At 47.0% G+C, this 143083-nt stretch overlaps 2 protein-coding genes across 4 annotated transcripts in view; both read left to right on the top strand.

Annotated features, from left to right (window-relative positions):
- Window positions 1-539, top strand: part of LAYN (layilin) — a 21001-nt gene extending 20462 nt beyond the window's left edge. The window contains exon 7 of the mRNA XM_060251671.1: window positions 151-539. Within this exon, the coding sequence (XP_060107654.1) occupies window positions 151-511 (361 nt within the window). The 3' untranslated portion in view covers window positions 512-539. The remainder of the gene's footprint in view (window positions 1-150) is intronic.
- Window positions 540-29800: 29261 nt separating this feature from the next.
- SIK2 (salt inducible kinase 2) lies at window positions 29801-133638 on the top strand. 3 transcript variants are annotated; one of them, XM_060250455.1, is made up of 15 exons: window positions 29801-30016; window positions 50238-50354; window positions 58200-58263; window positions 85967-86128; window positions 99595-99719; window positions 105165-105288; window positions 108614-108834; window positions 110560-110712; window positions 113941-114105; window positions 120196-120424; window positions 123916-124200; window positions 125896-126056; window positions 126666-126776; window positions 127524-127615; window positions 129266-133638. In XM_060250455.1, the coding sequence occupies exons 1-15, from the start codon at window positions 29843-29845 to the stop codon at window positions 129843-129845; spliced, it is 2763 nt and encodes a 920-aa protein (XP_060106438.1). In that variant the 5' UTR covers window positions 29801-29842; the 3' UTR covers window positions 129846-133638. The 3 variants fall into 3 exon arrangements, with proteins under 3 accessions (XP_060106438.1, XP_060106439.1, XP_060106437.1); XM_060250456.1 differs by having other exon boundaries at window positions 126663-126776; window positions 127527-127615; XM_060250454.1 differs by having other exon boundaries at window positions 126663-126776.
- The last annotated feature ends 9445 nt before the right edge of the window (window positions 133639-143083 follow it).

Here is a 143083-nt window from a genome sequence, read left to right as displayed (position 1 = left end):
CTTGAAGTTGCACGTTCATTGCCTTTGTTTTATATATGGAAGAACTCCTTAATTGTGTTTGTCTGTGTCATGAGCCTTAGGGCCGGCACTAACTGTGATCCCAACTCTTGGGCGAGGAAGTTAATATGTTTTCTTTCTTTCCGCACGAAGGAGACGAGAGCGAATGGAAGCCGACATGAAGGGGCAGGACACCTGGCTCTCTCCCAACAGGCAGATCAGCCCCAGTCTGGAGATCTACAACGTCATTAGGAAACAATCGGAAGCCGATCTGGGCGGGACCAGACCAGACATTAAGAACTCTTCGTTTCGGGGCCGCTTAGGGGACGACGCTCCCGACGACCTCTCTGGAGACTATGACAATATGGCTGTCAATACCTCAGAAAGCGGCTTTGTGACATTGGCCAGCACGGAAAGTGGTTTCGTCACCAATGATATCTACGAACTCTGCAATGACAGAGTAGGGCGAAGCAAAGAGTCCGCTTGGGTCGAAAACGAAATCTACGGCTACTGAAGATCAAATTTGGGGACGCTGACCAAAGCAGGAGGAGATCTATTCAGCACCCATTTTGGCACACAAAGACAAGGCTTGTGTATGCAAAGGAATGCGGTTCTGCGTCTGTCGATCATTTTATCACAAGGGAAGGTGTTTTTTTTTATTCAAGAGGAACAGAAGGGAATGCGTGTTTCTATATGTATGTATGCCGTGCTCTTATTCGGACTAGGAAATGACCTTGTGCGATCTGAATGAATTCCATTTCTTGTTGAACGTGAACCATCTCCTGACTTTGCTTTTTTTAAGCTAATTGCCAGATGGATCTCATGGAATGTTTACCAGTTTTGTTTCCTTAGCTCCATAGCTAAAAATACAACAGGTATAGCATGACCACCTGCCTGGCACTGGCTGCCAAGTCCACCTTCATCCGTTTTGTCATCTCGAGAGCCAACAATTTTCCGGCATGGAAGAGGTTGCCATTCTAAAGGGGTTTCCCCCCCCCCTCTCATATGAACATATGAAGCTGCCTTATACTGAATCAGATCCTCGGTCCATCAGAGTCAGTATTCTCTACTCAGACTGGCAGTGGCTCTCCAGGGTCTCCGGCAGAGGTTTTTCACGCCTACTTGCCTGGACCCTTTTGAGTTGGAGATGCCGGGGATTGCACCTGGGACCTTCTGCTTACCAAGCCGATGCTCTACCACTGAGCCACAGCCCCAATTCATGGCTCTCCAGGTCTCAAGCTGAGGTTCTTCATGCCTACTTGCCTAGACCCTTTTTAGTTGGAGATGCCGGGGATCGAACCTGGGACCTTCTGGTTACCAAGCAGATGCTCTACCCACTGAGCCACCATCCCTTCTCTAATACGAACATATGAAGCTGCCTTCTACTGAATCAGATCCTGGCTCCATCAAAGTCAGTCTTGTCTACTCAGACTGGCAGCTGCTCTCCAGGGTCTCAAGCTGAGGTTCTACAAGCCTACTTGCCTAGACCCTTTTTACTTGGAGATGCCGGGGATTGAACCTGGGACCTTCTGCTTACCAAGCAGATGCTGTACCACTGAGCCACCATCCGTCATTCATTCAGTCTATTTTACAGGATGTAAATAGCTTTCTCAGGTCCGTGTCCTAAATGCATTATGTGGAGAAACATTCCAACCGAACCAGCTGAAGCACTATGTTGATGAGGAGGGTGTTGGAATCAATGCATGAAGCAAAAAGGACTGTCAGAAGATGCCATGCAGGTGTGTGTGTTTTTTTATCATCGGAATGGCTGCCTTAGCTAACCCATTCTCCCAGAAAAGTACTGCTAAATGAAACAGCTGTTGTCTACAGCTGGAAGGGGAATGGTTGCCAAAAAAAAGCCTTGCAGTGGCCTTTGATGCAGCTGTCTAAGAAGTGTCTGCGCTGCGCTTGTTAGTACGCCTTGAGGGAAAGGGCAGGTCACTTAAATGTGGAGGAAACAGGGGACCACCTGCTACTTTCTCTGCCTCTTTAACCAGGCTGCTGGCAGGCTGTCCTGAACGTATTGGAGACCAGCCCAGCTGTGTTCCTGGCAGTCGTGATGCAGCTGGGATTACCAGAAAAGGTTTGTGAATGTTATGTGGATTGTAAACACGCTGCGCTGCAAAATGGACCTGGACCTCCCTAGAAGAATCCGTTAAGGTTAAAACCGGCACTGAGGTGCCATCTTTAAAATCTGGGAAGTCAATGCAGCGACACCAATAGGCAGATCTTTCTACGTTTGTATTTTGTATGCGGGTTACATCGCAGTGATGTTCTGGTAGGACAAGCAGCTCCAGTATTCTACAGCGCATTGCAAATATGTCCACAAAAGTTATTCACCTGCAAAATGGTTGACTAGACCAGCTGCTTGCAGACAGGGCACAATCCAGTCAGGGACTTTTAAATCCTATTAATCCTAGAATCCTAGAGTTGGAAGGGACCTCCAGGGTCAACTAGTCCAACCCCCTGCACAATGCAGGAAACTCACAAAGTCCTCCCCCTAAATTCACCGGATCTTCATTGCTGTCAGATGGCCATTTAGCCTCTGTTTAAAAACCTCCAAGGAAGGAAAGCCCCCCACCTCCTGAGGAAGCCTGTTCCACTGAGGAACTGCTCTAAACTCACAGATACCTCCCCCTAAATTCACAGGATTCGCATCGCTGTAAGATGGCCATCTAGCCTCTGTTTTAAAAACTCCAAGGAAGGAGAGCCCACCGCCTCCCGAGGAAGCCTGTTCCACTGAGGAACCGCTCTAACAGTCAGGAAGTTCTTCCGAATGTTGAGCCGGGAACTCAATAGGGGAATATTAATTGCAATAGGGGAAGCATTTCAGCCTCTAGTCAACTTTCATAGAATCACAGAGTTGGAGAAAATTCACATTGCAGGACATTCACAACTACCTCCGCCCTGCACACCCCCAGTGACCTCTGCTCCAAGCTTAAAAGATAGGGCCCCCCCCCAAAAAAAAAACCTCTCCAGGATCACTGACAAAGCTGACCGGGAGAAAAATTGCTACCTGACCCCAAAGTGGTGAACTTCATAAGAACCTAAGAGAAGCCATGTTAGATCAGGCCAATAGCCCATCCAGTCCAATGCTCTGTGTCACACAGTGGCCAAAAAAAAAGGAAGTTCACAAGTGGGGCTAGAAGCTCTTCCACTTCCCCCCCCCTCCAAGCACCAAGAATACAGAGCATCACTGCCCCAGACATAAGAACACAAGAGAAGCCATGTTGGATCAGGCCAGTGGCCCCTCCAGTCCTACACTCTGTGTCACATAAGGACATAAGAGAAGCCATGTTGGATCAGGCCAGTGGCCCCTCCAGTCCAACACCATGTGTCACATAAGAACATAAGAGAAGCCATGTTGGATCAGGCCAGTGGCCCCTCCAGTCCAACACTCTGTGTCACACAGTGGCCAAAAAAATTTTTATATATATATATATACACACGCACACACACACTGGCTAATAGCCACTGATGGACCTCTGCTCCATATTTTTATCTAAACCCCTCTTGAAGGCGGCTATGCTTGTGGCCGCCACCACCTCCTGTGGCAGTGAATTCCACATGTTAATCACCCTTTGGGTGAAGAAGTACTTCCTTTTATCCGTTTTAACCTGTCTGCTCAGCAATTTCGTCGAATGCCCACGAGTTCTTGTATTGTGAGAAAGGAAGAAAAGTACTTCTTTCTCTACTTTCTCCATCCCATGCATTATCTTGTAAACCTCTATCATGTCAAACTTCTATCATGCCCACCCTTCTCTCAGAGACTCAGAACGGCTTGCAATTTCCTATATCTTCTCCCCCCACAACAGACACCTTGTGGGGTGGATGGGGCTGAGAGGGCTCTCACAGCAGCTGCCCTTTCAAGGACAACCTCTGCCAGAACTATGGCTGACCCAAGGCCATTCCAGCAGGTGCAAGTGGAGGAGTGGGGAATCAAACCCAGTTCTCCCAGATAAGAGTCCGGATACTTAAGAAGAAGAAGACTGCAGTTTTATACCCTGCCCTTCTCTCTGAATCAGAGACTCAGAGTGGCTTACAATCTCCTTTATCTTCTCCCCCCCACACACAACAGATACCCTGAGAGGTGGGTGGGGCTGAGAGAGCTTTGACAGAAGCCAACTCCTGCGAGAACTATGGCTGACCCAAGGCCATTCCAGCAGCTATAAGCAGAGGAATGGGGAATTAAGCCCGGTTCTCCCAGTTAAGAGTCCACACACTTACCCACCACACCAAACTGGCTCTTATAGTGGGTGTTTGTGGCGTACAAGAAAAAAAAGCTAGATTCAAGTCCATTAACACCACAGAACCTTACAAGATTTTAGAAGTATAAGCTTTCAAACATCAAAACTGCCTTCATTCGCTATCTGACAAAGGGAACTTTGACTCTTAAAGTTTATACTATCTTTCATAAAACTTACTAGGTTATTTATATAGAAAAGAAACAGTATGGGGGCTAAAAGGCAGCCCTGCCTGACTCCTCTTATTCTCTACAGATGGCCTGGGAAATGTTCGATACAAACCTGATTTAAAAAAAAAAAAAAAAAAAAGATTATTTATGTAACTTTGAATTAAATTCACTTTTACCACATATGCAGAAAGCTTCCAAAAGTATACATGAGTATGCGCAAGAACTTCCAGAACTCTTATCTTTCAGTGGGGAGCAGTGTTCCCTCAAAGGTGAGTTAGCATGAGCTAGCTCACAGATTTTTAGCCTCCAGCTGACACATTTTTGTCATAGGAAGGATGACACCAGAACACACTAATTGATGCAGTCACTCCCAACTTTAATGCCAGTAGCTCACAAAGTAGAACTTTTGCTCACAAGGCTCTGCAACATTGGTGGGGAGTATTCTTATGCTTGAGCATGGGGGACAGCAGGGGGGGATAGCTGCCTGCATTTATTGACTGACTTAACTTTTTTGTTGCTTTAATGTTTCACAGGATTGCTTTTAAAAAATGATCAGCATCTCAGAAGAGCCTGGCAACAGCACATACACAAGTGATGGAAGCGGTAAAAAAAAACCTTCACAGAGCAAAATTCTGCCAGCCCAGTGTTTAGTATACAGACCTTGGATATTTACTGAGGCTGTTATGGCAATCATGATTCTAAAGTGGAAGATTTCACCTTTGGGCTTGTAAATCACCCGTAATTGTCAGGACCTCATTGAGTGTCAAGAACAAATCCAGTTTCTGTTCCTTGGAAGCACAATACTGGAAGGAGGGGAACAAAACAGATGGAAGTCTGGGAAAATGTAAGCAGCCCCCCACCCCCACCCCATGGTCCTGTCTGTGACATTTCAGGAAATTTTTACTCTGCCTTGGATACTGTATTCCCAGCTCCTGCAGGGAAAGAATTGAACTATTGTGGGTGTATGCAGTGTATAATTCCTGACTGCTGAGAGGTATCCAAAATTGTCTTTTGCTGTTCACAAGCAGTATGAATTCTGTGCTGCCGTTCTAGGGGAAAGACCAAGCCAGCTCAACCAATGTGTAATTTCTTGGCATGTTCAAGATTGGCAAGTTCTTTGATCCCACCGTGTCTGCCATTTTTCAGGTGTGTCCACCCATCCCCTGGAAGAAGCTTTAAGTCAAAATATAGGACAGAGATACACGTGTTTGCTTTTGTTTTGTTATTGCCCATGTGAGAGATGAAAGACAGAAAGGGCTTGCTTAATCTGTAATAGGACTGAGAGCCAGTTTGGTGTAGTGGTTGTGCGGACTCTTATCTGGGAGAACCGGGTTTGATTCCCCACTCCTCCACTTGCACCTGCTGGAATGGCCTTGGGTCAGCCAGAGCTCTGGCAGAGGTTGTCCTTGAAAGGGCAGCTGCTGTGAGAGCCCTCTCAGCCCCATCCACCCCACAAGGTGTCTGTTGTGGGGGAAGAAGATATAGGAAATTGCAAGCCGTTCTGAGTCTCTGATTCAGAGAGAAGGGTGGGCTATAAATCTGCAGTCTTCTCCTTTCTTGTTTGGGGGCACAAACGATTTGTGGATAACCAGTGAGATGTGTTTTATGGGAAAATCTGTACTGTACTGTGTTAAAGGGATTTTTAGGTACTGCAGGGTATGTTTGTGTGGATGTGCATACATAAAGGACACTTTCATACCTGCTAAATAATCCAGTTGCAATCCATTTCAGCAACTGTTTGCAAATGGATTTTGCCATTTCACACAGTAAAATCCAGTTGCAAAGTACATTGAGGGTGGATTGAAAGTGCATTATTTAGTGTGTGTGAGAGCACCCAAAGTCTCTGGCCATGATCAGATGGGGTGCTGCTGTGATATCATGGAGTGTGCATGCCCATTCTAATTGCTGAAGGAACGAAACTGCTACCTGGAGAATCTGCACAAATAAGCCAACTTCCAAGAGTAAAGTGAAAGGTCAGCTTGGTTTGGAAAATGCCTCAGAGAAGCCGAAGGGATTCTGAACAAGGAGGGAAAAAACCCAGGAAGCAGGGAAGCTTGTAAGACAGGAAGCCTGAGGAAAGGCTAGATAGAGGAAACAGAAGTGTGAGGGGAAAGGGGATAGTGAAGAGGAGCTGTGGAAAAATATGGGCCCAAAGCACAGAAGAGTGTATGTGCTCTTGGAGAAGAGGCTAAAAATCAGGTGACTAAAGAAATTGGAACGGAGAAGGGAGCAGGTTGAAAGTAGCAGGGATTTTTTTACATGTTAGGCCAGAAATCCCCGATGTAGCCAATCCTCCTGGATCTTACAGTAGGCCCTGGACTAAGAGCTCTGTAAGCTCCAGGAGGATTGGCTACATCAGGGGGGCATGGCCTAATATGCAAAAGGCCATGCCCCCCTACAAAAAAGCCCTGATAACAACAGCTAGCAAAGAAATCAAGCTAAAGAAAGGATGGGATGAGAAGGAAGGATCTGAGGCAGAATCTCACATAGGTTGGAAGGAATCAGAGAAGTAAACCAGCTTTGGACGCATATCTGCTGGAGGCCAGGGGAGGTTCGTGGAAAGCGCTGGCTCCTATGGAACCCTTCCCAGACTGTCTCCTCTTAGGTGATGTGTGGTGTGCTTGGGAATGCTCACATTGTATGTTGTGTCATTGTTTTCAGGGAATTTGACCATCGCTGCCAGAGCTGGCTCACTTTTGCATTATTTCTAGTTGTGTCATTTCCAGCAGATCTTTGGTGTGGCTGGCTCGTTCGTGAGTGCTTTCCTGTACCTCATGAAGAGGCAGGGCGTCGCCTGTTCGTTCACACCTATACGCAATCGTGGAAATTGCCCGTGGGAAGAGTTAGGTGTCCAAATGAATTGGGGGTGGGGCAGAGATAAGCTTGCGGGTGACTGACGTGGTGAAGATCCTGAGACGTGCTAAACACCTTTCGGTTTCACGACGGAATAAATCCTGCTGCCAAAAAATGTAGTGATGAAACAACCACGCGCTAGGCCTGGGGTTTCAGCTACTCTCATGTTATCTCCGAGATGAGTGTTACACTCTTGTCATGTTTCTCAAGTGCATGTCTGAATGCAGTCCAGTGTGTCATATATGAAGAAGATATTGGATTTATATCCTGCCCTCCACTCCGAAGAGCGGCTCACAATCTCCTTTCCCTTCCTCCCCCACAACAGAGACACCCTGTGAGGTGGGCGGGGTTGGAGAGGGCTCTCACAGCAGCTGCCCTTTCAAGGACAACCTCTGCCAGAGCTCTGGCTGACCCATGGCCATTCCAGCAGGTGCAATTGGAGGAGTGGGGTATCAAATCCAGTTCTCCCAGATAAGAGAGCTATGGCTGACCCAAGGCCATGCTAGCAGGTGCGAGTGGAGGAGTGGGGAATCAAACTCGGTTCTCCCAGATAAGAGTCCGCACACTTAACTACGACATCAAACTGGCTCTCTTACAATTAACGTCCCTTCCTCCCCCACAACAGACACCCTGTGAGGTGGGTGAGGCTGAGAGGGCTCTCACAGCGGCTGCCCTTTCAAGGACAACCTCTGCCAGAGCTATGGCTGACCCAAGGCCATGCTAGCAGGTGCAAGTGGAGGAGTGGGGAATCAAACCTGTGCACTTAACCACTACACCAAACTGGCTGTTCAAGAAAGAAAGAATGGATCTATTTTGCTAGATGGCAACTTTCTGAAAAATAACCACATGACAGCAACAGAGCAGCCCTTCTTAACATTTGTGGACTGCAACAAATGGGCCACCTTCTCCTAGCAGAAAACGCTTGGAAGCCAGCTGCTTTGGGGGCTGATTCACATTGCAGTTCTTTTCCCGGGTGGTGAAGCTGGGAACGTGGTACACGTGAAGCTGCCGAAGAGTGAATCAGCCCATCCAGGTCAGTGTTGTCCACTCAGACTGGCAGCGGCTCTCCAGGGTCTCAGGCAGAGAGGTCTTGCCCATCATCCACTGCCTGGTCCTTTTTAGGTGGAGATGCCGGGGACTGAACCTGGGACCTTCTGTATGCCAAGCAGAGGCTTTTCCCCTGAGCCACAGCCCATCCCCAGAACTTGCAAAGCTGCCTTATTCTGAATCAGTCATCAAGGTCAGTCTTGTCTACTCAGACTAGAAGCTGCTCTCCTGGGTCTCAGGCTGAGGTTTTTCACACCACCCACCGTCTGGTCCTTTGAACTGGAGATGCCAGGGATTGAATTTGGGACTTTCTGCATGCAACTGAGCCGCAGCCCCTCATAAGAACATAAGAGAAGCCATGTTGGATCAGGCCAGTGGCCCATCCAGTCCAACACCTTGTGTCACATAAGAGAAGCCCTGTTGGATCAGGCCAGTGGCCCATCCAGTCCAACACTCTGTGTCACATAAGAACATAAGAGAAGCCATGTTGGATCAGGCCAGTGGCCCATCCAGTCCAACACTCTGTGTCACATAAGAACATCAGAGAAGCCATGTTGGATCAGGCCAATGGCCCATCCAGTCCAACACTCTGTGTCACATAAGAACATAAGAGAAGCCATGTTGGATCAGGCCAATGGCCCATCCAGTCCAACACCTTGTGTCACATAAGAACATAAGAGAAGCCATGTTGGATCAGGCCAGTGGCCCATCCAGTCCAACACTCTGTGTCACATAAGAACATAAGAGAAGCCATGTTGGATCAGGCCAGTGGCCCATCCAGTCCAACACTCTGTGTCACATAAGAACATCAGAGAAGCCATGTTGGATCAGGCCAATGGCCCATCCAGTCCAACACTCTGTGTCACATAAGAACATAAGAGAAGCCATGTTGGATCAGGCCAATGGCCCATCCAGTCCAACACTCTGTGTCACATAAGAACATAAGAGAAGCCATGTTGGATCAGGCCAATGGCCCATCCAGTCCAACACTCTGTGTCACACAGTGACCAAAAAACCCAGGTACCACCAGGAGGTCCACCAGTGAGGCCAGGACACTAGAAGCCCTCCCACTGTGCCCCCCAAGCACCAAGACAGAGAGTTCCAACAATACGCTGTAACTCATAGCCATTGATGGACCTCTGTTCCATATGTTGATCCAGTCCCCTCTTGAAGCTGGCTATGCTTGCAGCCACCACCACCTCCTGTGGCAGTGAATTCCATGTGTTAATCACCCTTTCGGTGAAGAAGTATTTCCTTTTATCCCTCCCAAAGGTAAAGGTGAGAAAACTGTCTCAGATGATAGAACAAATATCGTCCAGACGTTTTCAATGGGGACTGAGATCCAGTCTGACCTAGTGGTGTGGGGAGAAGGCTTGAGTCTTGCTATTCCCAGCTTTGAGCAGTGGGATACTGATAAACAGGCTAAAGCCCTACATAGAGAAGAAGAAGAGACTGGATTTATACCCCACCTTTCACTCAGAGTCTCAGAGCAGCTTACAATCTCCTTCCCTTCTTCTCCCCACAACAGATACCCTGTGAGGTCAGTGGGGGCCGAGAGAGCTCTCAGAGAACTGCTCTTGAGAGAACCATGACTGACCCAAGGTCACCCAGCAGCTGCATGTGGAGGAGTGGGGAATCAAACACAGTTCTCCAGACGAGTCCACCTGCTAACTGCTACACCAAATTGGCTCTTTGCCCTACACCAAACACAGCAGCCTTTCCAGTCTCCAGTTCAAGGTATGTTGTAGGCTGAGTTGCTAATGACCTGTTAATTAATCAGGGACAACTGACTCCCGAATACACCTAGAGGGATAGGTGGAAAGAAAGGAACTTTAAATGCATTCCCCAAGCCAGCCCATGGAACGGTGAGGGCTTTGAGAGCCACACAATATGTGTGAAAGAGCGGCATAAGAACGTAAGAGAAGCCATGTTAGATCAGGCCAATGGCCCATCCAGATCCAGTCCAACACTCTGTGTCACACAGTGGCAAAAAATTTATACACACACACACACACACACACACTGTGGCTAATAGCCACTGATGGACCTCTGCTCCATATTTTTATCTAAACCCCTCTTGAAGGTGGCATGTTGCTCCCGAGCTGCGTTTTGGCCACCCCTCCCCTAGGAATGCTAAGAACATAAGAGAAGCCATGTTGGATCAGGCCAATGGCCCCTCCAGTCCAACACTCTGTGTCACACAGTGGCCAAAATTTTTTTATATATATATATATACACGCACACACACACTGTGGCTAATAGCCACTGATGGACCTCTGCTCCATATTTTTATCTAAACCCCTCTTGAAAGTGGCCATGCTTGTGGCCGCCACCACCTCCTGTGGCAGTGAATTCCACATGTTAATCACCCTTTGGGTGAAGAAGTACTTCCTTTTATCCGTTTTAACCTGTCTGCTCAGCAATTTCATCGAATGCCCACGAGTTCTTGTATTGTGAGAAAGGGAGAAAAGTACCTCTTTCTCTACTTTCTCCATCCCGTGCATTATCTTGTAAACCTCTATCATGTCACCCCGCAGTCGACGTTTCTCCAAGCTAAAGAGTCCCAAGTGTTTCAACCTTTCTTCATAGGGAAAGTGTTCCAGCCCTTTAATCATTCTAGTTGCCTTTTCTGGACTTTCTCCAATGCTATAATATCCTTTTTGAGGTGCGGCGACCAGAACTGCACACAGTATTCCAAATGAGACTGCACCATCGATTTATACAGGGGCATTATGATACTGGCTGATTTGTTTTCAATTCCCTTCCTAATAATTCCCAGCGTGGCATTGGCCTTTTTTATTGCAAACGCACACTGTCTTGACATTTTCAGTGAGTTATCTACCACGACCCCAAGATCTCTCTCTTGGTCAGTCTCTGCCAGTTCACACCCCATCAACTTGTATTTGTAGCTGGGATTCTTGGCCCCAATGTGTATTACTTTCACTTGGCGACATTGAACCGCATCTGCCACGTTGACGCCCACTCACCCAGCCTCAACAGATCCCTTTGGAGTTCCTCACAATCCTCTCTGGTTCCTCACAATACTCAATCCTCACAATACTCATCTGCTTCTCAAAGGGAGAGCATGACTGTTATGTATGTGGACTGAAGTGAAGACTTCGGGTGTTCCTGCCTGGCTCATTGGAGCCATACAGACTGAGCTTGGGGACTTGGGAACAATGGGCTGCGGGAGCCAAATCTCTGCTGCCCTGGACAAATCACAAGCCCCGCCGATTTGAACGACCCAATAACGTACTTGCGCGGGAACCCAGGGATATATATACGTTTGGCCCCGTTGGCCTAGTTCCCAGTCTTGTAGTGCAGCCACCCACTATGCTGTACCTAATAAAGAGCTTGTTATCTCTCATCCGTCGACTCATCAATTCATAGAACCCACTATACAATAATGACAATAGAGAGTCAACAGGAAGGAGCTTCGTGTATGCCTGCCTGTCCTGCCTACTCTATGGTCACTTGGAGGTCTGAGATAGGGGCATAGCCCCAGGTACTCCCAGCACAAGGCTTTGATTCAGTCTAAGGCAGCATCACGAGGAAACTGTCATTTAGGAATGAAACTACCACCAAAGTGAATGTGCAGCATTGCTGCTAGCTCGCTTTGCCAGGAGAAATACTTGGGGCTGCCAGCTTCCTGGAAGGAAGCCCTGTCGCTTTAAAACCAGGGCAGTCTTTTCCTTGGCCTTTGCTTTCTGCTGCTTAGCACCGTCCTGTGATTCCTTCGCTAGCTGTCCCTCTGCTCCTTAAGGGGAAAAAAAGCCTGTGGAGAAGGGCCTTTTGGGAGCAAGTCTCTAGAGAAAGCAGCAGCGGCCACCTGCAGAGAGGGGCTGGAAACCAGACAGATTATTACAAGCATTCTGAAGGATGCTAAGCGGCCGCCGCCAAGTGGCACTGGGGAAGTGGTAGGCAGCTAAATGATGGCCGTGGGCTGCATTCCCAATCTTTAATATGCTAACCGTACACTTAGCGAGCACTGACAAGATGCGTTCACTTTTGGTTGCTCTTTTAGTGTTTTGCTTTAAAAAAACAAGAAAACCTCCCCTCTTCACAAGTCCAAGATGTTCCGTTGCTGATTTAGGAAAACTGGAAACTAGCTGTGCTGAACAAAATCAGGGTTCCCCCCACCCCCCAAAAAACCCCTATTCTTTCCAGGTAGGATGGCAGCATTTTAGACCAAAGTAGAAGTCCGGTAGCACATTTTAAGACGGACAAAGTTTTATTCAGAATGTAAGCTTTCGTATGCATGCAGACTTCATCAGACAATGGAATGGGGCACAGTGAGCGGGGCTACATATAGCTGGTGGGCAGTGGTTAAGAATGCAAAGTGGTACAACGCTAGTGACATCTCCCTGAGTGTAATATAGCTTCTGCAATCTTTAACTCTTTGGAGGTTTCTTCTAGCAGGGATATGAAGGGTGAAGAAGAGCCGGTGGAACATGGCTTGCTGTGTTCTTTTCGTGTTCTCCTCCTTGAAGAACGAGAAGTTTTGATCAGTAGCCTTAAAAGTCTTCCATCTTCCTTGGAAAATGGCACATGAAGCTGTCATACACTGAATCAGACCCTTGGTCCCTCAGAGTTAATATTCTCTACTCAGACTGCCGGCTGCTCTCCAGCATTTCTGGCTGAGGTCTTTCACATTGCCTACTCCCTGGGCCTTTCAACTGGAGAGGATGCCAGGGATTGAACCTAGGACCTTCTGCATGCCAGACAAATGATCTGGCCTTGAGCCACAGCCCTTCCAATCTACAAGGGTTCCACAGTTACTGTGAAGTTTCAGTCATGTGGCACACTTTACTGTAGTGTAAATGAGAAGGTTTCCCCTACCTTTGAAAATGTTCTGTTGGAACTCAAATTTTATTCCTCCAGAAGCCATTTAAGAGCCAGTTTGGTGTAATGGTTAAGAGCAGAGGACTCTAATCTGGAGATTCCCCACTCTTCCTCCATATGAAGCCAGCTGAGTGACCTTGAGCCACAGTTCTCTCAGAGCTCTCTCAGCCCCACTTGCTTTACAAGGTGCCTGTTATGGGACAAGAAAGGGAAGGCAGTTGTAAGCCACCTTGATTCTCCTTCAGGTAGAAAAAAGCATGGCATAAAAAACAACTCTTCTTAAACCTCTGCTTTCTCTCCCTGCCACTTTTTGTGAGGAGCAGAAAGCAGGGGCTTAAACAGCTCACCCCCAACTTTCTGCTGGCTGCAGCTTTTGGCAGGGGGTGAAATGGCTGGGAGGCATTTCATCCCTTGCTTTCTGCTGGCCATGCCTTTCATGGTGAGCAGATAGCAGGGATTGAAATCTCCCAGCCTTTTCACGCTCTGCACTCTGCTTGCCACAAAAAGCCATGGCCAGCAGAAAGCTGGAGGATGAGATGGCTTGGAACCATATAAACCCCTGCTTTCTGCTCCCTGCAAGTCGGAGCCATTTAAACCAAACCATTTCCCCTTCCTTCCTTTTTATAGCCTCTACTGCACACCTGGCCCTTAAGCTCCACACTCTACTCCTCTGTTCCCTCCCTTGCCTCACAACACCTGGGTCCAGAGGCTGCCCCATTGCTGAGGCTACTGCACCTTTCTGTCCTTGGTCCTGCCCAGTTCCACCCCGGTGTATCTTGCACCTGGGCTCAAAGGCCTATCCTGCCAGGCAGTCTGTTTCTGGATAGCTTGCCACACAACGTTTGCTATGCTAGGGTTGCCAATCCCCAGGTGGGGGCAGGGGATCCCCTGGTTTGGAGGCCCTCCCCCTGCTTCAAGGTCATCAGAAAGCGGGGAAATGTCTGCTGGGAACTCTGTTTTTCCCCATAGAGATTTATTCCAATAGAAAATCATGGAGAATTGATCCGCGGGTATCTGGGGCTCTGGGGGGGCTGTTTTTCAGGGTAGAGGTGCCAAATTTTCAGTATAGCATCTAGTGCCTCTCCCCCAGATACCCTCCCAAGTTTCAAAAAGATTGGACCAAGGGGTCCAATTCTATGAGCCCCCAAAGAAGGTGCCCTTATCCTTCATTATTTCCTGTGGAAGGAAGGCATTGAAAAGGTGTGCTGTCCCTTTAAATGTGATGGGCAGAACTCCCTTTGGAGTTCAATGATGCTTGTCATGGCCTTGATCTTGGCTCCACCCCTAATGTCTCCTGGCTCCACCCCCAAAGTCCCCAGATATTTCTTGAATTGGACTTGGCAACCCTATGCTATGCCTATTTATTGCACCCCTTAGATAAGGTCTCATTTATGTTAGATCTGGCCCTCATAACAAATGAGCTCAACACCCCTGCCTTAGAGTTAGCCACTGAAGAAAACTGAAGCAGGCCCTGTTTTCTTTGACACATCCCAGAATCTGTTTCTTGGTCGTGATGGAGAGCGCAGAGAATAAAACCGGCTTTTACGTGCACGACTAGAATTGCAGTGTGTTGGCTGCCGTACAACGTTGTGCCGTTCAGAAGACACCCTCTGCCAGAGAACTTACAATTAATATTGAAAGTACCCACCGTTGAAGCTTGCGTGGCAGGAATACAGAATGCACTTGCCGTACTCAGAGACGCAGAGGGAAAATGTGCATCACTAGAGGGCGCCTACGTTTCATATTTAACATTGCCAAGAGCAATTTGTCTGAGTATTTTCTTGCGTAGTTTTCCGAAGGTTATATACCTGGCTGCTTAAGCATAAACGGACAGGGTACCATAAACGATTTGCATATTATATCTGTAAAGTGGCATTAAAGCCACCTCGCTTCTGAAGGAGGTCCTTATCTGTTATCGTAGAAAACAGCGTTGCAGAATAGCCATTGTTTGATCCAGCTGGCTTCTGTCATATGAACATACGAAGCTGTCTTCTACTGAATCAGACCCTCCTGGGTCCATCAAAGTCAGTATTGCCTACTCAGACTGGCAGCGGCTCTCCAGGGTCTCAAGCTGAGGTTTTTCACACCTACTTGCCTGGACCCTTTTTAGTTGGAGATGCCAGGGGTTGAACCTGGGACCTTCTGCTTACCAAGCAGATGCTCTACCACTGAGCCACCGTCCCTCCCACCCCTTTTAGTTGGAGATGCTGGGGATTGAACCTGGGACCTTCAGCTTACCAAGCAGATGCTCTATCACTGAGCCACAATCCCTCCCTAGAACATATGAAGCTGCCTTCTACTGAATCAGACCCTGGGTCCATCAAAGTCAGTATTGCCTACTCAGACTGGCAGCGGCTCTCCAGGGTCTCAAGCTGAGGTTTTTCACACCTGCTTGCCTGGACCCTTTTGAGTTGGAGATGTCGGGGATTGAACCTGGCACCTTCTGTTTACCAAGCAGATGCTCTACCACTGAGCCACCATCCCTCCCTAGAACATATGAAGCTGCCTTCTACTGAATCAGACCCTGGGTCCATCAAAGTCAGTCTTGTCTACTCAGACTGGCAGCGGCTCTCCAGGGTCTCAAGCTGAGGTTTTTCACGCCTCTTTGCCTGGACCCTTTTGAGTTGGAGATGCCGGGGATTGAACCTGGCACCTTCTGTTTACCAAGCAGATGCTCTACCACTGAGCCACCGTTCCACCCTGTTTGATACATGTTTCATTGGATGGAGTTAGGGCAGGATCATTTCTTTGATAAATGATTTCAGGCACATATGACCACAGGCGATAAAGGACTGTTGGGCTGGATCAGATGGTTCTAAAAACGAATTGTAACTTCAGAACAGGTTGTGCAGGGTGGGGAACTTCGCAAGAACTTTTCAGAGTCATTTCGGTAGCATGAAAGAATAATTACAGACGAGTGCCTTGCGTGAATGAAGCACTACAACGATCCCTGAGAAGGGATAATGAATGGGTTTGGGAACAAAGTAGACGGTCTGGATTGCAACATATTATATATACCCTGATAGCAACTATTCTTGGCTCTCTCCTGCTTACATTAACCGTCTCAGAGGGTGGAAGGGTGACTAATTCCGCTCAGTGACTCCTCAGCCGCTGGGACTTTGTGCAGTGGATAAATCTGAAAGGCAGTAAAGCAACGCTAAGCTAGAACAGAATAAATCACCGGCGACAGAAATGTCGCCAAATTAAAAATAATCCAGCAGTAGCTCTGGAATTGGACAATGAAGAAAGCGGACAGGAGGAAAGTTGACCCATTGGAAATGTGGCGTTGGATGAGAGATTTACGGATCTCGCAGACCTCCAAAAAGACAAATCAGTGGTCAACCCTGAATTCTCCCTAGAAGCTGCAATAACTAAACTGAAGCTATCGTGCTTCGGTCACATTAGGAGAAGACAAGAGTCACTGGAAAAGACAATAACGTTGGGAAAAGAGGAAGACCCAAGATGTTATGTATGAGAATCAAGGTTATGTTGATGTATAGGACTCAAGTGAAGACTTTGGGTGTCCCTGCCTGGCTCATTGGAGCCTTACGGACTGAGCTTAGGGACTTGGGAACAATGGGCAGGAGGATCCAAATCTCTGCTGCCCTGGACCAATCACCAGCCTCTGCCGGTTTGAATGATCCAATAAGGTGCTTGCGCGGGAACCGGAGATGTATATAAGTTTGGCCCCGTTGACCCAGTTCTCAGTCTTGTTCATGCAGCCACCTACATAAGAGAAGCCATGTTGGATCAGGCCAATGGCCCATCCAGTCCAACACTCTGTGTCACACAGTGGCCAATATGTGTGTGTGTGTGTGTGTGTGTGTGTGTATATATATATATATATACACACACACACACACACTGTGGCTAATAGCCACTGATGGACCTCTGCTCCATATTTTTATCCAATCCCCTCTTAAAGCTGGCTATGCTTGTAGCTGCCACCAACCCCTGTGGCCTTCCTTATGGTCCAGCTCTCACAGCCATACATTACTACTAGGAATACCATCGCTTTGACTATACAGACTTTTGTTGGCAGGGTGATGTCTCTGCTTTTTATTATACTGCTCAGGTTGGCCATAGCTGTCCTCCCAAGGAGCAAATGTCATTTAATTTCATGGCCACTCTGCACCACGGTATACCACAAATCTGTACTTTAGCAGGAGTTCTGGATGGCAGAGGTTCTCTCCGACACCAGTTTTTCCAGGCCGGGCTTGACTGGGAGGGCGGAGGTGGTTGTCAACTTGAATCAATCCTTCTGCATGGCAGACAGCCAATGTGTACATTACTGCCTGCCCACCACCAGGTTGCCTCTTGTTCCCAGGACATTTGCAACGCAACATCACCCGCTGGCCAGGATTTAGTCAGCCTCACATCAATTTGAACTATGTGAGAATTATTTAAGGGCGGATGATTACACAGGCCTGCCTTCTGACCTGGCTGGCTTATTTTCCCTGCTTTTCGTCCATGTCTGGGGCTGATAGATGCACATATGTCAATAAATTAGTGCATGTAAATGGACTGTTGCCTCTTCTCCCCATCTTGAGATGTAACAACCAGGATTTTGAGGGCAAGCAGGGGTAAGAGTGGAGCAAAGGAAGTCTGTGATATTTGGAAAGAGCAAAAAATGTCAAAAAGGAGTTTTCTTAGGAGCTGTTAAGATTTTACATCGTGACTTTTCTCCAAAACTGACAACAGGTTACATTTTCTCCTGTCCTTCATCTTCATCATCTTCAATGTTCCCTCTAAGCTGCAGAGTCTTGTGAGCAGACATTCTGCTCTGTGAGCTACTGGCATGAAAGCTGGGAGCTCCTGCATAAATTAGTGTGCTCTGCGGGGTCCTCCTTCCTGAGCTAAGACAAAAATGTGTGAGCTGGAGGCTAAAAATCTACGCGCTAGCTCACGCTAACTCAGCTTACAGGGAACGCTGGTGGCCACCCAAAGACAGACCACTACATTCCCCTTTTATTTTTTTCCCAAATGGGGGAACAGAAAAGTAGCAACCCCTGGATGGATGGGAGGCAAATATAGACCTCTTGGTGCTGTCACTTTGCAGCTGGTTTGACAACCATACAGGGTTGGCAAGGCAAGAGATGTTCAGAGTTGGTTGGCCATTGCCTGCCTCCGTATACTGACCCTGGACTTCCTCGGTGGTCTCCCGTCCAAGTACTAACCAGGGTCAGTCCTGCTTTGCTTCCAACATCGGATGAGATTTGCCTAGCCTGGGCCATTCGTCTCATGGTGTAGATCTCTTGCCGGCCCAGGAATCAAAGGGTTTAACATGTCCGCTCCCCAAGTCATATCCAGCTTATCCACGGGATCATATTGGTTTTCTCCCTGGGAAAAATAGAATGCAGAGAACCAATGTGGTGTGGTGGTTAAGAGTGGTGGATTCTAATCTGGAGGACTGGGTTTGATCCCCCACTTTCCCTCCACATGAAGCCTGCTGGGTGACCTTGGGGCAGTCACTATTCTCTCTTAGTTTCCCCTACCTCACAAGGTGCCTGTTGTGGGGAGAGGAAGGGAAAGGGAATCGTAAATGGAGATGGTTTGCCATTGCCTTCCTCTGAAGGGTCTTCCTTGGTGGTCTCCGATCCAAGTACCAACCCTTCTTAGCTTCTGAGATTTCATGAGATCAGGCTATAGCGTGCTGCCTTCCCTCCCTGCTATCGTCCTTTAGGTACAGACAATTCCCCCAGACCAGTATCTTAATCTGGGATAGAGGAAAGCAGGGTATACACCAGTTTGGTGTAGTGGTTAACTCTTGTCTGGGAGAACTGGGTTTGATTCCCCACTCCTCCACTTGCAGCTGCTGGAATGGCCATGGGTCAGCCATAGCTCTGGCAGGAGTCGTCCTTGAAAGGGAATCTTATTGGAGAGCCCTCTCAGCCCCACCCACCTCGCAGGGTGTCTGTTGTGGGGGAAGAAGATATAGGAGATTGTAAGCCACTCTCTGATTCAGTGAGAAGGGCAGGGTATAAATCTGCAGTCTTCTTCTATATAAACCAACCCTCCTCCTCTTTCTTCTGTATTCCTTTTTTTAAAAGACCCAAGCTTAGAAAGATCTACCAAATCTCCCTCTGGAGCTAGCTACTACTCACCTCAGCTTCTGTGTGGGTAAATTAAGCTTATGAAGGTTCAGTGGTGTGCATTTATTATTAATTCTTTTTAAAAAGGAAACATAAGGTACTTCAATCACACTCTTTTAGTTTTTTTAAAAAGTAGGTTCAAATGGCAGAAGTTTAATGTGCCAAGCTTAAAAAAAAAAGATTTGGCATTATTTTTCTTTAAAATCCTCATTATGCAATATTGGCTCTTGTTCACCCTGCCGAGACTGTCCTAATCCCTTCGAAACCACCCCTGGCTTAGTTTTGCCTGATAATTGGGAACAGTTTTGCAATCATCCAAGTAAATTCTGAGTCCAAAAACGACTGCCAGGAATTAATTGTTTCAGGCGTTGCAAATCAAGAAGGCAGACAAGAGACCTGTGGCATTTTAGAAGCTGGTTTTCTTTGTGAAGCAACCGTCTCCTTTAGCCTATTTCAGCGGCATCCCAAGAGCTATGGATTTCAGCGTCATAGACTAATGACAACTCGACCCCCTCCTCTCGCTTTCTCTTTTGCAGAGCGTCATGACCCCACTGCGCATCGAGTACAGAGCCAGAATGCATTCCCCAAGGTTGCAATTTCACTGCTATTTGTTTTAGATTAAGATACTGGTCTGGGGGAATTGTCTGTACCTAAAGGACGATAGCAGGGAGGGAAGGCAGCACTCTATAGCCTGATCTCGTGAAATCTCAGAAGCTAAGGAGGGTTGGTACTTGGATCGGAGACCACCAAGGAAGACCCCGCAGAGGAAGGCAATGGCAAACCATTTCCATTTCTCATTTGCTTTGGAACCCCTTGCTGGGTAGCCATATGTCAGCTGCGGCTGGAAGGCACTTCACACACACAAGCTACCTTCGGCTTTCTCCCAAACTTCCCTTTCTTGTCTGTCCTATTTAGCTCGGTGACTCACCCAAATCTTGAAATGATGTACTGCAAATATTTACCTGTCCATAATCCCATGTAAAGCCAATATTCCTTCCCTAGTAGATGCTGCTCTGGGAAAGAGACAGGAAGGCCCTTTTGTAGGGAACGCTGGTTTTTTTCCTGTCTGCTGGCTTTGTAGTCATAGATTGTATCACCAAACCTTAAAATCTGGTCTCATGCTGTTGAGAGCCAATTTGATGTAGTGGTTAAGTGCGCGGCCTCTTATCTGGGAGAACCGGGTTTGATTCCCCACTCCTCCACTTGCACCTGCTGGAATGGCCTTGGGTCAGCCATAACTCTGGCAGAGGTTGTCCTTGAAAGGGCAGCTGCTGTAAGAGCTCTCTCAGCCCCACCTGCCTTGCAGGGTGTCTGTTGTGGGAGGAGGGGGTGGTGGTGAAGGAGACTGTGACCGCTCTGAGACTCTGAGATTCAGAGTATAGGGAGGGATATAAATCCAATAAATCCATTGAAAGTCATCACTTTCCCCAGCATTTCACCATTATGGTGTTATGTTATGCAGTTAGCCATCAGCCAAATGCTGATTACCGCCTCTGTTCGTAAGACTGTTTACTGTGCTGCTCCTGCTTCATGATGTCTGCTTTTATGATATTATTTTAACTCTGTTGTTTTATTGTTGTAAGCTGCCCTGAGCCTGCTTGCGTGATAGGGCGGGATATAAATAAAATTAAATAAAATCTAAATTACCGTAAATATCTCCATTTCTCCTTCTTCTCAGCATGTCAAAAACATACCCACCGCCATCCAAAGACAGCTAGCACCTTCTCTCTGTGATTAGAATATGGTTTGATTTCCTTTTGCATGCCATTTTCTTGTTTGATAAGGCCCACCTTGGTCTACCAAGTTGTTTTTAGTTGACTAAGTAGGATTCATTATGGCTTGGCTTTTAAGCAATTCCAAGTATCTATTTGTTTAAGAATATACAAACTGTCTTATTGGATTGTGCCAAGGTCTGCTTCATTTTACAGTTGCCAAGTGGTTTACCAGAAACTGGCCAGTATTCTCTTACCTTCTGCCTCAATTGGCAGCTTTGTTTTCAAACTTTCAACCTTCAGGGAAATTATATTACCTTTGGCATAGTGTGTGGGATCCCCAGGAGATCCTAGGATTGTCTGACAATCTGAATCTCTAGCTTTTCTTTTCTCTTTTTTTTGTAGTGTTATGCAGCGAGCTAGGCTTTTGGGGAGCTGGGAGAGCTGATACTGATCCAAGGCCATGACAGTGTCCTATTCCTTTAAGGAGGCTTGGAACTGTCAAGGATTGAGTTATCCTTGGGCGTTTTCGCACTCACCTTAATCAGCAGCGACCCCCCTCTTCACCGCGCAGGATCTGCGCGGATTTCGCACTAATTGCCGCGGAGCACCCGGAAGAGCCGGAAAGTCCCGCGGCTTTTGCGGCGCAAACGGAAACCGCCAAAAACCAGTTTCCATTTGCGCCGCAAAAGCTGCGGGACTTTACGGCTCTTCCGGGTGCTCCGCGGCAATTAGTGCGAAATCCGCACCGATCCTGCACGGTGAAGAGGGGGGTTGCTGCTGATTAAGGTGAATGAGAAAACGCCCCTTGACTACAGGTGGAACATTGTCATCAGGTGTTGCTTGCTAAGCTTGTATGATGCAACCCTGTGAGCCACTTAACCAGTTTGCATTGTGGTTGGCTAAGACCACTAGAAATACAGTAGCCAGCTACCAGTTCACTGTGGGTTAGGAAAAGAACGATACTGGCGTGACATACTGTTTGGATGATGGCTATTGGATGGATGACTTTGGACCGTGTAATGACTATTCTCTTGGACTCTGTATTTGTACCTCTGCCTGGCTCTACTTGTGTGTAAGTGTATGACCCTTGGACTGCCTACTGACTCTGTTACCTGCCTGAACCCAATACAGTTTGTTTAACCTGCTGTCTGTTTCGAGTGTCTTCCTTGGGACTGCTCCCTGTGACTCGTGAGTCCAGTGGTCACTGCTTCTACATCTCTGACAGGACACCCAGCATAGCTTCAAATGGAGGAGGGTGAACTCAAACCCAGTTCTCCAGATTAGAGTCTGTCGTTTTTAACCACTGCACCACTCTGGCTCCAACCTCCAGGGAAGGGAACGCCTTTGCAGCGTGTCCTCTCTGCTGTGGCAGTACATCTGTCATCCGCTGCAAAGGAGCGTGGGGCACAATCTATTAGGGTTGCCAGTCTCCAGGTGGTTAAAGACAGCACAACCGAAGTTATAGTGACCAAATAACTAAGAATGTCTTGAAACAAAATCATACAAATATGTTCAATAGAAGACTTAAATAGCAACAACAATTCCCCAAAAGTTTCACAATTCCATCAAAGGAGTCCCAGTGAACAGGAGGTCGACTGGATTCTTCCTCTTCTAGCACAGGGGGCTCCAACCACATCTCTCAGCCAAAGGCAAAAGCTCAGAAAAAATATCAAACTCTTTCCGATGCATCGATAAGTTGCAAAACCCACGAGATTCTTTTCAGTGCATCCAAAGGCTGTGCATAGAATTCCCAATGAACAAATGGGACAGAAAGTCTCCAGTAGGATTTCAAAACGGCGCTAAACTCCAAAAGGCTCAAGGCCTCCAGGTGGTGGCTGGAGATCTGGGATTACAACTCATCTCTAGGTGACAGAAATCTGTTCACCTGGAGAAAGCGACCACTTTGGAAGTGGATTCTTATACCCCATCGAAGTCCCTCCTCTCCCCAAAACCCCACCATCCTCAGGTTCTACCCCCCAAAATTTCTGGATATTTCCCATCTGAGGCTGGCAACCTTGCCTACCACCCACTTCTGTGTCTATTTGGGCTGATCAGCTGCCCTGGTGTTTAGCCAAAGGACAGCTGCCATGACCACTGTGTCTCTTGGACAAGGATATTTCTCTTTCACAGGCCTTCCCAGGCTTTCGGGCACCCACCCAACTTCAAACAGCTTCTTGCCCATGACCTCAGATCATCCAACAGAGGCGCAAACCCGAGTACCTCATCTTCTGGGCATGGAGCAGGGGTCACTGGGGATGTGTGTGTGTATTTGTGAAGTTCCTGCATTTGTGCAGGGGGTTGGATAAGAAGACCCTGGAGGTCCCTTCCAGCTCTTATGATTCTACATTGATTCTGCCTCCTTTTTACTTGACCTTTCTCCCCTGCGGTGGCCCAAAGCAGCTTACATCATTCTCCTCACAACCGCCTTGTTGTGGACGTGACTGGCCCCAGGTCACCCACTCAGTTTCCATGGCACCAGTGGGAAGTGGAACCTGCCTTAACCACATCTTAGGCCATGCCCAATACTCCCAAGTTTTGTGAGCAAAAATTCTACTTTGTGAGCTACTGGCGTTAAAGTTTTGAGGTACTGCATGGATTCATTTGCTCTGGGGCCATTTTTCCTGAGCCAAGGCAAAAACGTGTGAGCCGAAGGCTAAAAAGCTGTGAGCCAGCTCACCCCAACTCAGCTTAGGGGGAATGTTGGCCATACCCAGAGCAGAGGGAACCTCTGCCTCCATACCATCTTCTGTGCATGGAGCAGGGGTCACTGGGGATGTGTGTATTTGTGAAGTTCCTGCATTTGTGCACAGGGTTGGATTAGAAGACCCTGGAGGTCCCGTGCAGCTCTTATGATTCTACATTGATTGTGCCTCCTTTATACTTGAACTTTCTCCCCTGCGGTGGCCCAAAGCAGCTTACATCATCCTCCTCTCATTTTCGGCTGAGAGGATGTGACTGGCCCAAGGTCACCCACTCAGTTTCCATGGCACCAGTGGGAAGAGGAACCTGCCTTACCCAGATCTTAGGCCATGCCCAATACTCCCAAGTTTTGTGAGCAAAAATTCTACTTTGTGAGCTACTGGCATTAAAGTTGTGAGGTACTGCATGAATTCATTTGCTCCTGGGGCCATTTTTCCTGAGCCAAGGCAAAAACGTGTGAGCCGAAGGCTAAAAAGCTGTTTGCCAGCTCACGCCAACTCAGCGTAGAGGGAACATTGGCCATACCCAGAGCAGAGGGAACCTCCACCTCCATGCCATCTTCTGGGCATGGAGCAGGGGTCACTGGGGATGTGTGTGTGTATTTGTAAAGTTCCTGCATTTGTGCAGGGGGGCTGGATTAGAAGACCCTGGAGGTCCCTTCTAGCTCTTATGATTCTACATTGATTCTGCCTCCTTTATACTTGACCTTTCTCCCCTGCGGTGGCCCAAAGCAGCTTACATCCTCCTCCTCTCATTTTCCTCACAACCGCCTTGTGAGGTATTTTCAGCTGAGAGGCTGTGACTGGCCCAAGGTCACCCACTCAGTTTCCATGGCACCAGTGGGAAGTGGAACCGGCCTTACCCACATCTTAGGCCATGCCCAATACTCCCAAGTTTTGTGAGCAAAAATTCTACTTTGTGAGCTACTGGCATTAAAGTTGTGAGGTACTGCATGAATTCATGTGCTCCTGGGCCATTTTTCCTGAGCCAAGGCAAAAACGTGTGAGCCGAGGCTAAAAAGCTGTGAGCTAGCAGACCCCAACTCAGCTTAGAGGGAACATTGGCCATACCCAGAGCAGAGGGAACCTCCGCCTCCATGCCATCTTCTGGGCATGGAGCAGGGGTCACTGGGGATGTGTGTATTTGTGAAGTTCCTGCATTTGTGCAGGGGCTTGGATTAGAAGACCCTGGAGGTCCCGTCCAGCTCTTATGATTCTACATTGATTCTACCTCTTTTATACTTGACCTTTCTCCCCTGCGGTGGCCCAAAGCAGCTTACATCATTCTCCTCTCATTTTCCTCACAACCACCTTGTGAGGTATTTTCGGCTGAGAGGATGTGACTGGCCCAAGGTCACCCACTCAGTTTCCATGGCACCAGTGGGAAGTGGAACCTGCCTTACCCAGATCTTAGGCCATGCCCAATACTCCCAAGTTTTGTGAGCAAAAATTCTACTTTGTGAGCCACTGGCATTAAAGTTGTGAGGTAATGCAAGAATTCGTTTGCTCTGGGGCCATTTTTCCTGAGCCAAGGCAAAAATGTGTGAGCCGAAGGCTAAAAAGCTGTGAGCTAGCACACACCAACTCAGCTTAGAGGGAACATTGGCCATACCCAGAGCAGAGGGAACCTCCACCTCCATGCCATCTTCTGGGCATGGAGCAGGGGTCACTGGGGATGTATTTGTGAAGTTCCTGCATTTGTGCAGGGGGTTGGATTAGAAGACCCTGGAGGTCCCGTCCAGCTCTTATGATTCTACATTGATTATACCAACCTTTATACTTGACCTTCTCCCCTGCGGTGGCCCAAAGCAGCTTACATCATTCTCCTCTCATTTTCCTCGCCACTGCCTTGTGACGTATTTTCGGCTGAGAGGATCTGACCGGCCCAAGGTCACCCACTCAGTTTCCATGGCACCAGTGGGAACCTACCTTACCCAGATCTTAGGCCATGCCCAATACTCCCAAGTTTTGTGAGCAAAAATTCTACTTTGTGAGCTACTGGCATTAAAGTTGTGAGGTACTGCATGGATTCATTTGCTATGGGGCCATTTTCTCTGAGCCAAGGCAAAAACGTGTGAGCCGAAGGCTAAAAAGCTGTGAACCAGCTCACCCCAACTCAGCTTAGGGGGAATGTTGGCCATACCCAGAGCAGAGGGAACCTCCACCTCCATGCCATCTTCTGGGCATGGAGCAGGGGTCACTGGGGATGTGTGTGTGTATTTGTGAAGTTCCTGCATTTGTGCAGGGGGTTGGATTAGAAGACCCCGGAGGTCCCTTCCAGCTCTTATGATTCTACAGTGATTCTGCCTCCTTTATACTTGACCTTTCTCCCCTGCGGTGGCCCAAAGCAGCTTATATCCTCCTCCTCTCATTTTCCTCACAACCGCCTTGTGAGGTATTTTCGGCTGAGAGGACGTGACTGGCCCAAGGTCACCCACTCAGTTTCCATGGCACCAGTGGGAAGTGGAACCTGCCTTACCCAGATCTTAGGCCATGCCCAATACTCCCAAGTTTTGTGAGCAAAAATTCTACTTTGTGAGCTACTGGCATTAAAGTTGTGAGGTACTGCATGGATTCATTTGCTCTGGGGCTATTTTCCCTGAGCCAAGGCAAAAACGTGTGAGCCGAAGGCTAGAAAGCTGTGAGCCAGCTCACGCCAACTCAGCTTAGAGGGAACGTTGGCCATACCCAGAGCAGAGGGAACCTCCATCTCCATGCCATCTTCTGGGCATGGAGCAGGGGTCACTGGGGATGTGTGTATTTGTGAAGTTCCTGCATTTGTGCACAGGATTGGATTAGAAGACCCTGGAGGTCCCTTCCAGCTCTTATGATTCTACATTGATTCTGCCTCCTTTTTACTTGACCTTTCTCCCCTGCGGTGGCCCAAAGCAGCTTACATCATTCTCCTCTCATTTTCCTCACAACCACCTTGTGAGGTATTTTCGGCTGAGAGGATGTGACTCGCCCAAGGTCACCCACTCAGTTTCCATGGCACCAGTGGGAACCTGCCTTAACCAGATCTTAGGCCATGCCCAATACTCCCAAGTTTTGTGAGCAAAAATTCTACTCTGTGAGCTACTGGCATTAAAGTTGTGAGGTACTGCAAGAATTCGTTTGCTCCTGGGGCCATTTTCCCTGAGCCAAGGCAAAAACGTGTGAGCCGAAGGCTAAAAAGCTGTGAGCCAGCTCACGCCAACTCAGCTTAAGGGGAACGTTGGCCATACCCAGAGCAGAGGGAACCTCCACCTCCATGCCATCTTCTGGGCATGGAGCAGGGGTCACTGGGGATGTGTGTATTTGTGAAGTTCCTGCATTTGTGCACGGGGTTGGATTAGAAGACCCTGGAGGTCCCGTCCAGCTCTTATGATTCTACATTGATTCTGCCTCCTTTTTACTTGACCTTTCTCCCCTGCGGTGGCCCAAAGCAGCTTACATCATTCTCTTCACAACCACCTTGTGAGGTATTTTCGGCTGAGAGGATGCGACTGGCCCAAGGTCACCCACTCAGTTTCCATGGCACCAGTGGGAAGTGGAACCTGCCTTACCCAGATCTTAGGCCATGCCCAATACGCCCAAGTTTTGTGAGCAAAAATTCTACTTTGTGAGCTACTGGCATTAAAGTTGTGAGGTACTGCAAGAATTCGTTTGCTCTGGGGCCATTTTCCCTGAGCCAAGGCAAAAACGTGTGAGCCGAAGGCTAAAAAGCTGTGAGCCAGCTCACGCCAACTCAGCTTAGGGGGAATGTTGGCCATACCCAGAGCAGAGGGAACCTCCGCCTCCATACCATCTTCTGTGCATGGAGCAGGGGTCACTGGGGATGTGTGTATTTGTGAAGTTCCTGCATTTGTGCACAGGGTTGGATTAGAAGACCCTGGAGGTCCCTTCCAGCTCTTATGATTCTACATTGATTGTGCCTCCTTTATACTTGAACTTTCTCCCCTGCGGTGGCCCAAAGCAGCTTACATCATCCTCCTCTCATTTTCGGCTGAGAGGATGTGACTGGCCCAAGGTCACCCACTCAGTTTCCATGGCACCAGTGGGAAGAGGAACCTGCCTTACCCAGATCTTAGGCCATGCCCAATACTCCCAAGTTTTGTGAGCAAAAATTCTACTTTGTGAGCTACTGGCATTAAAGTTGTGAGGTACTGCATGAATTCATTTGCTCCTGGGGCCATTTTTCCTGAGCCAAGGCAAAAACGTGTGAGCCGAAGGCTAAAAAGCTGTTTGCCAGCTCACGCCAACTCAGCGTAGAGGGAACATTGGCCATACCCAGAGCAGAGGGAACCTCCACCTCCATGCCATCTTCTGGGCATGGAGCAGGGGTCACTGGGGATGTGTGTGTGTATTTGTAAAGTTCCTGCATTTGTGCAGGGGGGCTGGATTAGAAGACCCTGGAGGTCCCTTCTAGCTCTTATGATTCTACATTGATTCTGCCTCCTTTATACTTGACCTTTCTCCCCTGCGGTGGCCCAAAGCAGCTTACATCCTCCTCCTCTCATTTTCCTCACAACCGCCTTGTGAGGTATTTTCAGCTGAGAGGCTGTGACTGGCCCAAGGTCACCCACTCAGTTTCCATGGCACCAGTGGGAAGTGGAACCTACCTTACCCAGATCTTAGGCCATGCCCAATACTCCCAAATTTTGTGAGCAAAAATTCTACTTTATGAGCTACTGGCATTAAAGTTGTGAGGTACTGCATGGATTCATTTGCTCTGGGGCCATTTTTCCTGAGCCAAGGCAAAAATGTGTGAGCCGAAGGCTAAAAAGCTGTGAGCCAGCTCACGCCAACTCAGCTTAGAGGGAACGTTGGCCATACCCAGAGCAGAGGGAACCTCCACCTCCATGCCATCTTCTGGGCATGGAGCAGGGGTCACTGGGGATGTGTGTATTTGTGAAGTTCCTGCATTTGTGCACGGGGTTGGATTAGAAGACCCTGTAGGTCCCTTCCAGCTCTTATGATTCTACATTGATTCTGCCTCCTTTTTACTTGACCTTTCTCCCCTGCGGTGGCCCAAAGCAGCTTACATCATTCTCTTCACAACCACCTTGTGAGGTATTTTCGGCTGAGAGGATGCGACTGGCCCAAGGTCACCCACTCAGTTTCCATGGCACCAGTGGGAAGTGGAACCTGCCTTACTCAGATCTTAGGCCATGCCCAATACGCCCAAGTTTTGTGAGCAAAAATTCTACTTTGTGAGCTACTGGCATTAAAGTTGTGAGGTACTGCAAGAATTCGTTTGCTCTGGGGCCATTTTCCCTGAGCCAAGGCAAAAACGTGTGAGCCGAAGGCTAAAAAGCTGTGAGCCAGCTCACGCCAACTCAGCTTAGAGGGAACGTTGGCCATAGCCAGAGCAGAGGGAACCTCCACCTCCATGCCATCTTCTGGACTTCATAGAGCAGGGGTCACTGGGGATGTGTGTATTTGTGAAGCTGCTGCCTTTGTGCAGGGGGTTGGATTAGAAGCAGAGGGAACCTCCGCCTCCAGAGGCTTTAAATGTCTTGCTGCTCGTTTTACTCAGCAAGCGTGTGGGGCGAGGCTGAGCCGCAACACTGCGGTGGGTGGCGGTTGGCCTTTTGAAATTAGACCTGCGGCCTATCCTCGCCTAGAGAGACCGCCGGCCTAATCCAGTCAGGCACCGTCCCGCGGTGTTCTTATGACGACGAAGGGGACTCTTTCGACCAAAGCAGCCTTTATTTAGAAGCGCGTTTCTTTTTTTTTGTCCTCTCCTGACAGAAAGCGCGAGGCGACACCTCCCGCGAGGGCGGCGAGGAAAGCCCCTCAAGGCAGGCAGGCAGGCGCGGGGGCCGACGGGGAAGTTTCTCCTGGCCTGCCCGGCTTTTGGCGGGAACAGGCCCCCGCGCGCGAGGGAGGGAGGGGAGGAGGGGACTGAAGAGCCGTTGGAGCGGCCGGCCGCGGTTGCCGTGGCGACGCGCGCGCGCTCCCAACCCCCCCTCCCTCCCTCTCCAGGGCTGACGCGCGCGGTGACGCGAGCGGAGGGGGCGTGGCCGAGGGGGGCCGAGCTCGGCGGCGGTTGGGAGGGCTGAGCGGAGCGCTCGCTTCAGTGGCGGCTCTGAGGGGAGGAGGCGAGGCGACGCGAGGCGAGCCCGGGCTGGGTGGTTGGTCGGTCGGTCGGTCGGCGGGGGGCGAGAGAGAGACCGGAGGGGAAGCGCCCGCCCGGGCAGCATGGTGATGGCCGAGCCCCGGCGGCTTCCCCCCGCTGCGCTGCTGCAGCCGCCCTCGGCGTCCCGCGGAGGGCCGGGCCCCGTCCGCGTCGGCTTCTACGAGATCGAGGGCACGCTGGGCAAGGGCAACTTCGCCGTGGTCAAGCTGGGGCGGCACCGCATCACCCGCAGCGAGGTGAGCCGAGCCCGGGCTGCCAAGTCCAGTTCAAGAAATAGCCGAGGGCTTTGGAGGGGTGGAGCCGGGAGGCTTTGGGGGCGGAGCCGGGAGACTTTGGGGGAGGAGCCGGGAGCGAGGCTGCGATGAGCATCCTTGAACTCCAAAGGGAGTCCTGGCCATCCCATTGAAAGGGACCGCGCTCCTTTTCAGTGCCTTCCCTCCGTTGGAAATAATGGAGGATGGGGGCACCTTCTTTGGGGGCTCGTAGAATTGGACCTCCCCTCCGTCCCAATCTTTTTGAAACTTGGGCGTTTTGAGAAGAGCCGCTGGATGCTCTGCTGCAAATGTGATGCCTCGACCTCAAAAAAACAGCCCCTCCAGAGCCCCAGATACCTGCAGATCAATTCTCCATTATACGCTATAGGAATCGGTCTGCATAGGGAATAATGGAGTGCCCAGCAGACATTTCCCTCCCCCCCACCACCACTTTCTAATGACCCTGAAGCGGGGGGGGGGGCTCTAAACCAGGGGATTCCCTGCCCCCACCTGGGGATTGGCAACCCTAGCATTGACTGAGCCTGGCGGCGTCCCTCCCCAGCAGCCCCGGAGTGTGAGTGTGTGGCTGGCGCCCCTCCCCTCCCCCACTCAGGTGAACTGGAGGAGAGGAGAGAAAAGTCAATGCTCCCTGGTGCACGCCCCCTTCCTGGCGGCAGTGGATCCCCCCCCCCCCCCAATTGCAGCTCCTCTCCACGCTGCGGAGATCCTTTCCCCTGAAGAAAAATGGATGCTTTGGAGGGGGGAGGGGGGACGCGGTGGCTTTGCACCCTGCTAAGGTCCCTGTCCTAACCAGGCTCCATCCCCAAATCTCCAGCATCTTCCCAACCTGGAACTGACAGCACAGCCCTACCTCCACCAGGTGGCCAGGGGGGAGCTTACAAGCCTAGCTTGTGGGTCTTTGGTAGAAAGGGGGGGGGTTGTCATGGGGGGAGTGAGGAGAAGAGGGAGTGGCCCCCCCAGTCGAAGGGGGGACTTGAGGAAGGGAGGTGAGGCTCTTCCCCCCCCACCCCAGAAAGCCAAGAACATGCAGGAAGGAGACACTAGTAACCTCTTGTTTCTTCCCATGCACAATCGCACTAGCCAAGATGCAAGGGAGACCTGGGGATCCCTTGGGAATTACAAGTCATCTCCAGACTAGGGAGATCAGTTCCCCTGGAGAAAAAGGATGCTTTGGAGAGTGGACTCTATGGCATTGTATCCCACTGAGGTCCCTGTCCTCCCTGGTTTCTGTTCCCAAATTTCCAGGAGTTTCCCAACCTGGATCTGGCATCCGTAAACACCCCCCCCCCCCCCCCCATCCATCCACCGCCAGTGGACAGGAGCCACCTGGCAACCCTACTACCATGTTGTTGTGGATGTATATGCAACCCATGGACAGTACTGCAGATGATGATTCTTTTGTGCACACGTTCAATAGTCCTTATGTTGTGTTCAGTGTATGTAGGGTTGCAGGCATTGATTTAATCCTGGGCACCAGTGCCTGCTTTTATTTTTAAAGTGGACAGGTGTTGTTGTTACAAATGGATGATGCACACGTGTCCTTGCGGGATGGGCTTGCGATCGCTGTAACATGGGGTGCAGGACCATGATTTTTCTTTGTATGCCTGTTGATTAATTTGTATGGTTCACTCTGTGTGTGTGTGTGGTTGAATATGCAGTTTTAAACCCCACACTTATGCGGGTACTGATCCCTGGTTTTATTTTTCAAATGAGTACACATTGGCTCTGTTTTGCAAACAGATGTACGTGCAGGATGCATGTGTGTTCACGGTGACATGTATAACAGGCTGTATTCCTGCTTTCCCCCTGTTAGAAGAGAGAACAGGAGCTCTTTATGTACATCAGTGACAAATATGCATGTCGTCTTGTAAGAAAAAGCTGACCCATGTTTGCTTTAAGAAATTAAATTGAGGACCTGTGCCAATAAACGTGGGGTATAAATTACATGTTCAGCTGCAAACCTAACATAAGAATGACTGAATGCATGTACAAAGAAAAGGTGTGTGTACAAGACAAAGGTTCTGGGAGAGTGGTGTGCCTCAAGGAAAGGAGATTAATTACTTAAGGCAGGAAGGAAAAGGAGATCTCCACATGCTCCCCTCAAAGTCAAGGGGAGTGGGTGGGGCCTTCTTGTGTGAAGGTCATTCCAGAGGAAAAAAGAGGGGGGGGGCGTTTCCTCCAGGAAGAAAGGTAACTCTTGGAACCTGCATGTGCAGGAAGGCACAGGGGGTTGTTTCTCCCCTATCTGGAAGGAAGAAGAACCTGGGAAGGAGTTTCATAGGGGTGGGTTTCACCTTTGAGAAAGAAGTCCAGTGTGGTGCAGTGGTTACAGTGTTTGGGCTAGGATCTGGGAGGACCAGGTTCAGATCTCCACTCTGCCATGGAAGTTTGCTGGGTGACCTGGAGGCAGTCCTACACAAATCTACTTCACAAGGTTGATGTAAGGATAAAGTGGAGGAGAGTAGAATTGTCTAAGCCATTGTGGCTCTCCTTTGAGGAGAAAGGAGGGGTAGAAACGCAGTGAATGAAATCTTGCTTTCTGGTATGAAGGGTGGAGAAGGACTTCCTTGCAAAGATAGGGGATGGCCTTCATGGGGAAAAGTGAGGTGGGAAAGCTGCTGAGAAGGGACCTTCCCTCATGAACAAAGTGTGGCAGAAGGGGGGATAGTTTGGGAAGGATAACCCCACCATTAAGCTTGGCTTTGTATCAGTCATACCCTGGCTTGGGAGTCACATGTGGCTCTTTGAGTCACCTTTGGCTCTTCTGAACACTGTTTGCCACCAGGAAAGTAAGCAAGGCCATTGCCTGGTAGGGCTTGTGGTTAGCAGGTGGTTCCTGTCTTGTAGCCGCAGCTGCTGGGGAACGACTGAACTCCAAACCTCCCTGCGCTGCAGGCATCATGCCAGGGAGTGGAAGTAAAGAGCCCATTTCTCCTATAACCCCATCTGTCTGCACTTGCATCTCAGCAGCTGCTGGGAGGGGACCAAACTGGCTGCAGAGAAGAAGGAGGGCATCTACCACTGTGGCGGCCACCCACAAAAAGAGTGTGCCCATTTTCCTCAACTAGCTGTCTCTTGCCTAAGCTGTTGTGCCTCATGTTAAGGAGAGGGCAAAGAAGGAGGCCCTCTCACTCCAGATACACGAGGGCTGGATAAGATTCAGCAGTGTTGAGGAGAAGCAATGTTGCATGATCAGAAGTAGTCCGGTCATTAAAATGCTTATAGGTATGTCATAACTGTTAATATTAAATATATATTATTGTGTTCATGTAGTGGGGGGCGGGGTGCACAGGGCATGTAATATTAGCCGTGTGGCTCCTTTCCTTGAGAGCCAGTTTGGTGTAGTGGTTAAGTGTGTGGATTTTTATCTGAGAGAGCCGGGTTCGATTCCCCACTCTTCCACATGCAACTGCTGGAGTGACCTTGGGTCAGTCATAACTGTCTCAGAGCTGTTCTTCTCAAGAATAGTTCTTGGAGAGCTCCCTCAGACCCATCTACCTCACAGGGTGTCTGTTGTGGGGAGGGGAAGGGAAAGGAGATTATTAGTCACTTGGAGACTCCTTTGGGTAGTGAAGGGCAGGATATAAAGCCAATCGCTGCTTCTTTTGGTGATGGTGCTTGCGCATGTGGCTTCAGAGTAAACACCATTGTTTGTTATGGAGGTGTCCACAGTAGTGGCTCTAATTGAATAGCACCCAGCTTGGAAAGCAGAAGACATCTACCTATCCTGTCAGGAAGGGAGGTGATGCTTTCCTAAACAAGCACATGGCCTTGAGAAAGAGGAGCTGTGGTAATAAATATCCTTCAGCTTGGCCCATCTTGGGAAATGGAGGCATATATCTAGGACAGTAAATAGAAGAATGGTGCCCACGGGTCGTTCCCTCCAAAACCATAGGCCCTTATCAGAAGGAGAAGGATTGTAGAGTCAAAATGAGTGACACTTCCCTTCAGGGATCCAGATGCATGCTAATTCTCTATAAATAAATTAAGCAAGGCTGTCCCTTCAAAAGATAAGTGTTTGCTTCTTTAGGAAAAGGTGTTACCAGTAAAGGGGCTGTGACTCAGTGGTAGAAAATTTGCTTTGCACGCATAAAGTCTGAGATTCAATCCCCAGCATCTCCAGTTTGAAGGATAAGGTAGTTGCAGGAGTTCTACTGAGACCCCCAAATCATTGATGGGCCAGGCAGGGGGTCTGAGTTGGTATAATGTGACAGGAACCTTTTTTTAAAAAGTATGGCAGAAGGAAGCATGGCATCCTTCAAAAGGGTTGGGGCTCAAAGATGAATGTTAAGGTAATTGTAGTCATGGAGGAAGCAACCAAGGAAGAGGCTTATGCAAGGAAAAGGCATTTTTCCTGGTTGATAAACTGTCAAAGAGTTGACACATTTAAACAAAATGGGAGGGGTCTAGCTTCTGGACAAGTGAGATCAGGTGCACATTTCTGAGCAACCAGGATGTTGTTGTCGAGGAGAAGGGCATGATCCTTAGCTGGCACTTGGGAAGATGTTCCGTAGCCAGGCGTTTGCCTTATGCGTTGAGTCTCTCCTTGGATATCTTTGGACTCTGGTGATTTGGCCTTCCCTGTCCTTTGCCCTCTAACTTTGACCTTCATCATTTCCTTCCTGCCAGCTGGGATCAAATGGAAATGAGTAGCTTCTTTTGTTCTCTCTTTCACAGCAAAGGCAAATGAGGTTGAGAAGTCAATGCCAGCCTGGCATAATCTTGGCGCTTGTCAGTTACTCTCCAGCCAGCAGTGTTTGCTTATTTGGGTAAGAAAAGGACTAGAGGAGAGGTGATTTCTTTTCTCCTTGGAGCTCCCAAACCAAATCAATCTGGCAGGCTTTGAAAAGCTTCCTTTGCTCCCAGCAAGCAGAAGCAGTGCGGGCAGTCCTGGCAGCAGGCCCCAGGCCTACTCTGTGGGTACATTTCAAAGCGGTGGGGAGATGCCTAGTGCCAGTTCACTTGTCTCAGTTTTCCGGTACTTATTGCATTGGACAAGAATGAGAGTAACTGGCAGGCTGGATGGGCCGATTGACTTGCTACAAATTCCTTTTGTTTGGCCCAAGTTGGGAGTGACCAGAGTCAGACCACAAAGCGTTAAGTTGGTGCCTGTTCATTTTAGATGCATCACATGCCTGACCATTTCCCCTGAACTGGTAAGCTTAAAGGAAGATGGTTCCATTTTACCTTCCAGTCACATGAGTCATTGTTGTCTGCACGAAATTAAGGCCATAGAAGCTTTTGTGAATGCAAGCTGCACATTAAATGCAGTACAAGTCTTGGGGTGAGGGTGGATCAGAAGTACATGTAATTGCTGATTGCTGGATAGATAGATAGGTGAGCTAAGTATTAAATGAAGGATGGGAGCAGTTTTTGTGGGGATTATCTTTCAGATACTTTAATGTGTTTTTTTACTTATGCGACTGAAAACTTTGTTCATTATGGTGGTTACTTCCCTAACTGGTTTTATAGGGTTTAACTTAATTGAATTTTATTCTTAAAATGTCACTGGATGTTTTGTGAACTATATAAAAAGGAGGAACTACTACATTGCTTTAAAAAGCTAGCATCTTAATTGCCATATTGGACTGTGTGAATGGAAAACAGATCTGAGAATTGTAGTATTTTCACTTCTTGATATTGATTGCTTCATTCATCCAATAAAACACTTTAAAACCTAGGCCATGTAAACAGAACAAAATTCCATCAGCTTGTAGTTTCTTAATTATATTTTGGATAATTTACTTAACAATGCCCCGGACTTTGCTACTATTAAAACCTGAACACTCGCATGAAGTGAGTTCTGTTTTCCATTTGACCTGGTAACTAGCCCACTAACCTTTTGGGTTTTGTGCTCAGGTGGGATGTTATTGGAGAGAAGGCTTCAGTTCTTACCTTACTATGGTGCTAAAGGATAGCACTTAGAACTGTTCACAATTTACTAATTGTAAAGCTTGGATAATTTTTTAAAATATCTGTTTAAGTAACTATAATAATTATTGGTGAGCACAATCAGTATGGAAGTACTGTGCAAGACACAGATGTGTAATGATTCTTGCCCAGAGGACTTCTTACAACCTCTAATACACAGATAAAATGGCAGGCCAGAGGCTGATTGATGCAGGAGTAGAAGGAGCAGTAGTTCTTTCTCTGGCTGTGAGAATGTAGCCATATTTAAGGCTATAAAATAAGACTAAAATATTTTAAATGAAATTTTGGTATTGCTTAAGGGGCTCATAAATTCAGTCAGATCATTTTACATTCTTGGCAAGCATTGTACGCCTTGTTCAGATCTGGAATTGAAAGTTCACCTCTGTTGTTGCTGCTGGGATGGAAGGATTCCAGGGTTGTGGAAATATTGGGTCATGCTTACTTCTTGTACTTCGCTTTTCTGATTACTTTTATTGGGTTTCTGTTTTGAGCTGCTGATCAAATAGGTCTTGACCACCTTGCCTCATATGCTTCTAATTAGATCTGACCAAATCAAAGTTGCAAAAATCTTGTTACTCTTCCTTATCCTGTTTTTTATTCGCCCACGCTCTCTCTTTCTTCTGTTGTCTACAGCAAAAAGTCAATCTCCACTGTAATGTTAAATTATCATTTCTGGGATAATTAAATGAGGAAAACTTGAATATGAAGGAGAATTTCTGCCATAATAATTGCTGCTCCTGGTAAGGAGCCATGAAATACTTGATGTATATTTTTGTGATATCCTAACTAGGAATGGGCACGAACCAGGAAAATGGAGGTTCACGGTTTGTGGGGTCTCATTAGCAACAAACCTTCCAGTTTCCAGTTTGTTTTGTGAGGTTTGTGGTGTGGTAGAACGCTCTCCCAGGTGAGAGACACTAAACCTGTAGTGAGTCTCCAGCTGACTCTCCTCTTCTACCAAAGGAAGATCAGCCCCCTTTTCGCTTATGACCCTGTGATCCTTGACTTCTGGGGCTCTTGGGGTCCCCCTTTTTGGCCTGGCTTCATCTGCTGGCTTCTCTCTGATTGCCCCATGGGCTGGCTTCCTAGAACTCCTGCTGCTTCCATTAAAGTGAAATTGCCCTTCCTTTCCGTCTGACCCTATGATCCTCGACTTCTGGACTTCCTGCTAGTGCGCACCTCTATTCTGCCTGTCTCTCATCACCTTCCACCTCCAACCCAGGCTCTTTCTCATTTTCCTCTTCACTCCTTGGTCTCACAAGGGCTACTTTTGTTTGGTGTTTGGAGGGCTACTGTTGATTTTTACAGGACTAGTCCACCCCCCCCCCCCCATTGCTTTGATGATTAATTGATCTGCACCAGTGTTTCTGCCATCCAAGCCGCCAACACAAACCTCTGTAAAAACATGGAGGTTTGTGAGAGGTTCATTTCAGGTGCAATCACATGACCTCGGCTCATGAACCATGAACTGGATGATTTTTGTGAAGAATTTAGGTTCATGACGAGATTTGCGCCCATGCCTTGTCCAAACCTGGATGGCCCAGGCTAGCCCAGTCTAGTCAGATATTGGTCGCTATGCAGGGTCAGCTGGTTAGTATTTGGATGGGAAACGAAGCAAGTTCAGGATTGCTATACAGAGACAGACAATGGCAAACCACCTCTGTTCATTCCTTGCCTTGAAATGGAGTTGTCATAAGTCAGCTGCAACTTGATGGTGGTTTCCACCATCATACCTTTTTGGTATGCTGCCTTGTTTACTGATGGCTTGGCTTGGATCCTGAGCTCAGCATATGTGAATGAAACACTTCCCATGTACAGGAGGGTTACAGATTCCTCATTTCTTGTGCAGTTCCCTGTACCATTTTCTGCACTGCTCCAGAGTGTCCTTTGGCTTTGGAGCAGCTTTTCAAAATGTGAGAAAAGGGGGTGGGGGGGGGAGAAGTGGAGGCAGGGACTTTCAAGTGGATCTTTGGCTCCCACCCTTAGTAAAGAAGAGGTCTTTGTCAGCAGTTGAAATTCTTGATGACTCTTTGAGACCCCCCAAAACATTCACATTGGATTGCTGTGAAATTGCAAGTATAGCTTGCAGGAACTTGAATGTTTTTTTTTCACATTCTTTCACTTATCTACATGTTGGTTCTTTGATAAGTAAAAGAGGCCTTGTGGAATCAAGCCAAAATATTTTCTCATGGTATCATATAAACTTGGTCTCATGCTACTAGGGCTCATTGGAAAGGGAAGGATTTCTTCTTTAATCCAGAATCTCATTTTAGGCAATCCCCTTTACCTGGCTTTCGTAGTAAAGTGCTCTTCAGGCTTGTTGGTTTTCATACACTGTATCCCACATCATAAATATTTTTGCGGTTTAAACCTCTCATTCTCCTTGCTTGCTATCAAATTTTGACACTTGCAAATGTACTTCATTGATATATGCTTTGATGTGTAGTTTTTTTATGTTCCTTTCAGTCTACTGGAAGGGAAAAAAATGAATTTGAGCCAACACTCAGTAGAATTGTCTTGTGTTACTACATGGAAACTGCAGTTGGTAGCCACACTGAAAGTGAGGGGAATCTAAAGAGAGGTCCAAAGATATTATGATAATTGAGTATTAGTGTAGATATGTGATAAAATTAGGGCCTGACCAAGGCTAAGGTGGATAATTTTGAGCTGCTGTTTCCTCAGACAGAATTCTTAGGAGTATCAGGCCTCCATCTTCAAGCAGTGCACCTGATGCCTTTGCAATTTGGAAAGCACCACTTCTGCTAGTGCAGACCGCTTGCGTTCCAGCAAATAGATGAGCTTGTCTCCGCTAACACAATCCACACCGTTATAGAAAATGGACAGCTTTGATTCATTCCCCTTTGTACAATTTTGTGTTTCCCGTTTAGCACTGGATCCTGTACCTATTATTATGCTTGTGCTTTTGAAATCTCAGGCATTGCATTTGCAATTTGCTGGGCATTATTTCATTAGAAATGTAGAAATTGCCTGCCAAATGTGAGATATGGTTAAAACTGCCCAGTACCCCAGTTGAAAATGGCCACTCCAGTGCAGCAGGTAATTTCCCCCCCCTTACAAATGAGCGCATGTTGGGTTACAGCACAGAGGTGTACAGTGATTATCAAAATATCAAAGCAGTATGCTTTGGTTTGTCTTTGCAAGGAAGGAGAATTTGCACTCATAAAAGGGAAAGCGGCGAATAGGTGCAGGCAAAACTGTTGAGGTAATCAAACTGGCAGAATTCTGTGGGAAGAAAGATTAGGAAAACTGAAATGGTGTATTCATCCAAGGTGAATGCAGTGACTTGAAGTGTGGAGTGATAAATGCTGTTTACATTCTTTGGGCTTCACTGTTCTGCTCTCAGTGCCCTGGACTGTATAGTTTAGGTTAGGTAGAAGGTTATGTGAACTACACTTCATAGTTTTTGTTATTTTATTCATGCTGGAAGCTTGCTATCATCTGTTTTGTATGCTGGCTTTCTTTTAGGAAGTCTGAATTACATTAGAACTCGGTATGTGTAAACCGAACATGACATAGATATTTGAAACATGTTATCTGGTAAACAGAGGATAAAAAGTTCAGTGCTACTAGTGTGTGCCACAGAAAGGTTTGATAGAGGTGGGATAGAATAGTCTCTGGAAAGCTTCTCTGTGGAAGACTTAAGTTTTAATTCCAAAGCATTTTGATCTAGAATACAATTCCCCACCCCCACCCCTACCCAGTGTTCCATAAGTTGAGCAAATATTTGAAAGTTCCTGAGCTTACTTTCTTGGATTCTCTCTCTCTTTCTCTGCAACATCTGACTTACTGAGAACTGAATTTCTTGGCACGGCACTGCTTGCAAACCTTCAGATGAAATAGTTTATTCCGTCATTGTTTGGAGAAGGAGCAGATATCTGCAGTGAAGAGAGGGAGAACCAAGTTGTTGTGAGCTGGATTAACACCATGAAATGGGGACCAAGGGTTGCAACCAAACTGCACACGCTGCTTCTCTCTCTGTCTTTAAAACAGTCCTTCTCGTCTGACAGCTCCCTCTGGAATCTTCTAGGCTGTGAGAGGCTGCAAGAGGTGAATCATTGTTGCAAATTGTGATCCATATTCTCCATCATTGAGGGTGTTATGTAAATAATAAAATGACATGTTGTAGATGAAGGGGGAGTAATAGAGTCTGAACAAAAGAAATGCAAAATTAAACATTTGGAGCATAACTGGAATGCATCTGAGGAAATGAGATCCTCAGGTTTATGTGTGTGTTCCGTCCTCCAGGCAGTTTCACCCTTTGCCCAATTGCCAGGCTGCTGTCTAAACCCAAGAATTTGTTAAAAACAGTTTGATCAGTCAGGTTCAACGTGGATGCTGCAACAAAACCAAAGTTCTAGTTTGTGTGCACTTCCCTAGACTGTGGGGAAAACACTTGCAGTAATCTTTTGGCCGCTTGTCCTTTTTTGGGAAGCAGAGACTCCACTGAATTTTGTGGCAGAAAAGCAGAAGCTTTCTGCCTCTGAGAGTGCAAGAAAAAAGGGAAGTGCTGGTAGGTGGATCAGAAAAGGGGAGAGTGCCCCAGATTCTAGCTCAGCATCTCCAACAGAACTGGAAAATACTCTGCTTGAGATCTTGGAGGACTGCTGACAATCGAAATTTGGCATTAAAGGCCATACTGGACTGTTCTTCTGACACCATATAAAGTTCCTCAGCATCTTTAGTTTCATACCTGGACAAGGTTTTCTGCATGCTTTGTGTTTCCTGGTGTTACAAGCGAATGTCATGCAAAGAGTCTGGAGGGGGTAAGAATTCTTTTTTACTCCATCCTGTCTCTAGTAAATTTTGATGCTTTTGTGATTCAAGCTGCCTTTCACACTTCTTAAAAGCAATGCAAATCTTAATGATATCTTGTGACATATTCACAGGTTGATTATACATCGGGTAAACAAACAACAGAAGCTTTTATTCTTCTTCAAAAGTGTATTGACTCTCACTTTCCTTGGATGCTGGGTTGATCTTGTACAAAGAGAATGTAAGCCCCTAAGCAGCTCTTTGCAGATCCAGAGCTTTAAGCTCCAGGCATGCAGTTCATTTGAAGTCATTTGATTTAGCAGCACCTTCCCCAACCCTGGCCACCTAGGAAGGGGATATAGCACTCTATTCTAGCAGGCCTGAGTGATTGTTCACCTTCAATTAATTCTTTCATTTGGTTACAAGACTTGGTTTCTGACTAGTGGTTTAGCTCCTGTGGAAGTTTGAAATAGCCATTGGTGGTTTCTTCCAAAAGGAAAGTGATCTGTTTTGCTACCTAAATCTTGCATAGAGTTCTGAATCAACACTAAGATACAGCAAGAGGACGAACATCAGTGTAGGGATAAATAGAGAGAGAACACTGTATAGAACAGGGGTGTCAAACATGCGGGCTGGGGACCGAATCCAGGCCCTCGAACAATTGGCTGTCATCTGCTTCCTTCTCTCTCTCTCTTGCTTCTGTCTGCATCACAGCTTGCTTTGCCAGGCTTGCTCAATTGCGCAGGAGCTACAGAGCAAAACCTCTATTTTCTCCATTGACGGAGGCTCCTCCCTTGGGGAGGAAGGGGGGGAGGCAGAGTTTGCTTTGCCAGGCTCTCTCAGTCGCACAGCAGAGTTGCTGAGCCAACCCTCTCTTCCTTCTGTTGGCTGAGGCTTCTCCCCCTCCTGATCCCCTGGGGAGGGAAGGAAAGAGCCGGAGCTTCCTTTGTCCAGTTCCCTGGGTGCCATGGGAGAAATACAGAAAAAGCACCTTTAAGACCAATGAGTGCTAATGTTTTAAGCATGTTTTATTTTATTTTTTTAAAAAATATTTAATTGTGTTTGTCTGTGCCCTTTATAAAGTTTGTCTCTGCTACCTAATCTTAGATAGGTAGGTGCACACATGGCCCGGCTCGACAAGGGTCTCATTTTTGACAGATCCAGCCCTCATAAGAAATGAGTTTTATACCCCTGGTATAGAACAGCTAATGAGCTTACAGCAGAATACCAACAACTTACAGTATAATAAAAGAAAACATTCAGTTAGTATGTGTGATTTCTGATAAACCATCAGAGCAATAAATCCATCTCATACTACATTTTATAATTAGCTAGAATATCACATATTCATAAAGAGATACACTGACTATAGAGAACAATTGTGAGAATGTATATTGATTCAAACTCCAGAGTCCAGAACTTGAAGACTTGAATTCCAAATTCAAAAGAATTGAAAAGATCCAACATGCAACAACTTGATGACTTGAATACTAGGTGGCCGGTTACTCTTCCCATTTCAATGAAAACATTCTTCAGATCTTAATACAAATCGGTACGTGGAACTATAACACATAGAAGAGGAACAATGCCGTATAGACAATACTTAGCAAGATACAAAAAGATATAATTACGTAATGTGAAACAATCAAACACAACACTCAAGAGCACCTATATGGTCAATAAATGTACCCAGCGGAACATGTAGAAGAATACCATTAACATTCAAGCTTAAATAGGTCTGCAGAGGAACAAAAATCAAACATCAAGAAAACAGCTCCATGATAGGCATTACCTTGATGAGACCCCAAAATCAATACCTTTACTCACCAAAGCCTGCCTGACTCGCCAATCAAAAATGAACAATAGGCATAGCCTACAGCAAACTCAAAATGTTGGCAAAAATTCTCAATTGGGACGTAGAGAAACTCAGTATAAAAAGAATATGTGCACTATTAATCACACACAGCTGGTTTTCTGAAACTTAACCCTTTAAAGAGACAGCATATTCCCTGAAGCAACTAATGCTCTGAACAAAGATTCTAACTTCTATAAAATTCTGACTCGTTGATAGAAGACAATAATATCTTATGAGCAACCAAAAGTACTATGATGTGTCAGGGCAGAGATGCCCACTGGACAGAGGAACTAGCAGCCTTCTTCCTATCTCTTCAGTGTAGCCCGTTCCAAAAGCTTGAGGGTCAATTATGGGAAATCATAAGCCCAAAACATCTATTAGGCTTGAGGCAAAACATGCCGTCAACAAAACCCCATCCCTTCCTGTCTTGTCTTTGGCTTCATGGAAGCCAACCCAAATATTCTCTCAATGCTTTAGCAAGTCTCTACAGAAGAGGTATTCTCCCTCTGAGGTGTAGGACACCTTGTGGGTGATTCCCAACCCATCAGTGGGGAGGCAGGACTAAATTTTCAGCTTCCTGTTTCCGTTGGGAGTCACCCTCAACTCAGTTCTGCCTCTGTAGGGAGAGCATCGAATATAGGATTGTCTGCTACTATTATTCTCTTCATCGAGATACTTTTACTCAATTTCTTGATCCTTTGCTACCTATGTACTCATCATACTGTTCTACTGTCTAATCCTCCCTCTTATCTTTTCCTCTGACAAACCTTCAATATTTCCTTTCCCTGGCCGGGAGTTGCCTTCGGACGTCCCAACTGCCATTTTGTGCCCAGTACTTCTAACGGGCCTTGAGATCGTCATGGGCTCCTGCGAATGAGGCACTCCGAGGACGCCGGCTTCCTCTTCTGCGGGGAGTGCGAGCCCTTGAGCGAACAGAGGGTTAGTGGAGCTGACAAGACCCTAGAGAGGCTTGTGCGGATCTCCCCGTCGTTGCAGAGATGGTGAGGCATGCAAACCGGGCTGTTTAACGGGCGGTAGAGCACTAATTTTAGGGCCCCGATCCATGGCTGAGTCTAGCGCAGCATTTACACATTACTCTCGAGTGGACCAACTAGAGGCTACTCCAGGTACTGCACAAGAGGATTTGGTTCCTGTGCTGACCTTTTGTAAGCATCGCAGTACAAAGAGACGCAGATCATACTCACATTCATCATCCTCACCCTCTCCTACTAGAAGACCAAAAGGGAAGGGTAAGTGGCCTACCAAGGCAGCACAAAAACAGGTTTCGTCTCCAAATAGTGGAAGAGATTCCTCTCCCTCTAGAGGAGATGACCAATCTGATAGAACCGGTGACAAAGAAGAAGGGGAATTCCTCTCAGATGAGGAAGATTTAAATGTTGAGGTCCCAGAGTCTGGCTAACGATTCTTTAAAATGGAGGACTATCAATATCTACTCATTAGAACTCTCACAGCACTAGATCTTCACGATGATCCTGATGTTGAGGAGGAGGAGGAGGAAGCTGAAAAATTGAAAGTAAAACATAAGGAAGGGGATATGGAATTTTTCCCACAAAGGGCTTCTTATGCCAAGGCTTTTCCATTTCCAAAGTATTTTGAAAGGCAGATCAGAGCAGAATGGAGAAAACCATTTGCTAATAAACAGTACCCAGGATTTCTAAAAAAAGCTCTACCAGTTATATTCCTTTACTAACAGTTTTTTGCAGATTCCTTTAGTTGATGCTCCAATTGCAGCTCTTCAGAGATACGGTCTGGTGTCGGAAGACGGCCAAGGCACACTAAAAGATCATATTGACAAGAAGACAGAGTTTGCCTTAGGAAGGGCACATGAAGCCTCTGCTATGGCGCTTAAGGCATCGGCAATAGGGTCCATGGTGGCAGGAGCTTCAATTGTATGGATGAGGAAAATTATCTCAAGGACCCCAGAGGAAGACCATCGCATGGTGGAAGGGACCAATCAGGCCTTAAAGGCTGTATCCTTCCTGGCAGACTCCTCCCTGGACTCCGTGATCTTCGCTGCCAGAGCTATTGCTTCATCAACGGCAGCCAGACATTCTGTTTGGTTGCGAGTGTGGTCGGCAGACACACATTCTAAAAATATTGTGATGTCTTATCTATTTCATGGAGGGCACCTCTTCGGCCAAGACTTAGATAAAATACTAGTAGATACTAAAGACAAGAAGAAGGCTATGCCCAAGTTTCTCCGTCGTCAAGACAACAGACGGGTTTCAGTCTTCCTTCGTGCGCAACACACTTTACCCCAGTTTAGACAAAATAATAGAAGAGGAGCCTGGAATTCCAATAAAAAGCCTTTTAATCGCAACACCTCGAACAGATTCAACAAGTTTGGAGGCAAACAGACAGAAAGACCGGACAGAGACAACAAACCAAACAAAGTGTGACTACGATAATTCCAGTCGGAGCGCGCCTCTTCCATTTTCAACATCAGTGGCAGAATTCAACATCAGTGGCAGAATTCAACATCAGTGGCAGAATTCAACAATGGACTCTTGGTGCAAAGAAATAGTCTCCGACGGTTACAAAATAGAATTCAGTCAAATACCACGCAACCACTTTGTCTGCTCACCAAGTCATATAAATCCAGTAAAAAGAGATTGCACAATTCAAGCAATTCAACATCTTTTAGAAATAAGGGCAATAAAGCCCGTTCCTCTGGAAGAACAGAAGAAAGAAGTTTATTCGATATTTTTCACAGCGCCAAAAAGATCAGGTGACTGGAGAGCAGCGTTAGATCTAAAATATCTGAATACATTCATCCTGTCAAAGAAGTTTTGAATGGAAACACTGCATTCGGTAACAGAAGTTCTACAACCACGAGAACTATTAACTTCGTACCTATATATACCAATCTTTATGCGTCACAGAAGGTTCCTTCGATTTTGCTATCTCAACCATCATATGCAGTTCAGAGCACTACCATTTGGCCTATCATTGGCTCCGAGGGTGTTCACCAAAGTATTGGTCAACTTAGTCGTCCTGCTGAGAGAACAGGGTATTCACATTCACCCTTACTTAGACGACATCTTATAAGAGCGCCAACATTGGAAAGAGCACAGTTGGATACCAACAAGACCATCCAGATTTTGCAGAGCCATGGATTCAAAATCAACAGTCACAAGAGTTCACTGGAGCCAACGCATCGCCTAGTTCTACCACTTCACAAGGCGCAAAAGATAAGGGAAGCGACTGCAGCAGTGATTCAGAGCAAGAACTCATCTCTAATGTCGTTAGCAGCACTACAAGGCTTAATGATTGCAACAATAGATGTCATCCAATGGGGCAGGTTCTATTCCAGACCACTCCAGAACTTCTTACGATCCTACCAATACCGCATCTCAAAGAAGATGGACTGTTCATTGAGGGTTCCATTGAATCTAAACATGGATCTACGCTGGTGGACAAAGACTTCCAACCTGACTCAGGGAAAACAGTGTTGGATAGGAGAATGGATTCAAATACATACGGATGCCAGTCTATCAGGCTGGGGAGCTACATGCTTCAACGTTCCAGTCCAGGGCACCTGGAACCAGGAGGAGTCCAAACTTCCAGTCAGTGTTTTGGAACTGAGGGCAATCAGACTAGCTTTGATCCATTTTGCTGCAGAGATCGCCAACTGCCACGTATTAGTCAGAACAGACAATGTTTCTGCGAAAGCATACATAAACAGACAAGGAGGATCCAAGTCTACTCTTCTTCTCAAGGAAGCGACTCATCTGTTAAATTGGGCACAATTTCACATAGCTTCGATAAGAGCGGAACATGTGAAGGGCTCTACCAGTATTCAAGCAGATTGGCTCAGTTGTCAGCAAATACATCAGGGGGAATGGGCATTGAAGCACAGCGTATTCCAGATGATAGTGGATCACTTCGGCCAACCAGAAGTGGATCTGTTTGCATCCTCTTACAACAACAGACTGAAGCGCTTCTTCACATGCTTTTTTCATCTGAATGCGGAGGCCACAGACGCATTAACAGCCAAGTGGCCGCAGACCTTACTATTTGCATTTCCACCAGTTCCACTCTTACCAAGGCTGATAAGGAGAATCAGACTACTTCAAGCCGAGATAATAGTGGCAGCTCCATACTGGCCAAGACGTCCCTGGTTTGCGGATCTTCAAGAGTTCTTTTCAGAGACCTTCTATGGTCCGTATACATAATGTGACCTGGAAAGCATTCGTCTGCTGGGGCAGAAGGAAAAAGATCAACCCTTTGAAACCTAGGGTGAAAGAAATTCTACAATTTCTTCAGGACGGCTTGGATTCAGGGCTCAGAGCAGCCACATTTTGTCGTCAAGTGGCAGCACTTGCTTCTGTATTAAATTTAGATGGCAAAAATGCGCTGAATAGACATCCTCATATCACTAGGTTTTTGAGAGATGCCACTCTTTCTCTCTTTCCCCAGTCGCACAGATTTCCTACTTGGAAATTAAACACAGTTCTCACGGCATTAACAAAATCGCCTTTTGAGTCTAAAAAAGAGATTTCCTTGTCATTCCTTAGAATGAAGATTATATTTCTGGTGGCCATAACTTCTGCCAGAAGAGTATCTGAATTGGGAGCGCTTTCAGTCCAGGATTTATATATCTTCCACAACGACAAGGTGGTCCTCAGAACGGATCCCACATTTAGACCAAAGGTGGATTCTAGTTTTCATAAGGCTCAAGAGATCTACTTACCCTCATTTTGTCCACATCCGGTACATCCCAAAGAGAAGTTGTGGCATAAACTGGACATCAGACAGGCTCTAAGATGCTTTATTGAGAGAACCAAGGGCTGCCGCAAAACAGATTCTCTGTTCATAAATATATCTCCACCACACCCAGGCAAAAGAATGTTTAATGCTGCCATTAGCAAATCACTACGTTTATGTATTACTGAGGCCTATAAAGCTCAAAAACTTCTGCCGCCACAAGGCTTGACAGCTCACTCGGTGAGAAGCGCAGCTGCAAATGCAGCCTTATCTAACAGGGCATCTGTAGAGGAAATTTGCAGAGCGGCTACGGTCATCAATCTCAACTTTTATCGAGCATTACAAAATTAATGCATATGATTCTGCTGATGCCGCATTTGGAAGAAAAGTGCTGCAACATATTCTGAGGGACGCCGATGGTGAGATTGCTCCCACTGTCTAGGGACACTGCTTTTAAGATGTCCCGCAAGGTGTCCTACGCCTCAGAGGGAGAACGACCATTGGATACTTACCGTGAGGGGTCCTGCTCCTCTGAGGATAGTAGGACACCTTGGCCCTACCCTTTAATTCTTGCCAACGACGTGCATCAGATATCTAAAAAAAATTATATGAAGCAGAAACAGAGAGAAAAACTCAAGTTATAGGTTCTCAAGAACCTATACTCTGTACCCTATACCCTGTTACCCTGTTTTTTCAATTATGCTATCTATTTCTGTCCTGTTTTCGTTGCCTTATTCTAGTTCTAATGGTTATATCAGTTATATTTTTTGAGTTAGAAGGAAGGATCCTGCTGCTTGCAAGAGTTGCCAAACTGAGTTGAGGGTGACTCCCAACGGAAACAGGAAGTTGAAAATTTAGTCCTGCCTCCCTACTGATGGGTTGGGAATCACCCACAAGGTGTCCTACTATCCTCAGAGGAGAAGGACCCCTCACAGTAAGTACCCAATGGTCACTTCACAGTTGTGTAGCCACTAAGGACGTCTTCTCTTCTGCCTTTACCATTTAAACTTAAGTCATGCATAAGTATAAAGAAAGTGCTCGATCAGTTATAGGGTTAAGAAAGGCAGGATAATTTATTGGTATTATGTGGTAATAAAAAGTAAACCCATTTTTTTTTTGGCATCTAAGCAGTTTCATGATGCGCATAATTTTGTGACTTTCCCCTCTCTGGATAACAGTACAGTGTTTCTGAAAGGCTTATCAATTCTGATACTATGGTTTACATCAACCAATACAGTATTTTCAACTGCATCTTCCTTTTTTCTTATTTGCATTTCAAATGAACCTACAAACCCTTAAGTGCATTTCTTTATGGCTGCCTTTATCCAGCGTTAACAATATGTGGGGTTTTGTGAGCTCCAAATTGGGTTGCAGATGAGCTGAACAGTATTTGTTGTGTTTAACTGCCATGAACTTCCCTAAGGAGAACTTATACTCTCCAAAGTCTCCGTACAGTAATTATAAAGGATTTTATATATGAAACATTAATCATAGTTAAACGAAGCACAGGAGTAATTCAAACTGCATTGATTTTTGTTTTCTGACGGAATATAATCTGCGAGTTTCTGCTTAAATTGTATTTTTACATTCAGTAACTCATCGCATTGTGTTAGCAGGTGGGACATTCTTCGTACTAGTAGAACTGGTACTTGTGGGAATTTTTTTTTAAATACTTCGTTTATAAAGCCACAGTAATTCATATACATTTACATTAATCCTATATTTGTATCATACTATAATTTATGTAACTACTTCCCCCCCCCCCCCATTAAATGAAAGTCTATCACAATAGTATCTCTAGTACAACCCCAAGAATGGACTCTGGTGCACTTATAATACTTCAGCTTTAATCTTAAAAGCATTTAAAGTCGTGCGTTTGAAGAAGAAATAAGCATCTAGTCAGTCTGGCTAGATAATAATAAATTATACAAAAAGCAATTTTAGCAGGACTGTTGTGTTTTCCCTGGTTTTTTTGGAGGGTGGGGGTTTGAGCCACAGCGGCTTTTGGAAACTCCCTCTGTTTCAAAAGCGGTTTTGTCACATTGTCTGGAGGCTGCTGTTCACAAAACACCCTCTGAAAGAAAGCCACTTCAGTTTGTAGAGCTAGTCATATGGTCCTTTGGATCTGGGTCTGTGTGTATATAAGAAAGTCTTCTGACAGGGTTTTGATTTTGCCTCTGCGCTAATTTGCAGTGTTAACTTTTTCTTTTAACAATGCCTTTCTTTATAGTTCCTTTTTTTTAAAAAGTGAAATGTTCCTATGCTGGATTAAACTTAACCATGGTCCCTTTTGCAGCAGTTTGTTTATATACATTTGATTCCCCGCCATGCTGCAGCAATTATAAAGAAGATCTGTTAATTTTTTTTTTTTTTGGAACAACAGCACATGACAAGGGTACTACTACCAGTGTATTACAGCCGTGTAAATAGAATGCAGCAGATACAACTACAAAATCAGAGAGAAAATACTATGGAGGCCGATATTTATGTTGGGAATCCTTCATTCAAAATTACCCCCTCCTCTGCCCCATGATTGGAGTATCCAACTCAACTGTGTTATTTTCATACGCCTTTGCTTTTCTTTGTTTATGGTGATGAATGTAAGTAGACCTTGCTGTATGAAAACCTGTACTACAAAATGTGTTGTAGTGTCCAATGTTATGGCCAAAGTAGCAGATTTGTATGTACATCCTGTGCCAAGCAATGGGTGACTGTAAGCATGTCTAGGATGTCTGAAATATTACCTTTTGAATGCAGTTCTCTTGTGCTAAAAAACATAGCAAATACATGTTCGATGTAGAGATAACTAAGTCACAGCAACTTATTTGCAAGCTTGCTACTTTAGTTTGGGAAAGCTGATCATTTTTTTTTTTAAAGTATTGTCTTTGACTCTAGGTGGCAATAAAAATCATTGACAAATCTCAGCTTGATTCTGTGAATCTGGAGAAAATTTATCGCGAAGTTCAGATAATGAAAATGCTGGATCACCCGCATATTATCAAGCTTTATCAGGTACGTAGCCACCTTTCCTTCCTACCAAGTCTGTGGGCTCAGGGTTGGAGAACCAAGTCCCTTGCCTCAGTTTCACATTGTGCATTTGCCTGGGACGTTGGGTGGGGTGCACTGAATTAGGCCCTCCCCCCTCTGAGTGCCCTAGGCAAGTGCCCGGCTGCCTCCTGCCACCCACTGTCTTCCTCTGTGGCAGTGCTGTGTTGCTCCTCACCACCTGCAGCCTTCTAAGCCCCTCCCCTCGGGGGGGCACATGGGGCAAAGTGGGGCGGGGACGGTGCTTGGGCGGCTCCTGGCTGCTGTTCTGAGCACTCTCTTTAAGCGCTGCAGAGAGCTCGCACAGGTGCACACCAGCCTTCTGGCTTCACTACACCTCCCTTCCAAAACCGGAAGGGCTCGCAGTTTCTCTGCCATGCTAAAAGAAAGCATGGCAGAACAGAGGCCAGGAGCCGCCCAGGTGGCCTCCCTCCCTGTCCTAGTTTGGCACACATGCCCATGGGGAGGCGTAAGGGTGCGGGGGGGGGGGTGCTGCAGAGGTGGGAGGCGGGCTTTGCCTACGGTGCCATGTGCCCTAGGGCTGCCCCTGACATTGCGGGTTTATATTGGTCTGCTGCTGCTGAGTGGCTGTTAATGAATGCAGGTTTTAAACTGTGAATTAGTAACAAAGCTGCATATTAATTTTTTTTAAAAGAAAAGCCTCCCCCTTGCCTCTTTGGGATTGTTGTGATGGCTTTTGAGAATTCTTTAATTCAGAAGGTTGAACTCCCATTGATTTGAGCAACCGTAGGAATGGGGGGCTCGACGTCTGAGAAATTACTCCATTGGTACAAGACCTCTTATGAGAGCCAGTGTCATGTAGTGGTTGAGAGCAGCAGATTCTAATCTGGCTGGATTCCCCGCTTCTCCACATGAAGCTGGCTGGATGACCTTGGGTTGGTCGCAGTTCTCTCAAAGTTCTCTCAGCCCCACCTACCTCACAGGATGTCTGTTGTGGAGAGAGGAAGGTAAAGAGATTGTAAGCCACTCTTGAGACTCCTTTATGTAGTGAAGAGCGGAGTATAAAAACCAACTCTCCTCCTTGATAGGAATAGGTCCTAGGTAGGGGTTTATGTTTGATTCTACAGAACGTGCTCATAGAGTTTCTGTGTTGCCTTGAATATATTGCTGCTCTTTAAGCCATTCACTGGTGTGAGTCCAGGTAGATCAGCGGAACTTCTTGCGTAAATATGGAAAAAAACTGGGAAGATTTCAGAAAACTCTTTTTAGAGAACTGTTTTTTCCTGAAAGAAAAATTGGAAAATTTGCACGAGGGGGAACTCTTATGGAGCAGACCAGGAGTCCTCAAACTTTTTGACTTCTTTGGAATTCTGACACGGGGTGGTAGACACAACCACAAAATGGTTGCAGCAGAAGGTGCAGCCACACACACAGGGAGAAGAAGAAGCAACAGCGGCTGATTATAGGGAGTGTAGGAGAGTACAGGGATTTTTAAAAATACACTGGGAAAGAGGGAGTGAAAGAGAATAAAACCAACACAGAGGGGGCAGCTGCCACTGAAACAAAGCTTTTTTTAATCTGCCCAGCCGTTTGGATCTCCAGTGGCCAGTCAAAAGCCCCACTGGGCAAGAATCCTACCTGGCCCCATCTGCTTTCTAAAAACACTTGGTAGGCAGCAGGAAAGGTGTTGGTAGGCACCATGTTGCCCCTGGGCACCATGTTGGGGACCCCTGCAGTAGACATATCCAACATTTTCAAGTGATTTTTTTAAAAGGAAATATCAGCTAAGGTATAGCATGGAATATACTGTTTCCAGGGTCTAAGCTGGGTTTCCAAAATATAGAGGTTAAGCTCTGAAGCTGGTTCTTCTGGAGATATTTCATGCAAGATGATTTTCTTACAGAGATATTGTTCTATTCAGGAAATTGTCTATACTTAGTCAAATGTCATGTTTTGCTTACTGAGATAACACAAGTTGTTTGCATTCATCACACATGAACTGCATATATTCTTTGCCCTACAAAGCAGAAATATCTGTTCAGGCATATATCACAGAAAAATGGCCTGGTTTTCCCCCTTAGCACACTGCAAGAGGTGCAGTGTGGTACAAGCTGTGAAAACTTCCCTGGTTTCCCACTTATCCCAAGATGTAGGGCTTTTTTGGTAGAAAAAGCCCAGCAGGAATTCGTTTGCATATTCGGCCACACCTCCTGACACCAAGCCAGCCAGAACTGCCAAGACAGATATGGTTCTTTTGCCACTGAGTAAAAAGCACTAGGAATGGGAGGGCAGATAATATTCAACAGCTGTTTCCTCAAAACTGCCTTAACAGTGAGCATTATACCACTTTCAGAGTAATTGAACTGTAGACTTCATCAATGCCTGCATTGTTGTAAGATGAAAGATTTTTTAAAGAAGACTGCTGATACTTAGATACATTTACACCAGTGGTTTGAATTGGCATGGCATTGGCACTGCCTTGCACAAAAAGAAAAGGAAGGGTATAAATATTTAAACAAACAGTTGTTTCTCCAAAATAATTTTGATTTGTAGTTCGAAAGGAATACAGCTTCTTTCCTGTTTCTTCTGTGAGCCCTCGAAAGCTGAACACGCTTTTAAATTAGGTTTAAATGTGGAGCCAAGCTGTTAATCTTTCAAGTGACACCTTCATGTAGTCACCTCGAGGAGAGAGTTTCAGTTTACTAAACAGCCAAGCAGCTTCCATCAGAGTTCTTGAGACACATACCCTCCATTAGAACCCCCATATACCAGATGACAGGGCCTAGTCATGGCAGTCGTGCATGAGTTTGTTTTGAACATCCTCAAGTCCGAGATATTTCTCTTGATGTCTGGGATAAAAGAGCAGTCTTTATACTGCTAGCTTGTAACTTAGGTAGGTGGGAGTTTGCAGTGGAAGCAAATAATTGAACTAAAGCTAAAAGCCCACATTCAGACATCACAGTTTTATTTTACATGTGGTTGCCCCACCATAAAGTAAACCAACATTTCTGGATAAAGGATACAGTAGATGCATATCCCCAGTGCAGTGTTTAAGGAAATTATTCGAAGTTGTTCAGGAGCGCATTTGTATATACAAGATGCTAGTAGACTGAGTCTCATTACAGCTTTTAAATTGGAATTCCAATTTCAAGAGTAGGAGTGTAAAATTTCCAGAAATGAAGCCATGGGGGGGGGGGGGGGATTTCCCCCCATCTTTTAAAAAAAAAAATGGATTTCTTTTGAAAAATTGAAAATAAATGCAATATTAGTACTCTTTAAAAATTGCAAGTCACATGAAATGCAGTGTGCATAAAAGTTTTATGTTTGATATATGAAAAGTACAACTTCTTCAGAAAACAATAACAATTTTACTTTTTTAAATTTTATTTTTTGTTGCAAATGGAACTACAAGGTCCTGAAATGTAAAGAACACACCTGAATATCTTTTGCTAGTTTATGAGAAAAGACGTTTTTTCCCTGAAAAAAATCAAAACACCCCCCCCCCCCCAGATTATGGAGTATTTTATTTAACAACGATAAATAAATGTTTATGACAAGGTGTTCATATTTTTAATCCTCTAGTATTTCTAAAAACTTTCTAACAAGACTTTTATGTAAGACTATGAAAAGTATCAAATCATAGCAATTCCTGTACACTGAAGATTAGCAAATGCTGGAATACAATTCAAATACGGACAAAATACTGAGGATATCAATTAGTTTTTTATTGGGGGATGAGTTTGTCTGTTTTCTCTGATCTTTGCTTTTTCCCCCCCTGGGCCCTCCCATCTCTATCCAAGATATCCCTGTATATAAACTGTCTCACTGACAATTACAAATTGCTCCCATTGGGCTGGATGTGGCAATCTGAAGATGCAAATATCTGTGGATCTTTCCTTCATTTCCTTCCTTCTAAGCAGTCCTTTCTGACCCTGGGAAGGTTTATTCCCGGGGCTGTGGAGACTGCATGATCTAGAAAACAAATGGGTCAGGAGGCTGAAGGGGACAAAGCCATTCATTGAACAGAAGAGACAAGGTGATTTTTGTCCCTTCCTCCCCTCCTCCCACCTCATGGTTCCCTTGAGCTCAGGAATGCACTTCTGTATTATAGGTTTTTGCTGGAAAATTGGCTAGCTATCATACCTAATGTTCCTAGAACAATTCTCAAAGAGGGTGGGGTCTACATTATTATTATTTTGTAACTCTATTTTTAGAAATTGCCATGGGGTTAGTTGGGTGTAATGGCCATGTAAAGGACAGCTGGTTATTATGAACCAAATATCATAGATTTCCCGTCTGCACAATATAGAACTAGTTACCCATTGAGCATTGATGCAGGGTATTGTACCCCTTTATATATGGTGCAGAGGTTAGTATTGATCTAGGACAGCGGTGTCAGATGTCTGACCCATGGCCAGAACTGGCCCACCCAGGGCTTTAATCAGGCCCCCAGGGCTCTTTTCTCCCCCTCCTTCCCCTTCTGTCCTCACCCTTTGAAACTCCAAGGCTGACAAAGTTTCCTGCTCTTTCATTTCGCTATTTTTTCTGCCTTATCTTTGCAGGGTGCAGCAGGAAGCAAAGTTGCAAGAAAAATCCATTCCATGTTTTCTTGCAACTTTGTGCTGCAATGGAGTGGAGAGCCTTTCACTTTCAGCCTTCCTGTAGCCCAGGGGTGGCTAACGGTAGCTCTCCAGATGTTTTTTTTGCCTACAACTCCCATCATCCCCAGCCATTGGCCATGCTGGGTGGGGCTGATGGGAGTTATAGGCAAAAAAACATTTGGGGAGCTACCGTTGGCCACCCCTGCTATAGTCAACTGAAGCTCATGCTTCCTGGAGCTGTGTCCTTGCAAATAAAGGGTTGATGCTTTGAGCCAGCTTGTCTCTGCTGAATGGACCTGATCTAGTGAGTACTCTAACTGGGAACTCATAGCCAAAGGGGGATATTACACTGGAGAGCCATTGCCAATCTGAGTAGACTGGGGTGGGGGCAGGGAGAGAAGCTTGCAATCATTGTTTTCCCAGGCTCAGCATTTTATGTATTTAGCTTCTGCTGTGATCCTTGTGCTTTTTCTTGATGCTTTTTTAAAAAAAAAATTGCATTGCCAAATCCCACTATTCCCCCACCTTTCCATTTTAAACAAAGCATTGCAAGAGTTTTAAAAATGTTTGTATTTTAAGTTTAAAAAAAAAATTTTTAATTGTGTTTGTCTGTGTCCTGTATAAAGTTTATATATCATTTATATATGTAATTTTTTTGGCCACTGTGTGACACAGAGTGTTGGACTGGATGGGCCATTGGCCTGATCCACCATGGCTTCTCTTATGTTCTTATGTGACAGATTGTTGGACTGGATGGGCCACTGGCCTGATCCAACATGGCTTCTCTTATGTTCTTATGTGACACAGAGTGTTGGACTGGATGGGCCATTGGCCTGATCCAACATGGCTTCTCTTATGTTCTTAGGTAACACAGCGTGCTGGACTGGATGGGCCATTGGCCTGATCCAACAGGGTTTCTCTTATGTTCTTATGTGACACAGAGTGTTGGACTGGATGGGCCACTGGCCTGATCCAACATGGCTTCTCTTATGTTCTTATGTGACACAGAGTGTTGGACTGGATGGGCCATTGGCCTGATCCAACATGGCTTCTCTGATGTTCTTATGTGACTCAGAGTGTTGGACTGGATGGGCCATTGGCCTGATCCAACATGGCTTCTCTTATGTTCTTATGTGACACAGAGTGTTGGACTGGATGGGCCACTGGCCTGATCCAGCATGGCTTCTCTTATGTTCTTCTGTGACACAGAGTGTTGGACTGGATGGGCCACTGGCCTGATCCAGCATGGCTTCTCTGATGTTCTTATGTGACACAGAGTGTTGGACTGGATGGGCCACTGGCCTGATCCAACAGGGCTTCTCTTATGTTCTTCTGTGACACAGAGTGTTGGACTGGATGGACCATTGGCCTGATCCAACATGGCTTCTCTGATGTTCTTATGTGACTCAGAGTGTTGGACTGGATGGGCCATTGGCCTGATCCAACATGGCTTCTCTTATGTTCTTCTGTGACACAGAGTGTTGGACTGGATGGGCCACTGGCCTGATCCAGCATGGCTTCTCTGATGTTCTTATGTGACACAGAGTGTTGGACTGGATGGGCCACTGGCCTGATCCAACAGGGCTTCTCTTATGTTCTTCTGTGACACAGAGTGTTGGACTGGATGGACCATTGGCCTGATCCAACATGGCTTCTCTGATGTTCTTATGTGACTCAGAGTGTTGGACTGGATGGGCCATTGGCCTGATCCAACATGGCTTCTCTTATGTTCTTATGTGACAGAGTGTTGGACTGGATGGGCCACTGGCCTGATCCAACAGGGCTTCTCTTATGTTCTTATGTGACAGAGTGTTGGACTGGAGGGGCCACTGGCCTGATCCAACATGGCTTCTCTTCTGTTCTTATATCTCCACTACCTCACATTACATTTTATGACACACATGGCCCGGCCCCACAAAGTCCCATTTGTGTCAGATCCAGCCCTCTTAACGAATGAGCTTGACACCCCTGGTCTAAGATATGGTAGACCCAAGTCATGAAAGCTCACAGCCTAGGACAGAATGGTGTTGTCAACTGCTTTGGGAAGAAAAGCGTGTACAATATAATTCCATATTGAAAAGAGCCAAAGAGTAAGAATCGATTTAGGAAAAATTAATCTCACCTTTGAATTTGCTTTGTTGGTATCCCTCTAAAGAGCAGGTACATAAAGAGGTAGCACATATTCCTTTGCCTGTGGGTTGGTATATTGGCTGATCTCCAAAGAGGCCGATTGTGGCAGGATGTGCAGCTGTTGTGGGGTTCCGAAATCAATGCTACTTTTTAGATGTTGAGGCAAGATGGATTCTGCTGCCTTGTGATAACTGATTCACTACTGCAACTTAAAAATCATTGAGTGCTAGCGGAGCACACTCTTACCATGAGGATTTACAGTCTCTGCTAATTTGGATAGAGAGGGAGGCCAGATCTGGAAAACATATTTGAAATTCTTGGGGAGGAGGGTCAGATTTTGAAACCCTCACAGAGCTTTAAAAAGTACATTGTTCCTGTCTGTGAATGTATCATTTTTGTTCAGATGATTAAGTGCCCAGTGAAGGAAGAGGCGAGGCTTTGATGAAGGCATAGTATAAGTGAATTAATTCATAGCTGAAGGTGCACAAACCGTAAAGCTATGATGTTACCAGAACTGCTTCCAGATTCATTCTCACCTTAGCTTTTTTTTTTTTAAGCTCCTGTTATATGTTTATATCTGTATGTGTAAAGCTATGCTGAGTTTGATGAAAGAAGGAGGGATAAGGTGGGTGAGAGGCCCTGAATAATATGATGGATTAGATAAACGATATGGGTGGATTCTCATGATTTATTAGACTCTTTTATGACCTTTCGAAGTTAAGAGTTTTGTTTTTCCATGCCCTTCCTCATGCAGTATTCGATAGTCGCTTCAGAAAGCAGCATGGATTCCAAATGTTCTCTGGTAAGTTAGGGGTTCTACAACATATATGCTTGGTGTGAAGGTTCCATAGGGCCTGAACAAATGTACCTCTGAGTCTTGCAGTCAGCACAGGGAAAACTATGCATCCTTTCTTTCTTCATGGTCAGGAACAAAATTGCATCTAGGCACCAATTTAGCCAGCTAATCAATCATGCCTTTAAATCTGTGAAATAGCGGGAGGTTGTTAGGCTTTTAATGGCCGCTGCGATGTGTTGGGAAGGAAAAGGTATTTCCAAGACTTCGTTGCTTTTTGTCTGCCCCCAAATAAGTTCAGCTAATGTCTTGTTTCTCCATCAATAGGTGATGGAGACCAAAAGCATGTTGTACCTTGTGACGGAATTTGCCAAAAATGGAGAAATATTTGGTAAGCCCTTTTTTTTTGTTTAAAAAGTGACTTAAATAACTTGGTGACTAAATATTGTAGTTTATTTGGAATTGTTTTTACATTAAGCATGGAAGCTTTATATTGCTTCCTTTGTATTTTTTCCTGTTTCAAAGTAATATCTAGCAACATTTTTGAGATCAAATAAAAGAAATAACTCATTGTTTAACTATTTGCCCAGCATAACGAAAATGCATTACAGGCCAGATTACTATCTCACAGCAATGTCATACTTTTTAGAAAGCAACAGTTTTTACAGCATGAGCTTAATTCAAATCAGATGTAGGCTTTTTTCGGTTTTTACTTACCTCTTATTACTTATTGTTCCTATGCAGAGTTCATTCATTTAGCCTTATGACCAAGTGAACGTGACTTTTTTTAACTTAAGTGAATTGTCTTATCAAACAGGCTGACTTACCTGGTAGCTTCAATGTCAGTTGGTTTATCAATTCTGCCAGTCCTGCTTCTTCAATAGCTGGGAAAAAAAGAAGAGCTTATTCTGCCCTATACTTCAGCAGATCAGAAGGAAGTCTGAGGGATAAGACCAGGGAAGGAGTAGTGGAGAAGAAGGTGCTATTAGACAGGGCGATTCTTTAGAAGGCACCTAAATGGTGATAATTTTGAAAAGATACTGTCTGTCTTGCCTGGTATTTTTTACCGAGTAGCCTTGGTATTTGTTTTAGTAACTAGATTATAGTAGTAAATTATTTTGGTCCCAAAGCAGAGATCAGTGCGGGGAGAGGTATGTTAGGAAGAGCAATCTCTTGCTGCCAGAATCTGCCTCAAAAATAGGGAGTCTGCTCTATGTTCCCCAAAGAACTGGAGCTCAGATTTTAATTTGCAAGTAGATTGGTGGTGGTGATTGGGGGAGGTATTTGTGAATTTCCTGCGTAGTGCAAGGAGTTGGCCCTGGGGGGTCCCTTCCAACTCCGTGATTCTATGTATGTTTGCAGGATTGGTGTTTAGTAAGCCTGCTTTGTTTTTGAAACAAATAGATGTGGTTTCCCTTGTTGTTATCGCTGAACCTGAAAAAAATAGGGGAACATTGACAGCATGGGTTTTTGGTCTTATCTGTTCTCGTTTAGAGCTGCGTTAGAATTTGGGTGCTCAGTTAAACTGCCTCAGAAGACATCCGTAGGCAGTCTAGATCTTTGTCATTGTCTAAATGAGATTGGGTGGTTAGCTTTAGGATTGTTAGCAGTAGCCTTGAAATCTTCTCCTGACAGGGGGATCAGAAACCTTGTTTATCAGCTGTGCTAGACAGCTCATCCGACTGGCACATTGCTTGAGCTTTACTTCAAACAACCTTCCCCACCAGCCTTTCAGCTGGTTGATTCCCATACTTCACTGGTCCCTCCCTCCCCAAATATTACTGCATTTGTCCAACTTGTAAAGAAATATTGGGTCAAAGTGCCTTGCGTGAAACCATCTCTATGATGTTGGTGAACATGTGTAAGATATTGCAGGAAGAGTGTTCAATCTGCTAGTCAATATTCCAAGTCCTCCCTCACCTCTGACCATAGACTGCACTTGTACTCCTCCTTTCTGTGCAGCTCCTATCTATAGCTGCATCTCCTTATCACTCACTTAGACTATTAAATTTGCATTGCTCCCTCACACCAAGGAAACTTAAGGATTACATCTCCAAATGCAGCTCTCCTCTCAGAGATTGCCTTCGTCTTAGAAGAGAACGCCATAGAAATAGTGCCTCATTCTCTGAGAGCTACAGGATTTTACTCATGCCTCTTCATGATACCCAAAGAGGACAGTGGTCTGTGTCCCATCCTAGATCTGAAGGACTTTCGTAACTTAATTGCTCCTGAAATGATGACCATTCAGATGCCTTGCAGGCTTTCAGTCTCACTGTTAGGTTGAGAAAAGATGACTGGTGGAACCCTCTTCCTATCTCTCGCAGGCCCTTCCGGTCTCTGCGGTGCTTAAATGCACAGCTTGGATGAGGAATTTTTTTTTTGCATGTTGTTTTTTTTAGAAGTAAATACATTTGTATTTGCTGCTGGTGGATAAGGGCGCAGGGGAGGTAATTTCCATTTCAAAGTAATTTTTTGGTAGTTTGTCAGAGTGAAAATGAGGCTCAAACTAGATCTCTTCTTTGAAAGCAGGATAATGTGGCACTACAGTTTATTATTGGAATGATGCTGTCTTCAAATACATAAACTTTTCATACCAGTTTTTCTAACCTGTAAATTAGGCTGTAAATTAGATACCTCATCTGATGAAGTGTGCTTTGAGCATATGAAAGCTTATATTCTGAATAAAACTTGGTTTGTCTTAAAGGTGCAACTTGACTCCTATTTTGTTCTACTGCTTCAGACCAACACGGCTGCCCGCTTGGATCTACAAATTAGGCTGCTTCAGTCGTGTCTTCCGTTTGCCTACCCCCCCAAATTGTTTAAAATACTTTTGTCGCTCCCAGAAACAGTCCTGACATGGGCTCGGTTACTTACCCTCTTCTGCAGACGTGAAAAAGCAATGAAATAACAATTCCATCAACTGCTTGACAGTCTAAAACCCAGCTCCAGTGCATGCATAAATTCACATAGCTCAGCAAAATATTCTCTGAAACAAATTGTTTGCAACATTTTGTAAAAAGCAAAAAAAGAAGGTACTCTTATCGTCCCTTCAGGGGATTGGGCAGTGCCTGAAGTGACCTAGATTCTAGAACCAGACTGAGATTAACTGCACAGTCCTCTGGTTTAGCACAGCAAGCAAGATCTGTCAAGGAGGAGCATAACTAGCACAGGGATTCTGAGAAGGAGAGCTGGCCCTTCAGATATGTGGGTTCCAGCTTGTGTGTGCTTACACCTTTGGAAATGTTTGATTGTGGGCATACCTTTGTAGATATCTCTTGTCACCTGAAGCAAGTTTCACTGAAATTGTTGGGAAACACAGTTCCTTGATCTTGGCAAATATAATCACAGTCTCCTGCTCTTTGAAGAGGTTAGAGCAAACTACATGATCTCACTCCCTAGTCCCACATCCTGCTTTGGCTACTTGTCTTGCTTAGAGCCAGTCTGGTTTCCAGTTCTATACGCTAAACCGAACTGTGAGTCCGTGCTGTCTCTTTCACGTGACAGATATCGTCAGTGCTTAGGGAGAAATCTCTGGAGAGGAGATTCCAGGATGAATTGCCAAGAGACAAAGCCAGTGCTCTCTTTCTGGGATGAGTTTATTGCCTGCTGGAGTATTGCTGTTGAATTATACTCATGTAGTGTAAATGAGGCTTCCTGTAAATCATTGGTGAATTAATACTTAATGGGGCTAACATCCGGGAGCATTAAACTACAGCTCTGTACTTTTGTATCACTGAACACAAGACTGATGTGCTCAGTGCCAGCAAACATACGTATTACTGAATTACAAAGTTCACGACAGAACTTTTTAGAAGACTTTTTGGCTGAATGCTGACCTTATTGTGTGTGCTTGTCTGGGTGAAGGTTTGATTACTTCTTGCTGATAGAATTTTATGGCTGGAAACTGAGTATTGGGTAAAAGAGTATAGCTGGGGCTGCCAATCTTTTGGAGCCTGTGGGTACCTATGGAATTCTTACACAGGTTGGCGGCACAATCAAAATGGCTGCCGCAGGAGGCATGCAAAGGAAGCCCAAATACAGGGCAGAAGAGAGCTAATTTAAAAAATACATCGGGGAAATAGGGGTGGGAAAGTAGAAAGCAACACTGTGACAACAACTCCCACTTTGTCGAGCCAATCAGTTTGTCACCGGCCAATCAGAAGCCTTGCTGGGCGAGAGTTCTACATGGCCACACCTACTTTCTAAAAACCCTTTGTGAGCACTAGGAAAGGTGTCAGCAGGCACCTTGACACACAACTGGCACCATGTTGGGGACCCCTGGAGTATAGGCATCTATTAAATAATTTACAAAGAGGAAAAAGTCAAGTTGAGGGACAAATGGGGAGACTATGCTGGTCTTTTGATTAAGTTGCCTGTTGACACGAGAAAGTCACAAAAGCATTTAATCCTTTTTTATCAGTACTAGCCAACCAACAATATATAACATATTAACCTGTTAAAATTTATATCCCGTCCTCCTGAAAAAGAGGTCAAGTTAAGTAACAAAACTGAGAAACTAGGGCTGTGTCTCAGGTGCTGTCTAGACATGCCAAAGGGCTTGCATTTTTTTTTACATTGAATTTTTAACCTTTTTTTGAATAGTGAAACTCCATTTCATGTTGCAAGCTGCTTTTGAAATCCCTTGGTTCAAGAGTGTTTAGCTATGCAGCATCCCTGTGGGTGGCGAGGGTGTGGGGGGAGCTGGTCAAGAAAGAAGTCCAACCTCCTTCAGAACTGGCCGCATGGTTCTTCAGAACTTGCCTTATAATAGAGTCCTGTCTCTTTGCAGTTCCTTAAAGAAAAAGGCTGAGATTTGACATAGTTACAATGAATTAAAAGACAAAGACAAAGCTCACCTATATCTCTGTGGGTGATGGTAAGAGCTATTTTAGGAGACTTGCCATTTTTTCCTTACATCTTAGCACTGAAAAGGCCGAGATGTTATAGCTGGGTCCTCTAGGAACAGAATACAGTTTGCGTTGGTGCCAGAAATAACAGTTAAAAATTCAGGTCCAAAACAATTTGCTTGCTGATCTTTGTTAAAAACATTCAAGAGAGGGCAAATTGACACTGGCAACCAGGAAATAATAAGACCCTTGTTAACTTACTGTCACTAATATAAATCACAGCCAGTTGGTGGCAAGTCAAGTTATGGGGGAAGGGGGGTAGGCTAGGATGGGAAAGTCTAGTTTGAAGAGTAATTGGAATAAAGTTCACCAGCTTGTGGCACTGAAATGTCCAGGGATTGGAGAACGTAGGAGGTGGAGACTGGCTGATGCCATCCTGTTTGCTTAGTGGTTTGGGGTTGAATGAAGGTGAATCTGCAGCAAGTCTACTGTCTGTTTGCATTTTCTCTAACTCTGTGTTGGTGGAGGTACTTTTCAGTGCCCAGGGTGTCAGCCCATTTCATAAGAGTCAAAAAGTCAAGTTTGTTGAGAAAGAAAGGGAAGAATATTGAGCTATGTTTTGTTCTTTTTTTCCTCTCTTTTTTTTGCCAAATTTAAATTGCTTTGTGTGAAATTTGTTAGCCAAGCTGCCTGTGAAATTGCAACATGCTTTTGAGGTGCATTCAACCCTAAGTGTGGAACCCCTTAACTGAGCAACAGTGCCATGGCATAAGTGCCTGGATTACTTGCACAGACCTTCCACATAAGTTTAGGATATTTGCAAAATGTGATTTCAGCAGGAGGTCTTAGTCTCCTCACCTTATTTAGGTGTGTCCACCTGAAACTGCTACAATTCTTTTTAATCTGTATCCCTAATGCTAATCTTCAATTGCCTAGTGACAGACAAATCTCTTCCAGGGGAAAGTATCTAATCTGTCCACGGGTGTTTAATTAATTCTGTTTGAGAAATTGTTTGCTTAGCGCACGCAGGGTATTTAGATGCACTGAATCATGATGCTACATCAGTGTCAAATCCTGCTCATCCTGTAAAATAGTTGGAGCAAGCAGGAAACCTGCAAGAATTGTGTGAGAAGAAAATCCCAGGCTTCTTCGGCCTCAGTTTCTCCCTTCTCTCCAATTTTTTTTCTGAGCTAGACCCCCCTAGTCAGCTGGGCATCAGAGATCTGGAGCAGAAAAGGCATCCTCTGCGCTTCCTGTGTCAAGCCTCTCGCTGCTACCTGTCTGCTGATGGAGGGAGGGAGGGGAGATCCCTGCTTTTACTGGTTCCCTTTCTCCTGCCCTTTTCTGCCTGCCCTGCTCTTGCCCTTTTTCCCATCGCCCTCCTGCTGCTACTCCTCCTGCTCACTCGGCCACACCACTGCTGGTTCCTGCCAGCCTGCCTTGTGGCACTGCCTCCTCTTCCCTCCCCTGCTGCCATGCCCACGGGTGGCACCTGTCTGCCTGGCTCTTTGATTCCCACATTCCTTCACTCCTTGCCCAGTGTTGTTGCCACCTCTGCCCTTTCCCCACCACTCCTATCAGTATCGCCAGTTTTCATGGTTGCTGAACAACCATCTGAATGGTGGCTGCAGGTCTTGTGACGCAGCATCTGATTTTCTCTTCCTTATAAGTTTAGATCTGAGAGATGTTTGAGAAGTTCCTCACTTCTTTCCCTCTTCAGATATTTCTGCAGACTCTTTTTTTTTTGTAATTAACGTTTTATTGGAGTTTTCCAATACAAAACAAAAAACAAACAAGGATGCAAAGGAACAAGGGTGTCAATAACATTGCAGTGCAGTAAATAATATTGACTATAGCAAAGTAAGAAGTATGTGTAAACAAGCTGTAAAGCATGTTGGATAAGAACATGACAGCCGCGTTATATATAAAAAAGAAAAGAAAAGATAGGAAACAGAACAAGTAGATTAACAGCAAGTAAGATGTCATAATCAATCAGTTACAGAATTTAAAGAATATCAGCATATTTCTGCAGACTCGAGGATTGTCCCTGCTTTGTAGAATCCCCCATCATGGCCCCATTGTGCAGGTTTTTAAAACCCACATTTTAGGGCCGTTAAGTGGGAAACCTGTAAAAACTTGTGGGAATCACAAAATGGGAATTTGAACCCAGGTCCTTGCCTGACACTGTAACTGCTACACCACAATGGCTCTGCGTATCCTGTCTTGTATGAATGTTTTTATTAGTTCGCTGCTTTGAGATCCCTCATTGGGCAGAACAGCAGGATACAGATGTTTTAAATAAATTAAATAGGCTGAATTTGAGAGCTGTATAATTTTTTATCGTCTCCAACCTAGTTTAATTGAGTAGAACATCATTTCTCTGTTATTCATTTATTTAAAAATATAGAATCATTTCTTTAATGACTAAGACTGTCAGTTCAGGTCCTTGCTAACATTAGAGAAGAAAATCAGGCTGGCTTATCTTCAAATACACATAAGTGGCTGTCTGCATCTTCTTCAACACAAAAATGTGTGTGGGAGGGCGGTCTTCGCATTTTCTGAAGACCATCTGGAGAGCTCATTTGAAGCACTATGTGTTCACTAGAGCAGGGGTCCCCAACCCCCGGTCCGTGGACCAGTCCAGGTTCGTGGCCTGTTGGCAACTGGGCCACGGAGTGAGGAAGAGACCTTCGCCTACTCCTTATGGGAGGGTAGGGATGGGGTGTGGGCTTGGGGCAGCAAAAACTCCAGCCCCCCCACTCCCATAAGAACATAAGAGAAGCCATGTTAGATCAGGCCAATGGCCCATCCAGTCCAACACTCTGTGTCACACAGTGGCAAAATATATATATATATATATATATATATATATATATATATACACACACACACACACACTGTGGCTAATAGCCACTGATGGACCTCTGCTCCATATTTTTATCTAAACCCCTCTTGAAGGTGGCTAAGCTTGTGGCCGCCACCACCTCCTGTGGCAGTGAATTCCACATGTTAATCACCCTTTGGGTGAAGAAGTACTTCCTTTTATCCGTTTTAACCTGTCTGCTCAGCAATTTAATCGAATGCCCACGAGTTCTTGTATTGTGAGAAAGGGAGAAAAGGACTTCTTTCTCTACTTTCTCCATCCCATGCATTATCTTGTAAACCTCTATCATGTCACCCCGCAGTCGACGTTTCTCCAAGCTAAAGAGTCCCAAGCGTTTCAACCTTTCTTCATAGGGAAAGTGTTCCAGCCCTTTAATCATTCTAGTTGCCCTTTTCTGGACTTTCTCCAATGCTATAATATCCCGCTGGTCCGTGGAAAAATTGTCTTCCACAAAACTGATCCCTGGTGCCAAAAAGGTTGGGGACCACTGCACTAGAGTCACTGGGGCAGTGTGTGTACTACCAACCAGCAGAGGTTTTCTTTAGATAGCCTGATTTTCTTACGAGTATTCTCATGTAAAAGATGTTAAACGCCTGATGAAAGTAAGAGCTAACTTCTGATGTTATCATGTCTAGTTGGTTCACGTGCTTTGAAATATCAGCCTTTTTCAAATACCTTGACTTTTTTTTACTTTTCCAAGTAAGGAACATGCTGCTGTATTCCAGACAGGAAGCTGCTTTGCTTCCAAGTGAAAGGACAGTTTCTTCCAGCTATTGTTCTCTGTTAAGTCCAAGGTGGTTTCCAGTTGATTCTGAATTACCTCACATAAAACAGTGTGTCAAGATTATCAGGCATGCCCACGATCAAGTGCAAAAGGACAGCAGGGAGATTTCTAAGAATGATCCGGGGTTGAAGTAACTTAGATTTCTCTGCCGTAGTGTCTGTCTTAGGGGGCTTGAAGCAGAAGATTTTAATAGTTCAGCCACTTTCTTAATGGTGTTCTGTACCAGCCTGAACGGGCTTTCTTTCACCCCTGAGAATAAAATATTGCTGAACAGCTAATTGGCAAGCAAGGACAACGTAGACACTGCTGTTTGAGCATGAAGTTTAAAAAATGTTTGTGTGGCTGAAGTGGAGTTTTTCTTCCTTTTTGGCACTTTATTTATTCCCAAAAAGTTTATTGCTAAACTTGGTTGTTGTGGATAGAGTGGGGGAGAGGGGATGTGTGTGTGTGTGTGTGTGTGTGTGTGTGTGCAAAATGCCATCAAGTCACAGCCAACGTGGCTCCAGCAAGGCAAATGAGAAGCCGAGGTGACTTGCTGTTGCCTTCCTCTGCAGAGTCTTCCTTGGAGGTCTCCCATCCAAGTACCGACCCTGCCTAGCTTCCCAGATCTGATGAGATTGGGCTGTACCATTCTGCCTTCCCTCCCAGAGGGGGCGTAACACTTGATTTGGTTTGTGTCATTAACTGCAGTTCTTTTTCCTCAGTCTTCCACTATTCCTAACAAGCGAGCCATCATCCCTGAAGAAAAGTAGCAGCTTAAAACTATTATCTTTCTGGCAGCCCCTCCAAATCTCCTTAGAGCAAGGTCCAGCTGCTACATTGAAATGTCTGTTGTGAATGCTGTCTGTCATCGTGGCCGCATGCTGGTTTCTACTTAGAATCCTGTCCAGTTGTGGTTGTGATTTTTTTTTGTTTACTTTATAGCCTGCCTTTCTGAGACTCAAGGAGGATTACAAAATACAGAAAACAGTTCAATCAGGCAGCATAAGACATCCCTGGGGGAAGTACATAAACACCTAGTTTCTTTAAATGAAACTAAGTCCTCAAGGACAGATGAACTGCATCTGAGGGTACCAAAGAACTTGCAGATAATTTCTGAGCCTCTGCCCATTATTTTTGAGAATTCTTGGAGAACAGGTGAGATACTGTTGTCCCCATCCTCAAGAAGGGGAAAAGGGAGGATCTGGGTTACTACTGACCCATCAGTTTGACATCTATACCTGGAAAAGTTTAGAACAAATCATCAAACAGTCAGTCCTTGAGCATATAGAAAAGATGGCTGTGATTACTAAGAGCCAGCATAGGTTTCTCAAGAACAAGTTGTGTCAGACTAAGCTTATCTCTTTAAAAAAAAGTTAGTGCCTTGCTGGATATGGGAAATGCTGTAGACATAGTTTAGCTTGATTTCAGTAAGGCTTTTGATAAGGTTCCACATAATACTCTTGTTGACAAATTGGTAAAATATAGTTTGGATCCTGTTACTGTTAGGTGGATCTGTAACTGGTTGACAGATCGCACCTAATCTGTAGATTGCATCCTCTTGGAGAGAAGGGATAAGTGGACCGCCTCTAGGATCTGTCCTGGGACCTACTTTGCTTAATATCTTTATAAATGATTTGAATGAAGGAATAGAGGGAATGCTTATTAAGTTTACAGATGATACTAAATTGGGATGGGTTGCAAAAACAGTAGAAGAGTCAAAATACAGGATGATCTGGACAGACTGGAAAACTGGGCTAAAACAAATACAATTAATTATAACAGGAATAAATGTAAAGTTCTGCATTTAGGTCGGGAAAATCCAATGCATCATTATAGGATGGGGGAGATATGTCTTGGTGGTAGTATGTTCAAAAAGAATCTGGGGGTCCTAGTGGACCATACATTGAACATGAGTCAGCACTGTGATGTAGTAGCTAAAAAGGCTAACGCAATTTTGAGCTGTATCAACAGAAGTCCAGATCACACAAAGTGATGATATTGCTTTACTCTGCTCTGATTAGACTTCACCTAGAGTATTGTGTTCTGTTTTGAGCATCACAATTTAAGAAGAATATAGAGAAATTGAAACGTTCAGAAGAGGGCAATGAAGATGGTAAGGGGTCTGGAGACCAAGTCCTATGAGGAAAGGTTGAAGGGGCTGGGTATGTTTAGCCTGGAGAGGAGATGACTCAGAGGTGATTTGATCACCATCTTCAAGTAATTTGAAGGACTGTCATCTTGAGGATGGTGTGGAGTTGTTTTCTGCTGCCCCAGAAGATCGGACCAGAACCAGTGGGTTGAAATTAAATCAAGAGCTTTTTTACTAAATATTAGGAAGAACGTCCTGACAGAGTACTTCCTCGGTGGAACAGGTTTTCTCAGGAGGTGGTGGGCTCTCCTCTTTGGAGTTTTTAAAATCGAGTTTAGACAGCCATCTGATAGCAGTGCTGATTCTGTGAATTAGGCAGATTGTGCAGAGGACAGGAAGGGTTGCATCAGTGCTTAGCTCTTGTGACCCTTTCTTATGTCCCTGGGAAAATGCTATTCACCACGTTGGGGTCAGGAAACAGTTTTTTTCTCCAGGCCAGTTTTGCCGGCGATCCTGGCGGAGTTTTTGTGCCATCTCCTGGGCACCCACTGGGTGAGTGGTTGTGGGGGGAAGTATTTGCGAATTTCCTGCTTTGTGCAGGAGGTTGGACTAAATGACCCTGGAGGTCCTCTCCAACTTTTATGATTCAGTGATTCCAGTAAACAATGCAACAAGACTAAATTAGAGAACTAGAAAGCAATGCAAACAAAAAACAAAGGCATGCTACACCATATTGCAGGAAGTGGATTACAGAGCCAGAATGTAGTGCTGTAAAAGGAAGGTGATACACACATATACACAGGAAAAATTGCAGTAAACCGCAATCCTGTCCCATTTTTAAAAAGACCCTTCTGAGGTGTTCTGTTATGCTAGCATTCGATTCCCTTTTTAAAAAATGGCCCGTAGAAAAATGCATTCCTCAACATTTCTGTTTTGTACATTCCGCTGGGTGGTAGAGGTGGGGGAGGGGGCCTTCCTAATCTCCAGAGGCAGGCTGTTCCCCAAGGTGGGGGCCCCAAGCAAGAATGTGTGTGTGCATGGCCTGTTGTCCCCTATTGACCTGAAGAAGGTTTTGGTCAGTTGCCTTCCAGTTACCAACCAGCCAGCAGCTCTTTCTGAAAAGCAGCTATGCTGTTTGGTTCCCTAAACAATTGGTCAGCTCATGCATTCCCTCTCTTACCATGCCTTTGCTGAAACCCTTTCATAGCGTTTTGCTTTGGTATGTGTGTTAATAAAAGGCAATGGTCATGCCATTCCTGTGTTGTATATAGATAAGCAAATGTATGCTCATGTTAATTTACATTGGATGGGAATGTTAAATCTGGAAGCAAGTCTCCGTTATTTAGTTATTTAAAAAAAAATTATGTTGCTCCTCCAGGGAACCTGCCTGAGACAGCTTATAAAGTAAAATAATAACAACATAACATGTTAAAAAGTCATTAATTAAAACCCAGACAGAGCATTAAAAAAAACCCACAGAGCAGCTTAAAATGAGTTTAACCGTTTTCTGGTTAAAAGCTCAGTGTTGAAAATGGTGTTAAAAGATTACCATCTTAATTAAAAGCCTGGGTAAATAGAAATATTTTGGGCTGACACCTAACAGAGAGTAGCGTAGGTGCCAAGGGGAAGTGTATTTCACAAGGAAGGGGCCACCGCTGAAAAATCCTGGTCTTTTCTTGCCACCTGCTTCACCTCTGAAGGTGTGTGCATGAAGAAAAGGGCTTGTGAGGTAGATCATACAGAAATATATAAAGCAGTAGTGTCAGATGCAAGGGCATATGGTCCAGAATGCACTCCACACAACTCCCAAGAAGTCTCAGGTGGCTGGCAAATGTACTTGTACAGAAGTTTAACGCAGCATTGAAATGGCCGTAGTGATGTTATTTAAATTGCCTCCTGCTGACAGTATGCATTTGCAGCAAGGTACAAAATTCTTAGTGTTGTAAAGTGAGGCTGGTAGTGAATTCTCAGTGGATCCTTTTTTAAAGCTACCTTTCTCACTGCCCTTGCTGTGTTTTTCCTGCCTTCACCAAGTAGAGAAGACTTGGGAAGGGGAGTGGTGTCATGAAGAGGGACTGAGGAATTTGGGAAACCAATGTTGATCACATTGAGGAAGAATTGCTGAGCATACGTGTAGGAAAAACTTTGGTTGCATCCCTTGAACATCTGATTCTTGGAGAGGTTGAGCCTTCAACTGATTTGGCTTTTAGACCCCAGCGTAAAGTTTGTACCTTGAAAAATCATGTAGTCTGTATAACTTCTCGGGACACCCTGAAGTTATGCTTAGTGTAGCACTTAGGAGTGTGGGAACAGATTCCTTTTGTGATAATGTTAACAAACTAATCCGATCCAAATTGGCTTGTTTAGCAGAAGCTTCTGAAACATGTCACTATTGAGAAATGAAATGTTCTAGGCCAGCCCTATTTGGTCCATCACGATTACATAACCAGTTTGACTGAAATCCATAAGTAAAACCATTAATCAGATATTACATTGCGATTATTGCAAGCGGAGGTAGGGCTTGCACCTATCGTCATTACATCATCTCCCTTTGTTGACATTTTTAAAAGCCTTTGACCTGTTCGTGGGAATTTTGCTGAGTGTGGATTTTTCTATTTTATGGGGGTTTTGCATCAGAAGCACAGTTGCTATCTCAGGTATTCAGCAGCAGATCTGAAGGTGGGGCTTTATACAGGTGATTTCTAGGGAAGGGGTAACCTTGTAAAAAAGAGCAAGAAAAATCTTAATCACCTCAAACTCATCAGTGTTAGAGCAGCATGTATGCGATACTCTTGATTAGTGTTTTACCAAGAATTTCCAATCGAAAAGTATGCAGCAGTGGTATGCTTCTCCCAGTATTTTCAAAAGCAAGGTGGAATGACTGGAATATCTTGCGAAGAACTCCTTTAATTCAGAGTACCTTTCAACTGTGGTATAGTGATTAGTGTGTTAGGCTAGGATTTAGGCCAGCCAGGTTTCAATCCCCGCTCTACCTCAGAAGCACCCTGTGTGATCTGGGCCCAGTCACACTCTGACAGCCTACCCTACTGAACAGGACTGTTGCAGAAGCAAAACAGAAGAAGGGGGAAATGGTGGTGTGAGCTGCTGTGGGTCCCCATTGCAGAGTATAAATAAACAAGTCCAGAGCTTTTTTTTTTTTTGAGCAGGAACGCTCAATAACCCCTGGCATCAGGGGGTGTGGCCTAACATGCAAATGAGGTTCTGCTGGGCTTTTTCTACAATAAAGTCCTGTGTGAAACAATGGTGACATCATGGGTGGTAGTCTAATATGAAAATGAGTTTCTGCTGGGTTTTTTCTACAAAAAAAGCCCTGAATTACGGTAATTGATTAACAAAACCAGCTTCAAACCACACTTTCAGTTCCAAGTTTAACCATAGTCAGTGGAGCTCCTCATGTTCAAACAGTCGCATGAACCATAGTATAACCTAACCATGGTTTTGCAGGATGCCTGAACTGAAGCTGAAGTTTTGCTAAATATAAGTACATCTGTATCATTGATTTTGATCTGACGAAGGAAGCGTTGTCTCTCAAAAGTTTATTCCCTTGAAAATCTTGTTGGGTTCCTAAAGTCCAACTGGACTAGCTAGCTTCTAGCTCTTCTACTGCTGATGGCCACCCCCTGAAACCATCATCGATTTTATTGCTGATTGTAGTGGACTATCATCTGTGTCGTGTTGCTGTTTTGAGAATTGAATACTGGAAGGAGGAAGTAAATTTCGTCCAGGAAGTGCTTTTAAGGCTGTTGTGTTCCTCCTGCCCTCCTTCTTCTGGGTGGCTATAGCATCAGCTCTTTCAGTACGAATGACCACCATTTGTAGTTTGGGGGAAAGGGGGCTCATGGCTCATCTTGCTTCAGTAAACCTCTACTCAGGATCGCTACAGGTCAACCAAATAGGTCACTTAGGGGGCAATCCTCAAACAAGTCTATTCAGAAGCAAGTCCTATTTTATTTAATGGGACATACTCCAAGGGAAGTTTTCTTTGCATTGCAGCTTTAGGGACTTATTACTTTCTAGTAAATTTCTGAGGCTGACATACCTCCTCTGCCACTTCTAGTCAAAGCTTCAATATCGGCTTGCCGGGAAATATCAAAACAACTTTCTCTATGCTGAAGGTTCCAGTTGTTTGATATGTTTAAAATCTGAAAATGACAAGTGTGTGTGAGATAAAGCAAAATCAGTCAAAACATATATTTAACGCTAGGGAAACATCTTGTGGTTTTCAAAGAGTTAAGGTGTTCATAACCTGTTTCAGCTACCATTGATGAGGTCCCTGGGAAAAAGGAAAAGAAAGGTCCCCTGTGCAAGCACCAGTCGTTTCTGATTCTGGGGTGACGTTGCTTTCACAACATTTTCACGGCAGACTTTTTTTACAGGGTGGTTTGTCATTGCCTTCCCCAGTCATCTACACTCTCCCCCGCCCCCAGCAAGTAGGGTCCTCATTTTACCGACCCCGGAAGAATGGAAGGCTGAGTCAACCTTGGGCCTGCTACCTGAATCCAGCTTCCGCCGGAATCGAACTCAGGTCGTGAGCAAAGAGTTCAGACCACAGTACTGCAGTACTGCTGCTTTACCACTCTGCGCCACGGGGCCATTGCGGTCACTGGAGGGCCGCCCAAAACAGCCAGACACCCCCCCCCCCCAATCATAACTGGGACCCCAGCTCCAGCAGGGAGCTCCTCTGCCCTCTGTCTTTTTATTGTCTTGTGTTTTGAGAATGTAAACTGTTTAAAAAATTCTGGATGTCAAATACAGATTAGTGGTGAACAGTAACTTAGATTGGAAACCACCCAAAAGGAGGCAAGGGACCTACAAGACCACATTGGATTTTTCATTCCAAAACAGTCACGCTGCTGAGAACATCTTCTGTGTTTGTAGGTATTTATGGGAGTGAATGGTTCCGTTCATTTCCACACCTGCAGCCTGCCTACTCTGGCCTTCCGCCCATCCATATGGTAGAGGGTGACATTTGGGGGATCACACATTTACCCAGTAGGTAGGACCCCGCAACAAATGTGAGCCCAAGGATTCAGCCTGCTGCTTAGTGACATGTTCCCTGCCCAGGCTAGAGGGCTGAACTGGCAGCATGAGAATCTGCCACGCAACCACACCCGCATTCTTGTTGCATATGAATTCTCTTAACATACATATTGGGCGTAGGAATAAACAATCCTTATTTGGCTCTGACTTGTCAGTGTGGTGTGTTTTATCTCTCTCTGTGTTATTCCTGGCAAAAGAGCAGGATTTAGTGCCAGCCACTACGTAGTTTGGCTTATGTAATTGTTCTTCACATTTGCAAAATAACACCTAATGGTAAGGAGATAAGAGCTTTAAAGGTGACTTCATGAACGGGTAAATGAATCTTTCTTAAGCAGGAAGGCAGAGATGGGTGGGGCTGTTGCTGTGTCTTGCATAGCCATGACCAACAAGAGAAAAGGAAGGTATTTTTTTAATATAATAGGCAAAATGTAGCTGTAAGGAGATGTATCAGTGAGCCATTCTAATTATTATTTATAACTTAGAGAATGGAGGCTTTGCATAGAATTAGTTAGAACATTTCTAGTTTGGTATGTAACTAGTATATAGCTCCTCGCAGTTATGGGAAAGTAAATGATGGGTGACTGGCAAACGTGTTAGTGAATGACATGCAAGCGTTAAACTTTAAAACTTGATCCCAAGGACTGGTTGAAAAGCAGGTCTTGTCAGTGCCTGGATGGAAGACCTCCTAGCGACCCTGTGTACACTCCCTGAGGTTTCCTGACAAAAAGATGGGCTGAGGAGGTAATAAATAAGTAAGGCCCATGTTGAAATAAAGGGAAGAGCTTGCATGAATCTGTGAATGCCAGCGCTGCAAAAAGCTGCCTCTGCCATGTAAATGCTTCTCTTAGTGGCTTTGATGTTAGCTGCTGTAATACGGTTTTGTAACAGTAGATGAAAACCAAGGAAATCTTGTGATCCCTGTAACCTTTTTGCTATGATACAAGGTTCTGTGGCCTAGATCCTATTTTGTCAGAAGCCAGGAGGGGAGAGGGAGGGAAAGAATACATATCCAGGTGGAGGAGACAAAATTGGTACTGTACGTTTAAGAGGCTGCATCATGCAGGTGTATAAAAGGAATGATGTAATCTGAGGATGACTTCAGATATGCTGCGGGTGACTTCCACCCATACCAGATGCAGAAGCACCTGCCAGCAACATCAAACAGAATGCCACCAACAAGCACCCTGTGTATGTTGAGGGCTGAAGTCTCCACTCCAGTGTCTAGAAAAAGAAAAAGAGAAAATTTGCATAGGAAACCACACGTGCACTTATCACTGCACGTTTGCCAGGAAGTCAGTAACTTTGAATGTTGCTCTGTCACAAGTAAGTGTAGACAGATAACATTACAGGCAGCTTCACTCTGCGGCTGATAAGAAGTTCTGTCAGCAGAGGAGAAAGAGAGAATCCAACCATATGCCTGCTGTCGGGGAAGCCAAAGGCTAACTTATTGGGTTCCCAGGGCAAGTGTACACAAGAACCAGACTGTTGTTTAAAAAAATAATTATAACATTTATTTGTGAGATATTAATAAAGAGAAAATTATCACTCAGGAATCATACAGAACAGAAAATAACAACGCTAGCTTCAACTACCTAACACTGTTCAGAACTGTGTTAGGAGGCACAAACCTTAGTTTCGAAAGGAAGGCTGCAAATCTGTGCCGTCTACATTTCTAGCAATTGCAGGTCACTGCATGGGCCTAAGTCCTTCAAAATCTTCGCCAGTTTCTCCCTAGGACCACAATAGAATTATACTTTCTGGCCCAGCATTTTAGCAATGGTGGCTTCCGATCAGAACATGTCTCCAAGAAAAATCTCTGGAAGAGCACACCAGCTCTCCCAGTCTCCCTCTCCCATCACACATCATCAGTTCCTGTGAGAAACCAATTACCCTAATCATCCTCCATCTTTGGCCTTGAGCATAAAAAGCCTGCAGGCCAAAGAGGCAATTAGTAACACCTTCAGGTCAGCTCAGGCCCATCACTGTTCACATTAACCCTTGGGAAGATGGTAGGGAAGATGCTTTTCTACACACCTGGAACCTGTGAAGAAGACTGGCCTGTGAATGGGCTGTGGCAATGCCCTTTGCATTTCATCAACTCATCACCAATTAACCTGTGGGTTTGTCTGTGGCTTCTTTGGGGTTCACAGGATGTCATGTTCTGTGAGTCCCTAGTTGTACTGGTGGCTTTGAACTGGAATGGGATGTATGGTAAAGGTTCATGTTTCTGTGCAGCTGGAAGGTACAGGGCTGGGTATTTTGAAAGATTGCTGGTGAGACATAACAGAGCTTGTTGCGTATCTACCCATTGTCCCATCCCAAAAGATGCTCATACAAGGGCCCCTGTTGCCTCTGTTTCTACATTAACGTTGTGCAATACCTGACAGACAAGGAACAGAACTGCCCTCCTGTCTGAGTTGCTAGAGGAGGAGAAAATTGATCTGGCTTATGTGATCAGGACCCGGTTGGAAGAAAGTGATGAGGTGTTTCTGTCTCACTTGACTCCATTTTATTATGTGATGGTTCTTCATCAGCCCTGTGCTGGAGAATGGGCAGGATGTCATCTTCCATGAGTCTCTGTCTTTCCACGTAGACCCAGTGCAAACCATTACTGATACTGATCTTGCATTATGGTAGGCTCCATGGATAGACTGGTAATTCTACTTCTTTTCTGGGCCCCCTGTCTGATTTGGCAGGGTCAGTGTAAAGCCTTAGGAGAAATCATCCATGGTTTTAGAGTAGGCCGACGACACCCATCCATATATTTCTTTATCCAGCTCTCCCAAGCAGTGTTTTAGAGGTCTTCTCTTGGCCACTGAAGTTAAATGGATGAGGCTGAACAAGCTGAAACTGAATCTTGCTAAGACAGAGGTGATGCTGGTTGAGAGATCTTGAAGGATACTGAGCTTTCCACATCTGATGGAGTCCAGCTGGCGTTTGTTGACCCAGTTAAGCACTTAGGGGTTATTACTGGACCCAGCATTATTAACTGGAGAAATAAATTAATGCATCTGAAAAATGTGCTTTTCTTCATTTTTTATTTAGCTCAGAAGATGGCTCCTCACCTGGCTACCTGGCTCAACTCAGCTGATCTGGGCATATAATCCATACTGCAGTAACCCCAAGGCTAGACTATTGTAATGCATTCTGTGCGAGTCTGCCCTTAAAGCAGGGGTCCCCAACCTTTTTGGGTCTGTGGGCACCTTTGGAATTCTGAGACAGAGTGGTGGACGCTCCCTCAAAATGGCTTCCATGGGAGACGGACTCTACCACAAAATGGCTACCACAGAAGGTGAAGCCACACACACGTACACAGGAAACTCAAGTTCAGGGGAGAATATGGGTAATTTATAAAATATGCCAGGAAAGAGGATTGAGACAAAATAAAACCAGCATAGCAGTGGTAACTGCCACTAAAAATTATATTTTAATTTGCCAGCCAGGCAGAAGCCCTGCTGGGCAAGTGCCCTGCCCACTTTCTAAAAGCAGACACCAAGAAAAGTATTGGCAGGCACCGGGTGCCCGCAGACATCACACTGGGTATCCCTGCCTTAAAGTAGTCTTGGAATTCCCATCTGTACTGAACACTGTGTCTCAGTTACTCTCAAGGGGTAGGCAGAGCATGCGCGTGTAGCTTATTCAGCACTCAATCTGTTGGTTAGTGATCAGTTTTGTGTTCAAATCAACATACTGCTCATCACCTACAAAGTCTCCTACAGAAGCCCTTGATAGCCTTGGACCTACCTGCCTGTAGGATCACTTTTCCTGCTATGCTCTGCTATAACACTTTCACTTACCTGAGCAAATCCTTCTGAAGGTGGCACACTACAAATGGGTAATTTAGGCCCCTTGTCTCTATGTGTGCGTTCTGATATGACTCCCAGTTATGAACTGTCTGAATATGTCAGACTCTTCTGTCCTTCCACAGAATGGAAGGCTGTTGTATAATTGAATAGTTCAGGAAGCACTTTTCTAAGGGGACGTTATAGTTGCACAGTTTATTATGCGCACTATGTTTTTACTGCACTATCTTCTGCCTTTTTAAACCATTTTTTTACATTGCTTGTGGTATGTTAGACTATTTTTGGTTTGCATTGTTTCCTAGTTCTGTAATCCTTGTCCTATGGCACTGTTTATCAGATGTCTTCTAGTGTCTGATTGCATTACATTTTTCTTATGTTTTATAATCTGTCTTGACTCTCAGGGCCAAACACAAGTGTGCCACGGGGACTAGCAGCCATATTGCCAAATATTTGCCAAATAATTCCCCCCAGCTGTTTCGGCAGGGGGTGGGGTTGGACTAGAGGCTGAATTGAGTCCCTGCAGCACTTTTCAGTGGAGCTCCCATGGGGAGCTTGCAGCAGCATTATGGCGTCAAGTCCATATGGCAGAATCACATGCATTGTAACATGTAGGCTGACCCTTAGCAAGAAAGGCAGTCTGTAAAAATGTGTTCTCTTTTTTTACCCTTCCCTTCTAGTTTTAAAGAGCACGTAGGCAGTGCCACCAAAACAAAACCTCAAAGATTGGCTCTTTTAAGCCCCAAATCAATTCTCTCCTCTTCTTGTACACCTTCTATAAGCAATGACATCACCACCAACCACCCTATTAAATAGGCTTCTCTTCTTCAATTCTATCCCTTGTGAAGATGGTAGAGAGTATTTTTCACTGCTACATTTACTCGCTTCTCCAGCCATGACACTGGGTACGGTCTGGTTGTTTTTATGACTCTCCAAGTGGGGAACTGCAACAGGGCTGCTTTTGGTTGACAAACGCTGGCTGCCTTGCTGCTGGGGACTTTCCGAATGGCCTCCCTCCTGCTACATACGTGACTCCTCCAGCGGCTTCTCACACAGAGACCTCGTGTGTTCTAATTCTGTAATTCTCATCCTGTTGTATTGTTTATTTGGAAGTCTTGTGCGGTCTGATTAAATTGTTTTTTATGTTTTGAAATCTGCCTCAGTTCTTGATGAGAAATGAAGTAAATAAATGGCATGTTTTTGCAAGATCTTGCATGGCGGAGAACTTTGTTGTTATGTTTGTGGGCACAGATATCAGTTGTGTGATGGGGGAAGGTTAAAAAAAAACCCCTATATTTTAAAACATTTTTGGTTTCATAAATTTTGTGTTCCCCAAGGGTTGTAGAAAAAGTTCTCCTTCCTGCACCTGGGGTGATTTTTTTTTTTGTTCTGTTCCCAAGTTCAGAATTAGATCTATGATTTTATATTACTTTGTGAGATGCCTGGAGCTGGGGTCTGCACAGATAGTACATGCATTTTCTAAATAGATGTCATGTCTCCGTCTGCAGTGTTGGGGGAATGCAGCTTGTCCTCTCAGCAAAAGTTCCGGTTCATGCATTTCCAATCTTCACATTTTATGTTGCATTTCAGCCCTCTCCCTTTTATCTAGAGCTCAGCTGCTAAAATTGTTGGCCTCTCATCATTCACTCAGATCCTGAGGTGTCTCTCCTTAAATTTCCACAATAGCATTCCCTCCTTTCCTTTATCCAGCATTACTGTTTGCCTTCAGAGGCCCTCCTTGAATTTGCCCCTTTTCCTCATGTCTCTGACCTTTGCTCCTCCGCCCTACCTGTCTGAAGACCTCCTGTTCCCTCAAACAACTGTTCTTACTTTTCCCCGTGCTTTGACTTGCCTCACAGAACAAATACACAATGCTGCCCTTCTTCCCTCAAATCCCACTGCAAAATTCACCTTTTTCACAAATACTATCGGTGCTGTCTTTTGCCACAGTCCCTTAGCCTATATCCCCTAATGAAACAAAGCCTAAATAAAATGCAACTAAATGGAAAAATCAATTCTTCCCTGCATGTCCTTGTCTTCTCTATCCTCCTAGTGAATGACAGATACAGTCACACATACAGTACTTACAGTAACAGCATGCCTGCCCACGAAAGCTTATACATCGAATAAAGCTTTGTCGGTCATAAAGGTGCCACTGGACTCAAACTTTGTTCTGCTGTTTCAACCAACATGGCTACCTACCTGAATCAGTATTCTAAACAATAGTCTTTTGAAATTTGAAATATAATTTTTCTCTATATCCTGGCAGGTTCCCCCCCCCCCGTATCTTTTATGTAACTGTTATCCCTAAATTGTACTGCGCATCCCCTAACTGGTGTGCCGTTCCCTGAATAGTACCATGTTATACTGTGTTGAAGTGGATGAAAGTTCTTAGTATCCCACTAAAATAGGTAGATATGTAAACTCTGCAGGAATTTTGGAATGCTTTTGTGTGGATGGCGTGTAGGAAGAGTAATGTGATGAAAAGAGCAGGGCACATGTAAGAGGAAAAATTGGGATTGCCGTCATAATGGTCTCTTTTGATTGTTAAGGAGAGCCACTTTACATGGATTCTGCTTCCAGGACTAGAGATGGGCACAAACTGCATTTTTGCGGTTCGGTTTGTAGCTGAACTGTGAACCAAACCACAAGCTCATATGAGCTGGGAGGTTGATTTGCAAACTGACCTGGTTCATATCTGCTCATGAGCCATTTGAAGTTTAGCGGAAAACGGGGGGGGGGGGGGGGTTCCAAACAGCTGAGTGGTGGGACCACTGCTCTGCTGTTTGCTTTAAGAACATAAGAGAAGCCATGTTGGATCAGGCCAGCGGCCCATCCAGTCCAACACTCTGTATCACACAGTGGCCAAAAAAATTATATATATATATATATTTATTTATATAGCCACAGTGTGTGTATATGTGTGTGTGCATGTGTATATATATAAACACACACACACACATATATATATACATATATATATACACACAGACACTGTGGCTAATAGCCACTGATGGACCTCTGCTCCATATGGCTCTGAGTCATTTAAACAAAAGCCTGCCCTTGGAAAGCTGAAGGAAGCTGAAAGGAGGGAGTTCGAAGCAGCGGAGCTGTTTTTTGTGACGAGCAGAACCCTGCTTTCTGCTCTTCACAGACCACCATGAACTGCTCCAAAATTCATGGAAGTTTGTGCTGGTTCTTCAGTTAGTGAAATTAGCTTCACGAACCATGAGGTGGCCAAAATTCACAACCAACTTTAGTTCATCAGTTGGTTCATGCCCATCCCTACTTAGAACTTCCAATAGGTATCAGCTATTAGCAAATGTTGCATGCATAGACTACATTTTTAAAAAGCTTACTGGAGCTTAGCCCCATCAGAATCTCCCCCAAGCCAACAGAGAAGCCAATCCAATGTGGGCAAAGTCACTCTAATTACTAAACCTCTCTTATAAGACATCTAAGTATCAACCAACAAAATACTATGATTTTATAAAAGTCCACATTCCTGTATCTGGCTAGAGTAACCACAAAAGGCTTATAGAACTGAGAACCAAATGCTTGTCTGTGCTTTGTGTCATAATTCACCAGCCATCTACTCTGAGATAGACACAGCCAAATCCAGTATGATGCACTGGTCAGAAAGCTAAATTAAGATCTGGGAGACCCAAGTCAAAATCTCCACTCTGCCACTGAAACTCACTGGGTGATCTTGGGTCACTCGCACACGCTTAGCCTAACCTTAGACTAAGTTGTGAGGATCAAACAAGGGACAGGAGAATTGTGTAAGCCAGTGAAGTCCAAGGTGTCTTGAATGTAGCAAATAGTGGTGGTAAACTGTGGCCTTTTCCCTTGCAGTTCTTGGCCAGCTAAGTTTCTGTTCTGTTCCACAAACAGCTAAACTGGTATTGAAAATTAAATTAGTTCTCAGCAAATTTTGTGTGTCTGAACACAGCGCCACCAACATATTGTCAGAGGGAAATGTTTGCCAATGTTTGCGCCTCCCTTGGCTTATTAAGCTTTGCGAAGCAAACTCCAAGATGCAAAATGTTTTCTTTCCCTGCTCATCTTGCAGTCTAGCAACACGTGGATTAAAGGCTGGCTCCCTGGCTCTTCAGCTTCTTAAAGCATTTCAGTCCCAATGTAGTAATTGCTAAGGTTGCATTCATCACCCGGTGAAGCTTCAAGGCATTTGAGGATAGAGGGTGAAAAGTTAATTCAGGTGCAGCTTAGAGGAATGCATGAAGAACACAAGGTGAGAAAGTATAGTTTCGACTTGCATTTCTATAATGGCAAGGAGACATCGAATAGCGACGGAGAGGAAACGGAGATTCAGGAGCTTATATCATTGAAAGTTGCCCTGTAAGCTCAAAATTAAAGATGATATATCTGTTAGGTTTGAGTCCAGTCACACCTTAGAGACCAACAACAGTTTCAGGGTGTAAGCTTTTGAGAGTTAAAGCTCCCTTTGGGAGTTCATCCCCTGAGACTCTTGTTGGTCTCTAAGGTGCGACTGGACTCGAATCTTGCACTTCTGCTGCAGACCGACATGGGTAGCCTCTGAGATGATGTTATCTGTTTATCTAGATGCAGTAAGTAGCCTGACAGAAAATTGGTTCACTTGCGTCATATTTTCTCTCTCTGCTTGTATTATTGCTTAGCAACATGCAATAGCTATAAAGCGAGTTATATCGTGACAAAAATGAGGCCCCAACTAGACTTGATGTTCTTTAACAAGCTGGGTCGGAGTCTCCCAGACCCGGCTCTCATTCCCCTCAGTCAGGCAGCAGCCGTTGAGAGCTCAGGGACCTGGTTCAGGTTGGAATTGCGGCATGGGGGGCTGAAGGAACTTAGCCCTCCCGGGGCACTACCTTCCTGGCCTGAAATGGCCCCAGTGGGTGCTATTTGGGAGCTGTTTCATGTCAGGAAAATGGGGCAGGGGGAGGCAGAACCCCCTCGCTTTGCCCTTGTGCTGTGGCCTCGTTCCACTCTGGGAAGCTGGGCTCTCATTAGATGCTGTTTGAATGAGGGGGATGAGCATTGGGTCAGGGGAACCAAGTCGATCCAGCTTGTTTTTAAAAGTCTGCTTTGTATCTCAGACTTTCCAGGCACCCCAAGGACCAGCACATTTGTTTTGGCCAAAGCCTACTTCGTTAAAGATACAAAGTGAGTCTTTGGTTGGAAGGCATGCCTATGTTGGACTGGGGAGGGGAGATTACAAACTGAGGTTAAATGGCAATGAAACGTAAGCTTCTGTTGTAATTCCTGGATAGAACGATGTAATTGCTTGCCTAATTGTACTGAATTGCAAATGGAGACTTTTAACTAGATCCTGTGCTTGAAATTTGCTTTCCCAAATACTGGGTGTCCCAGTCTTTAAAATAAACAAGGGGAGAACTCCCCACCTCCAGCACAAAAGTGTTAAATCTGCCCCCCTCCCAACCCTCTCCTCCTGGTGTGGAAGGGTGTGAAGACAGGGTCAGCCCCCTGCCCTGGGGCACTTCCTTTCAAAAGGATTGTTGTAATACAGAGCTTTGCTCTAGAGGCAGCACGTGAAGCGGTCTGGTTTCCAGGAAAGGAAGGCATTAGTTCTAGAACTATAAGCCAGTTGCACGTACACAGAAGGGGAAGGAGGCAGTTCTTCATGATGTGTGAGTTTTATTTTCAAGCCTGGGATACCCCGGCTAGGGTATGTAAGAATTACCAGGGGTCAGCCTGTGGAGTGGTAGAAGAAAGATGCCTTAGGGCCTAGGCAGCTTTTGGAAAGGTGAGATACAAATGTTCTAAATAAACTGCAGTTATACAGGATGAAGGATTAATTTTGATGGGTGGGGAGAGCCATTATTTTAACACTTGCTGCTTTTATTCCCTTGCCCCCTTAGGTTGGGTATGGGGGGGGGGGGCGGGGAGAGAAATGCATGGTCCTATGAATTCGCAGTGTTTCTTTTCCCACCCGTTCTGTGGACCATAACAAATGTCCCTTATTTCAGAACACTGAAACTGGAGAGAGAATATACCAGATTGCTGTCATGCTGTGTGTTTGATTTTTTTTCTTGGCAACCTCTCTGGCTGTGTGTTGCTTCTCAGACTTTTGCGAGGAATGGCAGACTCATTGAGCAGTCAGTCGGTATGGTGCTGGGTAAGCCCCAGATGGGCCCCAGGGAAAAGACCACACCTCTGGGTCGCTATAGTAAACAGACAGTACAGAGTGTACCATGAAGCGAGGGTGAAACGTTCCATCACCAGACGATGAAGAATTGACAGGAAATTTTTTTGCTAATGGCAAAGCCACAAAGGCTGCCTGCCCTCAGAACAAGAATGCAGAGTGTTTCCTCTTAGTGACTAACTGTGGCATCCTAAGCCGAGTTAACTCTTCCAGATCCACAGAAGTCATTGGCCTTTGAAGAGTCTAACTCTGAGTAGGATGGCACGACAAACGGGAAAGCAAAAACGTTTATATGACACGACAGAATGTGTCTTCATCAGTTAACCTGGGGCAACATCATGTGTTTTAAGTTCCAGTTCAATCTCACTGTGTTGATTGGTTTGAAAAATCCGCGGAATAGGGCAAGTGTTTCTACAAACCTTGGACACCCCCATGTATGCAGAAAACTCAAAAGGGCTAACATCCCCACAGTCATTTGCAACATCTGCGCAAAATATCAACTCTCCCCCCCCCCTTAAAAAATTAGGTTTCAGCTAGGGGATATTTAATGAGGCTTGGGGGGAATCATGTAACCAAGAGGGGGGGGGGCGGGTAGGCCACTGAGATGGTCACACAGAGGGAAGTAAATGATCAAGAGGGTTGGGAAAGAAAATGTGTGTTGGGGGTTCAGTTTGGGAGTGGGCAGAAAAAAGCTTATGATAGGGATGGCTGGAGATGGGATTTTGCCTCCCCTATAAGTCTTTGCAGTTCCCCTTTGGCGGAAGGTGCCTGCTCTGGCCTTCAGGCGCTATTCCACCCCGCCCTCCTGGGTTTTTCCTCAACACTTGGAGAAGCTTTTCTTTCTCTCTCAGGTAGCTCACCATCACCACCTGACCTTTGTACAGAATTGCCGTCTGGGAGGTCAGGACTCCCAGCTTCCCTTCCAAGTTCTGAGGCCTTGCCCTCTGTGTCTCCCACTGCCCAGCGTCTGGTCACCAAGGGGACTGTTTACTGCCTTGTGCGCCCATGAAAGACTAGGCACTTGCCAACTGCCTGCCTTTCCTTGGGTGCCCATTTTTAAATAGCGTGTCCAAGAGGTGGTGCAGGGAACCACAACCAGCATCAAAAGTTATAATGTATTTATTTAAAAGAAAATGTTCGTAAACGTACTGTTAGCACAGCACCAGATTGAGCAAGGGATTCAAAAGAAATATGTAAAACACCAGCCCTCTGTCCCTCTCTGTATGCATGTGCTACCAGATGTTAAAATAGGACAGGCTCTTTAGGTTAGGAGTTCTAGATCTCTGCCGAGTACCTATTACCTTGAAGCTGTCTCCAGCTATTCAGGCGAGCACATGGTCAGAATGATTGCCTTCTTCTGGCTCCCAAGAGTTTTATCTTCTTCCTTTCCCCACCCCCTGATCAAGTTAGTCCAAGCCAGAGAAACATTTCCTGAAAATTCTAGACATTTCCTTCCTGGTGTCCCTTTAGCATTTAATCCCTTCAAATCTCTGTTTCCTGCTTGGAAGAAGGGGAGATTGACCTAGCCATTATCTCCCTTGCTAGATCTATTAGCATTTGTGTGACAGTGGGCAGTTGCACTGATCCCCTCCCCCCCCCTTCCGTTCTCTGCACACACACAGAGAGAAAACTTTTAAAACACAAAGTGAAGGTTTGGCTCATTTCAAACCTCCCAGGAAAAAATGAATTTCTTCACGTATAATCAGGCTTGGGGGGAAGTGTGTGACCAAGAGGGTCGGGGGAGGGGAGGAAAGTGAGCCACTGAGATGGTCGTGCAGGAGGAAGTGGATGACCAGGAGGGTTGTGTGTGGGGGGGGATGTGTGTCAGGGGTTAGCTTTCGGAGGGGGCAGAAGAAAACTTGCGACCAGGAGGGTTGGATGTGGGATTTTGCCTCCCCTGTAAGTCCTCACAGTTCCTCTTTTGTGGGTACCTAATATTAACCCACGATCCCCATATTTCCAAATAAACATTGCTAGGCCTCTTCTCTTGCTAACAGCTCATGGGAATTATTCTGCCTCTGCTGGGATGAGGGAAGCCCTGCTTTTTTTGGGACACAGACATCTGGAGGTGATGTTGTGGCAGCCCTCGAGTCACTGTAGTGGCAGTGAGCGACACCAGAAGGAGGAAACAAAGACCTGGTCGCCATCTCTTTCCTGCTTCCCCCAGAATGCCTTATTTCGTAGTCAGTGCAAGGGATCAGTCCAGAGCTGACGCTGCTTCTCTTTGGTGCTTAGTGAGAGGAGACTGGCCTGCGTTGTCCGCCTGTCAGAAACCTTGACAGTGTTCTACTCCAGCCGACCTCCCAACCTGCCACTAAATGTCGATCTTAAAAGAACAATACGTGAAGATGTGAAGACTTAAAAGTACAAATATCAGAAATTCCTTGTTTGCCTTTTTGTAAGCTGCTTTGAGTCTTTGTGGCCATTGGGGTGAGGAGGCTTTCTTTGGGACTGACCCTTTGAAACCTGTGTTTGTTTCTACAGATTACCTTGCGAATCATGGGCGGTTGAGCGAGTCTGAGGCAAGGCGCAAATTCTGGCAAATCCTCTCTGCCGTCGAATACTGTCACAGCCGGAAGATTGTGCACCGGGACCTCAAAGCTGAAAACCTCCTGCTCGATAACAACATGAATATCAAAATAGCAGGTAACCGGATCCTTCCCTCCCCCCGCCCTGCCTTTTGTACAGCTGCCTGTGGTGTAAATCCCTCTCTCTTCCAAACGACCTTTGTTAATATCCTGTGGCAACACAGGGGAAGTGGAAAGATAGAATGGCTTGCCTGCCTGCTCCCTTTGCATTGTGGGTAATGTAGGATGTTGGCACTAAATTGGTGCTAAAAATAGTAGCCCTGCTTGTACTTTTGCTCCTTGGGAAAATGGCAGTAATTTGTAGAGTTTCTTACTATTTTTTTTTTTTTGTAGTGTCATGGCAACTCACTGGCACTGCCAGATGCACAGGTTACCATCAAATTAATCAAATAACTCTTCAGTACAAGAAAAAGCTCAAAATGGAAACTTTCTGGGTTATTTTGGCATGCTTGATTTAATTTTAATTACAAATTTAGATGCGGCAGATGTTCCTTGCAATAGGATAATTTTCTCTTGCCTCCATGCAATGCTAAGGCTCCTTAGATTCCCAGACCAGAATTTCAACAACGAAAGGACGCTCTGCAGCAGAATTCTTTTGCACTTCTGTAGTGCTTTGGAATTCTTGGAATAAAAGATGTCTGACAACTTTTCCAGATGGTGTTTAGTTCCAAGACAGAGGGAAGAATGATTTGTTTGAGTCTTCTTTGCATTACTTATGTAGAGAGAGCGGATACAGCAGAAAGAGCAGCTGCACCAAGAAGGAAGTGTGAAGTAAAGTGAACTTTTTAGAATTAAATTCTGTGAAATTTAGTCACTTTGCAAGATGCGCAGTCCTGGCATCTAGCACTAAATGCTGCAGATGGAAGAGCAGCACTACTTTTGTCCATACTCTTAACCTCTTCTGCATTCAGTAGTACAGACAGGGGTCATTTTGTAGAAAAATAGGTGGTGGAGCTCATCCAGGGATTGTTATGTAGCTGAACCTACTATTCAATGTACAAAGAGGTGGAACTCTCTGAAGGAGGAGGTAGAACTCTCGGAAAGGTTCAGGAATGCTGCGCTCCTGTGAGCTCCCACTGAATCCGAGGTCTCAGTACAGACACTCAAATTTGGCAGGGTCTAGGGGAGGTTGGGACCTTCTGCTAGTGGTAAAGCTGCAGTACTGCAGTCTGAACTCTCTGCTCATGACCTGAGTTCGATTCCGGTGGAAGCTGGATTCAGGTAGTCGGCTCCAGGTTGACTCAGCCTTTCATCCTTCCGAGGTCGGTCAAATGAGTACCCAGCTTGCTGGGGGGGGGAAGTGTAGATGACTGGGGAAGGCAAGGGCAAAGCACCCCATAAAAAGTCTGCCGTGAAAACATCGTGATGCGACATCACCCCAGAGTCGGAAACGACTGGTGCTTGCACAGGGGACCTTTCCTTTCCTGTGTCTGCTAAGGGAGCTCCCTTTTTGTCTCCTTCAAACGTTCATGCCTATAAATGCTTTGCAATACACGATGGGCACTTAAGTGAACTTTTAGCATTGGCTTAGTGATAGTTTTTACTGAAGTGTGCATACTGGAAAAACTGTGAGGCACTAATCTTAATAACAGAAGCTTTTTGGAAGAGATGACAACTCTCTGCAAACTAATGGGTGGTGAAAGGACTATCAGAAAGAGATTTCTTGAGGGGAAGGAAGATTAGCTAGTATTTTGTCCTATTTCTGAAGGAAATTGATCACTCCCAAAAAAGGCCTGTGGATTATTTTAAAATAGCAGGTTTGCTTGAATTATGCTGATTCTCCCCCTTCTCATCGCAAGTGGATTTTTACGTAGTAAAGCAGAAGTCAGGAAAAGGGGAAGTGTTAAGTTCCTTTTGTGTAGCTGATATTTATACTATCTAGTTTGTTGTGCTGGGAACAGGATAGGTGCAGATCGCCTTTTGAGAATCTTTTTGTGGCTGTAAAGAAAAAAGCTGCGGAAGAAAAAATATGTATATTACTTCTGTGTATTGAGCAACGCTGTATATTTGGCACATGGCAATGTTGTTGGCATGAACTCTACCCTGGAAAAACCTGCAGCGGTATTAAGTTATTAATCACTTGGGGACCCTCCATGTAGTATTGTCTCAAAGGCACATCAGAGTACCTTGAGAATTAAGTTAGTATAATTTCTCTGGCAGTTCTTGAGACATCTCCATGCATCCAGTGACTGTGTTTCTGCTGAGTTCTTCCTTTATCTGTTGGTAGGCTTTCCAATCCCCAGGTCCCAGAGGGGGATCCCCCGGTTTTACAGGCTTCCCCCCTCCCCCAGCCAGCTGGCCGGCGGGGGAAGCCCCGCCCCCAGAGCCATCATGCACCTCCATGAACGATTCCCATAGGGAATGATGGGGAATTGATCCGCGGGTATTAGGGGCTCTGGGGGGGCTGTTTTTTGAGATAGAGGCACCAAATTTTCAGTATAGCATCTAGTGCCTCTCCTCAAAATACCTCCCAAGTTTCAAAAAGATTGGACCAGGGGGTCCAATTCTATGAGCCCCAAAAGAAGGTGCCCCTATCCTTCATTATTTCCTATGGAAGGAAGGCATTTAAAAATTTGTGCAGTCCCTTTAAATGTGATGGCCAGAACTCCGTTGAAGTTCAGTTATGCTTGTCACACCCTTGCTCTCGGCTCCGCCCCCAATGTCCCCTGGCTCCACCCCCAAAGACTCCTGGCTCCACCCCCAAAGTCCCCAGATATTTCTTAAATTGGACTTGGCAACCCTATCTTTTGGCGCGAGTGTCACTCCGTCTGCTCTGGAGCAACCCAGCGTAGATGTGATTCCAAAGCTTTGTTGGTATATATATTCTCCAAGATGGCTTCACCATTGAAAAGATAACACAGGATCAGATAATTAGGACATGATATCCTAAAGGCCTCCTAGCTTGTTCTGAGGTTATATTGCATTTCCTACAGCAGTTAGCCAGATGTTTCCAGGAAGCCCATAAGAAAGGCATGAGTACACTAATCCTCTGCAGTTTTTCACTCAGAAACTGGTATTTTAAGTTTTTTTAAAAGCTTGAAGATTCCATTTTCAGCCGTCACAGTTGTGACTGGGGCCAGGGCCTTCACATGGTGCAGCTACGCTTTATGGATTTTCTCCCCTTTAATGTTCACCTGTCATCTTTTTTTGTGTATAGGCACCAAGTGAAAACACATTGCTTTGTGCTGCTTTTGTTTTGAGTTTGTGCATTCTTACTGAATTTTAAGTGATTTGCACAATTCTCTCTGGTTTCTCCAGATCGTACGACCCTTTTGCTTTTTGTGTTCTTAGTTTTAAAGCTTTATCCTCGCTTTGTGAGGTAGCTGATATTTTTATTTTCAATAGTAGTTTTGTATTACTTTTAATGCATTTTGGGATTGTTGTTTTTTAACCTTTATTGTAAGCCACTGCGAGTCTCAGAAGAAAGCAGGATATCAATATTTGGAATAAATAAAATGCACAGCACTGAGGAGCATTTTGCCATTCTCCCCCTTGCCACCCCAGGACCTGCTAGTGGGAGGTTGGGCAGTTTGGCAAAGTACTCTTTAGCTCTTGGCAGGGCAACAGGAGTGGCAAATGTTTGTGTGCCCCTTGAAACCGGCACGATTGTCTGCCTGCACTCTGCTCTGGGGTCTAAATCCTCCTTTTGGTTGGTGGAGCCCCAGGAAGAAAGGGCCTGGCTAGTGTTGTTTGCCAGACTCCCAGTTACTTGTGAGAAAATGCAGTCCTGTTGAGAACATGCTCACTTGTCTTCTGGGACCTGGGGATTGGGAAGCCTACCAACAGATAAAGGAAGAACTCAGCAGAAACGCAGTCACTGTAGATTGTTGAGGGTCTTGTGAAGATCCCTGTTAACAGTTCAGGGTGCTGCTTCAGCGACAAGGCACCAGGCTTGTGCTCCGGTGAGGAACGAAAGAAGCCGAAGTTAGCTTGTCATTTGTCACTGCTGCACCTTTGAGCCTGACGCTTTTGTCCATTCTCAGCTCATTCCAGCAAACACTCTGTTCCCTTTAGTGCCTCTTTACATGCCAGGAGTGTTAACCCTGGCAGAGCAGTTTGAAGATCAACCGGAGGTCTCCCTGCTCTGGTTGCAGTTGGGTCATACAGAGGAAAGAAAGCAGGAGACCGCTATTTTGAAAGGAAGGCCTGGCAGGCTTTTCCTCTAGTGGACAGCGTAACAGGCATTGACGTCAAGACTGGGTGATCAGTGATCAGTATTCAGTTCTTAGAGTGGGTCAGGTTTGCTTCTGTCACACCTGTACCTTTCCTTTTATCTGCACACTTGCCATCCTGCTCACGTTACCAAACAACAGCAGATCCCCAAAGCTTCCCTCTGAAGCTGAGGAACTTGACTTTTGCTAGCAAGTAAATTCACTCTGTTAAAACTATTCCCCTTTTGAACACGTTTGCGCTTTTCCACAAAAGGCTTTTTCAGAGGTGAGAACTTGAGACTCCCTGGTTTTAAATAGCAGGGCACATTTCAAAGGCAGATGGGCACCGCTGCTTTGTCTTGCGGGTGAAACGTTGCTCAGTTTTCTTTCATGGGCTGTGTAGAAGTCTGAGAAATCAAAAAGCATTAGGGGAGGCATGGCTTTCATGATGAACATGAAAGACAAGGTTAAAAAACAAACATATACGTAGCCAGCTGCAAAACCAGGGGTGGGGAACCTCCATCCCGAGGGCCGTATGCGGCCCTCGAAGTCACTTGGTGTGGCCCTCGGGGATTGCTGGACTGAACCGAGCCATGTGGCAGCCTCCCTGGGGCCTGGCTGGCCAGCGAGGATTGTGGGGCCCAGCCGCACTGTGCAGCAGCCTCCCTGGGGCCTGGCTGGCCGGCCAGAATTGCTGCAGGGCCTGGAAATGTTACTGTCACAGTTCAGTTCGCACTTGATTATCCCAGATGGTGTGACCTAATATGCTAATGAGTGTGTGACCTAATATGCTAATATTAGGGGATGTGGTCTAATATGCTACTGTGTTCCTGCTTGGCTTTTTCTACAAAAAAGCCCTGGACCTATGCATTTGCCTAGGGCGGCAGGCCGGGTGTGTGTGTGTATGCGTGTGTGCCAGGTTAGGCTCTCCCCACATGACTTCAAATAGAAAAACAATTATTTGCATTAATTTTGCCGTCCTGAATCATTCTCCCTTGGCGGAGCACTGTTTTTTAAGTTGATAATTTTTATGGTCCGCAAATGATGTTATAAATATCCATATGGCCCTTGGCAGAAAAAAGGTTCTCCACCCCTGTGCAAAACGGAGAGTGGCTGTATTTATGGCATGCCCATACAGGCATAAAAAAGGTAAAGGTAATTCCCTGTGCAAGCACCAGTCGTTTTTGACTCTGGGGTGACGTTGCTTTCACAACGTTTTCACGGCAGACTTTTTACAGGGTGGTTTGCCATTGCCTCCTCCAGTCATCTACACTTTCCCCCCAGCAAGCTGGGGACTCATTTTACTGACCTCGGAAGGATGGAAGGCTGAGTCAACCTGGAGCCGGCTACCTGAACCAGCTTCCGCTGGGATTGAACTCAGGTCATGAGCAGAGGGCTCCGACTGCAGTATTGTAGCTTTACCACTCTGCGCCACAGGCATACTATAGCTCAATTACATTCATGCTAGTTAGACTTCAGGAAGAGACATGGTTTTTTATTAGTGATGTGCTGCATCCCTGGAGATAAGACACCATCCTCACTCTCAGTTGTAGAAACGGGAGGCAGGGCCTCTGTAAGGCAGTGCAGGAATGAAGTTCTAGGCATACAAATCTGTCTGGCAGGAGATGCTTTCAGAGTCTTGGATGGCAGTTGGTGCTTATCTCTTTTGTTACCGGCATCCTTTGGCATCACCATTCGGAATCTTGTGACTGTGGCAAGGTTTTCCCATCCTCCTGGGAGCCAACCAGAGAGGCCGGAGAAGGGCTTGCGGTGCAGTGACAAAAAAGGCTAAGGTGATCTTGGGGCATATCAACAGAGGCTTAACATCTACATTGCAAGGTGTCCTAGTCCTGCTGTACACTGCATTGGTGGGGCCACACCTGGAGTATGGTGTGGAGTTCTGGAGGACTCACTTCAAAAAGGACGTGAACAGAAATGGAGCGGGTGCAGAGGAGAGCGATGAGGATGGTCAGGGGCCTGGAGACCAAGCCCTATGAGGAAAGGCTGAAGGATTTGGGGCTGTTCAGTCTGGAGAAGAGGAGGTTGATGGGAAAACATGATTGCTCTCTAAGTATTTGAAGGGCTGTCACTTAAGAGGGGGGCAGAGAGCTGTTCCTGTTGGTAGCAGAGGAGAGGACTTGCAAGAATGGGTTTAAATTAAGGGCGGGAAGATGTCCACTGAATATTAGGAAAGCCTTTTTTACAGTAAGAATTGTTCAGCAGTGGAATGGAGGTGGTGAGCTCCGCCTCACTGGCAGTCTTTAAGCAGCAACTGGACAAACACTTGTCAGAGATACTCTAAACCAGGGGTGTCACACATGCCCTCCAGGGGCTGAATCAGGCCCCCAAGCAACTGGCTGTCCTCTGCTTCCTTCTCCCTCTCTCTTTCTTTTTTCTGCATAGCAGCTTGCTTTGCCAGGCTTGCTTAGTCGCACAGGAGCTACAGAGCAAAGCCTCTATTTTCTCCATTGGCTGAGGCCTCCTCCCTTGGGAAGGAAGAGGGGATAGCAGAGCTTGTTTCTCCAGTCTCTCTCAATCGTACAACAGAGCTACTAAGCCAAGCCTCTCTTCCTTCCTTCTCCTGGTCCCCTGGGGAAAGAAGGGAAGAGCCAGAGCTTCCTTTGCCCATTTCCTTGGATCCCATGGAAGAGATACAAAGAAAGAACCCTTAAGACCAACAAGTGCTAACGTTTAAAGCATGTTTTAAGGATTTTTAATATATTTATATTTAATTGTGTTTGTGTCCTTTATAAAGTTTATATCTCTGCTACCTAATCTTAAGTAGGTACACACATGGCCCGGCCCAGCGAGGTCTCATTTATATCAGATCCGGCCCTCATAACAAATGAGTTTGACATCCCTGCTCTAGACTAATCCTGCATTGACCAGGGGGTTGGACTAGGTGACCTGCATGGCCCCTTTCACCTCTGTGATTCTAATAACTGTTTCACCTTTCCTGTAATGAGCAGAGTGGGAGTCCGTCCTGGGGGAAGCTGCACACAGAGCTGTCTTGCACAGCCCCCTAAAGCCCATTCTTAGTTGCCCTGGGCGAGAGGTTGTTTGCAAGGCACACAAAGTGTGCACGCCATTCTGTATTTTCAGTGAATAACTTCCTGTCATAACTCATGCAGCATTAAAATAAAGCTAAAAGAAAACAGTGAGCAAGATGCATGGTATGGCTTTGTAGAAGGCTGGTTTTGATTGACTGCTGTTAATGTCTAGCTCGTAGAAGGAAAACCAGCTTGACGCAGAGGCATCACAATAATACTTTTTTTTTTTTTTTTTTGCAAAAGAGCTGTTGGCTCAGTCCTGGGCTTTTCAACTTGTGTTACTTTAGTGCAGGTTAGGTGGGGTTCACGTGTAAGTCCTGTTGAAAGAAACGTTGAAAGAAAGGACGCACCCTGGTACAGCTAGTAAGTATCCAAAGCCAAGTGGGTGTGGGTATGGAGAGACCATATCCAAAGCAGAACTTATAAACAGGGTTTCATAATCTGCCAGCAAGGACGGTTCCATTGTTCCAACCTACACTGTTTTCTCCGTGTATTTAGCTTGCATACTTGTGTGAAGGCAGGGCTTAGAGCAGTTAATACAACCCCATACCGCATTTGTGGTCCACGTCTAATTTATTTTGGAATCAAATCTGTTTTCTCCTTCTCCAAATGTGCACCTTTTAGCAGCAGTGCTGAAGAGGGAGCTTTAGCAAGTGCAGCTTGCTGTGGGAGGGTGAGAGAAGCAACCCCTGTCAAAATTCCCTTGTCTACTAACTCATCCTGGGGCTGAGTACTGGCAGTCCCTTGCTAGCTCATAGGACTCTCCGCTGCACTAGAACTTAAAAGCCCCCAGCTCTTGCAGTGCCCTGTAACAGGAGAGAGGTCACCCCAACAGGAAACCCTTCTGAGCTCTCCTCCTGAAAGAGAGGCAAGCTTGGGAAATAGGAATTGCTGCCAGAATTTCTTTCCCTTCTCAAGTTTGAAGAGGGGGAGGGGAGGTAGAGCTCAGTTGCTAATACATTAGTGCAAAGGAATCAAGCCTTCAGAGATGTTGATGCTTGGAAAGTTCTTTTGTTGGAATTTGACACGGAGCATTGCCTAACAGGCGTTCTCTGACTGTGCAAGCTTCTGTAATTTTACCTTCGCAAAAGTAAGCAGGATCTGATTGGGAAATTTCCCAAGGACGAGACTTTTAAAAGGCTTATTAATGCATGCTGGACGGTTGTCGCCTGCCTGAAAGCTGGGAGAGGTAAACGCATTGAAATGCACAAGAAAGGTCTGTCTGGGAGTAACAAAAGCACGTCTTAAGTCGGCATCGCTCTTTAATGCTGTAATTCCTGTGTTGGGAGGGGAGCGAAGCCAAAGGAAGTGAGATGTGAGCAGAAGTCATGTGTTGAGGTGAAATGAGAACACCGTTTCTTTTCCTTTGAAGCACTGTCACTTCAAGTTTAGGGAGAGGCTTCCAAGTAAATCAACCGTATGTGTCATTAAGACCGATTGCTTGGTTCCATCAGAAGGTCGGGTTTCTGAGAAAGAGGGGGGGGGCTATCTGCCAGCTGAGTGTGACTTTCCTCCTCCCGCTGCAGCCCAGAGTGCCACAGAAATGCTAGGACAAGGTGAGAAAGTCACACTCGGCAGTTCAAAATCCTTCCCTTTTCTAATGAATCCAACCCCAGCATCTTTAGTTCAGCAGATATTTCAAGGGTAGCCTTCTTCCACTTGTCACTTCGTAACATACTTTTCCAATTAATCCTGTGGCCCTTCTTTCGCTTTTGGAATCTTTGCTTATTACCGTCTTGTGCAATGCAACCAGTTACGTGCGTGAACTCTACTAAAACTTTGCCTGCTTGACCTTAGAGTGTTACCATATAGTTTATAACAGCCCTGAAAACGAGCAACTGATATACCGAACAAATAGTCAAAAATCGTTGCCTCTGAAAACCATATCCCCTTTCTTGAAGTGAACCTGGTAAAATCAAATAGATTGTGTTTTGGGCAGAGTGGTTGTCTGAAAATATTACCTGTCAGGGCATGCTACCTTGTATCACTGTCATCTCCCCCTCCCCCAGGATAATGCATTTTTAAAATAATGCACTGAACTGATGTCTTCAGGGTACACCTCCCTTGTGGTCGGTATATATGATGGGGTGCATAGCAATACCCATCTCAGTTAATGACCCTGCTAGACAGCACTGTGGTTTCTACTGAATTTTGTTCTAAATATTTTCATGCAGGAGCTTAAAGAGACTCTCCCATCAGTAGGTATGATTTAGAGCAGGGATCCCCAAACTTTTTGATCCTGTGAGCACATTTGGAATTCTGACCCGGCATCGGTGGGTGCAAAACAGCTTCCACGGGAGGTGGAGCCAGCCACAAAATGATTGCCGCAGTTTAACGTCAGTCAGACAGTGCAGATCCTTGGGCTGCGATGGCAGCTGCTGCCAAAGCAACATTGAAAATGCACGGCCAGTCAGAAGCCTTACTTCGCAAAAGCCGTGCCTGGCCCCACCCACTTCCTAAAAACACTTGGTGTGTGCCAGAAGAGGTGGTGGCAGGCCCCGTGGCACTCACGGGCACCACATTGAAGACTCCTGATTTAGTGGGTGTTCCAAAAGCTATTTTGAGTGGTATATTTAAATTCCAGGTCTTTGTACAGGCTGCATTTGGAGCTCTGAATCAAAAAGGGAAGTTGGAGCCAGGAACCAACTTCAGGTTTCTTTTTCGAAGCACAGGGTCAAGTGAGGTGAGCTTGGGAGTCCCTTTTGCAGCTTAGTGCAGCTCGCCACCACTGGGGCAGAATGAAGCCTCCTTGTGATGCCTGTTCAGTGTCTTCTAATTGCTGTGTTTATCAGTTCTGCTATCTGCTGGTCGGTGCCACATGGCACTCACATGCTTCTGAACTGTCCAGATGGGAGATACAGCTAAGCCAGCAGCGCCATTTCCCCCATATCTAGGAGGAACAGTTTCATAAGGTTCCTCCAACCGTGCAAAGGGTTTGACTTGTTAATGTGATGTATTGTTCCCTGTAAAAGCACAGCTGGAAACCAGTGTAGTGTAGAAGAGCAGCCAGGGCAGTTGCTTAGAAAGGCCATTAAGTTACAGCGGAGCGCCATGCTATGCTAATAGAACACATGAATGAGACTGTGGTGTGCAGGTCTTATTTTACCAGGGTTGTGCACAGATGTATGTTAGACTTTTGACAGCTCCACTTGGCAAAATGAAGTGCCAGGCAAACTGGAAGCAGGGTTTTAAAAGCAAGAATATGGAAATGGTTCAAATGAGCGCCCTGGCGCTCCTTTGTTTCAACCTTCTTGCTAGCCGTGGAGGTGACATTGAGGTAGAAAAGAGCAGTACCTGGCTCTTGTTTTCTCTCCATTGTACTCTCTTCACCAAGCTACCTAATTGCTCGCCTCCTCTTCGCTATGGAGCTACAAGCTACGGCCTTTGATCTCTGCTTTCCATAGAGGAGACATTTTAGCCAGCGGTAAGGTGCTAGAGGTCAGGGAGACTTTGGTCACCTCTTGAAAGAGGATCTGTAAGAAATGGTTAGCTGTTGTTGGAGGGTGAGAACTGATCAGGGCGCACATACGATTGAAACTTCCTGATTGCGAATGTGTGGAATCCATGCAGAGCAGATATACAAAGTGAAGTGCCCTGTGAAAAGCTCTCAGAAGGATGCAGAACAAGAAACCAGATTGCAGCTGTTCAGAATTCCCAAAGTCTGGATTAAAGCAATATTTCAAATTCCAAGGTGCCATCAAGGGCACGTCTGAATTTCCCAGGGCTTCTCATAGGATCAAAACAAGTGCCCATTGATGGTAGTGTGTGAATGGAATGCTAATGGCCTTGTTTGTAAGACAGCTTCATTTGTGGGGGGCGGGGGGGAGGGGATGAAAAATCCAGAGTGTGCACAGCACATCAGCATAGTTTCCCAATTGGACTCAGGACTAACAGCTTTGCAGACAGCCCTCAGGCGCAGGCTGGAGACTTCGGAGCTACAGCAGCAACAGAACCCCAGCCATTGATCCCGTTACTGTTGAAGAGATGAGCAATAGTGGTGGAAAGTGCTGTCAAGTCCCATATGAACATATGAAGCTGCCTTATACTGAATCAGACCCTCCTGGGTCCATCAAAGTCAGTATTGTCTACTCAGACTGGCAGCTGCTCTCCAGGGTCTCAAGCTGAGGTTTTTCATGCCTCTTTGCTTGGACCCTTTTTAGTTGGAGATGCCAGGGATTGAACCTGGGACCTTCTGCCCTTCTGCTTACCAAGCAGATACTCTACCACTGAACCACCGTCACTCCCCAAAAGGCTCACTGTGAACAAATGAAGCCGAATCAGACCTTTGTCTGCTCAGACTGGCAGCAGCTCTCCAGGGTCTCAGGCCAAGATCTTTCACACCACCTACAGCCTTACCCTTTACCTGGAGATGCCAGGGATTGAACCTGGGACCTTCTGCATGCCAAGCAGAGACTCCACCACTGAGCCAAGGCCCCTTCCCATAGTCTTGGCTGACTTATGATGAGTGACCCCATCGGGCTTTCAAGTCAAGAGACATTCATGGGTGGTTTGCTATTCTCTGACTTTGTGTAGCAACGCTGGGCTTTCTTGGTAGTCTCCTATCCAAGTACTAACCAGGGCTGTCCCTGTTTAGCATTGGAGATCTGATGAGATCAGTCTGGAGACCAGGTCCTATGAGGAAAGGCTAAAGGAGCTGGGTATGTTTAGGATGGAGAAGGGATAACTGAGAGGTGACATGAGCACCATCTTCAAGTACTTGAAGGGCTGTCATCTAGAGGAGGGTATGGAGTTGTTTTCTGTTGTGCCAGAAACATTTCATTTGGTCACAGAACCAGCCGGTTGAAATTAGATCAAGAGTTTCTTAGCTAAATATTAGGGAACAGTTTCCTGAGAGTTAGAGGAGTTCCTCAGTGGAACAGGCTTCCTCAGGTGTGCAGTTTGGTGTAGTGGTTAAGTGTGCAGACTCTTATCTGGGAGAACCAGGTTTGATTCCCCACTCCTCCACTTGCACCTGCTGGAATGGCCTTGGGTCAGCCATGTCTCTCTTATCCTGGAGAACTGGGTTTGATTCCCCACTCCTCCACTCGCACCTGCTGGAATGGCCTTGCGTCAGCCATAGCTCTGGCAGAGGTTGTCCTTGAAAGGGCAGCTGCTGTGAGAGCCCTCTCCAGCCCCACTCACCTCACAGGGTGTCTGTTGTGGGGGAGGAAGGGAAAGGAGATTGTGAGCCGCTCTGAGACTCTTCGGAGTGGAGGGCGGGATATAAATCCAATATCTTCATCTACCTCACAGGGTGTCTGTTGTGGGGGAGGAAGGTAAAGGAGATTGTGAGCCGCTCTGAGACTCTTCGGAGTGGAGGGCGGGATATAAATCCAATATCTTCATATACCTCACAAGGTGTCTGTTGTGGGGGAGGAAGGGAAGGGAGATTGTGAGCCGCTCTGAGACTCTTCGGAGTGGAGGGCAGGATATAAATCCAATATCTTCATCTACCTCACAGGGTGTCTGTTGTGGGGGAGGAAGGGAAAGGAGATTGTGAGCCGCTCTGAGACTCTTTGGAGTGGAGGGCAGGATATAAATCCAATATCTTCATCTACCTCACAGGGTGTCTGTTGTGGGGGAGGAAGGTAAAGGAGATTGTGAGCCACTCTAAGACTCTTCGGAGTGGAGGGAGGGATATAAATCCAATATCTTCTTCTTCTTCCTTCTTTGGAGAATTTTAAACAGAGTCTAGATGGCCATCTGACAGCATTGGTGATTCTGTGAACTTTGGCAGATTATGAGGAGGAGGGGCAGGAAGGGCTGCATCAGTGCTCAGTTCTCGTGGCCCTTTCTCACACACCCAGGGAAATGCCGATTGCCACTTTGGAGTCAGGCAGCATTTTTTTCTCCAGGCCAGTTTTGTCAGGGATCCTGGAGGGGTTTTTGTTTTGTTTTGTTTTTGACCATCTTCTGGACATAGAACAGGGGTCACTGGGAGGGTGAGGGTGGGGAGAAGGTATTTGTGAATTCCCTGCATTGTGAATTTCTCGCATAAATAACCCTGGAGGTCCCTTCCAACTCTATTATCCTGGCCTGGGCAGTAAGTTAGGGCAAAGACATGAGTACACCTCCTAAAATGGGGATATGGCATGTCTCTCACATTTAACACCTTGCAGCATTCTTTATGAAACTTTGCACAACTTTCTCTGGATGATCTGGTGAATATGCTTAAGGATGTTTTGGTCTCGATATATATGTGTCTAGACCCAGTTTCGTTCATTGCTTACCATAAAAGTGCTTACCAGAAATGAATAACATGAACCTGGATTTGCAAATATAAGAAAGCTATTTTTTTTGTTGTTCTTTTTCCTTCTCAACAGATTTTGGGTTTGGAAATTTCTACAAAAGTGGAGAGCCTTTGACAACGTGGTGTGGAAGCCCCCCCTATGCTGCCCCCGAGGTCTTTGAAGGTCAACAGTATGAGGGTCCACAGCTGGATATTTGGGTAATTTAATTTTTATAATGTCAACCACAATTTAGAAACTGCTAACCTTTGGTTGTATTTCTGTTCCCTTTTACCAGTTGAAGACATGAGCCAAAGTTGCTTTTGGTTCTTCAGATCTGTCGCAGTGCCCAGTAGCTATGAGATGGGAAACTGGAAACATTCCATTAAAATTGGTAATTTTTTTATAAGATGGGAAGTAATTTGGCCTATCCGTGGAGCGTATCCATCCCCCCTGAATTCATGCTAGTGTGTGCTCGGCTCTCCATGCTGTGACTTGCTGTGTTAATCCCTCTTCTTCCTTGGGAGTTCAAACCAAAGTTCGGATCTTGGATGCTTCGCAAGGCCAGAGGGATTGTCTGAGTCATTAGTACATGACTGCTCTCTGCCATTTCCCCTCTGAGACGAGGGAACAGGCTGTTTGCCTAGAACCATTTTGCTGCAGGCAAGTTCCATGTGGCTAAACCGGAATGTGTGGTGTGTTTGCTTCATGTTACTCTAATGGGAAAGGACATGCAGGCTGACCAAAAAAATCTCACATGGTGCATGCAGGAGACAAAATGTGCTGAGCCAGGGTCCTTGAACTCTTCAGCGTTCTGACAGACACAGTGCTTTTCATTCTTTTCTCTTTGTGTGTAATTGGATTTTCATGTCACCTGGTATTAGCAAAGCACTCTCAGCATAGCTTTGCAGTCTGTCGTACAGCGGGGCTTACAGACTTGCCAGCCTGAACATCTCACAGGTGTTTCTCTCAGCAATTTCTGACAATAATTTCCAGTCACGGGAGTGCATGTACCAGCAGGAAAACTTCTAATGTTAGAAAAATATATCTGTTCTGACAGTATACAGCAGTGTTTCCCATTTGTAGGGTCGTGACCCGGTAGCCTCACCACCAGGTCACAAGAAAAGCCAAAGCTAGACCTGCCCTCAGCAAAGCTAGCCCCGCCACGTCTCTGTGTTGTGCAGAGAGGAGCTGGGCTGGGATCATCTGATGGTGGGGAAGGCTTTTTTTTCTTTGCCCCCCCTTCCTTCCTTCCTTCCTTCCTTCCTTCCTTCCTTCCTTCCTTCCTTCCTTCCTTCCTTCCTTCCTTCCTTCCTTCCTTCCTTCCTTCCTTCCTTCCTTCCTTCCTTCCTTCCTTTCTTTTTCTGCAAGTGATGCTCTGTCTGTATTCTTGGTGCTGGGGGGTGGGAAGCAACAGTGGGAGGGCTTCTAGTTTCCTGGCCCCACTGGTGGACATTCTGGTGCTTTTGGGACATTGTATGAGGGAATTTTGGACTGGATAGTCCACTGGCCTGATCCAACATGGCTCCTCTTATGTTTATGTTCTTTTTTCCCATGTCTTTCTCTTCCTTTCCTTCCCTTTCATTCTTACCCTTTCTTTCTTTCCTTCCATTTTTGCTGGATGAAACTTTTCTGTTCATCATACTGTTGTTGCAGACATAGGAGCTCTGCCAATGAAAAGTTGGCACCCCCAGTTGTAGCCAGGTCCCCTTCTATGAGATTTCTGTGTGAATGAGTGAGAGTGAGAGGTGTGGGGCAGAAAGAGATTATTGGAGATTACTGCGGTATATCTCATCAGCTCTGGAAGAGATGGTACTATGAACTTGGCACCATTTTACTGGTCCTGCTTTTAACAGCTGTCTGACATCAAAATTAAACTCCTCCTGTAGATATTAAAAAGGTTGAAAGTAGTTCACTGGCTTAGTATCTGCACAACAGGTTGCTTTTAAAGGCATAGGAAACACCGCCAGTAAAAAGCTGCAAGCTCCTCATAAATATCCTTTTTGGGATAACTGCAGAAAAGCTTGTATGAACTTCATATAACTTGAAATTAATTCATTAATTGCAGTACAATTCTCTGCTACCTTTCACAGCAATTTCCTAGTGTTTCAACCAAAGAAAAGTATGAAAAATAGTTGTCGAAAGATTTTCTTGAAACCAAGCAAGCTTGGTTGTAGCTTGAGGCAGGGTTCCGTAGTAGCAGCTGAAGGAAGGGCCTACTAAATGTGTCAGCATATTTTGAGGTAGAGCAACTGCCAGCGCCCAGTGTGGGTGGTACACAGTGCTGGCATTCTTGATGGCAATGGCAACAGCACTCCCAACTGCATGCACTGCCCAGTGCTGTTGAGGAAGGGATGTGTAGGTGGTGCAGGCAATTGAACATGGGAGTGCTTGCAAGCTGGAGAAAAATACTCAAACAGATAGGTGCATGCAGGTGTGGGGGTGAAAAGAGAGGACCGCCCACTTTCCACCCCCATTTTGGCTCAGCATTAGTTTCAGAGAGATTTTTCTGAAAATGAATTTACTTCCAAAGAAGTGGCAGGTTTGGGGGAGTGCCCTGGAAGTGACATCACAGGAAAAGGTGGAGTTTTGGTTCATTGTGCCCTGCAAGTGACATCACTTGGTCCTTGACACCACAGGAAATGACATAATTTCTGTTTCCCGGCTCCACCCCCAAAGTCTCCTGACTCCACCCCCAAATTTTAGTGGGCCAAGAAGGAGAAGTGTAAAAATAACCGGGCCACAGGAAAGAAAAGTTTGGGAAACCCTGGATTTACACCTGGCTGGGGTTTTTCATATTTCTCATAAGTGGATTGTAAGTGCCTTCCCCTTCTTGGAATTGGCCCTCGCTTACCATTTTCTTTAGGAACAAGGCAAGGGCGCGGAAGATTATGGCATACTCCACTGCTGTGAAGAGACTCACATTTGTTTAACAAGGAAACACTTCTCAAAAAGAATCCCTCTTTAATGAGAAGGCCGTGTACCATCCCATTGCACCTGCTGTCCTGTAACTTCAAAATGAACTTGGTAACATATCACAAACATGCCCAGGGATTTGCAGCGCTGGATGTTCTTGTGAGATTGTGCCAGAACATTTGCAGAGCATTGGGAAAATATTTTTCAAAACTAGACGAAGTACTTGCATTGAAATTTAAAGGGTTTGGGAGTTTATTTGACAACCAAACAGACCACTTTTTTAAAAAAACAACATTCCAGGTGTGAGGAAGGGCAGATCTGTATGTTTTTCTTCCTACAACAATTAGTGAGGGCCCATACAACTACATTTATTGCAGTTCCAAGTCTGGGTTGTTGTTTGTTTCCCATGAGACTTTTTCTTCTGTCCTTGCCAGGTTACGTCTCTGTGCCATTAAATTGTTGGGCAGATTTTTTTAAAAACTTCCACTTGAGACAGCTAGGTGATAGACATTTGTTCTTGTTCAAATAAGAGCTTGACAGTTGGTACGTTGGTGATACTTTGCCTTGTCTCTTCCCTCCCTTCATGTCTTATGTAATAACTCCAACGGGCTTTGCATCAGACCAGATCTGGGGCTCTTATCCTGACCTTGAGAGAGATTTCTTCCCTTAAGCTTTTACAAGTTGGGAGCAAGAGAGCATCGAACTTAAGTCTTTTGAGCAGTGAGAATTCAACGGAGCTTTGGGTGGAATTTGGGCAGGGATAAAGAATGCTTTGCGCCTCTGTTGAAGATGGTGTATATTTCATTGAGTGAAACTTGCTCTTGAAGCCAGTGTCCCTTATCAGTCTTACACAAGGTCCTACAGAGCTGCAGAAAAATCTGTAGGATTTATCAGATTAGATGGGAAATGCCTGTACCCATAGATAAGATGGTGGGGCTGCTGTAGAGTCTTCAAGATGGGGATTCTGTTCTGTTAACAGCTCTAAGAGAAGTTCTCCCACCATAGCGCTGAAGTAATGGGAAGATTTACACATGCTGAATTATGCTTTTCCCAAAGGCAATGGTAGCCCCGCAGCTGAGTACTAGGATTTAGGTGTCACTGCAGATGCTATCTGGGTGACGAACAGTGGCCATCAGCACTACAAATGTACACAAGTCCAGGGTTTCTTTCTGTATTTTGTAACGAAGTTGGAAGCTGCTCCACTAGCTTGTAAATTGCTTACTATCCCATCCGTAGTGATGACTTTGAATCTGTTCTTATTCCTCTCACTGTCTGGTCATTTGAGAGAGCCTCCTTCCTAGTGCCCGCGGGGGGCACCCTTGATCCATGACGCTTGCTGCTAGCCCAGCCCCATCCAGGTCACTTCCATTCTGCCATGACTTGTGTCATGTTGGGGGTCAGATGCAAATGGGGAAGGCAGAGAGAGAGAGCTCCAGCTCACCACCCAACTTCCCCAGTCTCTGTTGGGCCACCAGAAAGCGGGGGCAGAATACTCACAAACCCCACGCATGCTTCTAACCTTTCATTCTGAATAAAACTTTGTTGGTCTTAAAGGTGCACTTGTCTACTGCTTTGTTCTGTTGCTTCAGACCAACACGGCTGCCTCCTGGGATCTGTCTCCTTGTGGTTGGAGACAGAGCTGGTTAGGCAGAAGTTATGAGCTCTGCCTTCTTTTCACATACCTCGCCACACACATGCACATGTCCACCCTTGAGCTGTTGGCTAGGAATTCACCTCAGAGGCAGTTAAGGCTGGAAGGAAGACAAGCTTTATTTAAATAAGGGAGAGAGTGTGCATGCATTCAAAGGGGTGGTTTTGAAAATAACAGAGCCTCATACAATCTGTTCCCTAGCTTCGACTTACATTATAGAATCATAGAACCATAGAGTTGGAAGGGACCTCCAGGGTCATCTAGTCCAACCCCCTGCACAATGCAGGAAACTCACAAACGCCTCCCCCTAAATTCACAGGATCGTCATTAATCCAAGTCCTGAAAAAGTCCAGCTGACTGGAGCTATCGTCATCATTCGAGGCAGACACTCCCTTTTCAAGCTCTGTAGAAAAATGTAATTCCAGTTCAGTGGGGTGTTAAATAGGCTGATTAAAGGTACCATCTCTGCCTGAGAGGTTGGACTCTGGGATGCAGTTTGAAGAAGAACCTCAGTGTGGGAATTCACACCCCAGCCAAATGAAGGAAGTCAGACTCCCATTAGCTGGAGGCTGGGTCATTAGAAGAAAGATGCTGGCAAAATGCACTAAGCATCTCTAGAGAGCTTACTCCCACAAGGAGAAATCATATCACTGGGGGAAGAGATGCAAACAACAGGAAAAACTACTGGGGATGCGGTGGCAATAATGACAACTTGTAACCCAATTTCAGCAGATAAATGAAGCTAACGGGCACAGTTCTAACGACATGTACAAAACTGGCTGCTTCTCACAGGATAAAGGAGGGTAGAGGGAGAAACACGGGAAGCAAAAATGCACGGGGTTTGACATTTTGTTTAAAATTAGACCAGAGTGTCTGAGGCTTGTAGATGCTTACGGTAACGCTGCTTTGCAGACCTTGCTGTTCTGTATTGTTCATGTGGAGTTAGCTCTAGATAGGCATTACTTGGATTACGGAAGCACTCTGCGAAATACAGGTGTAACGTATTTTCTAAAACGTGGTACAATTGTATTTGACTAGCAAACTTTGGACCAAGGGGTTTTTTCCCAGAGGTAAATGCAGAAAATGTTCTGTCTTCCAGAGCATGGGTGTCGTTCTTTATGTCTTGGTCTGTGGAGCGCTCCCTTTTGATGGACCTACTCTTCCCATCTTGAGGCAACGGGTCCTGGAAGGGAGGTTCCGGATCCCCTATTTCATGTCAGAAGGTAATAACTGCATATGCCACACTTTGGAGGTCTTTTGACTTTGGCTCCCTTTGTACATGATGAAAAGCGGTGGGTGATGGGTTGTGTAAGCCAGTGCTGAAGGGAGCTCCCTTCATTCCAAAGGCAGAAATCCAGATGAGAACAGCAAGCTGCCTCTCAAATACAGAGAACAAAAATACAAAGATTCCCTCTGCATACCTGAAAGTTACCTTTGACAGTCTCCTCCATTAGCACCCAGCATGCAGAATGAAGTTGTGAACTGATTGTTCTGTTGTTCCATCATGTTAGCTTGTAATGTTATAAGTGTTCACATGAAGGTGCCTTATACTGAATCAGGCTGTTGGCGCATCATGGTCAGTATTGCCTACTCAAACTGACTACCGCTCTCCGGGGTCTCAGGCAGAGAAAGATCTTCCATATAACTTCTTACTTAGTCCTTTAAACTGGAGATGCCTGGGATTGAACTAGAGGCCATCTGCATGGCCAGCAGACGCTCTACCATTGAGCTACAGTGTCCCCCTTTGCCACACATACCCACCTTGTGCCATGCTGGACATCAGTCTAAGGCAGAGCAATTGGGCGACAGCAGAACCTGTTGTAAGATGCATTTAATGTGGTGTGAAGCCCAGTAGATCAGCCCTGATCAGAGCAACAGTCTCTGCTTCATTGGCCCTCTGGACCAGAACATATCAATGCCCTAGAAAGCAGCTGGGCATCATAAGCAGTGGAGCTAAGGAGAGAAGACTGGATCCAGCCCACTTGCGCTATGTTTAGCTGCCATACTGATAACATTGCTTAGAGATTCAGTTTCTTACAATTAGGCAGGCCCAACTGACTGGATAAATTCAGCCTCCTTAATTTTAGTTGATTTTAAAAGATTTTTATATCAACCCTAAAATGTAGCTGAAGAGCCCCATGGCGCAGAGTGGTAAGCTGCAGTACTGCAGTCCAAGCTCTGCTCGCAATCTGAGTTTGATCCTAGCGGAAGCTGCGTTCAGATAGCTGGTTCCAGGTTGACTCAACCTTCCATTCTTCTGAGGTCAGTAAAATTAATACCTAGCTTGCTGGGGCTAAAGTGTAGATGACTGGGGAAGGCAATGGCAAACCACCCCGTTAAAAAGTCTGCTGTGAAAACGTGCTACAACATCACCCCAGAGTGGGAAATGACTGGTGCTTGCACAGGAGACCACCTTTATTACCTTTAAAATGTAGCTCTCTGTCGGCTTTTTAAAAAGGAAGCATTTTTGTGCCCCTGTGTGTGTGTTGAACACATGTATTCGCCACACACAAGCCACACTCACATCCTCTGCTTTGCTCTGTTCCTCATTCTTCATTTCTCTTTTGGGCGTTTGCCAGCCTCTTCTGTCATAGCTGCATTTCTGCTTAGCATTCAGTGAAAACCAGAGGCCATTCCATATTTAACATTAGTTTCTGCCTTTGGTCTCAAGCTGTCTCCCTGCTCAGATGTAAACAGTGACCCTGAACAAACCAAAAACAAAATTCTGGCCCTGGAGTCACCCTTTAAACATGGCATTGCCTCTCCCTGGAGTCAAAGGGAGGGACGAGGGCCCATGCCTGGAAGAACTGCAGTGCCATCCGAAGCAGTGTTACCCCCTTCTACATTCCATTGAAGCCAGTGGGCTTAGAAGGTTGTGAATGCACTTAGGACTGCCCCATCAGCCCTTTAACTTTCTGGGCGAGTTCCCTCTTGGCTGCTGCCTTGAATTGCCACTGACAACCAGGAGCAAGCTGGACTCCAGCAGTGCTGGCAGCTCCCCAGGGGCTTGCTCAGCTTGAACCCAACTTGCAGCAACAGGTGTCAGCTTGCTCATCACCTCTTGCTTGGCTTCTAACTGCCGCGGCTTGATGCTACAGGAGGAGGTGACAGGGGAGCAGAGACATGCTGGGGTGGGGCCTTTGGGCTCATCTTGCTCCTGGGCTGCATCAGTGGTACGGTAGTTGTTCGGAAGCTTAGTGAGCGGTGCTGAAACACTCTTGGTAGGCATTGTTTCTATTGCAGGGGTCCCCAGCATGGTGCCCCTGGGCACCATAGCACTCACTGGCATCTTTCCTGGCATCCGCCGAGCATTTTTAGAAAGTGGGTGGAGCCCAGTGGGACTTTTGCCTGGCAAGACTTCTGATTGGCCGTTGGAGGTTTGATTGGCTGTGCAGGTTTTTAAAAATGTTGCCGCACAGGAATGTTCACTGCAGGTCAGAAGGTAAGCCACAGAAGCCATTTTGTGGCTGGCTCCACCTTCTGCAGCAGCCATTTTGCGTCTGCCCCAGTGTTCCCTCTAAGCTGAGTTAGTGTGAGCCAGCTCACAGATTTTTAGCCTCCAGCTCACACATTTTTGTCTTAGCTCAGGAAGGATGATCCCAGAACATACTTAATGGATGCAGGAGCTGACAACTTTAATGCCAGTAGCTCACAAAGTAGAATTTTTGCCCACAGGACTCTGCAGCTTAGAGGGAACATTGGTCTGCACCCCTCATACTCTGTCAGAATGCCAGAGGTGCTGGCAGGCTCCGAAAGGTTGGAGACTCCTGTTCTGTTGCTTCAAACTAGCTGTGCTTGGCCAATCTTGAGAAGCAGATAAGCCTGGGCTTGGCTGTGCAGCTGACGACTGCCTTCCCGTGTCGCAGCCACCCTGCAGCATCCAGTTGTTTGAATCCGTCTCAGACTGGGGTGGTTGATGGTGGCAAAGGCCTCAGACTCAGAATTCTGACTGCTGCAAAATTTATTGGGGAGCTGCTTAACGTGACGCAAGGGGCACTCGGTGAAAGAGCTGAGGATATCCTTAGGTATTTTTTTCTTGCCTCGTACCAAAATCCTGTTTAAAACCAGGAAGTGGCATTTGTGGGGGAAGGACAGGATCGTCTGCCACAACGTTCCTTTGTAACCATGGCCTTACCGCTTTCGTTCTTTGAATACATCTGTGAAATATGAATAATTTTCGCCTCTGTTTAGAGGCTTCATTTGTTAACATGTCTGTGCTTTTGGTGCCCATCAGCTGTCCCCAGGGGTGCTAAGAAATATTATTTTTCCTTTTATCATGCCTACAGTTAGAAATAATTGCACTGTTCACCGTAATTGCGTACTTGTGGGAGAAATGGATTTTGTTCCTTGTGCAAATCAAAGCCCTCAGCCCCAAGATTAGGGGGTTTTTAATTGTTTTTAGCAGGAACTTACCTGGTGTCAGAATTAAGCTTTTTCCTATTGTTGATAGTCTCTATCGATAAGCGTTAAATTGACTCCCATCGGTAGGATAACCGTTCATCTAGGTTCCAGATGAGCTCCATCTCTCCCCTTTTTCTGTCCATGCAGAGTGTGAACACCTTATCCGGAGGATGCTGGTCCTGGATCCAGCAAAAAGGCTGACAATTACTCAGATTAAAGAGCACAAGTGGATGCTAGTAGAGGTCCCAGTTCAGAGGCCTGCTCTCTACCCCCAAGGGCAGGAGAATGAGCCTTCAATCGGAGAATACAACGAGCAGGTTCTGCGACTGATGCATAGCCTGGGAATAGACCAACAAAAAACCATTGAGGTAAAGCCTCCTTGGATACCGAAGGAGCTCTCTCTCTTTTTTTGCATTCCCCCCCTCCCCTGATTGTTCAGAGAGCCAGTTTGGTGTAGTGGTGAAGTGCGCGGACTCTTATCTGGGAGAACCGAGTTTGATTGCCCACTCCTCCACTTGCACCTACTGGAATGGCCTTGGGTCAGCCATAGCTCTCGCAGGAGTTGTCCTTGAATGGACAGCTGCTGGGAGAGCCCTCTCAGCCCCACCCACTTCACAGGGTGTCTGTTGTGGGGGGAGAGGATATAGGAGATTGTAAGCCGCTCTGAGTCTCTGATTCAGAGAGAAGGGCGGGGTATAAATCTGCAGTCGTCGTCTTCTTCAAGCTTCACGCAGATGTACAAGTGCTTTAATGGACCCAGTGCTTTTGATAGACATGGAAGGTTACGGTTTGATTGGAGGGGGGTGATGCTTTAGCATGTATGCTGCTATGCTGGTACATGACAAGAGGTGTCCAGCAGAGGTGCACTTCATCCCACAGTGTAGATTTTGTTGCTCATGTGTGCACTGAGGATTTCATTGCGGCTGCAGACAAATGCACAATCAACGTGCATGGGATGGTAGGGGTTCAAAAGAGCGCTAGACCACTATTTTGTTTTAAGGGTTACGATTCTCATCTCTGTTTGAAAGGCTGAATCCCCAGCCACCAGGATTTATTTATTTCTGCAAGGAAACAACAGATGATCCTTTAGAGAGATAATATTTAGGTTTACAAAGCCTTAATTGTATGGCTCAGCTTGAAAGGAAGGTGTGTGCTGGTGTTTTCCCTGGAAAGGCAGATTAGAATTACCTAAATGTGTTTTTATTTTAATGGGCTTGTGTTTGCAGGGTAGGTTTTGGGAAGTACTGGGGGAAACTAAAGGAACAAAACAGGAAATAAGTCCACTACCCCCCCCCCCCACACACACACACTTTTTTAATTTGTGGGATTTAAAGTGAGAAAACCCTATTCTCAGAGAAAGCCAGCAAACAATTGCCTTTATTTTTGGTGGCTAGGATTCCAAATCAAGCGTCTTACCAGAAATACAAGCTGATATGCTCCCCGAGGAGTCTGTGTGGTCACTTCCCCTAGAATGGCTGATATTTTTAGCCAGTATTAATGCACCCTGCCAGTTTGGTGGTCGAAGCAGGGGGAGAGGAAAGAGAAACTTTGGGCCCTCTCTGTGCGCAGGGCATTTCTTGTTGTTGTTCAGGATTTGGAAGGCCTTGCTGTAGCCCTTCCGTGCTTTTGAGGAGCAAGGCTGTGGGAGCTCAGCGCCATAGCACTGCTAACGGCACAGGCTTTGCAGCAGAGACTTCCTCAAAAGGCTGCTGTTCCTGGAGCCAGTAAGCTCCTCCCCACCCCCCCACCCCCAGTGGTCAAAGCAGAGGTGGAGAAAATCAAAGGCACAAAAATGGCACTTCAAGGGATGCTTGCGGACAAACCATCTGCACATGACCTGTAGAAACAGGAAAAGCCACATGTGGGGCGGTGGGGAGGGGACTTGTTTCACTAGCACATCTGGCCTTTGTGAAGTCTCCTTCTCAACCCCACGTTCACCCGCCACTTAGGGCCGGAGACCAAAATGACCCACCCATGAAGGCCTCCTGAAGAAGCGTGGTGGCTCTGCGCGCCCCGCACGTAATTGTGCTCTGGAGAGCTGTGAAAGGTGTGGCTGCTGTGACCTACATCGAGATGCTTTTGTCTCCCTTCAGTCGCTGCAGAACAAGAGCTACAACCACTTTGCTGCTATCTATTACTTGCTCATTGAGAGACTCAAGTCTCATCGCAGCAGCTTCCCTGTGGATCAGCGGCTGGATTCCCGTCAGCGACGACCAAGCACCATCGCTGAACAGACAGTCGCCAAGGTAACCCCCCCATTTTAGGCAGATCCGCTTGCACCGGCATCCAGTCGCAGCAGCTTTCGCCTTCCAACCCAGGCAAGTCCCCTTCTGGAACTTGGTCTAGAGCTGAGCCTTCCAGATGCAACAAAATTTGACTCAGAGCGACCCAAAGACATCTGGTGTGTCGTGCCTTTTAAAAATAGCACACCACAGTGACTAAGAATGCCGTGCTTGAGTCAGGAAGTCTCAGGAGAGCCAGTCTGAGTAGACAGTACTGACTTTGATGGACCAAGGGTCTGATTCAGTATAAGGCAGCTTCATATGTTCATATGTTTGGTGCAGTGGTTAAGTGGGTGGACTCTTATCTGGGAGAACCAGGTTTGATTCCCCCGTTCCTCCACTTGCAGCTGCTGGAATGGCCTTGGGTCAGCCATAGCTCTCGTAGGAGTTGTCCTTGAAAGGGCAGCTGCTGCGAGAGCTCTCTCAGCCCCACCACAAGAGGGTCAGTTTGGTTAAGTGTGCGGACTCTTATCTGGGAGAGCCGGGTTTGATTCCCCACTCCTCCAGTCACAGCTGCTAAGTCAGCCGTAGCTCTGGCAGAGGTTGTCCTTGAAAGGGCAGCTGCTGCGAGAGCTCTCTCAGCCCCACCACAAGAGAACCAGTTTGGTGTGGTGGTGAAGTGTGCGGACTCTTATCTGGGAGAACCAGATTTGATTCCCCGCTCCTCCACTTGCAGCTGCTGGAACGGCCTCCGGCCAGCCATAGCTCTGGCAGAGGTTGTCCTCGAAAGGGCAGCCGCTGTGAGAGTCCTCTCAGCCCCACCCACCTCACAGGGTGTCTGTTGTGGGGGAGGAAGATGAAGGAGATTGTGAACCACTCTTGAGATTTGGAGTGGAGGGCAGGATATAAATCCAATATCATCATCTCTGCTTCACATCTGCCCCCTGCCACTAAGTGACCTTAGGCAAGCCCGCCTCAGCCTCTGCACACCTGTCTGCAGTGTGGGAATAACGACCCTGGCTTACCTTGCAAGATTGTGGTAAGGACAACTGATATAATTGCAAAATCATTTGAAGACCCTTAAGCACCGAGCGCATGCTTATTAATTATTCATTTGGCATGAAAGAGCCTGTGGCCTTTTCTGCCACTCATGTCGTCCTCTGCTTTGGGCAGATGTTTGCAATTTTCCCTGACATGCAAGTCACGAACAGCGTCGAGCCCAAAGCCGCGGGGTAAGCTCCAGCCCACAATTAGCACATTCATAAACCAGCTGGTGGCCTGGAAAGCATTCAGGCTACGAAGTAGGTTTTTTTTCACTGGCCGGTGAAACACGCGGGTGGTATATCACACTGGGGAATGTTGGTCCTGGTGCTCCCGCTGGTCCTGGCCTTGCAGAAGTCCTGACGGAATCCCTGGAGCCAGGCGCAGCCCTGCAGACCGTCACGATCCTGAGTCCTGTGTCATCCAGGCACCCTTCGGAGCCAACTGTTAGATGGCGTATGGGCTGGCTTTTCATTTGAACATATGAACATATGAAGCTGCCTTATACTGAATCAGACACTTGGTCCATCAAAGTCAGTATTGTCTTCTCAGACTGGCAGCGGCTCTCCAGGGTCTCAAGCTGAGGCTTTTCACACCTATTTGCCTGGACCCTTTTTTGGAAACGCCAGGGATTGAACCTGGGACCTTCTGCTTCCCAAGCAGATGCTCTACCACTGAGCCACTGTCCCTCCCCTGCTCTCCAGGGTCTCAAGCTGAGGTTTTTCACACCTATTTGCCTGGACCCTTTTTGGAGATGCCGGGGATTGAACCTGGGACCTTCTGCTTCCCAAGCAGATGCTCTACCACTGAGCCACCGTCCCTCCCATTTGAACAAGCAGAAAACCCTCTTGACCTTGCAGGCTATGAGGAGCAGCACTAGCCCGGAGCTTGCAGCAGATCCCCAAGTGTTCTGAATTGCACTGCTGCAAAACATTCTTATTTTTCAAAAAACATATATAGAGCAACTGAGTGTACTGTGCTTGGAGACAAGGGAACAGCATTGGCTCACGGGTTTGGAACGGGAGGGTGTGTTGGATGGCAGATGTTGTTGCTGTGGCCCTTTCTGCGCCATCGGGCATCTGGCAGCCTGTGAGTCTTTTTTTTTAATCAGTGCGACGCCAATTTAGTTAGCGTTAAATCGGGATGTACTTAATGGCAGTGAAGGGGCAAACCAACATGAGCCTTTGGGAAGACCCAGATTCTTCTTTATGAGCTCTTGTCTAGATGGTGCATGCAAGGAAACTTGCAGAGCTCTAGACAGGAGCGAATGATGGCTTGTGCGCCCCCTCCAGCGAAGAACATGCCAGTGTGGTGTGTAATGGTTAGAGCACCCAACTAGGATCTGGGAGGCCCAGGTTTGGATCCCCACTTAGGCCCTGGAAGCTCGCCGGGTGACCTTGGGCCAGTCACGCTCTCTCAGCCTAACCCACCTCACCAGATTGTTGTGAGGAAGCAACGGAGAAGACAAAAATTATGTAACTCTCTTTGGGTCCCCACTGTGGAGAACGGCAGAGTGTAAATGAATTAAATAAATAACAGTGAAGAAGAAGAAGACTGCAGATTTATACCCCGCCCTTCTCTCTGAATCAGAGAGCGGTTTACAATCTTCTATATCTTCTCCCTCCACAATAGACACCCTGTGAGGCGGGTGGGGCTGAGAGAGCCCTGACAGAAGTTGCCCTTTCAAGGACAACTCTGCAAGAGCTACAGCTGACCCGAGGCCATGCGAGCAGGTGCAAGTGGAGGAGTGGGGAATCAAACCCGGTTCTCCCAGATAAGAGAGCTCTGGCTGACCCAAGGCCATTCCAGCAGGTGCAAGTGGAGGAGTGGGGAATCAAACCCGGTTCTCCCAGATAAGAGAGCTCTGGCTGACCCAAGGCCATTCCAGCAGGTGCAAGTGGAAGAGTGGGGAATCAAACCCGGTTCTCCCAGATAAGAGAGCTCTGGCTGACCCAAGGCCATTCCAGCAGGTGCAAGTGGAGGAGTGGGGAATCAAACCCAGTTCTCCCAGATAAGAGTTTGCACACTTCACCATTACACCAGACTGGCTCTCAATAACATTGTGCCTGGTTTTCCCAAGTACTTCCCAGCTTTTTTGGTCTTTTTACTGACAGCAACAGCGAGAACTTGCTTTGGAGAGTTCAGGGGGTTCCTGGGATGCTTCCTGCCTTCCAGCTGCTCTATTTCCCCTCTTGCTCTCATTCCTCGTAGACCCAGGCAGCAGTGGCACCGGTCAGCCTGCGCCCCCAGAACGTGAGATTGCTGAGGTCTCCCGGCCTGCCTCCCACTTCCGCCGCCGAAGCTTTCTCGTTTTCTCCTTCCGGCTGCCAGGCAGAATCCGCTTTCATGGAGGAAGAGCGCATTGACACGCCAAAGGTAACTTTTAAAAAGTCCACAGATCTGCATCATTTCAGCCTCCTAGAATGTTGGATTGTTTCCGAGGTTAGCTGTGTCGGTCAGCAGCAGAAGAGGTAGATTTAAGTCCAGTAGCGCCTTAGAGACCAACAACAAGATTTCGGGCTAGAAGCTGGGGAGAGTCAAGTTCCTTTCATTAGATTAAAAAATAAAATGGGGGGTGGCAGAGCTCCTGCAGTTGTAACTCTTCTGGGCCACTCAGACCTCAGTCTTCGCCTGATTATTTTTATTATTATGGGCGGGGGGCGAAGGTGCTGGCTTAGCGCTGAGCGCTTCAGAGACCTGTGGTTGATTTAGCCTTTTCCCAGTTCTCCTGTGGCAGAGCAGCGTTTCAGTCTCCTTGTGGTGCTGCGGCAGTGGTTTCCATTTATTTGCGGTGACTGCATAAATGTCTGCTTCACTGTGGTGGTAAGACCACATGAGGCCCCCCTCCTCCCCCGAGGCTTCTGTTTATAAGATCAGACGTGGACTGCTAATAAATGTTTGCACAGGACAGACTGAGTGACTTATTTCACAGCCGGAGGAAGTGGGAGGCCCGCAGGTATTTTCTGGAGGTGCCTGCTGTGAGGTGAAAAGGCCTTGCATTTAATGTCGTGTGGTTTCCAGTGCCACAAGATCAACACGGTATCTGGAACGCCTTGCAGTGCTCAGGAAAGTTTAAAAATGACCTTGACTGACTCCAGTGTAGGAGCCGTAGTTTGCACTGGGTAGGAGGCCGCTGCTCGAAAGCCAAGGCCTACTGGAGGAATGGGCGGCTGTTCTTCCAGGCCTCCTGTGCCGCTTCCTGTGGAGACAGGAAATTGAGTCAAAGACAGACGTTTGTTTAGGTATTTTTGTTTTTATAGACAAAATTGTCATAAAACGTCTATAGATATACCGTGTGCTGGATAGAGAGAACTAGAGGATCGCTTGGAGCTGTTAAGGCAGTTAGCCTTGGATATGTCTCTGAGGGGATACACAGTTTAGTAAAAAAAAAATCTAAATTATGACAGTTCTGTGGTGTCAGTTTTCTTTTCAAATATTCTAAGGCCAATGAAGGAGCTACATTCCAGGCAATACACCTATGTAGATTGAATGTTCCCTCATTAGTCACATAGAAATGTTTAATCTTGTTGACCTTTATGCTTGTGGGAAACGTAGTTGAATATCCTGCGAAATGAACAGAAGATCTGAGCAGGTGGTTCAGAGTATTCAGTGAGTTTGTCTCGTGTGTGGTTGTTGCTGTAGAATGTATGGAGAGATGACAACACACAATCAAACTGGACTTTACTCTGGTGCAGCTCACCCTCTTACTCTTAGCTGCAGGGCCCTCTGTTTGACACCTTGTTTCCCCATCAGCCTTTCTTCTGTGCAGAAGTTAACCTGAACAGTTTCTTGTCTCTCAAGTGTTTGATCCATCTTTGCAAATTTTAACTCATACGGTACAGAGGGTCCTTCTAGCTGGATTTCGGCTTTCCCCATTCGGTGTTCAGGGTTGTCTTTATGGTTCTTTCTGTCCAGAACAACACATTTCCTTCACCTTGTCGCCTTTCAGACATGGTCGCCTGCTGCCTGTCCTCGGGTTTCCTTTGAGCTGCGAACTGTTTAATCTTCAGCTGCAGTTGTGACTGTTTTTCTGCCTGTCTGCATCACAAACCGTTGGCCGCTTGGAAGACACAAAAGATACTCGTCAATAAAATAAACGAAAAGCAAAAATAAGTAACACTTGTTTCAAGTAATTTGTTTTTGCTTTTCGTTTATTTCATCGATGATCTCAGGCATTCTGGGGCCTGCAGGTTGTCAGAACATATTAGAAGGCATCTGTCTCGAAAATGGTGACAGCTAGGGTTCCCTGCCCGACCCCCCCCCCCCCAAAGAATCTGTAACCAAACTGCCACTCCCTGGGGTTTTGCTGCAGGTAGTTATGCAAGGAAACTAGTCTAGAGTTCCTGCCCCTAGACGGTTAACAGGCTGGCATGGAAGTCTGCTAATGAGAAGCGACAGCTCCACAGTTGCGCAAGGGTGCAGTGGCTCCAGTCAGTGTTGCACGTTGACGCATCCGGCTTAGACTCCATGGTGATGTCCCTAAAGGGAAGGGGGAGATAACTTGGGAGATGTGAGCTGACAGAAGGGGAAGGAGATGGTACTTCTTGCAGCCAGAATACCGTATAGGTCAGAAATGTGTGTGTGTGTGTGTCGGGGAGGGGCGGGGGGAGGAATATCCACCGAGTCACTTTTTCTGTTCTTGCACATTAATTGCCTCATTAAAACTGACATTTTTTTTGTTCCATCTGATTCGCATTATACCGCTGATACACTGATTGCCAATCTGGAAGTGTTCTATATTTATTTATATAAGAGCAGCACAAACGGGGCTTTGTAGACTGATGTCCTCTTGTACTACCAGAGAGATGACACAAAGTAGGTCTGCAGGGAGGCGGGGGGCAACATTTATAAATGTATATTTTATAGAAGAGCTTGTTAAAATGGCAGCTTCCCACCCCACTCCCCACAGACACAGCTGACTTGCACGCTTTGGTGCTAAAACGGAGGAGAACGGGAGCGAAATAGATATCTTTGCCCCAAAAGAGGCATCTGAGCAATGCAGAATTATTGCCTAGCGATCTCCTGTTCAAAGTGTGTTGCTAACGGCAATCCAGGGAGTCTCCTGATCCGTCAGCCGGGGCTAGAGGAGCACAGAAATAGCCCCTGTGCTGGGCCCGCCGACAGGGTGTGCCTTTGCCCAGAATCACCTCAAGACAGCAGGCAAGCTGAGCGGTGGTGGAAAAGGCCATCCAGTTGCAGCCGACTTCTGGTGACCCTGAAGGGTTTTCAAGGCCAGAGATGTTCAGAGGTGGTTTGCCCTTGCCTGCCTCTGCATAGCAGCTCTGGGCTTCCTTGGTGGTCTCCCATCCCAGTACTAACCAGTTTGCTAACCCTGCCTAGCTTTCAAGATCATATGAGCTCTGGAATAGAATATTTCTCCAAAGGAAAGGAGAATAACGTAGGCCACTTTGGATCCCCACTGGAGAGAAAAGTGGAGTATAAATTATGTAAAAAAATAAAAGGCTAACTGTTCCTTGCAGTCCTCTCCACTGTGCTGGTATATTTTGACTCAGTTTCCTGGCTTCATGGCAGCAAATCGAGCAACTTTCCCCGCTGATGTTTTGACACCTAGAAACTCACGATTCTAAATCCAGAGGAAGCGGCTCTGCTTCCCTGTGATGTATTCCGAGGCAGACAAACCAATAAGACCTGACCTCTTCTCTGTTTTTCAGTTGATTAAGGGTGCTGTAGAGTCGGGGAGAAGCAGCAAATGGCACAAAGAGCACAACTGAGGCATCAGCTATCCCTGAAAAGTTTGTGCACACTGCTGGTGGCGCACGTGTTTTTGGTAGTTGGAAGTAGAAGATGCTATTTGAATTCAGCCCCTTTTATATAGGTAGAGAGCACAATAATAATTTCTGAGATCAGAGAAAAGCATATGATGAAGGCGTGGCCGTGGTCGTGGTGTCATCTGACCACTGTGATCTGAAGATTAAGCCCTTGGTGTTTTGTATGTATCTAACATTGCTAAGTGGCCAGGTGTGTGTTATGGGTGGAAGAGCGGCTGCCTATATGACATGGCAGTTGCCATTTTAGCTCTTGTGTAAGATGCTGCACAACGTCCCTGCCTATTCCTGGAACACACACCCCCATCCCCCCGCCAGCATGACAATGTGACCTGGCAAACCCTTGTTTTAAGTACCTAAGTAAGAGAACTATAGACATCCAGAGGAGAACTTCTGACCACATACATCCCATCAAACACACACGTCAGGTGTTTTTGGAAAGTGAGTGGGACCAGGTGGGCTTCTGATTGGCTACTGGAGATCCAATTGGCCGTGCAGATTAAATTAATGTAGTTTTGGTGGCAGCTGCTACCGTAGAGTAGGGTTTGTTCCGTTGCTCACTCTTTTTTCCCAGTGTATTTTTTAGAATGTCTTCTCTCGTCCCCTGCGCTTGGCCTTCCTCCGTGTGTGCATGTGCGGCTGTACCTTCCACGGAGGCCATTTTGTGCCAAAATCCTCATGGTGGTCACTGGTTCAGGAAGGCTGGGGATGCCTGATCCAGAGAGATGTGCATAACAATTGTTTCCCAAACGGGTCTGGTGTGAATGAGTGATGTATCAGATCCATGACAGGGTAACATTTAAGCGCTTAAAACTGGCCATGAGCCCTCTTGCCCTGCATCTTTGCTTTCTCACTTCGCAGTTCCAGCCTTCTTTATTTCTGCACAGGCTCTTCCTGCATGAAACTCACCTGAAATTCCATGCTTCACGTAAAGAATTTTTTTAAAAAAAAGAACATCAGAGAAGCCATGTTGGACCAGGCCAGTGGCCCATCCAGTCCGACACTCTGTGTCCCACAGTGGCCAAAAAACCCAGGTGCCATCAGGAGGTCCATCAGTGGGGCCAGGACACTAGAAGCCCTCCCACTGTGCTCCTCCCCAAGCACCAAGAATACAGAGCATGACTGCCCCAGACAGAAGAACATAAGAGAAGCCCTGTTGGATCAGGCCAATGGCCCATCCAGTCCAACATTCTGTGTCACACAGTGGCAAAAAAAACCCAGATGCCATCAGGAGGTCCATCAGTGGGGCCAGGATGCTAGAAGCCCTCCTTACATAAAGCTGAAGTATTTTCTAATCTTTGCCAAAAGTGCAACTTGATTTTATTAGTCTTGGAGACATCTGATTGACCTATTAATAATAATTAATGATTTTAGTATAGGTGCCGCATCTTAAAGGGAGCTCTCCCCCTGTTTTTGGTAGGGCCTGTGTAGGTGCACAGATGGGTTCTGTGCCTGTTCAGGAACTTTCTGGAGAACAAGCCCTTTATCTGACACTCACGCCTCTCCCTAATGCCCCAGTCACCTGCTGGGTGCTTTTCACATTCAAAACCTGAAGCCTTCTCACACGGCAGGCCTTGTGGCCCTGTCTTTAGATGAAGAGACGCTCCCAGATGAGTGGGCACTTAGCCCTCCCCCAGCAGTTTGGCAATTCGCTAATTTTGAAGCTGATCCTACAAGACAGATTTCTTGATGGAATTTGGGAACAGCTGCTTAAATGCCCGCAGATTAGTACAGAGCGGCCAAGTCACTCCTCAGCTGGCTGGGAGAGCTGTTGGTTCTCAGAGCCAGCACACCTGGAACATGGTGTTCTGGGAACTTCACCTGCTAAGCTAAGCCCTGTTGGACCTGCTCACACATCTGTCAATTGTCATGGGGTTGGCACTGGAGAATACCTGGTGGATTCTGCCTGGGTCATTAGACCCTGAGAAAGCGTGCAGGTCTTCATGGCGGGGGGGGGGGGGGGGGCAAGCCTGACCTCACCTCGTTTTGTAAAGTTGTACTTTTCCAGTTTCTTGGAGAAGTTTATTTGGCAGGGTTGCATTTCTGTGACTTTTCCAGAATGCGCACAAGTCCCAGAGGATGGTGAGGGAGAGGACTGCTAAAGGAGTAGCTTGTGTTAACTGTCTGGAGGTCGGAAAACCCTGGTGGGCTAGAAGGGTCATCACCCTTATAGTATAGGTGTCCCATCTTAAAGGGAGCTCTCCCCCTGTTTTTGGTAGGGCCTGTGTAGGTGCACAGATGGGTTCTGTGCCTGTTCAGGAACTTTCTGGAGAACAAGCCCTTTATCTGACACTCACGCCCCTCCCTAATGCCCCAGTCACCTGCTGGGTGCATTTCACATTCAAAACCTGAAGCCTTCTCACACGGCAGGCCTTGTGGCCCTGTCTTTAGACAAAGAGACGCTCCCAGATGAGTTCAGAAGGGTCATCACCTCCCCGATTTCACTACTGGTGTCTCCAGCCAGCCCAACTCTGCATTCTGACGGGCAGTTTTTACACTGCAGGGAGCTCATGGGTTGGATTCAGTCAGCAGGTGGTCTCTGCCGTGTAACATCCGCTTACCTCGATTCACAGAGGTTTTGTGACTGTGTGTGCGAGGACACATCCACTGTTAATTGAAAACCGTGTCGTTTCTCTCTCTCCTCCTCCTCCGCCCACCTCTGCACTGTGGTGGTGTTCAGCTCAATGGCTGCCTTCTGGATCCTGTTCCCCCTATGATGGTGAGGAAGGGGTGCCAGTCCCTGCCTAGCAGCATGATGGAAACCTCCATCGACGAAGGCATAGAGACGGAAGGAGAGTCCGAAGAGGATCCGGCACAAGCCTTCGCTGCCCTGCAGGCCACTCGCTGTGGGAAGAGGCGTCACACTCTTGCGGAAGTGACCAACCAGCTGGTTGTCATGCCAGGCACAGGTACAGGAGGAGGGAACGAAACGTCCAGGGTGGAAGCTGAGGATCTATGCCTGTGTTAGGGTTGCCAAGTCCAATTCAAGAAATATCTGGGGACTTTGAGGGTGGAGCCAGGAGACACTGGGGGTGGAGCCGGGAGCAAGGTTATGACAAGCATCACTGAACTCCCAAGAAAGTTCTGGCCGTCACATTGAAAGGGACCGCACACCTTTTAAATGCCTTCCCTCCGTTGGAGATAATGAAGGGTAGGGACACCTTCTTTGGAGCCTCATAGAATTGGACCCCCTGGTCCGATCCCTTTGAAACTTGGAGGGTGTTTTGAGGAGAGGCACCAGACGCTATGCTGAAAATATGGCGCCTCCACCACCCTAGAGCCCCAGATACTCGCAGACCAATTCACCATTATACCCTATGGAAATTGGTCTCCAATAGGGAATAATGGAGTGCCCAGCAGACATTTCCTCCCCCCCACTTTCTGATGACCCTGAAGCGGGGGCAGGGCCTCCAAACCAGGGGATCCCCTGCCTGGGGATTGGCAACCCTAGCCTTTGTTGAAGAATACCCAAAAGAAACTTCCCTAAGACTGGGTCGTGCTCATCCTTCCAATTGCACTTGATGGCGAACGGAGAGCTGGGGCAAACAAGGGCCGGTGGGAAATTTCTAGGCCATGAGAAGCATCACGATCCACGCGGCTCGAGGCGAAGGGGTGGCTCTGAGGTCTCAAGCTCGGCTTTGCCATTCCGCCGACCGGGGTCTTTGTTTTCATTGCCTTGGAGCCGATGATGAATTTGCTTTACAGGCCAGCGGGGAGATAAGAGGGGTAAACGTACAGATGGCAAAGCAAGCAGAAGGCCAGATAATCTCATGACAGTGAGCAAAGGCTGGGAAGAGCAAACAAGTTTCAGGGAAGGAGCCCCCAGCTAGTGCATGCTCAGTTCACAGGCAGCAAACGAAAGGAAATCCAAACAGAGCACTCCTTGCTAGCATTCCTGGGCAGAGGTGCGGAAGCAGCTCCCTCGCCTTGAGCTGCAAATCCCAGGATGCTTATAAGGTGTTTGTTTATGTATTCAGAGAGGGCCAGAGGAAATCCCCCCCTTACCTCCCCCTCCCCCCCCCCCCCAATGGCTGGCTGCTAAGAATCACTGGCTGCCAAAACTGCTTTTGAGCAAACAAATCTCAAGGGAACGCGGTGAGGGTCAGGGCTGCCGTCCTTCGGAAGTCGAAAACCAGCACACGGGCACATGTTGTTGCATTTCCTGATAATGTTTCACTTTCAGATACCCTCGCTAGGCTGGTCATCTAAGGCCAGGGGTTTCACAATAAGTATCTCCACGTGATCTGATAAGTAGAGATGGGGGTCACATTGCAGAACTCTCCATGCTCTGATTGCAAAAAACACCCTTTTGTGTGAAAGTCTGTGCATTGTTGTCTTTGGATGTGAGTAGGTTGGTTCTGTTGATAGCTTAGCACGTTTCTGACCGTGTGCAAGCTTTTGAAAAAAACTGGAGCAAATCCTAAAAGAGAACCCAACTAACATGCATGAGGAAAAGGTCCGTTTGCAAAGGTGTCTTCAGTCTGCAGATGTATGGATGAGACCGGGGGGGGGGGGTGTTTGTAGCAGGAACTCCTTTGCATATTAGGCCACGCACCCCTGGTATACCCAATCCTCCAAGAGCTTCCAGGGCTTTTCTTGCAGGGTCTACTGTAAACTCTTGGAGGATTGGCTACATCAGGGGTGTGTGGCCTAATATTGCAAAGGAGTTCCTGCTACAAAAAAAGCTCTGGATGAGACTGTCACAGACTTGGTAGAGAAATCCCACTCCTGCCCTGACAGTCTTTCTGCTCTTATGGAGGAGGAGAGCATCCTGTTAATGGACTGGTAGAAAGAGCTTGTTCTTTGGGTGATGAGCAGATGGTCCTCTCACACCAAGGATATGTCTCAAGGGTCCTGGCAGTGGCTGGTTCCATAACTAGAAACAGAGATGATGGATTCACAATGGACATAGTGACTGCATAGCAACTTAGAATCATAGAATTAGAGAGCTGCAAGGGACCTCCAGGGTCATCTAGTCCAACCCCCTGCTTGCCTAGTGCAAAGTGCATGGATGTCGTGCTCCACACCCCCCCCCCAAATAATAATGTAGATCCGGTCCTGGCCCTATGGAACACTAATAAGCCAGGTAGGGCCCGGATCTCAATAGGGAGCTGATTCCACCAGGTTGGGGCCAGGACTGAAAAAGCCCTGGACCTGGTTGAGGCCAGGTGGGCGTCTCTTGGGCTGGGGATGCCCAACAGATGTTGGGAGGCCGAACGTAGCGACCTTTTAAAGGGTTTGAAAGGCAGTCACTTAGAGGAAAGTAGGGCGCTATTTCAGTTGGTAGTGGAGAAAAGGACTTGTAATAATGAGTTTTAATTATGGGGGGATACCGGAGGGATATTAGGAAAAACCTTTTCATAATAAGGGTACTTCACTGGTGGAATCACTTGCCCAGGGAAGTTGTGGGTTCTCTCTCCATGGGGGGTTTTAAGCAGAGATTGGACAGTTATTTGCCAGGGATACTTTGGATCATCCAGCATGGTGCAGGGAGTTTAGGCACTTTTCACCTCTATCCTATGATTCTATGAGGATTCTTCTTCTTTTTTTTAAAAAAAAGGGCAAATTCCATTCTAGGGATGGAATAGTAATGCCCTTAAGCAAGTCTCTGCAGCGACTACTTTTGGAACAGTGTGTGCAGTTCTGATTGCCACATCTCAAAAAGAACATTGAAGGGCCGGGAGAAACGCAGACGAAGGCGATGGTAGTGATGACAGGGTCGGAGAGTCTTCCCTGCGAGGCAAGGCACATGGGGCTTTTCAGCTTAGGGAAAAAAGGTGACTGCCAGGTGACAGGATACTAGTTGACCCATTATGCATCCCGTAGAAGAAGCGGGTGGGAAGCAACCGTTCTCTCCCTTAATACCAGAACTCTGGGTAATCATCACCCTGTGAAATTGATGGGCAGTAGACTCAAGGCAGACAAGAGGAGGTTCTCCTTCCCACAAATCTCTGCTGTGGAGGTGGCCAGGGCCAGGGTTTAGATGGGCACAGCTATGCAGGAGGAGAGGTCTGTCACAGGCTGTTCGCCATCACAGCTGAACGGGTCTGGTGGTCAGATGCTGGAGAGAGCAGTGACGTAGTCGAGGGCTAACGGGTACGGGCCTTGCCTGTGGGTTTCCTTATAGCATCTGCCTGATCAGATGGGTGCAAAGTCTGATACATCACGGCTGCCGTTTTCATGTTTTTAGCTTGACATCGTGTCCATTGACATGACCATTACTGAGCGGGAAAAGTCGCTGCTTTATGTGAATCAGTTGCGTGTTCCAGAGTTGGGAAGTGTCAAAGAAAGACAAGGTTGCTTGTTTGTAGACCTTTGCAGATATTGCACGGCTTCTGTGCACAGCCGTTTAATGTACACTGGTATTCCACTGACTTTGGATTTTCTTAATGCGCTAAAGGGAAAGTCTTCTCCATGGATGAGAACCAGTCCTTGAGCAGCGTTGACTCGGAATATGACATGGGATCCCTCCAGCAGGACCTGAACTTCCTGGAAGACACCCCCTCCCTGAAGGAAATGGTACTGGCCAATCAGCCAGCTCCCAGGATGACGCCCCGTTTTATCGGGCTGAGACCCGCCAATCCTGCCATGCAGGCACTGGCCTCTCAGAAGAGAGAAGCCCACAACCGTTCCCCCGTTAGCTTCCGAGAGGGGCGCAGAGCATCGGACACATCACTAACACAAGGTAACTGGCCCTAACACACCTGTGAATTATGGCATCGGGTTCTGGCTGCTGTGTGTGTGTGTGTGTGTGTGTTTGTTTGTTTTAGGGAGGTTTAGGTGCTCAAAAGTGTGGCTGCCGCAGCAAATTTGCCTGTCACTTGTCCCTGTCAGTTCAAGAAGTGGCACGTGCAGCCCAAACCTCTGCCTTCAGCCCCCATTGCCTGGAAGCAAGTCCTGCGTTTCTGGAGCCTGGACTTCACCAGGATCTCCCTGCTCTTTTTCAGGCATCATTACATTCCTCAGCCCAGACTTCGTATCCCGCCCCCCCCCAATCCCTTTTAAAAATCTGATGTCAGGCATCCTGCTATTCAGCAGTTCCTATGGAGCGTGTGAACATTTCCCTCCCCTTTTAATTTTGGTGTTCTCTGGGGCACCAAGCTGTGTGTAGATGTTGTTAGGATTTGCGTCCGCGTGTTTGTGTTGCATGAAGAGCAGCATGGGGCAGTGAGGGAAAACCCCCCCAAACGAAAAAATGTAAGTTTTATAGAGTGCTGCTGTTATACCTTGCTTACTTGGAATGGCTTCATGTTTCAAGTCCAGGTATACCAACACTCAGGGCCATCTTTGAGCAGGAACAGTTTCGGCTGGCTTAGTGCCAGGGGGTGTGGCCTAATATGCCAATGAATTCCTGCTGGGCTTTTTCTGCAAAAAAAGCTCTACGTGAAACGATGATGTCAGGGGGTGTGTGGCCTAATATGCAAATGAGTTCCTGCTGGGCTTTTCCTGCAAAAAAATCCTCGCCAACACTGAACTTTGCCACACTGTCACCCGCTCACCCAGTTTGCAGAGGTCCTCTCAGAACTCTTCACAGTCAGTCTTGGTTTTCACCATCCTGAATAATTGGGTGTCACCTGCAAAGTTGGCCACTACTCTACTCACCCCTAGTTCCAGATCATTGATGAATAACTTAAATAGCACAGGCCCCAGTACCGATCCTTGTGGGAGAGAGCCAGTTTGGTGTAGTGGTTAAGTGTGCGGACTCTTATCTGGGAGAACCGGGTTTGATTCCCCACTCCTCCACTTGCACCTGCTGGGATGGCCTTGGGTCAGCCAGAGCTCTGGCAGAGGTTGTCCTTGAAAGGGCAGCTGCTGTGAGAGCCCTCTCCAGCCCCACCCACCTCACAGGGTGTTTGTTGTGGGAGAGGAAGGGAAAGGAGATTGTGAGCCGCTCTGAGACTCTTCAGAGTGGAGGGCGGGATATAAATCCAATATCTTCTTCTTCTTCTTCCCTCCGTTGTGAGAACTGTCCACAGGTTCCTACTCTTTCCTTCCTGTCATTTAACCAGTTTTTAATTCATAAAAGAACCCAGCCTCTTATCCCACGGCTGCTAAGTTTACTCAGGAGCCTTTGGTGAGGTGCCTTGTCAAAAAAGCCTTTTGAAATTCCAGGTATATACAGAAATTTAAAAAGCTTTAAAAAGGGGATTAGATAGATTCATGGAGGGGAAGTCTATCCGTGGCTCCCAGCCGTGGTGACTGAGACGAACCTTCACATTCAGAGGCACTAATCCCTTGACTTCCAGAGCCAAGAGGCGATGTCAGGGCAAGGCCGCAGCAATTCAGAGGAACTGGTTGGTCCCTGTGTGAGGCAGGAGGCTGGACGAGAAGGACTGTTGGTCTGATCCAGAAGGGCTCTTCTTGTGTTCTTCTATTCCAGGGATTGTAGCATTCCGACAGCATCTTCAGAACCTGGCCCGAACCAAAGGAATCCTGGAGCTGAACAAAGTCCAGCTGCTGTATGAACAGATGAGGTCAGAAGACGGACCCGCCCTGACATCCACCTCTCATTTGCAAGACCTTGGGAGCGGTCCCCACCAGGTGGGTTTTGTTACTGCCTTTGCACCCCTCACTCTAGTTATCTGTGTCTCTCTCCTTGCAAGATATGAAAGTTTTTGTTGCTGGGGTAAAGAAGAGGGGATCAGGAAGGGAGAAAGGGGAATGGTTAGTGGTAGAGAATGTGGGGCTGGGTGGGGGGGGGGGATCTTGTAAGGGGTATGGGGAGGGGCAAGAAGGGCCACCGACTAAGCACGCGCAGCACCTCAGCCACTGGAAGGGCTTCTTCCTGACTCTCTAAGGTTCCTCTGGGCGATGAATGCCATTCTGTCCCTTCCAGCTTCCCTGCACAAACGTGTAGGCTACAAATTGGATGTGAGTTGGAAATAACCTTTCCAGTCTTGGCTGTGGATGGATGGAGGAAGATTAGGCACAGGTGCTCTCCCCACCCCCCAAGGTTTGTCAGCTCCCAGGTTGCTGGCTCATTGCCCGGCCACTGATTTGGCACTCTTTCTGGTTCTACAGAACTCTTGCTTCTCACTGACTCAGCAGCATTCCTAGAGTCCTGAGCCGCAAAAACGGCCTGTGGGGTAGATGGAGGATTCCACTCTCTTCTGAGCTCCGCCTTCTTTTTTTCCCCTTTCTCCCAAGGAGGAGGCATCCCAGCAGCAGGAAGCGGCCTCTGTCTTTCCTAACGGCGTGCATCCCCAGCTGCTGTCCAGGCGGCAAAGCTTAGAAACTCAGTATTTGCAGCACAGGCTCCAGGTATAGTGCCTCCTTCCAAAGCATTAACCCAAACCGAGCAACACTGAAGGCTACAGGGAGCATTCTCGTATCTCCTGGCCAGTAATGCAGGGGGCCCCCAACATACGGTGCCCATGAGCCTTTCTTGGTGCCTGTTAAGTGTAGGTGGGACCTGGTCAGCGGGACTCCTGCCCAGCAGAGCTTCTGATTGGCCACTGGAGACCTGATTGGCTGTGCAGATTAAAGTAATGCTGTTTCAGTGGTGTCGGTTTTATTCTCTCTCCCGCTATCTGATGAAGTATGCCTGCACACCGAAACTTATACCCAGAATTAAACTCTTGTTGGTCTTAGAGGTACCACTAGACTCAAACTTCTCTCTTTCCCAGTGCATTTTTTTAAAATCACTCCTTGGGCTTCTTTTGTGTGTGTGTTTGTTTGTTTGCCTCCCGTGGTGGCCATTTTGTGGTTGTGCCTATCGCCGTGTGTCAGAATTCCAGAGGTGCCCATTGGCTGAAACAGGTTGGGAACCCCTGTTCTAATGGCTCAGGGATGTTCTCTCTCCACGCACTCACGCCGTGTCAGGCAGAAGGGGTTCATAGCATTGCACTCCGTTGGGGCGGTGCTGATGGGCCTACCAGAAAGCCCAGCCACACCCGTCTGCTCTTGCTGCGGAGCCAGATTGGCAAAAGGCTTCCAGCAAGATTGCAAGACATTCGGTTTTACAAAATTGTTACGTGACGATTAAGTCGACTTCTCTTCTTGCTCCAGAAGCCCAGCCTGCTTTCAAAAGCTCAAAACGCTTGCCAGGTTTTTTGCAAGGAGCTGCCACGGAGCCTGGAACAACAGCTACAGGAGCACAGGTGAGAAGTTTAATTGATATGAAGAAGCTGGCTGTACTTTTGTCATCACGGGCATAGCACTTTTAATGTTACTGTAGTGATTCTTTTGTTGGTCTTACTGTTTTTGTTATCTTAGATGGTCTGTAAGCCGCTCTGAGCCCACTTCGGTGGGGAGAGCGGGATATAAACTGAATAAACTAAGTCAGAAATGGACACCTTTGCAGGTGAACCGAGGTGAGCACAGTGGTCCCTGAAGGCTTCTCCAGGCATCTCTGTGTTCTTGGACAAGGTCTCACACCAACAGGGCTCCTGAAAGAAAGCGGAGGCAGGTGGCTGCCTTTGCGTTCGTGAATGAAAACTGCTCAGTGCAAGTCTTTGGCACAAATACCCACAAGCCTTAGAGCTCCAGCACAGTGAGCGTGCAGCTCATTTCCTGCTGACTGCTGTGCTTCTCTCCGAATTGGATGGGGGGAGCTGGTTGCCCAAATGGAAAAGGGAGTCCAACATACTGGTGCTCATTTCAAGCAGAGCTCGTCCTGCCGCGGGTGGGCGGAATGTGGTTCCCCTGAGCATGCCCCGTGCTTAGATGCGTAGAAAAGAAGCGATGGTTTTAGTCTGGTCTCCCTGGTATTCAAAAGAGAATTGCAAAAGGTTGCCTCTGAACTGAAAGGGCGCCCTAAAAAGGCTGATGGGTTTGTAGATGTGGGTTTGTAAAGAGAACGGTGCTCCAAAGAGTGATGGCGAGAGCACAGAAGATTTGTGGATCTGTATGATAAGGGATGTAGAAGGAAGATACAAATGATCTTAAGGGACCCTTCACATCCGGGCCACTTGCTATTTGAGATTTTACCGTCAGGCAGGCGATATAGAGTGTTGAAGGCAAAGACAAATAGATTCAAGGGAAGCTTCTATCGAAGTGCCGTGGTTAAGCTAAATGCGGGGTTATGAATGGTTATGTGTTTTTAGATGCATTTAAATGGTCTATGTATATGTCCTTTTGTGGGTGTTGATGTGTTGGTATGTTTGTGGAAGAGCACCTCATTTCGTTGCTCTCATTTTCTTGAGAACAATGACAATAAATTTATCTATCTATCTTTGGAGGGGAGTTAGAATTAGGCCACCTGCACAGGGATTCAGTGCTCCTCCAAAATAGAAGTTGGGGACTTTTCAGTTTGGGAAAGGGAGGGGGATCTGATAAGAGGTTTATGAAACTATGCATGGGGTGAAGAGGGTTGACAAAGAGAACGTTTTCTCCGTCTTGCAAACTACTAAACCTCGAGGGCATCCAGGGAAGCTGATGGACGGAAGGTTCAGGACAGACAAAAGGAAATCCTGCTTTACACAGTGAGTGGAATTTACTGACGGGGGATGTAGTGATGGCAACCGGCTTAAAAGGGATTTAGATAGATTCAAGGAGGAGAGGTCTGAATCCCAGTGTCAGGAGGCAATGTCAGGGGAAGGCCTCGGCCTCCATGCCCTGTTGTTAGAGCTCTAAGAGGACTAGCTGGCCACTGTGCGAGAGGGGAAGGGCGCTGGTCTGGGTGGGCCGCTGGTCTCATCCAGCAGGGCTCTCCTGATGTGAGGGAGGGGAAATGTAAAAGTAGGGAGGAGGGACCGGTCATGGCATTTGGGAGAGGCCAAGCTAATTTCCCTCGTTGTCTTTGATTCCAGGCTGCATCAGAAGCGGCTCTTCCTTCAGAAGCAATCCCAGCTGCAGGCTTACTTCAACCAGATGCAGATAGCCGAGAGCACCTACCCCAGGTCCAGCCAGCTGCCCCTCCCCTGCCACGAAGACCAGCAGCCCCCGCTGCCACGCCCTCCCCAGTTCGGCCTGGTGCAGCCCCTGAGCCCTCTCCTGGAGCCTTCCACGGAACAAATGCAGTGCGACCCTTTCCTTAGCCAGTATCAGAAGCTTCCGCTCGACCAGCCGTCCTCGCCTCAAGTCCACAGCGCGTCTCGGTTGCCGTCACAGATTCCCATGCAGCATCAGCAGCATCAGTATCCCTATCAGACTTGCGAACTGCCCCTTGGCGCCTCGTCTGAGCCGGACTATGCCAGTCAGCATCCGTATCCCTTGGACCCAGCCCAGCAGAGCGGTGTAGCAGCAACCGACAGCCAGAGGAGCTCTGACTCTCCGGGGGCCCCGTCCAGCTACGAGGCGTTGGGCCTGGGGGAGTTCCCGGGACTCTTCGATTGTGAAATGATGGAAACTGTCGACCCCCAACATGGCGGCTATGTCTTGGTGAACTAGCCAGTGTTGGAGCGTTCTGGGTGGAAGGCAGTTCGGTTAAAGCGGAGGACAGAAATACGTGTGGATTTCCGTTTACGTTCCATCCCTAAAATTTCTTGGCTTATGATCCAACCCTTGACCCTAACGGGTGAATGTACTAACCCTCCTAATTGGTACTAGCGGGGCAGGGCTGAGCGTCCCTCTCCCGGAAAGCTCGTCGGCAGGAGCTTGAGGCAGGGACCGCACTTTTTGGGGAAGCAGGGCAGGAGGCAGGCAAGGAAGGAGGGAGGGCAAGCTATAACGCATGGGCCTTCCAAACCGTCTGGTGTTCCGTGGGCTGCATCCTGTCTGTCAGAAGGAACCTGGTGGAGTTCGGGAAGGAAAACAGATGCGTGACGCACCAGACTTCTTGGCAATAAAAGCAATACCTTTTTTTTTTTTTCTCTTTCCAATGGAACTCAGCAAAGACTTGGCTTGTTTTTTAAGGGAAACCAGGAGCGTAGCCCGCCCAGGTCACTGCAGACTTGGCTTGTAGCTACCGATGTCGGACCAGGCTGTAGCGGATTCTTGGAGGACCCCCAGGGCACCCCCGGCGGCTTCCGCTTCCACCTCTGGGCTCGGAACGTTTTTCTCAATGCAAACCAGGAGATGTCTGCTCTTGACACACCGTGACAGATCCCTGGCTCTTCGACAAACAGGTCTGGGATGTCCATCTATCGACAAGACCCTGGATCTGACTTGTAGGATTTCCACAAGACTCTCGTATTAGGAGATTCTAAAGAGACTGGCGGGTGGGGGTGGGGAGGGTGAAAAAAGGTGAAGCTGAGAGCTGCTTCCGGACCTCATTCTGATCACTGGAGAAGTTGTTTTAAGCTGCCCTTGGTTGTTTCTCTGCTGAAAAGAGGCAGCCGTAATTGGGCTGAACAGTGTGCATTGCTGGTGGTGTGTTAGGCTTTGTATATTTGGACTGTTAGTTAGGGGATTAGCATTTAAGGATGAAACACGACAAGCTTATCAGAAAACCCATGTGAAGTGATAGTGCTGTGCCTTTTTGGGTTCTTTTAAAGAGATCACGCGTTTCTTTTCTATCTTTTTTTCCCCTTTTCTTTCTGAAATAGAAAAATACCCCAGTTATATCCACGCTGGCACCAAAGTCCCTTTGGAGCCAGAGTTCCACCGTGTGGAACGTAGGCTTTAAAATTTTCCTCACACGTGTTTGACTCGGTCGTTGACATATTTGATGAAGTATTGCAGCAATATTCGGGATCCGGAACTGTCGAACCGGTCGCCCTTTCAACAGGCCTCTACCCAGCCAGGCTTACGCGGTGCGCGATCCGCCAACTTGAAACTCACAGGAAGAGTCCAGGGAATCCCTCAAATGGGTCGCAGGAGGGTGCTTTAAAGCGATGCGATGCCGTTAAGGAAGATGCTGGCAGAGTTGAGCACCCTGCTGGGGGCAGGTGACACACTTTTAAGCACAACACAGGTGTATTTAAGCACAAAATAACAGTCTGTCTTAAGGAAACCTTGGGCCCGTTTCTCACGGAAACGGTGAACCGGCGCCTGGGCTATACCATTTAAAATTGCCAGTGGAAGCTTGTGTGACAGAACGCTTCTCTACAAAGAACATGATCTATCAGAGGTGAAAGTTTTAGTTTAGCTTCTCCCCCCCACCCCCCAACATGCTAGGGCTTGGGGGAAGGGGAGAAGGCATTTATCCAAGAAGGGTGGCCCAGGGAACAGGACTTTCCGGCTTCCCTCTCCTGCCGCAGGTCCTTTCACACCCCCGGAAGCTTCGTTTCTGGGACTTTGTGGATTCTCAGGAGCAACATAGGGAGCCGGACTGGGAACTGGCATAGCTCACCCTCCCCTTCTTCCCAAAGCTGACGGGCACATCTACGAGCCAACTGGGTGAGATCCTTTGGATGCTTTCTGCTCGAGGGTGGCACTTCCCCTCCAATCCAGGTAGCTGAAGGAGCACTACCTCCAGCCAGACGTGCCCCCAGGCTCCACCCCAGTTTGGCTTTCAGTCACACAAACTCCCACCTGCAACCTGTGCCCAGCCAGATCACTTCAGGAAGAACCAGGCCACCGCGAGTGGGATGCTTCCATTTCCCATCTCTGGTTCTCGAGTCCAGCGCGCTGCAGCCACACCAGGCGACCCTTTCAAAAAATCCCCCCTTCCAGGCACAGACACGGCCTGGCGCCGGCCTTTGCCACCCTTCACTTTGGATTTCCAAGGCTATGGGTGATTTATACTCAGTTCCTTTAATAAGGCGTCAGATTTCATTCAGAAGGCAGCAAGAAGCTGTGTCTTGAAAGGTTTTCCAAGAGGGGTCTTCTTGCCTTGGAGGATTTCCTGTTTCCTGTGGGAGGACCCCTTGCTCTTAGAAGGACTGGGGGAGAGGCCCAGGGAACAGGACTTTCCGGCTTCCCTCTCCTGCCACAGGTCCTTTCACACCCCCGGAAGCTTCGTTTCTGGGACTCGGGGGAGAGGCCCTTGGCCAGAACGCTTCTCCCCGGAATAATAACACTACGGCTGCATCTCATCTGTAATGGCGAGGCTTTTCTCAAAAGGAGACCCTCTCCTGCTGTATCTTATGCACTTCACATGGGGGAGGGAGAGAAGACATCCAGCCGAGCTGACACCAACTGCCTTATTTCCTTGAAAGCAGGGGAGGGGGGGGGAAGAAAAATCTTGCTGGCCCTTGGCTTTTATCTGCTGGTTTTGTATTCAGTGGGCAAGTCAACCATTCCTCCCCCCGCCTCCCAGGCAACAGCGGTCCTCTGAGCATCTCCAGCCCACCAGAGGTTTCCATCCAGAATAGGCCAGGGAGGGCCACAGTCCTGGTGAAATGGGGGTCGCCTCTGCACAGACCCTACATGGCCAGCCCCGTTTTCAGTACCACCAGGAGGGAGGGGGTTTAAGGACCCCTTTTCCCAGGCGTTCTTGCCTTCGGAATGGGCACCTCCGCCTTTCGAAATGAGCTGTCAACAAGAAATGAATCGGGGGATGCTCCAGGGAGTGGGACGGAGGCCTTGAGGCCTCTGCCTGTTCGTTCTCCACCGAAGACCAGGGAAGCAGCCCTCTCCACAGCCCCCAAGAACCTGGGCTGGCCTCATTTTGCGCAGGGATCCCCGCGGCGCATACAGAGCACAACTCGTAGCTGACCTTAGGAGGTGGCTACAGATCAGTATTCAGGTGCAGAGAGCTCAGAGATGTCCCGTTTTCTGTCGACAAAAATCGCTTTGTACCTCAGTTTAGGGGAGTGGAAGTCCTGAATGTAAAACTAGGTCAGACGCGTCCCTCTGCTTAACAGCAACGTTTGGTGTCATTTCTCTTACAACAATAGAGGAAACCATTTCTTCCTAAGCCACACTCGCGTACCTACAGAGCACCGCCCCTCTCCCCCCCCTTCTCTCTCTCTGTATTACCGCTACTTCAGAATAACCGCTTCTGTCGAGTCTGCTGTGTCTGTTGTTAGAGGATTTTGTGTATAACTACTGTAGAGCAACTTGTAGCTTTCTTCGTCTCAATTCAGACTCCTTTGAAGAGACTTTGGTGAGATGTACATGGGGTTAAAAAAATTTCACATGGAGACAAGTGCAATACGTGTGCGTGGTACGTTTAATGTATTTTTTTAAAAAATAAAAAGAGTTGAAAGGGTTTTAGTCTTTTGCTTTTGGGAGAAATGCACTAGTTTTGTGAGCCCATCTGTAGTATTTACTTGCAGTTGGTATGCTGGACTCTGTAAAAGCAATTGCAGTGTATTAATGCACAATAAAGAACCTGGACCTTCCGTTTTTAAACTTCTGGGCGTGCTGAAGTGGCGTCCTCCAACACGCGCCGTCTCGGAGCAGCGGGTTGTACCAGTGCCTGCAGGTATAGATTCAGAAAACCCTCAAAAAAGCTGCCAGCCCCGTGTTGCATTTACAGAAAGGACCAGAGTCTGGAAACAAAGGGAGAAGAGAATCTTTGCAGGAAGCTGCTTCCAGGAGGGACGCTAGAATCGCTCAGCTGAAGGTCCTGCCAAGTCGGCCGTGTCAATACCAAGTCAAGATGCCCGTTTGGCGTAGTGGTTAAGTGCGCAGACTCCTATCTGGGAGAACCGGGTTTGATTCCCCACTCCTCCACTTGCACCTGCTGGAATGGCCTTGGGTCAGCCATAGCTCTGGCAGAGGTTGTCCTTGAAAGGGCAGCTGCTGTGAGAGCCCTCTCCAGCCCCACCCACCTCACAGGGTGTCTGTTGTGGGGGAGGAAGGTAAAGGAGATTGTGAGCCGCTCTGAGACTCTTCGGAGTGGAGGGTGGGATATAAATCGTAGGAGTTGTCCTTGAAAGGGCAGCTTTTGGGAGAGCTCTCTCAGCCCCACCTACCTCACAGGGTGTCTGTTGTGGGGGAGGGGGGGGTAAAGGAGATTGCGACCGCTCTGAGATTCAGAGTATAGAGCGGGATATGGATCCAGTATCACCTTCTTCATCGCTGTACTTTATGACCTGGTTTGGTTGAATACTGCTTGGGTGTCTATGCAGCTTCCCCCCCCAGGAAGTGAAACAGGTGTCTGGATGTTCTTCTTAGAGATGGGCCTTGAGATCTTCCATGTTGTGAAGGTGCTGAGATTCATCCTGGTCAGGAATGCAGCCCCCTCCCTCCGAAGAAGGCAAGACAAAGAAATGGTGAGAGGTGTAGACCCCGCCTCTTGGCCTGTGTCAGACAAGCCTGACTCCTGCCAGGGCTAGAAAAGAATTAGAGTCCCTTTTTTGAAAAAAAGGTAAAGGTAGTGCCCTGTGCAAGCACCAGTCGTTTCTGAATCTGGGGTAACGTTGCATCATGACGTTTTCACGGCAGACTTTTTTACGGGGTGGTTTGCTGTTGCCTTCCCCAGTCGTCTACACATTTCCCCCAGCAAGCTGGGGACACCTTTTACCAACCTCAGAAGGATGGAAGGCGGGCTCAACCTCGAGCCGGCTACCTGAACCCAGCTTCCGCCAGGCTCGAGCAGAGAGCTTGTACTGCAGCTTTTCCACTGTGCCACGGGGAAGACTAACAAAATTTGTAGTAGGGAAGAAGCTTTAATGAGTCACTTGTTCACTTCTTCAAATGCAGCTAGAGCGGGGGTGAGCAAACTGTGGCTCGGGCGTCGCATGGGGCTCTTTCACACTTCTTGTGTGGCTCTTGAAGCCCCCACCACCTTGTTGGCTGGCTTGGTGAACGCATTTCTCTTTTTAAATCACTTCACCAAGCCAGCCAGCAGTCTGGAGAAAGCACTTAAAGTTGCTATTCTTTCCACCTTTCCCCATCTGTTTGCTTTCCTTCCTTCTTCGTCTTTAGGCTCTCAAACATCCGACATTTATGTCTTGTGGCTCTCAAACATCTGACATTTATTCTATGTGGCTCTTGCGTCGAGCTAGTCTGGCCCCTCCTGAGCTAGAGGGTGAGTCCATATATCTTGGAGAGCGGAGTGACTTCAGATATGACGACAGATGGACTCGCATTCTAGCTGCATCTGAAAAAGTGGGGCGTGACTCACAATAGCTCCTCCCTTGCCACCGATTTTGTTAGCCTTTAAGGTGCTTCTGGGCACTTCCTCTTTTCTGCCGCAGACATAAATACAGCTGCCCATCTCGATTTATCTCCTGCAGCAGCCATTTTAGTGTTTGGTTCTGATGTCTGCGGGAGCCATTTTTGGATGGTGCTTTCCACTGCCTCTTGAAATTGTCAGGGTCGGAAAGGTTAGAAGTTTATACAGTGTGGCTCATTTTTCTGGGCACTCGCTTCATTTGAATAGAGTGTATGTGTGTGTGAGAGAGAGAGAGAGACAGAAGAAGAAGACGATATTAGATTTATATCCTGCCCTATACTCTGAATCTCAGAGCGGTCACAATCTCCTTTTATCCCCACCCACAACAGACACCCTGTGAGGTAGGTGGGGCTGAGAGAGCTCTTACAGCAGCTGCCTTTTCAGGACAACTCCTATGAGAGCTATGGCTGACCCGAGGCCATTCCAGCAGCTGAAAGTTGGGGGGAGTGGAGAATCAAACCCGGTTCTCCGAGATTCCACACGCTTAACCACTACACCAAACTGGCTCTCTCCCCAGAGAGAGAGACTTCTTCCATCTTAGTATTACAAAAGTAGTTAAAATAACACCGGGTTGGCAGTGAAGTGCAAACATAAGGGTCTCTTTGCTCCTTGGGTGCAGTAAAAGCCAAGAAGTCATTGAGGGCAGGCTATTCCCTGTTCCGAATTGACCCGGCTGGCAGCCAATGGGCGGCTGTGGCTTTTGCAAGCTGGAGGGGTAAAACCCGGGTAAGTTGTTCAGACTAAGCAGGAGGGCATCTCTGCAAAATAGTCCGAAGTGAAGGTTTTTCTCTCCCTTCCCAGCCCCCACTGGCATCATATGCCGGGTGCTATAAAGGGTTAGCTGTGTTTGCAAGCCAGTGAAGTGGTCAGGTGCCTCGTATCCTGGGGCTTTCCAGAAAGAATGGAAGCGGCTCCCCATGACTGACGTCAGCCAGGTAAATAATACCAGGCATTGAAATCACCAGAGGACGTGTTACCCTTTCAGCAGGGCCCGCGGAGGCCATCCCTTTGCAAAGAGCGCCGCACACACCAGCTGCCTCTTCCCCTGCAGTAAGCTTTTAAAAAAAAACCATAGAATTCCAGTACAAACTAAGAGAAGCAGGTTCTGCATAGCCAGTTTGGTGTAGCGGTTAAGTGCGCGGACTCTTCTCTGGGAGAACCGGGTTTGATTCCCCACTCCTCCGCTTGCACCTGCTGGGATGGCCTCGGGTCAGCCGTAGCTCTTACAGAGCTGTCCTTGTGAGAGCCAGTTTGGTGTAGTGGTTAAGTGTGCAGACTCTTATCTGGGAGAACCGGGTTTGATTCCCCACTCCGCCACTTGCACCTGCTGGGATGGCCTTGGGTCAACTGTAGCTCTTGCAGAGCTGTCCTTCAAAGGGCAGTTTCTGGAGAGCTCTCTCAGCCCCGCCTACCTCACAGGGTGTCTGTTGTGGGGAGGGGGGGAGAAGATATAGGCGATTGTAAGGCACTCAAGTTGCTGATTCAGAGAGAAGGGCGGGGTATAAATCTGCAGTCTTCTTAGCATCAGCTGCATAATGATGGCTTCTATCTGTGCTTATGTTCTTCCACCAAGCTGCTAGCCTGCAAGAGAAAGAAGAGCTCGGAAACGTCTTCCTTGCCAAAAGGGCTCCCAACTCGTCAACTCAGAATGGCAGAAGGAATGCAAGACCAAGTGACACGAGAGGACTGGATGGTGCCGAACTCCTTGCAGCTGAACGAAGCAGGGGTCAGGGGGCACCTTTTGGACCCCAAAAAGTTTCATTCAGCATGGAAGCTTTCATGTGCTCGAAGCTTCCATTCTGAATAAAACTTCATTGGTCTGAAAGGTGAACATATAAAGCTGCCTTCTACTGAATCAGACCCTCCTGGGTCCATCAAAGTCAGTCTTGTCTTCTCAGACTGGCAGCGGCTCTCCAGGGTCTCAAGCGGAGGTTTTCCACACCTATTTGCCTGGACCCTTTTGAGTTGGAGATGCCGGGGATTGAACCTGGGACCATCTGCTTCCCAAGCAGATGCTCTACCACTGAGCCACCGTCCCTCCCCATATGAAGCTGCCTTATACTGAATCAGACCTTTGGTCCATCAAAGTCAGTATTGTCTTCTCAGACTGGCAGCGGCTCTCCAGGGTCTCAAGCGGAGGCTTTTCACACCTATTTGCCTGGACCCTTTTTTGGAGATGCCAGGGATTGAACCTGGGACCTTCTGCTTCCCAAGCAGATGCTCTACCACTGAGCCACCTTCCCTCCCCAACTTGACCACTGCTTTGTTCTTCCGCGGCTGCCCATCTTGGATCGATTGTTGCAGCTGAGCCTGCGTTTCCTCATAGCAGCCTGAGGGTTGGATGCACCCCATCCCGGGGCGGCCCAGGCTAGCCCCTCCTCATCAGATCCCGGAAGCTAAGCAAGATTGGTCCTGCTTTGTACAGGAAGGGAGACCACTGAGAAGCCCACGGCAGGCAAAACCACCTTCATAGAATAGAATCATAAAGTTGGAAGGGACCTCCCAGGGTCATCTAGTCCAACCCCCCTACACAATGCAGGAAACTCACAAAGGCCTCCCCCTAAATTCACAGGATCCTCATTGCTGTCAGATGGGCTATCTAGCCTCTGTTGAAAAACCTCCAAGGAAGGAGAGCCCACCACCTCTCGAGGAAGCCTGTGGGGACTCAGAATTACAGAATTTAGAGTGGTAGGGACCTCCAGGATCATCTAGTCCAACCCCCCCTGCACAATGCAGGGAACTCACAAACCCCTCTCCCTAAATTCACAGGATCTTCATTGATGTCAGATGGCCGTCTAGCCTCTTGAAAAATCTCCAAGGAAGCCTGTGGGAACTTAGAATTACAGAATTTAGAGTGGTAGGTACCTCCAGAATCATCTAGTTCAACCCCCTGCACAATGCAGGGAACTCACAAAAACTTCCCGCTAAATTCACAGGATCTTCATTGCTGTCAGATGGCCATCTAGCCTCTGTTTCAAAACCTCCCAAGGAAGGAGAGCCCCCCACCTCCCAAGGAAGCCTGTTCCACTGAGGAACCGCTCTAACCGTCAGGAAGTTCTTCCGAGTGTTGAGCCGGAAACTCTTCTGATTTAATTTCAACCCGTTGGTTCTGGTCCTACCTTCCGGGGCCACAGAAAACAATCCCACCCCATCCTCTCTAGGACAGCCTTTCAAGGACTTGAAGAATGTACCTCTGAGCAGCCCTTTCCGCCCCCTTTGGCCGTTCAGCCAGCCATTGCTCCCTGCTCCGTCTGCCTTCCCGGCTCTCGAATCCCCGAGAGGAAGAGGCAGCCCCGTAGCTAAGAAGAGGGGGCCATGGGAGGGCTATGGTGGTGAGAGCAGAGACCGTAGGGCTTGGCTGCTTCTTCCAGGTTCTGCTTTCTGCCTCCACCTGACCCCAGGCGAGGATCACTTCCCTCTACTACTCAAGAGAAAGCCCATGCCTTCCTGAGCAGCCTGCAGCAGACCAGAGTCCGACCGTGGCGTGGGGAATGGGGGGGGGCAGGGAATGCTAACAGGGAAGAAGCCCCCACACACCTGGTCACACCTAGTATGCCCATTTGCAGTGCTCCTACAAAACCAGTTACATCGAAGGATCACCAGTGACCAATTTTCAGTCTGCTATGGCAGGCAGCTAAAATACTTGTACTGAAAAATGATGCTTCCCCCCATTAATTGCTTGGCAGTCCGCGGAACAGTCAGCCGCTTACGAAAGTGGGATGGACCGTTGACGGGCAGGGTTGAGGCTCCTAGCGACCCTCTCGGTCTCCCCCTCTGCTCAGGCAATGACATTTGTTACCGCTCTCAGCCCTCTAAGAAGGTCGGGTTGAAACGTGCTATTGTAGCAGGGAGGAGCAAGATACGGCGGTGTGTTTCCGTCCTCGGCAAAGCCGCTGTCGTTTTAACTAAGCCACCGGTGCTGAGTGACAGCCGCCGAACAGGCATGCCGTGCTGAGCAGACTTTCATTTGTCGCCGAGGGCTTCAGGAAGGACGTAACTCTCCCCCCTCCCGCCTTTCAGGATGCAAGTTGTTTGGCCCAACAGGCAACCACTTCCTCCTTCAGCTCGCTTGCCTTTCCAGAGGCAGAGGAGAGTTTGGGAAAGGGCCTGCTGTAGCACGGAGCCCCTGTTCACGCGGGCCCCAAGATGTCTGTGGCCTCCGCAGCCCCCAGATGTTGCCGCTCTCTCTCTCGCTGTCCGTCCTCTCGCTTTCCCCTGTCCGCTCCCGCTGTTGCTCCCTCTCCCTTTCTTGCTCACTCTCTCGCTGTCCCCCCCCCCCTTTTTAACTCGGCTTCACCACCTCTGCTCAGCAGACCCTGCTCAGAAAGAAAGTGTGTCGGGTTCCTAGAGGGCGGCTCCTATAGAGGGAAGGGGGGTTTAAACAGAGGGGCCGTGCCCCCCCCTGTGTCCCTAATGTATCTACGGGCCTGCCCCCTTCCTCCCTGCGAATCGCCTGGTCCTGGACAAAGCGGCCAGCCGGGGAAAGAGTTAAAGCCCTCCTCCCTCCTTCCAGCCGCTCATTCATCGGCCAACTTTCAACAAGTGGCAATCACCTAGGCAGATTAGTTGGCATGGCAACGGCTCCAAGGAGACCCACGGGCGGCTCCAGCCCCACTCGGAGGAGGGTGAATAATTCATCACTTCCTCCCGAACAACCTTTCAGGCAGAGGCCCCCTGCCCAGAGCACCCCCACCCGCCCAGGGCGTGAATAAATTGCCCATGGGGAGAGATTTCCCCCTGGGCTCCATCGATGGTGGGCTCTGAGCCACTGCCTGATGGGGCCTTCTGTAGCAGCTGCTTGCAAGTTAATGGCCGTTTTGGCCAGGCTGCCGCTGACTTGGCAACTGGAATCCTGGTTAGAGATAGAGTTGGAAGGGACCTCCAGGGTAATCTAGTCCGGGGGGTTCCCAACCTCCAGGCCGTGGACCGGTACCGGGCCGTGATCTGTTAGCAACTGGGCTGTGAGTTGTATCATTATTTCATTATATATTGCAATGTAGTCAGAAGAAGAAGGCGGCAACGTGGGATGTATAGCCTGCCCTCCACTCCGAATTTCAGAGTCTCAGAGCTGGCTCACAATCTCCTTTACCTGCCTCCCCCACAACAGACACCCGGTGAGGTGGGTGGGGCTGAGAAGGCTCTTCTGGAAGCTGCCCTTTCAAGGACAACTCTTGTGAGAGCGATGGCAGCTGCAAGGGGAGGAGTGGGGAATCAAACCTGGTTCTCCCAGATAAAAGTCTGCGTATTTAACCACCGCACCAAACTAATAGAAACAAAGTGCACAGTTGTATCACCCCAAAACCATCCCCCTCCCCCCCCCCCCAGTCCATGGAAAAAATTTCTTCCACAAAACCTGTCCCTAGTGCCAAAAAAGTTCCGGACCACTGATCTAGTCCAACCCCTGCACAATGCAGGAAATTCACAAATGCCTCCCCCTAAATTCACAGGATCTGCATTGCTTTCAGACAGCCATCTAGTCTCTGTTTAAAAGTCGCCTCCTCTCCAGGCTAAACACGCCCAGCTCCCTCGACCTTCCTTCATAGGACTTGGTCTCCAGACCCCTCGGCATCTTCATTGCCCTCTAGCTTGTCTCCCTCCTTCTTAGCCTTCAGATTTAAAGTGCTCCCAAGCATTTTGCACCAGTGATCTCCTTTGGTTCTTATAACGGCTCTGGAACATCCTCTGGGGAATGACAGGGAGAGAACAGGGGTTTACCTCATGCCGCTTACAGGGGTTTGGCTACAGGTCAGGAGTCAGGGTTGCCAATCTCCAGGTGGGGCAGGAGGAGAGAGCCACACAGGCATTCATGTTAAATCAACCTCAAATCCTTAGAAATTCAATTAATTAATTGAATTTCTAAGGATTTGAGGTTGATTTAACGTGAATGCCTGTGTGGCTTTCTCCTCCTGTTCTACCTTTTCATGTTACTCTGGTTGGTTGCTATAATCCCCAGGTGGGACCTGGAGGTCTCCCGCAATTACAACTGACCCCTAGAGGACAAAGATCGTTTCCCTGGAGAACATGGCTGCTTTGGAGGGAGGAATCCGTGGCATTGTAGTCCCCTGAAATCCCTGCCCCCCCACCCCAAGCTCCATCCTCAAATCTCCAGGAATTCCCCAACTCAGAGCTGGCAACCCTACAAGGGTTAAACTGCGGACTGGCCGGCTGGAAGCTCTCAATTGGTGGGGCAGTGGGGGGCAGGGAGAGAAGCACTGGGGAATGGCATTTCCTGCCCAGATACTTTTTTTTTCCTCCCCAATTTGAAAAGTTTTATTGGTTTTTGAAAGAAGAAAAAAGAAAAGGGGCAGGGTAGATGGAAATAGAAAAGTATTGAACAGCTAATGTAATTATAATCCATTCTGCATATCAATAAATCAATAGCCTAGGAAATTTTCGATATATTATTACACGCTTCTGACATCGTAATCTATATAAAATATAAAGATTGCAAGTCCTTATGCTTCTGGTTTGTATAGGATATTTGGTATATATAACAAAGAAATAAAATTAAGCCTGCCCAGATTCTTAGTCCGAAGAAGCCAGCAGCCATAACAGAGGAAGTATGTTAAGACTGCAGAAGACTGCAGATTTATACCCCACCCTTGTCTCTGAATCAGAGAGAGCAGCTCACAATCTCCTATATCTTCTCCCTCCACAACAGACACCCTGTGAGGTGGGTGGGGCTGAGAGAGCTCTCCCAGAAGCTGCCTTTTCAAGGACAACCTCTGCCAGAGCTATGTCTGACCCAGCAGCTGCAAGTGGAGGAGGGGGGAATCAAACCCTGTTCTCCCAGAGAAGAGTCCACGCACTTCACCACTACACCAAACTAGCTGTCACCATGACTGGGTAAATTGGTAAGATCCACGTGACTGGGTAAATTGGTGAGATGAGGTCTGGGAGACCTAAGAGGCCAGAGTTCAAGTCCTGACACGAACACAAGGCTCAGAGTCTTGGGCAGGTTCCTAACCACCGACCTCAGCCTTTCCATCTGTAAAATGGGGATAAAGCAGCATATTTTTATGTGGCTGTTCTGCTTGCAAGGATAAAGAGCGCTGCCCCATGGGAATGGCGAAAGCAGAGGACTGCTTTTTCCTCTTTCTCGTGGAGCAGGGAGAGTCCCGGAGACGCCGGCTGCCCAAGGAGACTCCAGCAGGCCCGCCAGAGGTCAGCCGGGGTCTTGATTCACCTCCGCAAGGCTCTGCCTTTTGTCTTCCCTCCCCAGCCGGCCCCCGGCTCCAAGGGGGGGTCGGCCGCAGCTGCCATTTCCTGCAAGAGCAAGACTGACATCAGCCGTTGTCAAGGAAACGGGCTTTTATGAACACCATTTGACAGGTTCTTAGAAAACCGAGGGAATGCACTCTTTAACCTGAACTAGTTTCTCGGGCTACTGGATCAGCAGCTCTTCCTCCCCCCCCCCCTCCCCTCCCTCACCCGTTGCCTTCTTGCCCCTGGAGTTGGCAGCAGTTTCTGCTGTCTCACAACTGTGAGCAAAGGAGCCCAGAGCCCGTGGCCTGGGTCTTTAGATTATGCATGCGATGGAGACAGAGAGAAAGAAGGACTTTTCTCCCTTTCTCGCAATACAAGAACTCGTGGGCATTCGATTAAATTGCTGAGCAGTCGGGTTAGAAGGCATAAAAGGAAGTCCTTCTTCACCCAAAGGTCAGGACCGGATCGACAT

Source organism: Heteronotia binoei, chromosome 12, assembly GCF_032191835.1.
Source record: "Heteronotia binoei isolate CCM8104 ecotype False Entrance Well chromosome 12, APGP_CSIRO_Hbin_v1, whole genome shotgun sequence".
Classification (NCBI taxonomy): Eukaryota; Metazoa; Chordata; class Lepidosauria; order Squamata; family Gekkonidae; genus Heteronotia; species Heteronotia binoei.
Note: the sequence above shows the minus strand (reverse complement) of the source record. Positions and strands in the feature narration are given on the sequence as shown.

Excerpts from the sequence above, each read along its gene's own strand:
- SIK2 (XM_060250454.1), top strand. The coding sequence starts at position 29,843 with ATGGTGATGGCCGAGCCCCGGCGGCTTCCCCCCGCTGCGCTGCTGCAG. Across the intron at positions 108,835-110,559 it reads ACCAACAAAAAACCATTGAG|TCGCTGCAGAACAAGAGCTA; the intron begins GTAAAGCCTCCT and ends GTCTCCCTTCAG. Across the intron at positions 126,777-127,523 it reads ATTTGCAGCACAGGCTCCAG|AAGCCCAGCCTGCTTTCAAA; the intron begins GTATAGTGCCTC and ends TTCTTGCTCCAG.